This window comes from Thermobia domestica, chromosome 8, assembly GCF_964235325.1.
Source record: "Thermobia domestica chromosome 8, izTheDome1.hap1.1, whole genome shotgun sequence".
Lineage (NCBI taxonomy): Eukaryota > Metazoa > Arthropoda > Insecta > Zygentoma > Lepismatidae > Thermobia > Thermobia domestica.
Genome location: NC_137461.1, coordinates 19,671,357 through 19,806,348, shown reverse-complemented (window position 1 = coordinate 19,806,348; position 134,992 = coordinate 19,671,357). Strand labels below are relative to the sequence as shown.

Genomic DNA, 134,992 nt, shown 5'->3' with positions numbered 1-134,992 from the left:
ATTCAATCCTTTCAACAAATTACCTACATTTGTGTTTTAAAAGTAAAAGAGATTTGTTCGTTCGTTATTTAGTGATCTCCCTTCTTAGTAAAAGGTTGGATACAGTTTTTAAAAAGAAGGCGTAGTTTTTAAAAACCTCGGTCCAATTTTTCATTGCAATTGTTTTCTATTTTTAAATTAGAATGAAAAATAAGCATAATGATTTACCACGGGGAAAAAACAGTGATAGAGCTTTCTCCTCTGTGAGAAGGAGATCAATAATCACAGAAAAATACCACTGTTTAATATTTACAAATAATAATATCTATAAGTGTGCCGCAAGAATCCAAGTAACACCCGTAGTGTGCCGCAAGTTGAAAAAGATTGGGAAACGCTGAGATAGGAGCTATTTAATGAATTTTCAATACTGATTTCTTACATAAAGGCTTTGAGCAATACAAATAGAATTCTAGTTGACATCGGAAGATACACGGTTTTCTTTTCTCTTAATTGATTTATTGGAGCGAAGCTTCTCTATACTCGACTTCCTTTATTCGGATACATCACCGGAACCGTTCTTAACGAAATTTGATATGGTGATTCGAGATCGCGCGCTAAGTGTCGTAAGGAGTCGCATGACCAGTTCGGACATACCATTGAGGAATAATTACCGTAAAACGGGATGCCCATAGACTTCACATTGGAAAAGAATTTGGCGCGCAAATTCTCATTGTAAACAATGGAAAATAGAATTTTCAGCATTAGAAATAGGGCAAAACCTTTTCGTTTTGTTCTGCGAACACAATTTTGCAAAACGAAGCTTCTTTATACTCGACTTAAGCGTTCGTTTATCCGGACACTCCTTGCTAGGCATGTGTCATTTAGGTATCCCAGCTACTGTTTAGGTACCCGACACTTGGCACATATGATATTCATGTGCTAAGTATGTACTTCAGCTACCTACAGTCTTAGGTACATGTTACACCTAATTGATATTTGCAACTATGTACTACAAATATAGCATTTATATACCTGGCTCAGTTTCGCACTCTGAGTTATATATATATCCCCTAATGCATTATTAAGGCATATTTTTAATAGCGATTTTCCTGTTTGCTCCCACCTCAGTTAAAGAATGTGGATACCACTATGAACTATACCTTTTCTTTATAAAAATCGTCTCCTAATGCCCTTTGAAAAAAGGAAAAAAAAACTAGATATTCTTGCATGAGAAGATTTGCTTTGTGACCTACCGGGAAGTAAGCAATAACGAGCGGGGGAACGGGAACAGTACTAAGGATTAGAATGTCGAAGTTTTGCAGGGGCAGAATCTGTTATCTATCAGTGTCATTTGAAATACATTGGAAAAATGTCTATATAGTGTTGGAGTGTATATATTGTGAGCCATAATTCCTGTATGAAGGATTACGCGGTAGTAACATTTATGTTATTTCTACCTTGTTACTTTGGTTAAGATATGTCATCTTCCAGGACCGGCTTTACCATAGTGCAACACGTGCATTTGAGCGGGGCGGTAAGTTCCGAGGGGCGGCAAAATTTGTCACAACTATATCATTTAAATAAATATTCCTTCTTGGAAACAGAGATCATAAGAATGACAGTTAAATATACTAAGCTGACCTATTTGAATACTATAATCATAAATCATGTTCAGGTCGCATTAGTTTAAGGTCACATGGACAATGCTAAAGCAAATAGTTAAACAAATCCCAGCACGAATTGCTTGATTGTTGTCAAAATACAAGAACTCAATTCTCGAATAGTAGCAAACACCTGTTCCATTTAGTTAGTTATCAGAGTTTTGATATGAAAGCTAGTCTTGTCTTTGTCACAAACAAGTTCCCTTACATTGAAGGTGGAGAAAACTTTATTGTTTTGATTTTTTTAACAATGTATATGAGAAAAATCAAGAAATAAAAGAGCTAGTTGCACTGGAATTGCAAACTGATATATTGAGATTGAAGCTCGATATTGAATTCTATAAAAAGGATTACCATCTTTTATCTGTAAGTGTGTTCGCTTTCAGTAACATAATAGACTATTACTTAAATAGAAGAAAACAGACACAATGAGACGGTATTTGTAGTGTTTAGGCTTTTCTGAGTGCCAATGCAATCGTGGCTTTCAAGATTTGTTCTTTCTGGAGAAAGAGGGTTGGCAAATGATACCATTGCACGGGGCGACAAATTGCCTAGCGTCGGTCCTGTCACCTTCATAAGTAAGATCTTTATATATTAGCCTTTCTTTGTAAAGAAGTATATTTTAATGGTCAGTTTCGAAATCTTGCCCTCTATCTTGTTCAACTCTACCATTACATTACATAGACCATCACCTAAACATGGAAAGCTTTATTCTATATTTAACTTTGTGTAGTTGGATAAAAGGACACTAACTTTGTGTAGTTGGGTAGGTCGAAAAAGATAGAAGGATATTATAAATAAACACAATCCGAAAGAGACAGGTAATGACAGTCTTAACTCTTGGGCTAGCACAAGTAGTACCTGTTTCTTTCGAAGCCCTACCTTACTTACAGAGAGAAACAGTGACTCATTAAGCCAAAAGTATTGCTTTTATGTAAGTTATTTTAGAAGTTGATACTCATACAATGTAGACATGGACTAACAACTACTTTTATTATTTATAGCAGAATCATGGTTTGACCTTCGGCTGTAGAACTCAACGCGTGCATCTATTATAGCCGAGGGTCGTAGGGCATTGGAGATAATAAAGAGTCAATCACCGCCTATGAAGGTCAACCAACAGCCACGTAGCCTAAAAGAAACAGTGAGACAATTCCATAGAAACAAAGTGAATTGTAGAATTAAATTGTTTCAGGGTGATAACAAATATTACATGTTTTGTTGTGAATTATGTAACAAACTCCATAGGCGAAACTAGAGGGGGGGGGGGGGCAAGTAGGGCCGGTCTCCCTAGATCAAGGTGACCAGAACTTTTACTTTCAAAAACGGGACGCATACGAATCGGCGACCGGGGGGGAGGAGGGGTGGAAGGGTGACTTCCACATTGCATTTTGGGACTCAGCAGTTTTCAATTTACAAAATACACAAGTAAGAATGATAACACAGCGTTTCTAACTTAAGTACTACCCAATTATACTTTTAACTACTTCAACACAGAATTCCCACTCAATTCCCACTTGAACCACAGAACACTCAATTCTCATTTGAATATTCCGAAGTTCTAGGCACGGCTGAACCTTCCCAATGCGTGTTGGTACGGAAGAGTGTAGAATTAGCATTGACCATTTATATTTTGAATAATAATTACGGGACACCTGGGTCACGCTTGCTTAAAAACGGGACATTTAGGCGTCCCGTTTGAGAGACAGAAGAAAACGGGACAACGGTTGAAAATAAGGGACTGTCCCGGCTAAAACGGGAAGTCTGGTCACTTTGCCCTAGATGCAAAGCTGGCCCAGAATTTTTCAACTGGACGAAAATAATGTTATTAATTTACCTCAATTTATGCATAACAGTTTAAGTATAGCGACCTCTCAACTTGCGCTATATGCGATTTTTTTTTTAATTTGATAGCTTCATTAATGTAACTTTTTAAAATATTGTTTCAAGTAATCAACATTATTGACGTAGTAATTTTTTTGTTTATATATGTATGATAGACCACTTTTTATTTATAGTACAGTAATGTTTGAATAATTAAGATTTTCAGAGCATATTATTAAGGTACACTAAAAAACAACAGAAAGGAAATAAAGAAGCCGAATTCTTCAACTGCTAAACTCAAGCGATTGTTGCCTTCTATATACATACTAGTGCTGTTGAATTTTTGTGACATTTGCGGTTTTCGGTTTTTGAGAAAACCGGTTTTCTAAAAACCGAAAACCGAAAATGCGGTTTTCAAAACCGAAACCGCAAATGCGGTTTTCAAAACCGAAACCGCAAGTGCGGTTTTCAAAACCGAAACCGCAAATGCGTTTTTCAAAACCGAAACCAATGTTTTTAATTACACCTTTTAACAATTGTGAAAGCGTCTATCGATCGAGACAATTGTATTGATTTATGTCTGTGTTTCAACTTTTTTTTATTTGCTCCCGTTTCCACCCACTTTCTTACGGTTTAGAACTCCGTAAGTACTGATGTGACCTTGTGTGTTACAAATACTGACCTGGGATCATTTGCACTTTTTTTTTTAGTTACTTCTTTGATGACACTTCCAAGGTACTTTTCGGTTGCAGGGAAGCAAACTGGACCCTACCTGATTTTTATATATTTTGTAAAGTAGAGCACGAGGAACACGAATCTTAAGGAATTTTGACATTCCGACTTCCCGAACTCGAGATGCTAGAACTTATACAGTAGTTTTACATAGTATGTATAAAATTAACGAAGAAAGTTCTGTCGCTTTTTGACCTATCACCTTAGAACATCGATATGTCACCTAAGACCAGGGGTGTAGCCAGCAGGTTTCTGTAGGAGGGGCCCGTCGTTTTTGAAGGGGGGCAGCTACAATCTAAAAAAAAATGTGTTACAGCTAGTGTTTTTGAAGCCTGAAAAAAACTGGAAAATTTTGGTTTCCTTCCGGAAAACCAAAAACACTGTTTTAGCTTATTATTATTATTATTATTATTATTATTATTATTATTATTATTATTATTAATAATAATAATAATAATAATAATAATAATAATAATAATAATAATAATAATAGTAATTTCATAAATTATATTACAGATAGTTTGTATTATGTTTAACCAAGAACTACTGCCCCCGACCAAACATTATACCTTTGTGCATAACTATTTCAATACACAGAACCGATCTATATAGGTAAACAAGAAAGTTCTATCGCCTTCTCACTCACCATCTCCGGACATTCATATGTCACCTAACACGTATCTGGAAGATCAAGAATAGATCGACAACCTTCTGCAAACTTTCTGGAAGGCCATTTATTCCATCGCGGTAGAGGTTGGTGTTCCGTGAAGTGAAGAAGTTATCAAGTGCATTTTGCACCTCTACTTGGGATTTGAGCTGGCATCCTTTAAAGTGATTGTCAGGGAAGGGAACAGATGATAATCGGACGGTGCAATGTCCAGGAAGTATGGCGGATGCAATAGTGTTTCCTATCCAAGGCGTAAAATGGTGTCCCGGGTCATCCTAGCCACGAGGGGCTTAGCGTTGTCCTGTAACATAAGGACCCCTTTGGGAGTTTTGAGTTTCTCTTGAACACGGCTCAACTGCTGACAGTACACAGTTGGATTGATGCGATGACCAGCTGGTAGCAGTTCCCGATGCACGATGCCACGAGCAGTTCATCAACACACAGGACTTTCTTCTGGTGTAGTACTGGTTTCGGCTGTCTTGGAACCGTTCATGGGATGCTAACCAATTATGACGGCGCCGTGGAACTTCGTACAGGACCCATTTCTCATCACATGACAACACCTTGTCCAGAAATGGCTCCTTCCTCAGACGAGACAGCAAAGAAACACAGGTGTCTGCTTGCGTTGCCTTTTGACCCGGAATCAAGTTAAGTGGGACCCATCGACCCAACTTCTAGTGTTTCCTCAGTTGAAGGTGCTGCTGAATGGTTTCGCCACTCACACTGAATTGTCCCCATGCCGTAAGCGTCGGTGGACCACAAATGGGCAATTAGCGACATCACGCCAAACATTGGCGGCGCCGCAGAGACGATCCCCGGTGGCCCCTCTACCGTTTTGAAAATTATGCCACCAGCGGCAGAGATGCGACAAAACGCCAATGAACCACAATATTACTCCCCCAAAATGTTAAATCGGCTATATGTGTGATTTAGTTACATTAAGGTGAGTCTAAAAAACACTTTTAAAAAGTACCAAAAAATTACCCCGAAGGGGACTCAAACCACCAACCTTATGATTACTAGGCAAGTGTTCTTCCTACTTCGCTACGATGGCGATGAAGGAAACGTTGCTTGTAAAGGGATAAATCGTTAAGATCTTTTTAATTTGGTCAATCACGGTGCTCCTTTAACCGTGTATATTCGACGATAACTGTTTGGAATTAGATAAAATGTGTTCGCCATGTAATTTTGTAACAAAATGACGCGTGTCTATTTACTTTATTTCATAGTTCTCGCATACTCACTTTCTAATGATCGACGACAGTTGTCATCTAAATTCATACAATTATCGCACTTATCTCAAGATTTTTCACGTCATGATGTTGAGGCAGAGGTTATTCTTGACCCTCGGAGCTCACTTTAGGAACAATTCGTCAGCAAAAAATAATATATAATAATAACCGCATGCACATGACTGGCGACAGTTCGTGTTGGTCCCTTCACGATTCTCCGCGAAGAATCTGAGAAGTGCGGACCAAGACGAAGTTCTCGCTGGTCGCTGCTACACGGTGGTACTTCAACACCCCGACGCGAGATATATGTTTCGACTCGACGAAATCCGGCCGCCAGTTAGGGCCAACTATCGCAGACCTACGCAAAAAGCGACAGAACTTTCTTGGTTACTTTTATACATAAGACTGATTTTCTTTGAAATTGCACTTAATTTATTTTAAGATTTTCTGAAAAAATGTTTATTTATTATTCGTGATTAAAAAGACATAATTATTTTATTAACAGCTATATCTCACTTCCTGTTTTACACGAAATAGCATTTTAAAAAGCGAATGAAATCCAAACTGAAAAACTGAATAAAAACGTTGCTTTTCACCAAATTTTCCATCTGATAAAAAGTTTTCTTGAAACACTAATTACAGCATACAAATAATATAATGTACTTACGATTTAGTATAGTACCATTGTTTTATGATAGAATTTATAGTGGGGGGCGCGGTGGCTCAGTGGTAGAGCGTTCACCTCCGGTGCTTGGGGTCCCTGGTTCGATCCCAGCTCGCGCCGTGTGGACTTTGTGGTGGACAAACAACCGTGCTCATGGGTTTTCTCGGGGTTCCGTTTCCTCCCACTTTCTTCATTCCACCACTTCATTCATTTCTCATAATCACCGTCTCCTTTGGCCTAACCGGCATAGGCGTGGGACGTTAAACTCAAAGATTTCATTTCATTTCATAGAATTTATAGTACCTTGTCAAAACGTTTGTCTTCAAACTGTCAAATACAAATCGCCGTAAATTGTGTAATCTACTGTCACAAAAAGTATACCATACTATTTTCGGATCGCTATAAGGAAGAAATACCATACTATTTTGTGATCGGTATGGTAAAATACTATTTTTCCATACTATTTTACCGTAAATTATTAATTATATGTAAACATTGTTATTTTTAAATGACTGAAGCGAAGTAATCTCACGATGATGTTTTAACATCTGGTCATTAGGGGGGTCAGGAAATCATTTGGGGAGCCTGGCCCCGTGGCTACACCCCTGCCTAAGACGTACCTGGAAGATCAAAAATAGTACCCATCAGTATCAACGACCTTCTGAAAACGTTCGGGGTGGGCATGGATTCCTTCGCGGTAGAACTTGGTTTGCCGTGAAGGATACGGAGTTGGACTTTAGTTCTCTAATGTGAGTGTCCAAGAAATGGTTCAGGGATAATTGGACGGTGCATTGTCCAGGGAGTATGGCGGTTGCAATAGTGTTTCCCATTTAAGGCGTAGGATGGTGTCCCGGATCACTCTAATCATGTGGGGCTTAGCGTTGTCCCGTAACGGTAGAACCCCTTAGCGATTGAAAGGTGAACACGGCTCAACTGCTGACAGTAGACAGTTGCATTAATGTTCTGCTCTGACCAGCCGGTAGCAGTTCCCGATTTTTCTCCAATCCCAAAAAGCGGGTGGTTTTTCGTGATTAAGATAGCGAGGGACGAATATACGTAGAACCTGACAATCGGGTGGTACCTGCAAAAATCGGGTAATATGACAACACTAAGCTAAATAGAAAATAAGGTATATCCCTATTTAAGATCACTACACCTGCAACCCATGAAATCCAATTTGAAATCTCATCCACTTAGACTGAGATTTTTTATATTATCATTACTCTTTCACTTTGTTTCTAAATAGTACTGCCACTCTTTCTTTTGTTAACAAAAAAACACCACCTCCCTTTCTTAAAAAAAAAAAAAAGAAAGAAAAAAAATAGATCGCAATACACAATTTTATTGTTGATTTGTTGCCACTCCGATAAATGTGAATGTTGTGGTTTTGCATGTGTTGACTGGTTTCTTATCGCAAGTCCCGGACACCTGCCATAGTTCATACGTGAAGGAAACACCGATCATATTTTATTCTATATCTTTTTACTTCCCAATAACGATAGCCGTGCCTCTTTGTGAGAAACTGCAACTTATTTTTTTTATTCTGCCAATTGTAAAATAATACTAAACAATAATTTCCCTACACGTTAAGACATTTTAAGAAAAAATATCTTCTTTCACCTCTGCAAATTTTGAGCATTTTTTCCCTACGCCGGGGGAAATTTCCCTCCATCTGGCAACTGTTTCCTCGTCGTTACTTGATAATAGTGCTTTCGAATTTTTGTGACTTCTGCAGTTTTCGGTTTTTGAGAAAATCGGTTTTCCAAACCGAAACCGCAAAAGCGGTTTTCAAAACCGAAATCGAAAATGAGGTTTTCAAAACCGAAACCGCAAAAGCGGTTTTCAAAACCGACATTTCGGTTTTATGAAATTTCACTTTTTTCAGAAACCGGTTTTCGGTTTTTTCAAAAAACGATTTCGACAGCACTAATACATACGTATAATTCCCATTCAAAATTCACTATTGAATATCGTTAGTTGCTTCTCATTATTATTATTATTATTATTATTATTATTATTATTATTATTATTATTATTATTATTATTATTATTATTATTATCCCACCCTAATAGGAGTCTTTAAAGACAATGTGATAGGTTCCCTTTGTTTTTCTTCTTTCTGCCAGTGTTGCCAATTTGGGAGAAAAGTCGCTAAATCTAGGGGATTCGCCTTCCAGGATAGCGACAAAAAATATATTTTCCGATTGGCGACTTTTTTGGTGATTTTGGAATGACGATTTGGCAACTTACAAATCTAGCGACTTTTGTGCTGCGAACAACTTGTCCTAAAATAAGTACTATTAGCTCAAATCAGTTCAGATATATGTTTATTTTCCTTTTGCTTATTTGACCCAGTGTAGATGTTGACGAGCTGGGAAAGTAGGGCTACATAACATTTATCTCTATATTCCCGCTTTGATTGCTGTTATCTCTTACCTTCTAACTGGAACCAACTCCAGCTTTTAATGTCCTTTAGTTTACAGAGCTGTTTAGAGGCACAAATAATACATTACCGATAGCAAACAGATTATCTGTAGAAGCGTGAGTAGAAGTGAAGTAAGATTCTTTCTAGATATTTAATTTTGTTCATTTTTCTAAACTCATCTTTGATTTCGTTGAAGCAAAATTGAACATAAAGTTTAAAATATATAAGAAGGAAATTATTTTTAGTTACATATGAGTCTTCCATATACGTTCCTGTAGCGTAGATAGTACTATGGCTTTAATTGATCCCGTATATTACACACAAACACACGAAAGATATAGATAGATAGATAGATAAAGGCAAAATTCCACGAAAAATTTTTTAGCGACTCTTCAACCAAAATTGGAGTCATTTCATCTCCTATTTAGCGACTTTTTGTATCAATTTGTTGGCAACACTGCTTTCTGCATTCTGACGAGCGTGTGAACACTTCATAACAATAGACTGTTACATTAACAGAGCGAACGTAGAAGTATTAAGAACAACGTGTCACTGTAATCTGTATGGAACCATTGCGGATTTTCACAACATGCAAAGTAAGTATGAACTGAAGTTTGTGCTTACATTCTGGAAGTATAAACTGTAACCAGGCGCGCACCCAGGAATTTTTGTGCAGGGTGTCGAAAGTTGGAAGGAGTACCTACAGTATTGCAAAACACAGACACGACATCATTCTGCACCTGAGTAAACAATAAAAATTTCCAAGTATCGGAAGTTGTGCACCCCAGGAACACTTTTTATATTTTACTTTTCAAAAGGGAGTATATTTGTGCTAGGTTAGGTTACTGTGTGTTTCAAATGTAAAGCATCACGGGTAGTAGCCAATGCTGCGCGATATTTCGCGCGGTGTTGCCGAATTGCGGACTCCCCTTTTCCTTCTCGCTCTTCCTCCAGCTGAGATTATGACACATAAATTTGCAACATTATTCAGAATGTAACAACATTATTCCAGCAAAATCTAGAATTTTGGCTCTAGAATTTCTTCGTTTATCAGACTTTCAACGTCTGTCAACTTGAATGTCGTATTTCTTGTTGCAACTCGTCTCTTTACTTGATCCCATATAAGCTCGATTGGGTTGTATTGACAATGATAGGGTGGTAACCTTTCTATCTCGCGTCCATTTTCGTTTGCCAGTTAGTCGAGTTCGTACATTTTAGATTGGTTTTTGAACGGCATTATGCGCTGCAAGAGCTCAACCTTAGTTTCTGTTGCCGAAAATTCAACACCTTTTTGGTGTAACCATTCAACAATGGCATCTTTTCTAGTTGATGAATTTGGAATTTTATTTGTGACGACTGAATGATATGGGGAATTATCCATTATTATAATGCTACCTTCCTCTAAATAATTTGCACTCGGTTTGCTTAAAAACATTGTCAATTCTAGTTTTCGGAATACAAACGAACTACCACGAAAGAAAGCAACCCAGATACTGATGAATTCTGTTTATACCAGGGTTGATATGTTTAAAACAAAATGTTTAAAACAAGTGTTTAAAACATGTTTTAAACGAGGGCTGTTGTTTTATTCTGTTTGTTTTAAATGTTTTAAACAAATTGTTTTAAACGTGGTTTTTTTCGATGGTGGCTGGACATGTTTAAAACAACTAAAATATCAGATTGAAGAAGCTAATTTAATTTTCTAACAAACAACCCATCCTCCGCAGGATTTGTGCATGAAGTAAATTACAATCAGAGTTATATTCTTATTATAACAGCAATTACTGAACGAAATTTTGCACATCAATATGCGTATAACTAAACCAACAGAAATTCAAGTGAAGTATTTGAACATTTCTTAATTTCCAAGAATAACGAAGGTTAAACACACTACTACACTATTCTAAAATCCAAATTCACAAATTCAAAACTTGGGTATTTTTGGTCACTATCATTTCCATAATAATGAACAGTTCTCACATCATAAGTTAGAAGAAATACTCTGACAAATACAATACAACTCATAGAAAAGAGCAGTGACTACCCTACAAGGAACAAATGACATCTTTTAACTACGTAAACAGTTTTCAAGGTACATCTCTATCTGCAACATGGATAGTTAACAATGATTAGTGTCTACGGCATAACAACACAATTAATCTTTAGACGCCCACCAGGGATTTTAACAAAATGGTAGACTCTCACGTTCAGGGCTCTGGTGACCCTCCTAATTATCACAGAGTCATGATTTATACACAGTCGGAAAGTTTATAGACCACAGATTCCAACGAGGTAACATTCGTGAAATTCCCACCGTATTTGTAGTAACGAACAGACACAAAAATCATTTAAAAATATAAAAATAGTGACTTTGCAGGGCCCTGGCAACTCTTGCAGTCACCGCAAAATGCTGCGACAAAATGCTGCTAAAAATGTGCAAAATGTGTGCTTTTGCGCTGACAAAATGATGCTAATGTGTAGGATACTGTCACAATAATATAAGAAATGGTAGCCAGAGCTGCCATTGCGTAACGAATTAGTTTTATGTAGGAAGTATTAAAAAAATACGCAGAAAAACATTCATTGAATTAGACATTCTCTCCCCTCCCCCACGACAGTACCACGTCCATATGCAAATCATTTTTGCTGCACACATCATGTATACGAACAAAAATTATGCTTCTAGACCACTTCAGTAAAATATATCTTGCCTTATATGGAACCGTTCTGAAACTAAATGTAAATTAGCCAAATTTGACCCCCTCTTCCTCTATAAACAGAAGTACATATCAGCGGCGTAGCGTAAAGGAACGCCTGTATGCCCGGCATCCCCTGTTAATAAGAAAAAAGTACGTATTTCATTATATTTATAAATTGTTTGCTTATAAATTATCACATTATTTCCACTGCAATCTTGTGGATGCGCTCTCTCGCTTTACTTTGGCAAGCGGAACCTACGCATGCGCATCACTCAGATGCACATTTTCTGTCTTTCCTCTTGTTGTACGCTACGTTCCTCGGGCATCCAGGCCTACTGCAAGCATCGGGGTTTTCGTCTGCTTTCTGTCGAATGCGCATGCCCAACTACTCCCCGCCATCCCTTTGCAACCCAACATTTGCTTTAGATATAAGCTGGCGTATGCTCAAGTACTGCCAACTCTATATATTTTGAACTAAGCTATGGTTTCTGTATAGAACGTACGACCGCTGTCAAGGAAATAGAACAAAACATAAATAGTTAGTTCAACGCCATTATGAAGCATGTCGCTTATGTAAGTGATATATAAAAATAGTTATGCTTTAATCGTAATTAAATGCATCGTAATTGTAATAGTAATTAAAGGCAAACTAATAATCTACATCATAAATACATATCATGTCCCAGAATGTAGCCAGATATTCTTTGAGAGGACTCACATACACAAGCATAACTATAATTCATTCTGTAAAATCACGGTCACCGATCCGGTAGGCCACCCTCTGCCCTTCACAAAGTTCACTTGTGCTCTTCCGTATCTGCATATCTGACAGTGAAGTAGATACACAGAAATAGGCCCCCAGAGTTGCTTTAAGCGCTTTCTATTTGTATCTTCAAATGATATAAACACTCAGGCCCATTTTCACGAACGGGCACCTGAGGTCCGGACCCAAGATGACAAATTTCTAGGGTGACATTTAAAAAAAAAAGAAAAAAAAACGAGATTGAAGAAGCTGCGGAGCAAGAAGCTGCCCACGAGAAAGAAATAAAGGGAATTATACTGAAAACAATATTTATACAAAAGTGGAGCCGGTTTTTCTCGTCACAATGCTAGTGGCAGAAAAGGAGCTGAGACAATTGCTTATTGGCGTCTAACGTAATCTACACATTTGCTACTGTATGCTCCACCAGGCGTGCAATTACAGGAGCCTGGGCCCCTAAATGTTTTGGCCTCCTAATTATTAAGAGTAGTTATTGATAAAAGAGATCCAGAATTGTGACGATTGGACCCCCTAGCATATTTGTGCCTCTCTCCTAAACTTTAATGGCTGTTTGCGGGCCTTAATGAGCAGACTCAGCCTGTTAATCTTCTATTTGTGTTGTGTAATCGTATGGGATGGTTGCAAATTATGCCGTGCTAAATATAAAGCTTCTGCAAGTTTCTTGTGATAAATTATTGGCTCACCTCTCCCTGGCTATGCTCTTGCGTTCTGTACTAGATTTATGCTTTTGATTAGCAACATTGATCGTTGGTGGTCAAGAAAAATTGGCGGTATATATATATATATATATATATATATATATATATATATATATATATATATTTTGCGTTGTGATTTGAAATGAATATTTGTTTTATTTTTTTATTTATTTATTTATTTTTTTTTTTTACTGTAGTATGAAGAAAATTACATTTATAACTAAGAGACAAAGCTGTGGAAAGTGTTCGGCTGCTACAAGGTATAGTACCTTACTAACTTTTAGCAAATGATGACTACGATAACAGTACCAGACACAAATTTAATTTATTTTTTTGTTAACAACTACCATATCTCGGTTGACTTACGAGCAGCGCTGCTCTCTGAAAGGGATACGACCTACTCCAAAGCTTTCCATAAAAACGACAACTAGCAATCAGTCGCAAATATTTCAGTCTTCGTGGTATGATGATAGGTTTTCTTGGCTTTCTGGGTGTTCTGTAGGGAATAAAATGTTATGTTTCGTCTGCATTATGTTTGGGGCAAAGGAGTCGGAGTGGTGTTCAAACGGTATTTCTGATTTGGGTAATTTCATGAAGAAAGCTCTAAAACATGAGTCATCGAAACAACATTTGCTGCATAGTGAATCTTTTCACTTGTTAAGGAAAATACACATTCAACATGCATTGCATTGTATTGTATTATATCAGACAAGTGACTAACTTTGGCATCCCCCTTTCGGAATACCACGCTACGCTACTGGTACATATACAGGTTACTATCATATAGGAGACTACTTCATTGTTTCACATACTAATTTTTGTGGATGTACCACAAAGGGGGAGGAATGGCCTCCAAAATCTGATGAAAACTCTGATGAAAAAACTAAAAAACGAGCTTCATCCTCCCTTTTTCGGCCGTACATAAATACCCACTACATACATAAAATGTAGGAATGTGCACGAGCGAGCTCGAGCGAGTTTTCATTGAAACTCGACTCGACTCGAAACCGACATCATTGAGCTCGACTCAAGAACTCGACTCGAAAAATTTCCTCCAACGCGACTCGACTTTCGAGTCGAGTCGAGCCAAATCGAGCCAAATGCTGTGTGTAGTATCAAGTATTTTCTTCAAGTATCCTACATAGACAATATAATTATTATCAATGATACTTACTATTACTACAATTATTATTATTATTATTATTATTATTATTATTATTATTATTATTATTATTATTATAACAACACCAGCGTGTATAAACATGAATGATAGGCGGTTTATATCTGAATACTAAAAACTAGTTGACAGCTGACCTCGGAAAAGGTGAAGTCAAGGAGGCAAGGACATCGTTCACGAGGTTCTGGGTTTCAATTCCGGAAGAGCAAGTATCCAGGCTCGAACCAAAAATCGTTAAAAGTTAGACTGAGTCGGCCAAACATGTTCAAACCTGCTCGGCTCGGGTTCTCAAAGGCTCTAGTGGCTCGGCTCACAGCTCATTCACTATCGAACCGAGCCAACAGCCCACCCAACCGAGCCGGCTCGAGCTTATGGCTCACCTGAGCCGAGTCGGTGCCTCATCTCAACCGAGTCGGCTCGAGCTGCTCCTCAGTTGAACCAAACCAAGCCAGTTAACATCACTACCTGGGTTGGGCTTCTGCTTCGGCTCAAAAGTTAGATCGTGCAGGTCTCAGCCTTGGTGGTAAGGACTACAGTATATACCGGTGTTTACATTGGTGCTCACATTTGAGGCTGTCTCGTTATAAAAATCCATAGTCGTCCTGTTAATCGAGACGAGACGAGATGCGAGAAGTGTCCCATCTTCTGAGCAACACTAAAAATGTTCCATATTACTGCTTACATTTCTTATGACTTTCGCTTTCCAGTCTAATCAGGCCATGATTTCAAAACGAGTTAAAACGAGCTAAACGAGTGAGCCGTTTATCAAACTCGACTCGACTCGAAACTCGACCTCACAACAGTGACTTGGCTCGAAACTCGACTCTAGAAAATTACCTTTGATTCGACTCGAGTCGAGCTTTAGCTCGACTCGTGCCCATCCCTAATAAAATTCATACTAGCGGAAGGCTTCATTCCTCAGGAATACTTTGGTACCAAATCATCTTTCTAGCTTAATTACGGGCTGAGCTATTGATGTTTGTTGTAAAAATAAATGTAATTTACGTCAAAAAACCAAAACTCCAAAAATTGTCTAACTTTGCCCCCTCCCTGCTCCCCCATATAAGCAAGAAGTACAAATACACGATATTACCATGTAGTGCCCTACTTCATTGCTTCATGTACCAATATTTATGAATCTATCCCCCAAGAGGGGGAATGGCTCCCAAAAAATCGTTTAAAAAGAAACAAAAGAACACGATATTTACCCTCCTCCCACCGCCACATGGTACCCCCACATAGATAAGCTGCATCCTTCACGAATAAATTCGATCCAAAACCACCTTCCAGCCTTAATTAGGGACTGAGCCATTGAGGTTTAAAGCCCTGATACAGCAGTTGCGTCAATGGGCGTTTAAAGACTAAGAATGCAGACGACCAGTAGAACGCCACACAAAGAAACTACATATTCAGTGAACAGAAATTGGGAAAATGCCAATTTCTTTCTCCGGAATTGAACATTTGGACGGATCGAGATTAGAAAAGTTCCAGAAATTTAATCTAACGGTTGAATATAGATGAGAAGCAATACCTGTGAGCGTGTAAAAATGGAATATATATGCCTATTTAGATTATTGTTTTAAACAAAATAAATATTTTAAACGTGTTTTTTTTGTTTAAAACAAGGTACTTTCTTTTAAACGTTAAAAACGTTTTAAACAAAAAAACATGTTTTAAACATAAAAAACGTTCTTTTTTTTTTTTTCAACCCTGGTTTATACTAGAAGAGAAAAGCTGCGTTCCTACACAACTAGCCCCTTTGTTTCTTATCAGTTTTCATAAGAATTAACGTTCTTGGGCTTGGTTTGGTCTCACGAAAACAATCCGTCTGATTCTTAAGCAAGTCCATATGATCGAGTTTGTTTTGGGTTACGATAATTTACGACACCATTCAGATGCCTGGTGCTTTTCAATCCCTGCTTGAGGAAAAAAAAAGGGAATAAGTGGTCGCATATATGTAACGTAGTAAAACGTGAAGGAAAAAAAGTAAACAAAACATACATAGGGTAAAGGAGTTATAGATTGGTTTTAAAACATGGATTCACTGAAACCTTTGGATCTTAGTACAAGAAGTGAAAGTGATTTTACAGAGTCGTCATCTTTGCAGGGGACAGAGTTTTTAACATTGCTGGAAGTGACTCCGCAACCTCCGCCACTGGAAATAGAAGGTACCTCGGACAACGTGGATATATTGACGTCTTTATAGGGGACATCCCAACTGGTGATGAGCCCGCAAACTCCGCCACTGGAAACAGAAGTTTTCCCGTTACTTGATGTTGATCATGAAATAGAAGAATATTCTCTTACACCTTCACCAACAGTGACTAATTTCCCGGTGCAGAATTTGGAGTTGGAAGAATTTTTGAAGTTACCATGTGAGTGTACTGTAGAACGAACGGCATTGGATTGTATAAAAGAGTGTATAATATACTGGAAACCAGACGATGTATGTACTCCCATGCGCAAAAAAAATTGCGCGTATACTGTAACTCACGATTTTCCGTATTTATTCCTTTTTCCTTACGTTTATGGGTAAAATTGAGTTATTAGTATGCGGAGATAATAGAGAGCAATCCATCTAAGGAGATATTTCCAAAAAATATAATAAAATAATAAAAATATAAACAAAAAACAAAATTATGCTCGGTTTTGTGTATACTGGCAACGATGATTTCTAGGGATTTTTTCAGTAGTACAGCACGATTGCGGAGGGAATTCAGTAGGGAAGTCGAGGAGATGGATACTGAACTAAAATGTTGCATTTATTGGTTAAAACCTAGTGTGTAGATTGCCTGCCAAATATAAATTAGCTTCTGTAACTAAGATGTCGTACGAAAATATAGAATTAAACAGAAAAACTCTTATGTTAAGGTTCGAAGCGATACGCACCATGGTTATGAAGATTATTTCTTAAGAAAAAAGAACAAACACAACGTAGCCTCTGTGGTTAGGTGGATAGAGTGGCGGACTCGTAGTTGTTTTATTATTTTGACACCACATCGAATCCCATCCTATCCCATCCCATTTTTTTTTAACAAAACATTATTGGAAGTGTATAACTTTGATGTTAATAAGAATCGAAACAGTATAATAAGGAAATAACTTATTGATAGTATCCTTTAATCGACGTATTTATTAAGTATTAGAATACGTGTATTATTGTAAACAGTTATTGTTTTCAGTTTATGGTCTTGTATGTTACCTGCCCGTTCTTGAACAGCAGACAACTCACTTCGGATTCGTGTGTCAAGAACAGAAAAAATAACATACGCGACCTTGACAGTCTTCCCAAGTTTACCCCTTGTTATATCGACATGACGTTACATCGAATGATGCTTGTTGTCGTGAAAAAAAGGAAGAAAGGAAAAAGCTGATGTCAAATTATCGTTTGTCTGTGTGTGTGTGTGCTTGTGTTTGTTTTTTCTTTTTAGAGTATTGACTTTCTCCCTCTCTCTCTTTTTTTCATATCCACAATTGCAAGAAATTATGACCGACCTTTGTGGGTTTATTGGGAATAGGACGATTTATTTTGGATTGCTAACAGACGACATTTTTTTAACCATTTGCTTTAAACTTTGGCTTTGAGGCTCTTAGCACCCACAAAAGGTCATTATAAACTATATAAGCAGTTCCCGTTTTCACCGGCCGCTGAAAAGATATTGGTGAAGAGAAAAGTGCTTGCCGTAAAGATAATGAATAAAAAAAAAAACAAATTAAAACAAATAATTTATAAATCTTTATAATACACTGTAAAGTTACGAGCGATTACGGCTAAGAATTTAACGTGAGATTAAAATTACGAGTATTATGTATTATGATTAAACAAATAATATACAATAAGTAAACTACAAGCAAATTATATATTTAACAACCTGAGTGCTTAAAAACAATTACTTTATTTTTAATTTTTATTTTTTTTAAAATTATTTACTTTGATTAGATGGCCTTTTTGATTTATAGGAATGATTTTTTTTAAATTTTATTTATAATTTGCGCTAGCGGCAACGAATGAGAGTAGGGGATAATTTATATAACACTTGCGTTTTATTATGCACTGCACAAGGAGGGTGGGGATAAAGTCAGCCGCAGTTTTTTTCTTTTGGGCTTTTTTTTTTTTTTACAGAAATTTGGTTTTCTGTAAAAGTCAAAAACTAATTTGAGTGTTATGCTTATATTTACTAAATTCTAACGACGACAAAAACACGATTTCAAAATGTAATCATAAGTCGGTGTAAGGAATGTTTTTGTTGAACAAAGCTAAATTATACAGATCTATGTATGCGGAACACGAATATTTCCAAAAGATAGCATGAATAAGAACGATAATCATACCCTATTTCTACATTATATAGTAGCGTGAAAAACTGATATTAAAATGATATAACAAACAGGCATAAGCTTTTTTTCTAGCACGGCAACACATTAAACTTAACTCATTAAATTTTGGGAATTACAGATTATCACCTTACGTGTCGTTGTATTCCTATTCGTTTTCACGTTCGAGCGACGAAAGAAGAAATTGTAGTAATAGTGATAAAAATCGAATTCGAGATTTCAATGAATTCAAGTTTCACGCCCCCACATACCGAAAAAGTAATTTTGATGTCTGTCCATCTGTTCGTCTGTCGGTTCGTCACGTTTTTTCATGTATTCAAATAGAGGCCATACTGTTCGACGTATCTGGACCGAATTCTAGACATGAAGTTTTTATAACACTTTAAAAAAACTAACTAACTATATGGCCTATGGAACCCGGAGGTTCAATGCCGCGTTCACAAAAGCTCTCCACTGACTTCTATTCTTAGCTAACTGCATCCAGCTTCTACTTTGTATTCCAATCTCTGCGAGATCCATCTTAATATTGTCCTCCCATCTGCGCCTAGGTCTTCCTAATGGTCATTTTCCGATTGGTATTCCATTCAAGACTTTGAAAGCATTTCTACTTTCTTCCATTCTAGCTACATGACCCGCCCACCTAAACCTCCTAGACTTGACGACCCTAACAATGTCGGGTAGATCATATAAATTGTGTAGTTCCTCGTTATGAAGTTTCCGCCATTCACCATTCCCGTTCCTCTTGGGTCCGAATATTCGTCTCAGGATCTTGTTCTCAAATACTTTCAGTCTATGTTCTTCCCTCAGGGTAAGCGACCATGTTTCGCAACTATACAGAACAAAGGCAAGATTATCGTTTTGTATATTTTAAGCTTCAAATTCCTCGACAGAATTCGCGACGACAAGAGATTTTGAACCGAATAGTAACACGATTCCCTGCTTTGAGTCGACATTTAATTTCTTCGTGAATATGATTTCCCTCTCTTAATATTGATCCTAGATATTTGAAACTATCCACTTTACCAAAAGTATTATTTAATATTTTAACGCATCCATAATTTGCTGTATTTCGGTCCCGACGCACTTCCATGTATTTAGTTTTCTCTGCATTTACTTCTAAACCCATGTCCCTGCAAGAGTTTAATAAGATCTCTGCATTTCTTTCTATTGTTCTCCTATCATCCCCTATTAAATTTACATCATCAGCATATGCCATAACCTGGTCAATACCGTTCAACTGTAGGCCCTGGTTGCTATCTTTGATTTTCCTTATAGCGTATTCCAGAACGAAGTTAAATAATAATGGCGACAACGCATCTTCTTGTTTCAGGCCATTTTCGACGTGAAAGCTCGTGGACAAAAATTTTCCTACCCGGACTTTACTTTGGGATTCATTTAAACATACCTTAATTAATCTAATTAGCTTTCTCGGTATTCCAAGTTCTGTAACAACGTTGTATAATGTTTCTCTCCTAACCGAGTCGTACGCCCTTCTAAAATCAATAAATAGTTGATGTACCGGGGTATTGTATTCCCACTTTTCTTTCGAGTATTTGGCGAATGGTAAATATTTGGTCGATAGTTGATCGATTTCGTCTAAATCCGCACTGATAATCTCCAATAATTTGATCTGCGTATGGGGTCAGTCTTGCTAACAGAATATTTGAAAGGATTTTATAGGATGTTGATAGAAGAGAAATGCCTCTATAATTATTACAGTTTTGTCGCCTTTCTAGTAAATTGGAACAATGATTGATTCTTTCCACTCTTGTGGCAATTCTTCCTTGTTCCATATAAGGAGAATGAGTTTGTGTATCTTGTTCCACAATTTTTCGCCCCCAGCTAAAATTAACTCAGCCGGAATTTCATCTACACCCGGAGATTTGTGTTCATAACACTATCGTTTCGAATTCTATATCCTCCGACACCTAAAAATAAGGGTAGTTTACTGAAGGATGAAAATTTAAAATCATTAAATTGTCTCGAAAACGGCTAAGATTTTGTTTGTATTTTTACAAATATAGTATGAATCATTGCTCTGAAAAAATACGTAAGGTGTAATTTACTGTATGGGATGCATTTTTTTGAACAATTTTCTCAATCACATTTTATAAATAAATGTATCATTAATAACCTGACAATATGACACAACTCGTTCGTCCTGTAAACATTCAGAAGAGGTAGTTTAGCCTACTCTTCGACGATTTTCCCATTAACGCCTGACCCAATTTTGTTCATATTTCATAAATAAATGTTACATAAATAACCTAACGATATGGTATAATTCCATCATCCTAAAAAGCTAGAAGTGGTATATTACTTTTCGGAGCAAGTTTTACCCTACGATTTTGTCGATAATTACTCTGGCAATTTTGTTCGTATTTCATAAATAGCATAACTCGTTTGTCCTGAAAATATATACAAGGGATATTTTATTCTTGGGGATGACTTTTTTAACGATTTTCTCAGAAAGTACTCAAACGCTTTTGCTCATAGCTCACATACAATTATCTGCTTAATAATTCTAATGTATGGCATAAGTTATTTCTAACAGAAATATGACGAATGGGTACTTTACTTTTGGACGTAAGTTGCTTCGAACAAAGTTTTCTAAAATACATTATTTTATTCGCATTTCCCAAATAAATGTTTCAGTAATAGCTGCAGCCTAACACGAGTCAGTTTAAGAAATTCGAGCGAGAAAATTCAGTGCGTTTCATCCGTACCCATTCTTAAATATATTTTTAAATGTTACACCTAATCACAATTTTCCTAACAAAATCGAAACTTCTATTTAAATGTGCCTTGTTGTGGCCAAATGGTTCAAGTGCATTGGTTCTGGATTTGATTCCCGGTGAGAGCTAGTGTATTTTTATCCAACGTTAAGGAATAGGTGCAAAGAGAAAAGTGTTTAAACAAGTCTAACCAAGCTAATGAATAATACAAAGAAATAATACAATATTACGAAATTCTAGAAGAAACGTTGTTAATATTAGATATTTGCGTGTAAAAGTCCAACCCATGACTGTCAACTCCAAAGGTAAGAAAGTGAAACATTCAATACCAGGTTAATCAGTGGTCTCTAGTTAAAGCTATCCTACTAGGAAGTGATTGAGATACCAAAAAATATTGTAATCGCTGGGAGACATGTTAGGAGAATACATTGGGTGAGAGAGTTTAATACTGGAACTCATGAATAGTCTCTGCACCTTCGTTTAGTATTGAAGTGCGTAGGTCTATATAGGTTTGCATTGAAATGAGCATTAATGCACAACATCTGTTGAACATTACGGGGGGCTTGCGGACAGGTTTGCAGTACATTTTACGGGGTTCGATATTGTAACGATCCTAGCAAACTCCTCAGCCTTTTCGCACTGTACTCTATAAGTTAAATTCGTGCTTAATTAAAACTATGTGTTTAAATTTAACACTGTTAACCGTTAATACCTGTGCACAACGGGCAACAATCCGCCAGTAAATCTTTATTTTTGCCCTTTGTTTTAGCGCCATAAATGTCTTTGTTCATAAATTTCTTTGTCTATGGTTTTGCATATACGTAGCGTGGACATTAAATTTTGACTTCTACGCCATATGCATCTAATTACAAACACACCTATAGAACGAACACAACAAACTTGGAATATATAGTTTATGAATGGAAAATCATACACGAGGCGCTGCACGGGAGAGCAGTGTGCATACATATGGCAGTCAACTTCCTAAGAAATTTATAATAATAATAATAATAATAAAAACAGAAAACGAAACAGTTATTTACATAATGTATTTATTTAAGCATGGAAGTGCAATAGACTTAAGTTATTTCTCTCTCTCTCTCTTTGAAGGCAACAACCTTTAGGGTGCCAAGACGTAGAAAAGGACTTGTGGCACTCATGACTATAGAATGGTGTGTGTTTGGCATATCGGGTTCCTTCGTTGTTAGCCCCAGCTTTCTAGACCGGATGCAGTCATTCCCGGTAGAAAATACAAGAAAATATACCTTTCTATTACTATTAAAGTAAATAATTACACTCATTCCCTCAACGTGATACTTGTTTAACTGTATACAGACAGCTGATCCATGGGAGAATCGTTGATAATAATAAATAAAATAAACTCGACAAATATTCTTGTAATTTGCTGGACACGCCAGTGTGCCTGTTATCCGGTTGTGGTACACTGGAATATAGGGTATGGCTTTCTATTTTTTCCCCAACTATTTTAACTGCTTCAATTGAAGTTAATCTATAATAATAAGAGTGAATTTAGTCTTCTTACCCTTCGATTTAGAAATAAGGTCCGCTAGAATTGTATATTTAAAAAATAATAATACAGTACTCAGAATTTTATAGAGTAGTTTGTTTTATTCGAAATGACATACTTCCTGCAACTGTTTGGGTTGGAATTATTTGAGATCAAATCTTTAAGTTTTACGACCCATGGTTATACCGACTAGGCTAAAGGACACGGTGATGATGAGAAATGAATGAAATGGTGGAATGAAGAAAGTGGGAGAAAACAGGAGAACCCCGAGAAAACCCATGCACATGGTGTTTGTCCACCCCAAAATTCACTTGGTGCGAGCTGGGGTCGAACCAAGGATCCCATGCACCAAAGGTGAACGCTTTATCACTGAGCCACCGCAGCCCCTCTGAAATTATTTATAGGAGAGAGTGACTACTTTATGAAAACTTGATATCGAACACATTTGTTTAAGAATACCAGCTTTTTGTGAAATATTGCTTAATATTCAGGAAAACCTAAGTCAATAAAATAATAATAATAATAATAATAATAATAATAATAATAATAATAATAATAATAATAATAATAATAATAATAATAATAATAATAATAATAATCATCTTAAATTAAAAACTCTCTGAACCTAGTGCATTGGCACAATTCCACGAATTAAAAAGAGTTTGTTTACTTCTCATGTAAGTGTAGAAGGACTTAATCCCTGTTGCTTTCAATATACGAAGAAAGTGTCCAACTGTCAAATGATATGCTACATAAAATGCCCTATGCAACATAATGTAATATAGAGTCATCATTTCAGGTTGTCTAAAGAACACTTTCGTTTTAGCAAGAAAGGAAGAAAATAGAAAATACTCAGTTTTAACCTAGTAGAAAGTTTGCAGATTTAAGAGAAAATGTACAGAGTTGTTGGATATTAAATGTAGTTCGGATTAATGGAGTAAGACACCGTAGTTCATTGTATGAAATATACTGGGAGTGACCAAGCCATTGCCTATGGAAATATCGAAAGAGATACGTTAATGGTGTTAGTTGCCAACTGTTGTAGAAATGAAAAATTTAAGGAAATTTCTAAAACTCTAAAATCACAGATCCAAATTGACTAACTGCTAAGTAAAACTGCTAAATCTGACTAAAGCAAAAAAAAAAAAAAAAAAAAGTCTTAATGACCTGTGTTACAGTTTCAGACACATCATTCTCATATCAAAACTACGATAGAAGTAAATTATGAATACAGGTGAATTTGCAGTTCTGGAATACCAACAAATGATTTTGCTAGATGTAAATTTTGGGAAAACATTTTTATAAGGTTTTAGATTTATTTATTTGTTTGTTTGTTTATTAGCTTCTCCATGCCGTAAACGTCGCCAACACCTAGTGGCCCACTTGCTGGTAAATTGCGATCGTCAATGTAGCGACGCGTCGAAGGATTGTCGCTAGTGTGCCACTAGTGGCAGGGATTCGTCGAGTCGAAGCAGATATCTAGAATCGGGGATATTGAAGTTACCACCACGTAACAGCGAGGACTTCATTTTGATCCCCGCTCCTTTGATTTGTCACGGAGAATCGCAAAGGGACCAACACGAACTATCCCAGTCATGTGCATGCGGTTATTATTATATATTACTTTTCCCTGACGAATTGTTATTATAAGGACAATACTTGAGCTCCGGGGGTCAAGAGTAACTCCTGCCTTTACATCATGAAGTGAAAAATCTTGAGATGGGTGCGTATAATTGTATGAATTTAGTTGGCAACTGTCGCCGATCACTAGCAAGTGAATATAGGAGAACTATGAAAAAAGTAAATAGACGCTTGCCATTTTGTTATAAAATTACATGACGAGTGCATTTGATCTGATTCCAAACAGTTATCGTCAAATATACACGGTTAATGGAGCACTCTGATTAGAAATATTAAAAATACTTCAACGATTTATCACTCTACAAGCTGTGTCTTCACAATCGCCTCCGTGGCGAATTCGGAAGAACACGCACCTAATAACCCTAAGGTTGGTGGTTCACGCCCAGCTCGGGGCACTTTATTTTTACTTTTTTTAAAAATGTTTGTAGACTCACCTTAATGCAAAGGCGATTTAACGTATTTTAGGGGAACAATTTTGTGGTTCGTTGGCGTTCCGTCGCTTCTCTGCCAGTGGTGGTATAGTTTTCAAAGCGGAAGTGGGACCAAGTTTTGGCTGCGGGACCACCAATTTTTGGGGACATGTCGCTAGTTTCCTATCGGTAGTCCACCGACGCTTACGGCATGGGGTTGTCCCCTCACAAGTGAGGCAGATTGTAATTGACCAAGAGTGTTTGGGAAAAATGGGAAACATCTTCCGACTTCGACTTGTGAATAATCCGTTTAGGATCAAGTCGAATCAAGGCTGAGTCACGGGAAGGTAGAACAAGTGAGGCAATCTTTCCAAGCACTACGCTGAAGAGCCTCTGTCTCATTCAAGACTTAGACTCTTCAGGAAAAGTAACAAGTTTATTACTTGTAATTTATTCTTTGAGTCAAAGTATTTTGCAATAAACCATCGTTTTGTAAGATATTTTTACGATTGTATACTATTAATTTCGAAAATTGTACACATAATATAATTTCCCATCATGGATTTGAAAAAATCAAAGTTCGAACAAAGAAAGATCTTCGATCCACATGTCTCTTTCATTATTGATCCTTAATTTATTTTAGTCCTAGGCAAAGCGAATCGACGGGATGGCTCTAAGTGAAAACATTCATTTAGATGGTTAAGTAATCTGGAAATTCCTGCTGTTATTTCACGAAACATAACAAATCTTGAGAAACAAAAACAATTTTGCTTACCAGGGGAAGGGAATAAATCATCTGCTTACATTTGCTTAACTAGGAAGAAGGCAAGGGCGCCGATCCTAGGGGGCCGGGCCCCCCAAAGCTCATGTAGGCCCCCTTTGTATTTATGAATATACAATATTTGGCATAATTTGAATGCAATTTGCCTTAAAATCCTAATATATATCGTCTGCATTTGAATGCCCTCCCAGAAAAAAAAAATTACAGAGAAATCGGCGCCCTTGGAAGAAGGTCTAGTGAAAGGAATAAAAATTTGATAACGTAATGCTTGAACAACTCTATCTAATGGAGCAAAGTAAATTAGTATTCAACACTTCTTTCAATTTTAAGCATTTCAAAGATTCTCGTAATTTAGTAGCGTCCCGGATTTGCATTTTTGAAGTACGGGTACTCTATCTATACCTTAATGTTTCAGACCACGCACTTAAGCCGCTTTGCCACAAGAGGCACATAGGAGTTTTTCTTTCGATTTCCTTAGGAATATTGAGAATGGTATGACTTTTAAAACTATGTTTAAAAAAAGAATACATATCGACACAATAAGATGATAATCTAATACCTAGGAAATATATTGAATTGTTTTTAATTTGTTCTCACGGTACCAAAACAGTATTTATTTTTTTTTTATTCCAGCCTTTTAATATAAGCATTTCACACTATTGTCTGTTCTAGGACAATACAATTCTAGTTCATGTATATGCTAGCTTTGGAAATACAGTAGAATTTCGCTTATCCGACATAAACAGGCAGGCAGAACGCTGGATAATATGGATGTGTTAAGAAAAGACCTGTTAAAAGTAAAACTTATGATATAATTTTACATATTACACATCTAATAATAATGTTTTATAACAAATAACTGCACTGCACTGAATCAGGGACGTATCCAGCGTGAGGGCCTGAGGGCTGTCCCCCTCCGGAACTCAAGCACTTTTTAATAAACATGCTTTTACCCTTTTGAGATTCTTTTATATCAGTTTACTAATAGTCAGTGTCCAAACTTTGGGCAATGTGCTGTTGTCTTGTTATAATTCTAAGAACATACATTAATGCCATTATACCATTTGGAATTAAAGAACAGGAATTAAATAGGATTAACATTTTGTTTCCGTTCTGTTTTTAACTTTAATATATTAGAACGATACACTCAATGTCTTCTTGCTATTTTTGTTATGTGATATACGTAGCAGACAGTTTTCTTTAGTTACATTTCTCTCGAAAATATGTTTCATTTTGTTTGTGCTATAATGCAGTTTCCAAAGTAAACCGGTTTATAAATGAAAAGTAGGAAAAGGTTTAAGAGAAATACAGAACTGCTGCATTATTATTATTATTATTATTATTATTATTATTATTATTATTATTATTATTATTATTATTATTATTATTATTATTATTATTATTATTATTATTATTATTGATATTTTTAAAACATTAGAATTACGTGCTTACGAGGATTCGTGTTGGGCCCCCTCCGAATAGAAAACCTGGATACGTGTCTGCAATGAATGATAGATGTATGAGTCAACGTGTAGACGGGCGCGCTAGGCGATATACTCCAGAGCATGAAAAATAGATTAAGACCACAACTTGCAGTTCTTCTTGCCGATTGGTGCTTTCTGCAATGATATATCAGATCATACGGTATGTGTAACAAAGGATGGTCGGATAAGCGAGACCATTGTGTGTTGGTGTTTCACGCACCTAAACCTGTAAAATGTTTGTATAAACGATTATCTTTCACTCCCTAGCTAAATTTGTGGGTATGATCACACACCTTGCCTCATAAAGTATAGTCTTATAAAGAAAAAAAATATTTTTTTAGCTAAAAGCTAAAGGGAAGTCAACTTCAGTAATTTACTTTTTTTTTTTTTTTTTTTAATAATGGCAAACTAGTCTATTTCATCACGATAAATCACGTTTGATATTAAGATGTCTTTTTCTGTCCGTATATATCCTTTACATTTTGTTGGAGACAAAATTGTTATTTTCCCAAGAAAACAGGGTGAGAGAAGCTATACAACAACATGAACGGAAAACAATAGCTATTACCAATAATACTGTAATCCTGGATATCAATAAGTTGTCCTTAGTATGTTGCTTCGGTTCTTATTAACATGAAAATTATAATGTTTTGTAAAAAAAAAAAAAAAAAAAAAAATGGGATAGGATGGGATTCGATGTGGTGTCAAAGTAATAAAATAACTACGAGTCCGCCACTCTATCCACCTAACCAAAGAGGCTACGTTGTGTTTGTTCTTTTTTCTAAGAAATAATCTTCATAACCATGGTGCGTATCGCTTCGAACCTTAACATAAGAGTTTTTCTGTTTAATTCTATATTTTCGTACGACATCTTAGTTACAGAAGCTAATTTATATTTGGCAGGCAATCTACACACTAGGTTTTAACCAATAAATGCAACATTTTAGTTCAGTATCCATCTCCTCGACTTCCCTACTGAATTCCCTCCGCAATCGTGCTGTACTACTGAAAAAATCCCTAGAAATCATCGTTGCCAGTATACACAAAACCGAGCATAATTTTGTTTTTTGTTTATATTTTTATTATTTTATTATATTTTTTGGAAATATCTCCTTAGATGGATTGCTCTCTATTATCTCCACATACTAATAACTCAATTTTACCCATAAACGTAAGGAAAAAGGAATAAATACGAAAAATCGTGAGTTACAGTATACGCGCAATTTTTTTTGCGCATGGGAGTACGTATCTGTATTGCCTGCAGTTTTATGGAAGGTGGACAGTTAAAACATGATTCTTTAATGTTGGATACGGAATCGCTCAAACGGAAAGCTATAGAAGTTGTAACAAAAGTTGAGGTTCGTAAAGAATTATAATCAATTTATAGAAAAGAAGCATGGACATCTGTTTGTGACTACATGGAACTTTATTGAACGTTTCCGAGATTTTGTGTGAGACTTTGTATATAGGCCGACGTAGTTAAAATTTTACTAGGGAAAAACTTTGGGAAATATACTGATATGGTGTAAAATGTCCAAGAAAAATGTACGAAAGTACGTTAAAAGTAACCTTATTGTGAGTAAAAGATTTTTATCTTGAATTAGAGTTTGCACATTGTCAATAACAAGACAAATATATAATTTTATATTTTTCTATTTTACATTTATGTATTTTATTATAATGGAATATAGGTTCATGGAGTATATTTGGAAACTAATAGAACATACGTTGTAATATCATATTAACGAATTGTTTTCTTGGGAAAGATTTATTTTGTATCGCCTTGAAACATATTATTAAACAGGAAATTCGAATAAAATATTTGATTGTAATATAAGACAGAGAATGCATAGAACACTTTATTAAATGTAAGGGGGGAGGGAATGTTTTACACATGCCCCGAAGCATATATAAATGGGTGTATCACACTTGAAAAATTAATGTATTTGTTTTGTTTTTGTTGAAAGAGCAGAAAAATGACTAGCATGGAGACTGCTTATGTTTCACCTAGAGAAAAAGAAATTCAACGTGAAAACGAAAAACCTATACTGTTAATTCACCCGTCGGACCCCGATTAACCTGATGAATTACGTGATAAAGTGAGAATCATATATCCATCACAAGAAATAGAAGTATATTATTTTAGACGCTATAATAGATATAATGATGAAATACTCCCGGAAAGTGATAATGACAGTGTTTCAAATATTAACTGTTTTGAAGTGGAATCTAATAAGAGTGAGTGTACTAGTGAAAGTATTAGTGATGCCTGTATTATCCAATTATTTCAAGAGTACACACCAAATTCAGTATTATTATGTGAAGCATGTTGTGAACATAATGAAAATGAAAAAGAACACAACTGTTTGCTGCAGTATGATTACGAATTATTAGAAAACGTAAAAAAATAAAATGAAATCTTTGAGTTTTACGTCCCACGGTTATGCCGGTTAGGCTAAAGGAGACGGTGATTATGAGAAATGAATGAAGTGGTGGAATGAAGAAAGTGGGAGGAAACGGGAGAACCCCGAGAAAACCCACGTACACGGTGTTTGTCCACCACAAAGTTCACTTGGCGGGAGCAGGGTTTGAACCCGGGACCCCATGCACCAGAGGTGAACGCTCTACCATTGAGCCACCGCGGCCCCTATTAGAAAACGTGTCGACGATCCTAATTAAACGTAAAATGAGAGAGAAAATCTATAAACTTTATTTAAAAATGCATTTTAAAGGTTGCAATATTAAGAACACTCATGCTCTGGAGAAAAAAATAATCTGGTATATGAGTAATACGTTCAATAAAACGATACGTAATTTTAAAGTATTGTAACCTATATTCTCAGCAAAATAGTACACTAACTTCTTTTTATAAGAAAAGAAACAGTACAAGAGTAGTGTAATATCAACTCTTCTACAGTATATCACGCATTTCTTTCCTATTACAACCATAATTCACTTAAGAAAGTGTTGAAATTTCTGTTAGGTTATAAGGTTTTAAATGTGATCCGCGTCCGATGGGACCCTCGCTTAGGTGCGCCCTTGAATCAGTTCATTCTCCATACAAGTTTATATGTTGTTTTTCATTTAAAGTAACTGAGTAAACAAAAATTTCGAAGTCTTCATATCATAAACAAAACACAATATATCAACCTCAGTGACTCCCGTTTAATGGACAAACACTTCATCATTCACTTACGTTGGTTATATCCGTAGAAAATCTAAAATAAAGTATTAAATATTTTCAGTTTCCTACCATATTCTTCGAAACAAATATTTTGTCTTCTAATGCATTGCGTCTTAAACACCAGTTCCTTTGTATAGCATACAAAAACAAGTAAGATTATATTTCCAATATCAATTTATTTCTTTTATAGGAGAACAATACGTTACTCTCACTAGGAATTCAGTTGCCAGTAATTCCATATTTTAGCTTTAACTATTATTTACATTTGTTAGTTCAATGTTTGTAACCTATTGAATTCTTAATGTTACAATACTACGGATTAATCCATTTATAAAAATAATATTTACAGTTGAAAGTTCAACTGCCTGTAACCCTTTGTAATTTCACAACTTACATCGAAGTATTTAGCCCTAATATATGAGGATAAAATATGTTCTTCTATTTATACACAATCGAATGCATATGCTACAGTGTCTCACTGTTTATTTACAGCATTAAATAATTGTTTATCTTTCTCCAAAAACATTTCTACTAATTCTTTGATATAACAATCACACTCTGTAATGTACTCATATACCAGATTATTTTTTTCTCCAGAGCATGAGTGTTCTTAATATTGCAACCTTTAAAATGCATTTTTAAATAAAGTTTATAGATTTTCTCTCTCATTTTACGTTTAATTAGGATCGTCGACACGTTTTCTAATAGGGGCCGCGGTGGCTCAATGGTAGAGCGTTCACCTCTGGTGCATGGGGTCCCGGGTTCAAACCCTGCTCCCGCCAAGTGAACTTTGTGGTGGACAAACACCGTGTGCGTGGGTTTTCTCGGGGTTCTCCCGTTTCCTCCCACTTTCTTCATTCCACCACTTCATTCATTTCTCATAATCACCGTCTCCTTTAGCCTAACCGGCATAACCGTGGGACGTAAAACTCAAAGATTTCATTTTATTTTTTTACGTTTTCTAATAATTCGTAATCATACTGCAGCAAACAGTTGTGTTCTTTTTCATTTTCATTATGTTCACAACATGCTTCACATAATAATACTGAATTTGGTGTGTACTCTTTAAGTAACACTAGTAAACAAGATTTTGGCACAGAAATGAAAGTACCTGATTCTAATAGAACTTTTCACGTAGAATTCGAATCTGCAATCAGTGTTTCTCCATTACTCTCAGCTCTCCGTGACAGAGGGATTTTCGGGTAATTTCCCCTCAAATTTTTTCTTTTTTTCTTTCTTTCTTTCTTTCTTTCTTTTTTTTACAATTTTTGTACATGTAGCTCGGGTACCCTTAGGTATATAAGCACCCAAATTGTATTGTATGTTAGCTTGATTTATACTTAGTAAGCCCTCTAAGTTTCATAAGAATCGCATTATTCTTTCTAGAGAAATAAACATATTTATATAAAATATGCTATGTGTACTGTTCATTTTACCATATTCATTAGTGCAGATAAAATCACATATAACTTCCACGAAAATTACAATATAAGCCCGGTTTATACTTCATTGGACTTCCAATGAAACATATTTTCAATGATGTGTACATCATGTCGCCATATTTGTATGAGGAAATTTCTAGAGGGATTTTGTTGAAAATTCCCTCCAAAAAGTAGTTTATAAGATTTTTGGTCTCAACTTGCTATTTGTATATAGTGATACAGAAACGGGAACTGCACTAAAACATAGTTTTATGTCTACTTAATAAATAATGTTAATTTCATTGAATCACATTATTCTGTCTAGAGGTATAAACTATTGTGTCTATTTGTAGGTAATAAAAAATATAATATGCAACACTTTTACCAAACACAAAAACCTAACGTTGACGTATTATTGTCGGCACATAGATGGATACTCAAATACGAGCACAAATACACGCATGCTTTCTGTGGAAAATAAGTCACTTTTTAATATTTTGATCTGGCAACAATGCATAAAAAATTGGTGACTCACGTAGCCTAATGACTGTTAGTAGCATTGAGTGACGGTTCAAGCTGGACGTGGTTTAGATGTGGCCGCGTGTAAGTTGAAGTGTTTGTGCATTGTGGAGTTCGAATAGATTGTGTTGTGTGGTGATGCACTGAGTTAGATTACGTTTGTGCTGCTTCATGATTGATGGAGTGTAGATTCGTGTGTGTATGTATGTGTGATACCTTACAGGATACAAGATGTCGAGGAAGTGTGTAAATCACCCGGACAATTTCTGTTATGTATGTGGGGAGCTGACATTTAAATCGCAACGTCGACGTATTACTCTATTTGTGAGGAGGTGTTATCAGTTATATTTTGGTTGCTGTGTAGGAGACCAAGATAAGAATTGGGCTCCTCACTACATTTGTTGTACTTGCGTGAAACGTCTGACTGGTTGGGAAAATGGTGAACGAAACATTGCCGATGATCTGGAGGGAACCAAAAGATCATTCTTCAGACTGCTACTTTTGTATGACACAGATAAAAGGAATAACCAGTAAATCTAAGCACACAGTACAGTACCCTAATTTCAATTTGCCATAAACAATTAGGCCAGTTCCACACAGTGCATAATTACCTGTACCAGTACCTCCTGCTCATCTTACGGTAAATGAGGATTACGTACTTGAGGCAACTACTGAAGTTCCAAATGAAGAAGACGATCCTACTTATGTAGGAAGCACATCTACATTGGATCCCCATCTGATAACTCAGGGTGAACTAAATGACCTCGTACGAGATTTAAAACTCTCCAAGATACAGGCAGAACTTCTTGCTTCTAGACTTAAAGGCTGGAATCTGCTCCATCGTGACACTAAAGTGTGTATTTTTCGAAACCGTCATACCGAGTTTCAAAACTACTATTCTCAAGAAAATGATTTAGTGTATTGTAATAATGTCTGTGCTGTGATGGATACACTCGGACATGCACATATACAGTAAGTACAGAGTGGAGATTGTTTATTGACTTCCAAAACTAGTTTGAAGGCTGTCCTTTTGCACAATGGCAACAAATTTCCTTCAGTGCCTTTGGCTTATGCAACTAATGTAAACATCAAAACATCAAAACTATGAAAACATCAAAATAGTGTTAGAAAGAATTCAGTATGAGAAATGCAACTTGATCCATTATAGGAGGGGAGCTTACGGGAAGTATCCTGCACTTTGTGTTAAAAGGGTGCCACTCGGATATGTTGTTCCCTCGATCCAACTAAGCAGGAATCAGACAGGTGGCCAGAATCCAATTTGGCGGCTATAAAAAATGGCCGCTTCTGCGAATTCATAGTGTTGGTTTTAGAGGCTTATATGTCCTTAACTAATAGTCCAATCTTCACGATTCAAAAACAAAACGACGTAGAAGATAACAGGGTCTAATAAATTAGCATAATGGTTTACCTAACACTGAAATTAACACCTACAGAAATTATTTAATTTGGAACTTTGCATTTCTTATGATGGAATTTACTCATATTTTTAAAAATAACAAGTAAACGGCTGGGATTATCGAAAAAGATGTTGTATAACTTTTTAAAGAGTGTTAAATTATCTTTTGTTTGGTGTATAGTTCATTCAGACTGGTTAATAAACAACTAAGTTGTTTACAGACAATTTAAAGATTCTCGTTGAGTCGATTGATTTTCCCAAATTTTGAACGGAAGTTCATTTACCGTGATAAATATCACTGATGGATGCTGCATTGTACGAAACAAATCATTCTCTTGTGATGTGTTCTTCATAAGTCACATTTTCACCAGAGCACAAGACAGTGTGACCCAGCCCGGTTATATGAATCCAATATGGTGGCCATTAATTATGATCCACAAAGATAAGTCTTTTTCGAAATATTGATTGAAGTATCTACATTTATAAACAAGCACGACAAAGTAATAACAAACGTTTTTCTCTTCCCCATCCTTCTGCGCCACAGAGTAAGTATGGGAAGGAATGAACTCCAAATCATGTTTTAAAATACATTAAAAGAACGAAATATATCTTAAGCAATTTTATTTCATTTCTGTTTGTTTTATTCTTTTGAAGGGAAGAATGAAGCACTAGAGAAGACTTTTTCATGGGCGAAAACAATGGCTTGGTACATTCTACTAATCTTTCTTGCACAAATTCCTTGTACATATTAGACCCTTTCTCTTCTGCTGAATATAGGGATTCAATTATATCACCGCTATACTGTAGATGATTCTGGAAGCAACATTAACAAGCCCACTATTTTCTTCAAACGGATTCCCCAATTCGATGAAAACTTCTTTCATCTTTTCAACAGACGATTTAAATCTTTCTTGTATTGACGAGTAATCTTTATCGTGCTTATTATCAGTATCATATTCATTATATGACATTTTGAATTCATTAGTTACTCTACTAATTTCTGGTCCCGCTGTCATCCATTTGACAAGAGCATTGTCGTCGTGAAAGAGACCAATCGCCCCGCCATCCCCTTTTATAATTTTGTTATTCTGTTCGTGAGCCTGATCTATAATTATTACAGAGAAAGGTCTTGATGTCTTTCTTTTCACAAAGTAACCTATTTCGAAAGCATTCATAATCTCAGGATGTGATTCTTCCAACTTCTTCAAATCTAAAATGTGAACGGAAAGCGAACGAGCATAGTTTAGGTGGTCCATTGCGAAAAACCATTCTGCCATTAGTTTTAGTGTTTTTAACGTAGAGCTTAAAACTTCCTTGACGTATGGCTCTGATGTAAATTAAGAGTAAAATCACGAGACTGTAATATATTATTCAAAACTTAAACGTAGCGGGCGTGGTGGCTCAGTGGTAGGGCGTTCACCTCTGGTGCTTGGGGTCCCGGGTTCGATACCAGCCTCCGCCAAGTGAACTTTGTGGTGGACGAACACCGTGCTCGTGGGTTTTCTCGGGGTTCTCCCGTTTCCTCCCACTTTCTTCATTCCACCATTTCACTCATCTCTCATCACCACCGTCTCCTTTAGCCTAGCCGGCATAAACGTGGGACGTAAAACTTAAAGATTTCATTTCATTTTCAAAACTTAAACGTGGGACACGAAGATTCCTTTTCAGTGCACCAGCCATTGAAAGATTGTTCTGATAAAAAGAATTCTGATATGCATCACGCAGCAAATGATGTAAAACTGTCAGAGTAATCTGATGAGCAAAACGGGCTTTTGTAATGTGAGTTACTTTCAATAAACTGTCAGCGGTTCCTGGTGTTGCTACATCTGACTTGCATAAAATTTCCACCGAACCACTTCCATCTAACCATTTGTCTATAAGACGCAGGAAGGCTTGTTCGATGTGTAACCCTCCCAGCATCAGAATTTGATGATCTTCGCCATATAACTCTGGCCAATTCCATTGAATTCGTTTCCCCAAGGCAAATAGTGGTTGATCCGGAGCTTGTCCTTTGTTAAGTTTGTTTGTAAGTTCTCGTACAACATTCATTCCATGCCATATCATAGCAATAGATTTAGTCTCTTTGTTAAACAACGGAAGCAGGCAGCATATACTTGGCACTCCTGCAGAGTTTTCATTCAGTTTTCGAGGCATGGTGTACAGACCAAGTGCAAGTAGTATAATTTATTAAGCATGTTTCAAGTCAACACTCCTAGCTTTTTTTTCTTCTTCTGCGAAAAATCCCTTTCGTGGAAGAACTTTCTCTATATACTGCGGGTTCTGTTGAGGTAAAACTGGTTCCTTATTAGTGATATAAACAGGAGGTGTTAGAGCATAATTATCGGGAAGATCAGGAGCAGTTCTCACTTTTATATTCACATTATCCAGTGAGACATGGTCACGTCGAATGCCAGGGTTATCCTTAGAAGAATGCTACAAAATAGAAATGATTTGATGTTCCATGAAAAGAATCCTTTGATGTTGTGCTAGAAGGATTGTAGTCAATATTGTCTAATGCTGCAACGGTTAAAATACCTCGACGAAGAGTGGAAGGACACACCATTTCGTCACTGATTTATGAAGCACTGAACGACTTGAAGATATTTCCTCTACACATACAGACGATATACAAACGCCTAGTGGATGCAATTCATTTATGAGAGATTTTTTTTTACGAGTTTTAGCATAAACGCTCAGTCCAACATAGAGAAGAAGAGGTGGCTCGCGATTGCGTTTATGCCTTGCTGCTTCTGTTTCAATATCGCCTACTTTTGGATGGAAGTTATAAAATATAAGTTGACTAATAGTTGAAGTTGCTTGACTTGCGTTGCTATCAGGGTTGCAAGTAATATAACAGCAGATATTAGTGAAGGAGGAACAGAATCTTCCTGACAGTGATTCTCATATTTTCTGCAAAATGACTCTTATGGTTTGCCATATCCTTTCGAAGCATCTTAACAACACGACAGTGCCATAGCACCTTCATCAGTCTTTCTCTAGCTCACTTATTATGTCAGATCCTTCTGAAAGCAAAATATATTCTCTGTCGGACAGATGAGCTGTCAGCTCTGGCCTGTGACGAAGAATCCTTTCACGAAAGTTTGTACTATGAACTTCTATTTCTTCTGATTCAGGCTTCATCATAATTGTCATTAACCGTGTTTTGTATAGTTTAAAAAGATCGCTCATTTTGAAAACAAGTTCTTTAGAATCGCTTTCTCGAATAGATTCAGTAATATATGTAAGTACATCGGCAAAAGCAAAACTTTCACATAATGTCCGATCGTTCTCTAATTCATCTTCTGTGTGTTTTCTTTCTGCCTTATTATAAAAGCTAGACAAACAATTTGCGTGATACTTTGCCTCTTGAGCAATCAAATCACCGGCACTACAAATTCTTTCATCGCCTAACTTCTGAGCGCACTCTGCGACACAAACAGAAGTTCTCTTTGTGGCAACTAAGCACAATTTTCTCGCAGGTTTAGCGCCACGCTGACCAAAAAAAAAAAAAAAAAAATCATCTTTCAGTGATTTATTTTCGGACTTACGCGTTCTTTTCTTTAAGGAAGCTGACTCTTCTTCTTCTGTTCTCCGCGGATGATACAATCTTGTGCTCAAGTCTGTCTAATTTGTCCTTACTGTAATGTTTATAACAATTTTTGTGGTATTTTGCCTGGAATTTCTCGAAAATGTTTGCCACATCATTACCACTTGTGGATTCCGTTATCAAAGGGTGCAAATAAGTTGGTAAAGTAGTTAATTTTGAAAAGGCTTCCATATTCCTACATGTGCTGAGTTTCGTCTGCTTGGATCCTTATTGTCTTTGGGAACTACAAGAGACTTGGTATCACCCTTTTGGCAGGGTACTCACTTCTTCCAATCTATTACAGAACTTACCTCCATTGAACTACCTCCAACAAGTTTGACCTTTTTCGATGAAGTTGCCATTTTCCTACGATCATTAAACATGATCAATTTAGACCCACATGATTTGAGACTATTTATCTTACATAGTCGATAAATTAATTTACAATGCTTTAATTACAATAATTGTGATATTTTATACCTACATAGGAAAGTGCATTTAGGACCCATGCTTAGTCTAGTGGCTTGCGCGCTTGCCTTCTGTGCACGTAATTCCGGGTTCGATTCTCAGTGAGGGTAGAGTTGAACGAAAGTGGTTCAACTATAATCGGATTCCACTATAATCAGTAGATCCTCGTCTTCTTTAGCCACCAAGGCATACACGTGGGACGTTAAACTCAAACAAACAAACAAAAAGTGCATTTAGTATTATCTAAATTAATATTAAATTACTACTCTATCAAAAAATTTGGCACAATACCTAAATGACTTTTCTCATATTACCTAAAGTGAGGGACCATTCCGATCGGGAATCAAGCTTGAATCATTTGGTTGCCGGCCAGGTATTGTACCACTTAAACTACTGAGACCGTACACATTTTTTCTGCTCATGTTGATTCCTCTGGCTACCTCTTATAAGAAAATGTTTCAAATTCCACGATTTGCAGAATAGATTCTTCGATTTAAATTCCTTTCTTGTAGTGAAGTGCTTTCACTTTCAATACTAAAAAAATGAATTTGGAAAACACCGGGTTCGATCTCCAGTCAGTCTATGTATTATCCAATGCCGTTTTCAATCACAAAGCATCAAGAAATCAGACCAAGTAAAAGAAATCTTAATTACCGGTGCATTAGATAATAACAATCTGTATTATACAGTGATAAAACTTACCTGAATAACCATTCTATTAGAACTGGAATAGGCAGGAACAGCTTTACTTGTCACTTCTTTGTACTGATTAAATGCAGTTTCAATACAATCACTATTGTCAACTAAGTTAATCTGACTGCAGCCGTAGGTGTAAGTCACTGATCGAGACAAAACAATCAGTGTTTCTTTCAGAAACAATGTTCCGAGGGGCACTACTGATACTATTCTATTTATTATTATATTATAGACGTATTATTTCGGTCTGCTCCGGGGGCGGGTGTCCCCCAAAAGCAGGTTTGGAAGAAACACTGAAAACTATAGGTTAATCAGTGACTTCTTGATAACACAAGAATTGCGTAGGCTCTTCAAACTTCGCCTTTTTGTGTGATTTCGAACTATTTCCTCCAAAACATTACATGGGATTTACGTCGTTGTTACCTTCAATAGACATACCTCGAGAATAGCGCTGTTGTTATTACTCCAAGTTTTTTAAACACTCAGTTCTATCTGATTCTAGATAGAACCATAGTAAATTCCATATATAGTATATTTCTTTAGAACCCAATAGAAGCAAATGATGCCGGAAGTACTTGCGGCCTATATAATGTTTGGCTCATCCATTCTAAACTCCATATGTAGTATATTTCCTTAGAACCCAATAGAAGCAAATGATGCCGAAAGTGCTGGCAGAAGTATGTCATGCTTGACTGATCCATAGTAAGTTCTATACATAGTATATTTCTTTAGAACCCAATAGAAGCAAATGATGCCTAAAGTGCTGGCAGAAGTATGTCATGCTTGACTGATCCATAGTAAGTTCTATATATAGTATATTTCTTTAGAACCCAATAGAAGCAAATGATGCCGAAAGTGCTGGCAGAAGTATGTCATGCTTGACTGATCCATAGTAAGTTCAATATATAGTATATTTCTTTAGAACCCAATAGAAGCAAATGATGTCTAAAGTGCTGGCAGAAGTATGTCATGCTTGACTGATCCATAGTAAGTTCTATATATAGTATATTTCTTTAGAACCCAATAGAAGCAAATGATGCTGAAAGTGCTGGCAGAAATATGTCATGCTTGACTGATTTATAGTAAGTTCTATATATAGTATATTTCTTTAGAACCCAATAGAAGCAAATGATGCCTAAAGTGCTGGCAGAAATATGTCATGCTTGACTGATCCATAGTAAGTTCTATATATAGTATATTTCTTTAGAAGCCAATAGAAGCAAATGATGCCGAAAGTGCTGGCAGAAGTATGTCATGCTTGACTGATCCATAGTAAGTTCAATATATAGTATATTTCTTTAGAGCCCAATAGAAGCAAATGATGCCGGAAGTACTTGCGGCCTATATAATGTTTGGCTCATCCATTCTAAACTCCATATGTAGTATATTTCCTTAGAACCCAATAGAAGCAAATGATGCCGAAAGTGCTGGCAGAAGTATGTCATGCTTGACTGATCCATAGTAAGTTCTATATATAGTATATTTCTTTAGAGCCCAATAGAAGCAAATGATGCCGGAAGTACTTGCGGCCTATATAATGTTTGGCTCATCCATTCTAAACTCCATATGTAGTATATTTCCTTAGAACCCAATAGAAGCAAATGATGCCGAAAGTGCTGGCAGAAGTATGTCATGCTTGACTGATTCATAGTAAGTTCTATATATAGTATATTTCTTTAGAACCCAATAGAAGCAAATGATGCCTAAAGTGCTGGCAGAAATATGTCATGCTTGACTGATCCATAGTAAGTTCTATATATAGTATATTTCTTTAAAACCCAATAGAACCAAATGATGCCGAAAGTGCTGGCAGAAGTATGTCATGCTTGACTGATTCATAGTAAGTTCTATATATAGTATATTTCTTTAGAACCCAATAGAAGCAAATGATGCCTAAAGTGCTGGCAGAAGTATGTCATGCTTGACTGATCCATAGTAAGTTCAATATATAGTATATTTCTTTAGAGCCCAATAGAAGCAAATGATGCCTAAAGTGCTGGCAGAAGTATGTCATGCTTGACTGATCCATAGTAAGTTCTATATATAGTATATTTCTTTAGAACCCAATAGAAGCAAATGATGCCGAAAGTGCTGGCAGAAGTATGTCATGCTTGACTGATTCATAGTAAGTTCTATATATAGTATATTTCTTTAGAACCCAATAGAAGCAAATGATGCCGAAAGTGCTGGCAGAAGTATGTCATGCTTGACTGATCCATAGTAAGTCCAATATATAGTATATTTCTTTAGAGCCCAATAGAAGCAAATGATGCCGGAAGTACTTGCTGCCTATATAATGTTTGGCTCATCCATTCTAAACTCCATATGTAGTATATTTCCTTAGAACCCAATAGAAGCAAATGATGCCGAAAGTGCTGGCAGAAGTATGTCATGCTTGACTGATTCATAGTAAGTTCTATATATAGTATATTTCTTTAGAACCCAATAGAAGCAAATGATGCCTAAAGTGCTGGCAGAAATATGGCATGCTTGACTGATCCATAGTAAGTTCTATATATAGTATATTTCTTTAGAACCCAATAGAAGCAAATGATGCCGAAAGTGCTGGCAGAAGTATGTCATGCTTGACTGATCCATAGTAAGTTTTATATATAGTATATTTCTTTAGAGCCCAATAGAAGCAAATGCTGCCGGAAGTACTTGCGGCCTATATAATGTTTGGCTCATCCATTCTAAACTCCATATGTAGTATATTTTCTTAGAATCCAATAGAAGCAAATGATGCCGAAAGTGCTGGCAGAAGTATGTCATGCTTGACTGATTCATAGTAAGTTCTATATATAGTATATTTCTTTAGAACCCAATAGAAGCAAATGATGCCTAAAGTGCTGGCAGAAATATGTCATGCTTGACTGATCCATAGTAAGTTCTATATATAGTATATTTCTTTAGAACCCAATAGAAGCAAATGATGCCGAAAGTGCTGGCAGAAGTATGTCATGCTTGACTGATTCATAGTAAGTTCTATATATAGTATATTTCTTTAGAAGCCAATAGAAGCAAATGATGCCGAAAGTGCTGGCAGAAGTATATCATGCTTGACTGATTCATAGTAAGTTCTATATATAGTATATTTCTTTAGAACCCAATAGAAGCAAATGATGCCTAAAGTGCTGGCAGAAATATGTCATGCTTGACTGATCCATAGTAAGTTCTATATATAGTATATTTCTTTAGAACCCATAGAAGCAAATGATGCCGAAAGTGCTGGCAGAAGTATGTCATGCTTGACTGATTCATAGTAAGTTTTATATATAGTATATTTCTTTAGAACCCAATAGAAGCAAATAATGCCGAAAGTGCTGGCAGAAGTATGTCATGCTTGACTGATCCATAGTAAGTTTTATATATAGTATATTTCTTTAGAGCCCAATAGAAGCAAATGATGCCGGAAGTACTTGCGGCCTATATAATGTTTGGCTCATCCATTCTAAACTCCATATGTAGTATATTTCCTTAGAACCCAATAGAAGCAAATGATGCCGAAAGTGCTGGCAGAAGTATGTCATGCTTGACTGATTCATAGTAAGTTCTATATATAGTATATTTCTTTAGAACCCAATAGAAGCAAATGATGCCTAAAGTGCTGGCAGAAATATGTCATGCTTGACTGATCCATAGTAAGTTCTATATATAGTATATTTCTTTAGAACCCAATAGAAGCAAATGATGCCGAAAGTGCTGGCAGAAGTATGTCATGCTTGACTGATCCATAGTAAATTCAATATATAGTATATTTCTTTAGAGCCCAATAGAAGCAAATGATGCCGGAAGTACTTGCGGCCTATATAATGTTTGGCTCATCCATTCTAAACTCCATATGTAGTATATTTCCTTAGAACCCAATAGAAGCAAATGATGCCGAAAGTGCTGGCAGAAGTATGTCATGCTTGACTGATCCATAGTAAGTTCTATACATAGTATATTTCTTTAGAAGCCAATAGAAGCAAATGATGCCGAAAGTGCTGGCAGAAGTATGTCATGCTTGACTGATCCATAGTAAGTTCTATATATAGTATATTTCCTTAGAACCCAATAGAAGCAAATGATGCCTAAAGTGCTGGCAGAAGTATGTCATGCTTGACTGATTCATAGTAAGTTCTATATATAGTATATTTCTTTAGAACCCAATAGAAGCAAATGATGCCTAAAGTGCTGGCAGAAATATGTCATACTTGACTGATCCATAGTAAGTTCTATATATAGTATATTTCTTTAGAACCCAATAGAAGCAAATGATGCCTAAAGTGCTGGCAGAAGTATGTCATGCTTGACTGATCCATAGTAAGTTCTATATATAGTATATTTCTTTAGAGCCCAATAGAAGCAAATGATGCCGGAAGTACTTGCGGCCTATATAATGTTTGGCTCATCCATTCTAAACTCCATATGTAGTATATTTCCTTAGAACCCAATAGAAGCAAATGATGCCTAAAGTGCTGGCAGAAGTATGTCATGCTTGACTGATTCATAGTAAGTTCTATATATAGTATATTTCTTTAGAACCCAATAGAAGCAAATGATGCCTAAAGTGCTGGCAGAAATATGTCATGCTTGACTGATCCATAGTAAGTTCTATATATAGTATATTTCTTTAGAAGCCAATAGAAGCAAATGATGCCGGAAGTACTTGCGGCCTATATAATGTTTGGCTCATCCATTCTAAACTCCATATGTAGTATATTTCCTTAGAACCCAATAGAAGCAAATGATGCCGAAAGTGCTGGCAGAAGTATGTCATGCTTGACTGATTCATAGTAAGTTCTATATATAGTATATTTCTTTAGAACCCAATAGAAGCAAATGATGCCTAAAGTGCTGGCAGAAATATGTCATGCTTGACTGATCCATAGTAAGTTCTATATATAGTATATTTCTTTAGAAGCCAATAGAAGCAAATGATGCCGAAAGTGCTGGCAGAAGTATGTCATGCTTGACTGATCCATAGTAAGTTCAATATATAGTATATTTCTTTAGAGCCCAATAGAAGCAAATGGTGCCGGAAGTACTTGCGGCCTATATAATGTTTGGCTCATCCATTCTAAACTCCATATGTAGTATATTTCCTTAGAACCCAATAGAAGCAAATGATGCCGAAAGTGCTGGCAGAAGTATGTCATGCTTGACTGATCCATAGTAAGTTCTATATATAGTATATTTCCTTAGAACCCAATAGAAGCAAATGATGCCGAAAGTGCTGGCAGAAGTATGTCATGCTTTACTCACCTATAGTAAGTGGATATGTAGCATATTTCTTTAAAATATACTGGTAGCAAATGATACCGAAAGTACTGGCGGAAGTTCATCGTGCTTGATTCGTATGTAGCATATTTCTTTGGAACCCACCAGAAAGAAAGTTGTGCTCGAATTACTATCGAAAGTACATCTGGTTTGACTTATCCATTGTGAGCTCCATATGTAGCACATTTCTTTGGAACCCACTGAAGGTAAATGATGTCGAAAGTACTGGCGGAAGTATGTCATGCTTGACTCATCCATCGTAATCTTCGTATGTAGCAAATTTGTTTTGAACCCACCGAAGACAAATAGTGCCGAAAGTACTGGGGGAAGTACGTCATGTGTGAACAATCCATTGTAAGCTCTGTATGTAGCATGATCCTTTGAAAAGAAGTGATACTGGAAGGTCTGGATAAAACACATCATCCTTTTTAATTCCATTCAAGCGACCAAGAAAGAAAAATGGAAGAGAGAGAGAGAGGAGAGGAAGAAAGAAAGAGAAACGACAAATGAACGAGTGTATAAGTTATCTGGCAATTATTTTAATCTACTAAAGTTTATTTAAAATTTTTACAGTTGATATGATGTTTGGCATCTTAATTTATAGTACTACCGGCATACCACACCGGCTCAATTTTATCACTGCGAAAACCGCAGAATGAATTTATATCCTAAGATACAGGGTTTATCCAGGAAATAGTAGGACTAATATTTTCCTGTCAAAACGTGGTGAAGGAGAGCGATTGGATTTTACTGCTCTAGTTGGGTGGTGGGAAGTCTTAGCTACCAGCGCACCAGTCCCCAGCCGTCTCCATGCCTTCACGGAGTGTAGATTGAGTTTAAGGTGAACCTCTTTCAAGATGCCCTGTCATCTTCACAATGAATCGTTTGTTAGAACAGTTTTACGTGGCGAAGTTTTGCGTCAAACAGGGCAAAACTGCGAGTGATACCCATAACATGATCAAGACTGTTAATGGGAGTAATCCCAAAAAGAGTCCACATGAGTAAGTCCAAAATGAAATGGATGTTGATAATCTTTTTTGACTCCAAAGGAGTGGTTCAAAGAAAGTTTGTACCGCCTGATCAGACTGTGAATGCTGTATTCTACGTGAAAGCACTTGAAAGACTCAGAAAACGACTCGCTCGCGTCCGTCCAATAATCACTGGATCATGGAAGCTTCATCACGACAATGTGCCGAGCCACACCGCCTTTGCTGTCATGGACTTCCTGACCAAACATGGCATCACACAGCTTCCCCAGCCACCCTACAGCCCAGATGTTGCTCCTGCAGACTTCTTCCTCTTGCTCCGACTGAAAATAGTCATAAAAGGACGGCACCACGGCTCGGTCCAGGTTATTCAAGAGGCCGTAACGAAGGAACTGAAGAGCATTCCAGTTTCTGCGTTCCAGGGAGCTTTCAGTGATTGGCAGACTCGCTGGAAACTTTGTGTTGATGCAGAAGTGGTATATTTTGAAAACTATTAAGTCGATGTGTCAAAATTGTGAATATTTCTTTTTTTAAAAAAAGAAAATAAGTCTTACTACTTTCCGTACAAACCCTGTATGATATTCTCCTTACAATTTATAGAAAACTGCTCTAGAGTCGACGTTTCACTTAAAATGTTATTAAAGAAGCAAAAAGTTGTCTATGAGAAAAATCTACTTTCAGACGTTACACTTCTCATATACATATATAAAAACCAATATGTAAGTTTTATTTTTCGAATCAAAAGAAATGTTCACTAGTACATAGAGAAATATTATTTAGAAAAATACATTTCAAATTCTACGTCCTCGTACCATTTGTGAATTGAAATATATTCTGGCTTCCTGAACTTTCATATTTGGAGTGAGGAAGTTCTGTAGCGTTGTTTGTGTCGTCCCTGCTAAACGATCGAACGGGAAGCCCATTGGTTTTCTATCAGGATAGGGAGTGTTTCGGTTGCCACAAATAGGAAATCCAGGCATAAAGCTATATTTATTAACCTGCAAAGAGAAGAACACATGTAAGTAGTGAAATATACTTTTTAAACGAAATTGTGTGGTGTTAAAGTAGTTAAAGTACTTTCATTACTCAAAATCTTGAGACGTAGGCAACAAAACGAAATTGCAGGATAAACTCATGAATTTTAACATTAATTTCAATCTTTGTTTAGACTTCCAAACTACACCATCCATAAGTATGGGAATTACTATACGTAAAAGGAAAATGCCCAACCATACGTCTGTGTGTTAAGAGGTATCAGAACAACAACAAAAAATCGTATGTAGCGAAAAACATTTTCCCTGAGGCTAATTTAAGGTCCTGAGAATAAGTTCCATCTCCGTTGTTATATCAAGATACAAAGCTTTCCTCTCACTTTCTTCATTCCACCGTTTTCAGTCATATTTCATTATCACCGTCTCCTTTAGCCTAACTGGCATAACCGTGGGACTTAAAACTTAAAGATTTCATTTCATTTTTTTCAATCATCTTCAGCCTCAGTGCGGTAATGGTAGAGCTGCTGCCCATACCATAATATCTTTCTTCGTCTGGCTTCTACCCCTAAAGACCTGTCCGGCATGGGAAGCCCTCTGATCTCCGGCATAGCTCCGACATGAAGATCAAGAAAAGTAAAATACAAGTTACGAAATGCACAAGAAAAGAAGCAACAAGAAATATTATGATCAAAATTGGAGTTCACCTAGTAGCAGAGGTGCAGAAATTCTGTTACCTAGGGAGTAAAATAATGAACGACAATAGATACAAACATGATTTAAAATGTAGATCGCTCAGGCAAAGATGGCATTTGAAGAAAAACAGAAACTTCTATCCGGAAGGATTAATATGAAACAGAAGAAAAGGCTAATGATAGGATACGTGTACACTGATAAAAATCCGTTCTCCGGACAGCGGTATATTGTACAAATATACGGAATCCTCTTGCTCACTACAGAAATCAGTACGAAGCATACGTTATCCGTATGCTACATACGCACTGCCCTTAGATGTTACATCATACCGTTGCAGAATGTCTGATATCTAACAGTCTTCCTTATATTACATACATATATGTATGTTACCTTCGTCAGCTATATGTTATATACGTTCATTTGTATGTGTGATCCTGACCGCCTATATTGTTTCATACGGAAAGTACGTATACATGGAACACTTATACGGAAAGTATTATAAAACATGCGTTTTCAGTTATACGTCTGCTGTACATTAACTCCAAAAACTACAAGAACTACGCATGTAACCTACCTTTTTAAATACGCCACGTACAATTTTTTTTTTCAGTGTAGAGTGTCGCACTGTAAGGGTGTGGGGCATGGAGATTAGAAGAGGAAAATCAGAAGATGTAAGTCTTGAAAATGTGGTCTAATGGAAAGATATTAAAAATTAGACGCGTTGAAAAAGTGTCAAATGAAAGGATATTGGGAATGGTAAGAGAAAAGAGGGAAGTGTATTTTGAGAAGATTAGACACATTGTGAGATATGAAGGAATCATGCTTTTAGCTATGCGAAGAATGACAGAAGGAAAAGTACCCAGAGGAATTGTGCGATTGAAATACATGAATCAAATAATACACGACAAAGGGAGGAAAAGGGGTGAAACGTTTAGCTGAGTGGAAAGAGTGGAAAACTGCGTCGAATGATTGGTGATCTGAGGAGACGAAGACTAAGCAAAGAAGGTAGAAATCTGCCATTTCAAGTTTCAATATTAATTGTCATCGCCACAGAATAGAAACGGTACAAGATAGGAAGAAACTGCTTTTTGGCGTGGACCCAACAACTCAGAAACAGATGAAAGTTTTAGAAATATTGAATCCGAACTGATAAGTCAATTCTGCCGTAGTTAGAAAAAAAATGAATTCTTTGAGTTTTAACTTTACGTCCCACAGTTATGCTGTGTTGGCTGAAAGAGACAGGGATGATGAGAATGAATGAAATGGTGGAATGAAGAAAGTGGGAGGAAATGAGAGAACCCTGAGAAAACCCACCCACACAGGGTTTGTTCACTACAATGCCAACTTCACGTGAACTGAGATCAAACCAGGGACCCCATGCACCAGAGTTGAAAGCTCTAGTACTGAGCCACCGAGACCCCTTTCGTAGTTAGGAGATTGTAAATGCACACCTGTTTGTTAGCCTTACATCCATGTACCGATTGGTGCGAAGAATATGTGAAATCTGTAGTTTGATGGGGAGAGACCTAAAAGCCTGAAGCCTGAAACCAATTAAGTACACGGGCACGTTTAAGAAAGAGATAAGTTGTAAATACAGATTATGTATACTAGAGATAATTGACAACAACGTAAAGTAGTGGCATCGAATAAATACTCAATAAGCAATAATAAATACAGATATATATACATAATGAAATCTACATTGCTTATTACATCGTCACGAAAAAAAATAATTAATCTTTTCAAATGAATTCTTTAACATAGCGATAATCACTTGAATTGAGGCGTGTTTCTGTCATGCCATTTGGACCAAAATTCTTACTAAATAACTGGGTCAAATGTGGTCCAAATTGTATTCTAAAAAATAGACTATCTCTCAATTCTCCTCAACTGAGGGAGATGAAACTTGATATGTGAATTCCCTATTAAAAAATAAGTGCACATGTATCCTAGCGTTTTCGAAACTTCTGATTCTAAAACGAGATCATTTCTATAATATTTTAATTTTCGATTTTGTATTGATAAAATGTCCAATTATGAGGAAGCGGTTGAATTTATAAAACGATTCTTTAAATATAATTAGCACTTCAATGAAACTACTTTTTAAATCAATTAAGTTTACTTAAATTACACACCCTAAGTACCAGGGGAAGGAAGTGGGTTTTAAATATGCCTTAAAATATTTTCTATTATTTTCATTAAGTTTCTTTGAATTTTTGGAGGTCAAGGTGGCTTGGTGGTAGAGCGCTCACGTCTGGGGTGACGGGTCACTGCTTTGATTCCAGTCTAAACGAAACTGTAATGGTTAATATTATATATGTTTGTTCTCCTGTTTCTTCCCATATTCTCCTTTGATTAATTTCTTCCATAATCATTCAGTCTCATTAATTATGCATTTCCTTTAGCTTAAAAGTGTATAATGGTTAGACGTACCACTGAAGCCTTTAATTCATTTTGAATTTTTCTCCTAAAATTATATTTTCAAAGCACTTGTCGTTCCTATTCAAGTAGTTACAACACCCGAAAATAAGTTAAAACTTTCCTCGTATCCAATACTAAATAAATTCGTTTTCGGGTAGGGGGACACGGTGACTTAGCGAAACAGCGCTTACCTCTGATGCGTGGGGTCCCTGGCAGGGACGTACGCAGGAATTTATTTCGGGAGGGGTCTAAAGCGTTTCGGGGGGGTCAAATACAATTTGAGGCTAAATTATATGAAACTTTCTAAAAATTGCCCCTAAAAGTAGACTACATGTAAAAAAAAGTCGGGAATTCGGGGGGGTCCGGACCCCCAGGACCCACCCTCTGCGTACGCCCCTGGTCCCTGGTTTGATCCGCGGCCAAGTAAGTTTGTGGTGGACAGCATTGTATTTGTGGATTTTCTTGGGGTAGTCCCGTTTCCTCACACATGTTCATTCCACCAATTATTCCATCATCATTCACTTGTACCCATCTCTCTTAGCTTAACAGGTACAGCCTACACGTGGGATGTTAAACTGAAAAATGTCCTTTCGTTTTCCGGTAATCAGTCAGCTGTGATGTGAAAGAGCACCCGACAGCACTTCCATAATGAAATTACTTATGCTGCAATTAAGCAAGTAAAGTAAGCAGAATTTGTTGATTTTTCCTTTTCTTATGGGAATATTGTGGACATATAATATTGCCTTCTTCAGTGCCAAATCCATGTGTATTTGGAGTGGGAGGTTCTTTTATTGCATCTTTGTTGCTCTGACGTCACAAATAGGCTAGTCCGAAATGACTACTACGATTATAAAAAGATAATATAACTGATTCAAATTAGAGACCTGCACGGGCCGAATTTTGCGGCCCGAGCCCAATCCAGCCCGAATGTACGTAGGCCCGGCCCAGCCCGGGCTCGAAAAGATTTGGAGATTTTCGGCCCGAGCCCGGCCCGGCCCGATACGTTTTTTAAAATTCTTGGCCCAAGCCCGGCCCGGACCCGATAAATTTTCGAAGTTTCATTTTGTAACATTTTTCACGAGCATACTTCTTCAACGTTTGCCTTTATTCTAATTATCGTTTAACAAAAGTCAATAATTATTAAAGAATTGCAATTAATCGGTCCAAGCCCGGCCCGACCTGAAGAGAAATCAGTGTCGGCCTGCCCAAGCCCGGCCCGGACCAAACAAATAATAGAGACGGCCCGCCCAAGCCCGGCCCGCAGGCCGGGCCGGGCTTCGGGCCAGGCCCGGCCCGTGCAGGTCTCTAATTCAAATAACCTTTGCATCTAAAACCTAATCTGAGTGATCATGTATTTCTGTATCTCTGCCCTTAACACGAAGACATCTCAAGTAGCCTATTCATTCGTTTACTCAGATTAAAAATATTGTAGAAGTTAAATCTAGATTCTACAATTTATACTAAAATATACGTGGCCCACATTGGCTATTTATTTTTTAAAAAATATTTACTTACGTTATCTTGATTCCAATCAGTGATCATGACGAATAGCTCAACAGGGAATCCTTCTGGAGTGCCTTTAGGAACAAGCATGTGCTGAGGCCAATAACATAAAGGATCAGTAGGATTATCAGTTGATGAAGGTCCCTGAAGATCTTCAAACGTTTCGATAACCGGTGATATGAGCGTTGAATTAATCGAGTCACGTGTAAACACGTTTGACCCTGGCCTCACTGAAAATATAAAGAAAGCAGTTATAAACATAAAGACCTAAGAGGGGAGTTAAAGGACGTTAGAAGAAGCTCTAGAATCAATTAACTATTAAAGAACTTAAAGAAAACTGGTTATTTTTTTACATACTATGTATTAGACATGGCCAAAATTTTCTTACGGAATCCGAATTCCGGAAAATTAATTTTCTGGAATCGGAAATTTCACTTTCCGGATTGCAAAAAGTTCCGGAATTTAGAAAAATTTGGTCAAAAACTAGATCATAAAGCAGAAGAAACTAGAATCTCTGAAGATTATATAGAAGGAGAAATTAGAAACTCTGTAGACGATATAGAAGAAAACTCTCTAAACAAAATAGAAAAAGTAACTAAAAGCTCTCTGTAACGTATGTAAGAAAAACCTCCTTCTTCTTGCATACTTTATAGAGAATTTCTAGAATCTCTGTGAATGACACAGAAAAAAAAACTAGAAACTCTTTAGACGGTATAGAAGAAGCTAGAAACTCTCTAGAAAGTATATAAGAAGAAACTAGAATCTTTGTAGATGATATAGAACCAGAAACTAGAAACTTTTTAGATGGTACAGAAGAAAAGAATAGAACCTCTGATCATGATATAGAAGACTCTGTACATGATATAGAAGAAAAAACTAGAATGTCCACGTCTGTGAAGTTGTCCCGCCCACCTAATGAATTTTTCTTTTTTTTATCTACATCGTTAGTTTATCGTTAGTTTACGTTAGTTTTGTTAAAATTATCGTTAGTTTCGAAAAAATAACATTTTTATTCAACAAATAAATGGGCAGGCCAACTTCACGTTTCCCCGCCCACAAACGAATTTCAAAAGTTTTTCATATCACATCGTTAGTTTATCGTTAGTTTACGTTAGTTTTGCTAAAACTATCGTTAGTTTTGCAAAAATAACGATTTTATTCGAGAAATAAAGTTTCCCGCCAACTGTGAATTAGCCCGCCCATATTGAATTCTCATAAAATTCAAATTCATATCGTTAGTTTATCGTTAGTTTACGTTAGTTTTACTAAAATTATCGTTAGTTTCGCAAAAATAACGATTTTATTCAAGAAATAAAGTTTCCCGCCAACTGTGAATTAGCTCGCTCATATTGAATTCTCGTAAACTTCCAACTCATATCGTTAGTTTATCGTTAGTTTACGTTAGTTTTGCTAAAATTAACGTTTGTTTTCCAAAAATAACGATTTTATTCGAGAAATAAAAGTTCCCGCCAAATGTAAACACAATTACATAGCAGGCATACGCCTATCATGTTCCCTCAGGTACAGTACATGAGAATGTGTCCAGTATGTGCCTTATATACTTCTTACGTATGCCTGTTATGTAAATGTGCTGTTAGGGTTTACATTTGGCGGGAACTTTTATTTGTCGAATAAAATCGTTATTTTTCCAAAACAAACGTTAATTTTAGCAAAACTAATGTAAACTAACATTAAACTTACTATATGAGTAGGAAGTTTAAGGGAATTCAATATGAATTAGCTAATTCACAGTTGGCGGGAAACTTTATTGCTTGAATAAAATCGTTTTTTTTTTTTGCGAAACTAACGATAGTTTTAGCAAACTAACGTAAACTAACGATAAACTAAAGATGTGATATGAAAAACTTTTGAAATTCGTTTGTGGGCGGGGAACCGTGAAGTTGGCCTGCCCATTTATTTCTCGAATAAAATCGTTATTTTTGCAAAACTAACGATAGTTTTAGTAAAACTAACGTAAACTAACGATAAACTAACGACGTGAGTTGGAATTTTATGAGAATTCAATATGGGCGGGCTAATTCACAGTTGGCGGGAAACTTTATTTCTCGAATAAAATCGTTATTTTTGCGAAACTAACGATAGTTTTAGCAAAACTAACGTAAACTAACGATAAACTAACGATGTGATATGAAAAACTTTTGAAATTCGTTTGTGGGCGGGGAACCGTGAAGTTGGTCTGCCCATTTATCTCTCGAATAAAATCGTTATTTTTGCAAAACTAACGATAATTTTAGCAAAACTAACGTAAACTAACGATAAACTAACGATGTAGATAAAAAAAGAAAGATTCGTTAGGTGGGCGGGACAACTTCACAGACGTAGAATGTCCGTAGATGATGTAGAGGCAGAAACTAAACTCTGTTGATGGTACAGAAGGATAAACTAGGTCTCTGTAGATAGTAAGAAGATGATACTAGAATCTTTGTAGATGATATAGAAGAATAAACTAGAAACTCTCTAGGTGGTATAGAAGAAGAAACTAGAAAACCCTCTAGATTGTGTAGAAGAAGAAACTAGACAACTTACTAGATTATGTAGAAGAAAAACGGTGAAATCTATTTGATTTTGAAGAAGGTAAAAATTTCAGTAGATTGTGCAGAAGAAAAAGCTAGAAAACACATTAAATTGTGTAGAATATGAGACAAGAAAACCTATTAGAGCACAAACTTACTTTTGTAGATATTATTGATAAATAAACCATCTTATATCATAGTACTATAAGTATATAAGGAGTGGTAATATAAAACAAGTTCTGAGCCCCTCATAGTAATGGTATAATTAAGAACGTCTCGTTAATGGTCAAAGTGCATATTATAGACTAGCAGCGTTCACCCCGCTTCGCTGCGGTCACCCCGGAACGCAATAAACTTTGTTACTTAGATAATTTTTACTTTTTCGCTTTCAAGTGATATGATAAAAACCATAGAAGATTGCACTAAATGTTAACATTATATCGCCTGTCATTTATGTTAACCCGCCCCGCTTCGCTGCGGTCACCCCCGAACGCAATAAACTTTGTTACTTAGATAATTTTTACTTTTTCGCTTTCAAGTGATATGATAAAAACCATTATAACGCCTGTCATTTATGTTAACCCGCCGAGTGACACGGTCATGCGGGTTGCATATAAATACGTTTATTTTTATACCTATGATGAACTAACAAAGGATTTGTACGTAATGGACACCTGAATGGTCAATTATCTCAAGACACTGGTAATTGAAAATTAAAGTGATATGATAAAAACCATCTAGGGTCCAAATCCTAATAACCCCCCAAAAATAAAAGAAATTGGTTCAGCCGTATTAGCGTGATGAGCGGACAAAGGATTTGTACGTTCTCTTTTATATATATAGATGAAGTTTTGATCATACACTGTTGTTGAAAACAATTATGTTGTTTTAGAAAAAGATATACACTAGAAAAACGTGCAAATGGGGTTCTCCAGAGTTTCAGTCGCCACGCTTGGAAATGGAATGGCGATTGCTGTGATATGATGACATAATATCTAACTCCACCATTGACTAAGTCAATTTGTACTTACGTCGTTGCCGGAATCTGTCCATTTCAATCATTAGAAGTCTTTGGTCTGCAAAAGTGTACCTGTCGCCTGCTTCATCAAACTTTGGAGCCATAAAGATACGAACAGTTCCAATCATGTTTCTGTTATTTGTATTCTGCACCTGAAACGGAGAATATAATATTCACGTCATTGATTGATTATCAGTATAACTATCTCATTGTTAAGAGGCAGCTAATTCTACAAAACAGAAAAGGAATATTCTTAAATGTGAACATAAACTATTTCTTGTTTACGAAAAGGAAACAGAAAAAATATTTTGAACAAAATGTTACATTTAAAACGTACATATTCAGCTGCTGGTATGCTGAACTTCATTTACTGATGATAATAATTGTAGCGAGTCTAGCGAAACACTTACCATTCGACTGTCTGTCGATTTGAGTGTTTGTCGACATTAAGGTTGGTTTAAAGGGACAAGTTTTGTCGATAGATGGCACTACAGTCTTCGTATCTCTCCCCATGTATTTTTTTTATCGTTCACGAAAATTCACGATTTCTCTTACAAATTTCAACCTACAGATTTCAAATTTTTAGATAAGGAACTTCATAATCTATCGAATTCAATAATCCGTGCCGATACTTTATTTAGAATTTTCTTCATTGTTGAAATGGCTTGATTGTTGAAATGGATATCCAAACCTTTAACAATCGAACTGTTTCAACAATGAAGAAAATTCTAAATAAAAAATCGGCACGGATTGTTCCCTTTAATAGGTTATGAAGTTCCTTCTCTAAAAATTTGAAGTCTCTAGGTTAAAATTTATAAAAGGAATTGTAAATTTTCGTGAAAGGTAAAAAATACATGGGAGAGATTCGAAGACTGTAGTGACATCTATCGACAAAACTTGTTCCTTTACACTAAGCTTAACTCAATATTTTACAACTGTCTTTAAATTTTCCAATAAATTTTGTTAGAATTCCGTTCGAGTTCACACAGAAAAAAATTCAAAAATGAAAACAAACAATGTTCATCTACAGATTACTTGCATCATAGCCAGATAGATTATTAAATATGTCCAGAGTTTACCTCAATTCTGTAAGTGAGGGAACGTGTTGTACTTGGATTAACCTCACCAACACTCCAAATATCCAAAATAACAGAAACCATAAAGTGATAAATATAATGCAAAGTACCCAAAAATTCAAACATGTATTTTGGAAATTTATTTTGACTGTTGTAAAATAAGGAAACGATAATCAAACTATTTGTTTAAGGAAATAAAAATAGATAACGTAGGCATCACATTGCGGTTATAAGAAGTTTTTCTATACGGAAATAACAAAGTAAGGCATTTCATAAGGAGACCTGGGCTAAGTTCTACGCTACAACTAGGAATCGTCAGAATCCCGGAAAGGGGTTGTGTTGGTTGGGTACGGAGGGTGGACTCGGGAGTTGGAATTAAGATCACATAGTTAAAAGACATAGATTGGAGATTATCAACGCTAAACTACCTGTGAGGATTACATCTATTTACAATGTTGGATAGTCATAACGATTGAGTTTCTGTGACATTACGAGTTAGTAGATTGTTATAATTAAGACCATTTCGAGTCCTGATAGCTTGTGGTGTAATGTCGAAAATATCCAAAAGAAATTGATTATTTCAATTCTTATCATAAGATAGGTAAAATTCATCCTCGAGTTTTATTAATACATGATGTTAAAAATTTCAAATGAGCTACGCTCTGCCCTCAATCATAAAAGTTTCTAAGATACTAAGTTATTCCAGTTTGAAATTTGTAGCACATGTTAATATTGTACACGCTATTTTCACTAAGAAATCACGTTGTAATATTAGTTACAAGTCGTATTTCTCCAATGAAAAAGCATGTTCTAATTCTTAGGTAAAAACATAACGTCATATTTCACAGTTAAAATGTAACATATTGTATTTCTCAGCTAGAATTGGCATGTTGTTTATCTAAAATCAAAATGCCATCTTGTATTTCTCAGATGAAAATAACCAGTTGTATTTGGTAAGTGAAAATTCATGTTATGTTGTATTTCTCAAATGAAAATAACCAGTTGTATTTGATTGATGATAATTCACGTTATATTTCTCAAATGAAATCATAATGTGTTTTTCAGATGAAAATTACATGTTATATTTGTCAGATGAAAACGAATATATTTCTCAGATGAAAAAAATGTGTATTACGTTTGTTGTATACAAACAGCATATATTTTTCAGATAAAAATATCAAATTCTGTTTATCAGTTGAAAATGACACGTCCCTAACTGTTAATATTCTTTTGTAACAATATTTTACATTTACGTAGCTGCTGTGTTCTCCTAATACAAATATATTTTGCTTTCCGGTATTTTGGAAAATGGCGCAAATAATCCTTAGAAGCAACATTTAACCTAAAAATACATTTAAAACAAACCCAACAAATTATTATACATACATTTAGACTTACCTCAATTCTGTAAGTGAAAGGAATGTGTTGCAATTGGATTAATCTCACTAATGCTCCATTTTGTGCATGTGTATTCAATCCCTGTGAAATATATCGATTCACTTGTTCCCAGTAAGTAAAGAAAGCATTTCTTTCATTCGAGTCTTGAGATTGTACACTTACAGATAACACTTGGACTCCATTGAAGTCGAGCTAGGAAGTAAATAAAATAATAAAAGTTACTTTATTTCAGTTCAGTAACTTTATTGATATATATATATATATATATATATATATATATATATATATATATATATATATATATATATATATACAGTATGGCGCTAAATTCGTTGTACAAAAGCAGAGGAGTGATTCCTGGGAGTAAAACAAACAAAAAATTCCAATAAACATAGGGCGAAAACCCCATCGTTTACGTGTTATAGACTGCCGAAATAATGAAAAAATGAATTTTAAAGGTTCATAGCTCCAAACCTAAGAGACCTACCTTGGTCGGGTCAAGCCTTCTCTTAGGAACTAGTATGTGTTCTATCCAAAACTCCTAAGGTTTTAGAATCCAAAGGTACTCACGCAACAATTTTTATTGAGGTAGTTGGAGAGTACTTTATATCATAGGTCCGCAGTCAAACTCCCTCTATAAAAATTGTTGTGGAAACACCTCAGGATTCTGAAACACGCATATTTGGGTAGGGCACATGCTAGTTCCTAAGTGAAGTCTTGACCCGACCAAGGTAGATCCCATAGTTTTGGAGCTATGAACCTCTAAAATTCATTTTTCCATGATTTCGGCAGCCTATAACAAATAAACGATGCGGTTGTCGCCCTATGTTTATTAAAACTTTTTTGCTTGTTTTACTTCAGGAATCACTCCTCTGCTTTTGTACAACGAATTTAGCGCCATACTGTATATATATATACAAGGTGTACAAAAAATTTGTCACAATATACCGTCTCATACTCACTGTATGAAAAACGAATGCGAAAAAATCTCTTAGAGAATTACAGCTTTATTTTATTCTCTTTGAAATTAAAAAATCAAAATCATAAAACACATTTGAAAGGCAAAAAATTTTTATCAGATGTTTTTACTAGAAAAATTCACGTATTGCAATAAGTGTAAGATTCTAAAATAACATTTGAAGTAAAAGTATTTTAACTGAAAATGATGTTGAGGACAAGGACATTTGAAATTGGACATAGTTTAAAACGCAAATAGATTTGTATCAATTTGAGATATTATACGCAATAGGAAGCTGGGAACTATTATCCAACCATACTACAATATAATTTTAACTGAAAACAATTGATAATGCTGGTATCTGTTGGGCGAAAAAAGATACTACAACATACTTAAATTTCCGAGCAATTGTCAATGCAAGTAACCTGGTACAGGATGACAAAGAGTGGATACATTTTTCAGGAGGACTCTTACTTTTAAACTCTCTTGGTTCATGACATCAGTAGGGTAATAGTTCCTAACTTCCTATTAGATCCAAGCCACAGAATTAATTGTTAGTTAAATTATATGAAGGAAAGTTGTGCACAATCTAAATTATAAGTAAATAAGGAATAAAAACTTACTTCGTCCCGTGAATAAGGTGGTAATTGTGTTTTGTGCCTTTGGAAGATATTGTCTACAAATGTGTGCCAACGATAAAAGGATGGATCTCTCATTGCTGTTGGAAATTGTATCATAACTCCAGCAGGTGTCTGCAAAAGTGTAAAAATATAATATTATACGTATAGACTAGATAGACAGATATATATATATATACAAGGTGTACAAAAAATTTGTCACAATATTTTGGGAATAGATTCCTGACATCAAAGTAAGAAAAAAGTTCATATGGACCTGTGCTCAAAAATGGATAGTTTCGGAGTTATAGGGTGCCGAAAATGCAAAAAAACTTTAAATATCCGTAGTTTTACTACTATAGGACTGGTCGTAGTTGGGTCACGGAGAAACTATATTATGAACTATCCAAATATCCATCTTTCATAACCTACGGTACTTAAACAATCATTTTTAGAGGCTGTTTCGGATTACTTAATCACTCTTCATCTACCTTTCTAAAAATTGGTGTGCAAGTACACAAGCATGCTTAAACATAGATATTTGGATATTTCACATACCAATTTCTTAGTGATGTCTTGACCCAACTACGATAGGTCCCATAGTAGTGGAGCTATGAACTTTTAAAGTTGACGTTTTCGGCACGTTATAACTCCGAAACTATCTACTTTTGAGCAGAAGTCTATATATAAATACTAGAGAAATGGTGAAAAATCTCAACTTGCAAGGCATACAATAATATAAATTTCACCAACTTCCGGTATTTTTATTTAAATGTCGCAGTAAGAAAGAAATATGCAGTAAGCACGTTCTTCTTTTAGGTATCACTAATCTATAGATTATTTTGATAATATAATCTTAATCTTGATCTTGACACTTTGCTCAAGATTTCCATACACGAAGGTAAGTAAATAATTATCCGCAAACTAGTTGTAAATATTCTTACATTGCTCATGCTGACCTCTGCACTCGTTTCCTTTATTGTTATGCTGTTGTGGCCATGCTATGAAAGTTTGATCCTAATTCCTCCATTTGTCTTCCTTCTTTTGTTGCAGATAGATCATAGCCGCTCCATTAGAAGTTTGCACCAAAGAGGAACAACGAGGAGTGATCCGGGTTTTGTGGTCGGAAGGTGTATTAGGGGCCGAAATCCATTAGATTTTCGGCACAGTACGGGAACAGTGTCTTGCTGCAACGGAATGTCTACGAATGGATTGAAAAATTAAAAAATGGTCACACTAGTGTTACGCACAAGGATGGAGCCGGACGAGTGAGCAAGCCTGTTGTGAATGATTTCGTACGCAGCACCATGACTAATTTCCAGACAATGTGCCAACTTCATTAATAGTCATTCGTCTGTCTAACTCAACCATGTCACGTTCACTGTTCGTTATTCCTCCTTTGTGATAACTTCTAATGGAGCGGCTATGGTATGTACAACAAAAGAACAACTGGAGCAATTAGGATGGAACTTGCATAGCATGACCACAACAGCATAACAATAAAATAAACGAGGATAGAGGTCACTGTGAACAATGCAATAAAAGTTATAGCTACATTGCGGATAATTTTTGACTTACCCTTGTATAATTAATTATCGCTTTATCACTAAGGCAAGATTAAAGGAGTACATTAACACTTCTACTTCCACCTTATATTCTTGAAGTACAGCTCATATGATATCATTAATGCAGCGTCTATTGATTTTAAAGCCTAAAACAAACAATTACTAAAAACTAACAACACTTCTTTTCTTGATATAAAAAGGATACTTATTACGAACATAATTTAACTGGTTAAGTTGTTGTAAAGTCTATAAAATATGTAGAAACGAGAAAAATCGTGGTTTTAAAAGTATCCTTGTTGGGGAGCAATTTATAGAATATCTTCTTTTAAAAAAGTATTGTATTTGCTCATTTCTTAAGTCTGCTTTGGCCTCTGAAAACCCGACATACTTAAAATAAGCGAATCTTTTTTAATAGATGTGCTGATCTGGACATTATTTTAGTATTTGGTTACTGAACATACAGTGCTTTTGTCATTATTTTATTGTAATATTATAACATAGGAATTATTAATAATTAAGTTTATGACAATCATAATGAACACAAAGTAAGAATATAGACCAAGTATTTTCTATTAGTAATCAATAAATTTAACGAGAATATTGCACCTATAATTCATGCATGGATTTGGGTACAAATCTCGTGGGCAAAAATCGTGTCTGGCCAAAATATCCTCATTCAAAACTTTGGAGGCCTACGTCTGATCTGGCCAAAATTTGGCAGAACGAAATATCACCTGACAGATGAAATCTTGACTAGAACCAGGAAAAAAAAATCTCCCTATACGATTCCGTCAGTCTATTCAGTGTAGAACAATCAACATAGCACTATATGTAAATACACACACACACACACACACACACACATATATATATATATATATATATATATATATATATATATATATATATATATATATATATATATATATATATATATATATATATAATGTATGTGTGTGTGGTAAAATTACACATGTATAATTACATTAAAATAATGATGGAAGGTGATTACCGACGTATATTTCGAAAAATAACATTTTCAATGCATAATTTTTGGTTAATTTTACTTATTTTACAGAGAAGAAAAGAAAGATTGCTCGGCAGTTATTTTCCTGTGAAGAGTAATATAAAACCACCTTTTAAAAAACGCAGTCGAAGTCGAACCAGATGGCAATGTTTTGGCCACAAGGCCCGTATACTTTGTAAAAGGCCCATTAACTAGAATTGATCTTTTAAATGTTTTATTCCATTTATTTAATGAAGTTCCAGATAATCATGGATGACTATTTACATTAGAGTCATTAGAAATCAACAAGCTGAATGAGAAAGGGAGTGACTAGGACGCAGTTTAAGGCAGTGGTTCTCAACTGGTATATCGCGATGCACTAGTGTGTCGCACAGTCTCATAGAGCGTATCGCGAAATTTTAGAATTTCGTGAACCAGTTACAATTAATTTTGACACAGACTACCAGTCAACGACTCGATCGGCAGCAATAATGCCCAGTACTACATAGAATATTACTCTATTATCTGTGGTATACGCAAGGGAGTTTCGAGGTTTTAATCCCCTTGAGCAAGAAATGGAAAATAAATATTTACTAGCCTAAGATGTATATATACAAATCCCATGCGTGTCCTGAAAGTATATGAAAATGAGAGCTTAAATCCCTTCTTAATGAAACTCTGCGTACACCACTGACTATTAGAATTATTTTATTTTAATAAAAAAAATCAAAAGTGTGTCGCAATGTCGTAGTGGTACAGTAAAATATGCTATCAGCCAAAAAAGTAAGGCATCACTACAACCCATTTTATTTGATACAACTTGTTTTCTCTGACAGTTGCTTGCTTCCTCTGTTTTCTTCCTTCCTGCACGTGGTAATACATCACGCAAGAAGAACTATTTCTATGGCAACAGCACGTTCAGCCAATCATAGTGGCTTATTTCTCTCGCTCTGCAATGATAAACATTCCACCCTTTCTGCACGTTGCCAATTTGACAATAAACAAATACACATTGTTTTAGTCGAATGTCAACTTGAGTAGTGTACGTGCTGGTTATTGAGAGCATTCTGTTTAGTTATCTTTTATGTCATTTAATTTTATGAAACTGATATTTATTTGCAATGAGTAATTTCGTGTTTCAATACCCGACGCAAAGCAGGCAACACAGCATTCAGCACCACGTGCGCGCAGCGAGTTGTCAGAAAGCACAAGTAATATCAAATACGGTATAGTTTAAGTTTCTCGCCATTTTTCTTACTGAAACAGTAATAATACTGAAAAAAAAAACTTCTTCACTTCTTCAGCATGAGCAGTTATGTGTTCCTCCTGATTACTCAACAACAATTCTATCCACTAATTTTTGTCTCTTTCATATCAGGTTCTTTTTTGCTCTTGTTAGTTTTCAAAGCATCCCCTTTCATTTATTTTTTTACACTTATTCCGCATATTATATGCTAGCATACTTACGTTGTATCTGTTGTCTGGATCGTGGGCTAAAGCAATCATAATATGTCCACTAGCGTGAATATTTCCGTAATACCTGTAGTCTACTGAAAGGACAGGACTAGCTTCCACCATATTTGCAAGTCGATCAATTCCACTCTCATTTCCTAGTAAAACCTCTCTTATAATACTTCCGTTGGTCTGTAAAATAAAAAGTTATGTTTACTTCAAAATTCATATGAGTCATTAACTTCCAAAACGTTTATTGTCAACGTTCGGTTTTGGGAATGTTTTTTTTTTTTCATTATTTGTGATTTGTTAATACATAATTTCAATTAATTACCCCATTTTATGTGTTTAGGTATTTAACTTACGTTCTACAAAACCTATTCTGCTCATTATCAGACGTAGAAATTAAGACGGTGTGAAAAGAACTTTAATTTTCCGAAAGCTTTGTAAAGAGGATAAAAGACATTTTGGAATTCCACAATTCATAAATACACATGTATGACGCTTTAATCTCTAGTCAGTACATGTTCAAATAGTTTTAGTCATAAAAATGCACTTTTCATAAATATTGTTAATTCTTCCCTTTTCAGATAAACTCTCTGATAAATTTGATTCTCTTCAACTTTGATAAGATGAGTAGTAAGTGGGTGTCCTGGTTTTATTTCCCTCTCATTAGCTGATGAACATGACCAGATCACGTGGTATGACGTCACACGGATCAATGCCCCCTTAATTTTGGCAGAGGTCACTTGATCAATCCCCAAATTTTCGGAGGAATGCATAGGACCACCCTCTTAAACTTTGGATATTTCCAAAACAAAAAAATTGTTATGGTAGTCTATGACTATGCTATGCACTTCTGTCAATTTGGGTGGTCATCTTGTTCGCTTTGAGGAAGAAAAATGTAAAAAAAAAAAAAAAAAATTAAAATTTCGGTGATTTTTGACCGTTTGTTATCCTCTTTGATAAGGTGTTATAGCATGATTTGGTTTATATGAATAAGTACAGCGTTCATTCTCTTCTATAAGACATTAATACCTTGATGTACCACTCTTTAATTTTTGATGAGGTACATATGACCACACCTTAAGTTGGGTTTTGTCAAAAAACAAAAAAAAAAAAAAAAAAAAAATTGGTAGATATTATATAGTACCATAATATAAACTTGTGTAATAATAATATATACTTCTGTAAATTTCATTGGTTCTGATTGTCCCGTTCCATGGGTAAAAAGTGCCAAAAATATACGTATTCAATACGTATTTACCTGTGCTCGTCATGTTGATCTTTGACCTAATTTATCTTTTTTGTTCAATAAGCCTTATTGCATTATATTGCCTTATTGGATAGATAGATGGGTCAAGTACTTTGATACATTCTTCTTAAACTTTAAGATGGATGCGTGTTGACCCATCTTCAATTTCAGAACTGTCAAAAAGTAAAAATTGATACATGTTTTCTAGGACGCATATATACTTCTGTAAAGTTAGTTGATTTGCCTAATTTCGTTTTACGATTAAAAAATGCTAAAATATGCGTAAGTAACATTTAATGTTTTGGCAGGAATTCTGAATTTTATTGGAAAATTTGAATTAGCATGAGGCGGAATTTTGAATGTAGTATCCCAAGGTCCACGAGGATGAGGCTTAATTGCAACATACCATCATGTGGATGAGTGGGTCTAGTACTGTAACCGGCTAATTAAAAATTTTTATTTCTATTGTACTTTGATTTGAAATTTAATATTAATTGTCAAATAGAAAATGAACAAACAATAAAAAGATTGCTAAACATAATTAACTTCCTCATTATGTAAATCTTGAATTGACAGATTTAATCATCTGAATGTATAATTCCGATTTTTGCATGAACCCGGATTGCTAGGTCAGTCTATCGAGCGCGTGATTTTACGTCATAACCACGGTCACTTTCGGTAATAATCTCAGCAAAGGTTATACAATATGTTAAGAGCTTCTGGGATGGCAGTGCGTGTATCCAGGTTTTATATCGTCCTCTTTGTCGATGTTGCGCTGAAACTGGAATTAGTTCTTAACTTCAAACTCCGAACATCATTAGTATCTGTTAAAATTCGGATGAGTGACAGTTTCTATCAAACAGCAGACTTCTCTGTGAATTTCTACTATATCAAGTGCTTGTGCTGAGATTCTGCTTTACAGTGACCAAGTTGTGGGACAATCATTTCAACCGAAAATAAACGGGTATGTGCTTAAGTGAAATCTGTCAACTGCTATGTGTCACATCACATAGACAATTCGCTGACACCATATAGCAACAATCAGAATCATTAAATTAATTACACATTGAGGTTTGTATATTTTATTCTCGCCTAGAATTATCAAGTTTAATAAAGTCATAAAACTCTACTATCAGAAGTATAGAAGAGAGTTGGTTATCTTTAGGTTACTAAAACCTCTCACAATGCACCCCAATTAAGATTTCACTATGAACCGAAAACATAAACACAGTACTATAATACACCTCTTTGAAATTTTGGAAGGTGTACATTGACCCACTCTTGAATATTGGTAAATCATCTCTAACACTAAAGTATATACATCTCTAAATTTAGGTGTCCATGTTGCTTACGTCTATGGGTAAAACTCACCAAAAAAATTAATATTTGGGTGGTTTGTGACTTAAATTATTCTCTAAGATGTGGTTTCATGTAACATACGGTCATATGGAATACAGAGTCTAATTTTATTTCATACCTTCATAAGCACGTTGACACACTCTTCTCAAATTTCGGGAGGGGTACATTTGACCCACTCTTACATTTACGAATTGTCAAAAAAAGATAAAACACGGTAATTATTCTCTAGGGTTTTTGTAGATTTGGATTGTCCATATTTACCCCTTGTCTGGGCAAAATACTGCGAAAATTCAAATTTCGGGGATTTTGACCTCATCTCACCAGGGAAGGTCGCAGGGTGTTACTCTGACTTCATATCGATATTATGCTCAATTAACTCGTTTTTACATATGAAACAATAAAGCAAACAGAGAAATCTTCGATCGCAAGCATGTTTGAATTATGAGCGTTAAAAGTTCAAAAATCAACAGATTTTACAAGTAGTTTGAAGTGACTATTTTTTGAGATACGCGCTTCATTTTTGGTATCGGTGGGTTTTCTTGGATGCCCTTCACAGTAGTGAGGTCAAAACGTATGCATTTTACAAACTAAGGGCACTTATTAGGAGGGAGGTGAAGGGTAATGACGTCTTACAACTTGCAAATTGCCTTCTGTTAGGTACACCAGGTCGATAGGCTGATAAAATGTATTTCCCACGCCTATTCGACTGTATTGTCATTCAAATGTCACTTTCTGTGTTGCCACCTTTAAATTGAACAATACCATTTCTCTCCGAAACACTTCGCCGCGTAAACAACGTGAACAGGACTCCGAACCCAGTAGGTTTCTGCTTATGCAATGTGGAAGACGGTATTCAACATCGGTAGCATTTACATTTTTCAACAGAATTTAATGGCCATTGTTGGAAAAAGGCTAACTTCAGGGAATATTTTGTGATATTCGGGGATAAATGTGTCAAAGAAACAAATAATCGGCTAGCTACGATGTATGCAAACATAGGTTTTCTCCAGAATAAAAGCCACTTTGTTCACAGTTTTGAGCTCGTATTTCCGCTAGTCATTTTTTAAAAATTTGACCTATTTTGTCGCTGAATAGAAAAAAAATAATACCTCGCGATGATGTATTGAAACAACGTCTTCCGCAATGCATAAGCATAGGCGGACAGGGTTCGGTGTACCGCTCAGGATGGTTCCGCATTCAGCAGCTCTGGCGTGCTCGATATCTTTGAGGCGCCAATTCCGCGCGATTAACTACAAATGAAATGCCTGTCGTGTAAACAAATATTCGTATTCACTATCAGTGCCAGCCCGTGGTGGATAATTTATTTGGATAAACTTCATTTTAGCAATCAATTGATTTCTGTTTTCCACTTCTAATACTATGATGTAGTTCGCAAAGGGCAAAATTTTTGCTGAAGAGCTAATCTGGGCAAAACACCACATTGATGAGAGAGGTTTTTGAGAAAATATTGGTATCACCCCTACCTGCAGAAGGGGCAGAACGCCACAATATAAATATATATATATATATATATATATATATATATATATATATATATATATATATATATATATATATATATATATATATTCAGGAGATTAATTATGAATAACACTTCATATGTTCTTCATTGAATTTTGCACGCCTGGCAAAGCGTTTCGGATACAAATGTTATTGTTCGATTTGAAGATGGGCACATAGGAAAGTGACATTTGAATGAAAATAAAGTCGAAGAAGGGTATCAAATACAGTTTTATGCTTATCGACCCGGTATGCCAAACAGGAGGCAATTTGCAAGTTATAAGACGCCATTACCCTTCATCCCCTCCCACAATAAGTGCTCTTATCTTGCAAACTACATTTGTTCTAACCTCATCACTGTGTTGGGCACCCAAGGAAACTCCCCAATACCAAAACTAAAGCGTTTATCTCAAGAAATGGCTACTTGAAACTTTCTGCAAAATATGTTCAACTTTGAATTTTCAACGCTCGTAATTCACGTACGCTTGCGATCGAGGATTTCTCCGTTTGCGTAATTGTTTCATATGTAAAAACGAACCGATTGAGCATAGTATCGATATGAAGTTAGAGTAACACTCAACGACCTTCCTTAGTAATATGAGATTTTATAATATCTATAATATGGACCTTATTTTCTTTCATTAGACAGTTGTCGTTTGATTCACTTCTCTTAAAATTTGACAAGGATACAATGGTCCACCCTTACATTTGAAAAATAACTAAAAATAAAAATGATAAATTGTCTAGGACCTTCGTAAATTTGGGTGGTTCAATTGTGAAGAAGCGTTGATACATTTTTGTAATCTGATTGATGTGCTCTGACATCACATCAACTATTTTATGACTTCAAAGTACACTTTATAAATTCAGGACTTGAAACATGATAGGTAATCATTAATAAAAAAAAAATGATATACATTACCAACAATTTTACATTCTGGACTTGAAACATGATAGGTAATCATTAATAAAAAAATGATATACATTACCAACAATTTCACATTCTGGACTTGAAACATGATAGGTAATCATTAATAAAAAAAAATGATATACATTACCAACAATTTCACATTCTGGACTTGAAACATGATAGGTAATCATTAAAACAAATTGATATACATCAGCAACAATTTCACATTCTGGACTTTAGGGTTGTAAACGTAAATCAAGGTAAAGTAGGCCACAGTAAAGGAAAAAACAGTGTAGAATTCGACTGTCTCGAAAGCCAAGTAGTACCGTTAACTCCTATTGCCCTTATTACAGTACTGGTAACACGCATTGCTATTATTGCAATTACAAATATCAATATTCAAAAGTATCTGAAGTTCTTTCTTCATTTAGATATACTTATCTGAGGTAAGGAAATATTATAATATCCTGTGTGATGTTGTAAACAAACAATTCCACGCAACAGTGTTTACAAACACCACCACGTGGTTCCGCAAGAGGATCTCCCACCAGATGGATCTACAGTTGCATGCAGACGACGGCTTCTGGCCCCTTCCACGGAGCAGAAGACGATATCGGAGCAGGAGCGCCACCGCCACCCAAGGAACCCTATAAATTGGATGGACGAAGACAACTCGATACCAGTTTTCTTGTGACCCTCCTCTAGTCTGCTACGGGACTTTTGGAGTAACCTAACCCCAGGCCTCTAGTCTGCTACAGGACTACGCCTATCCTATCTCCTGGCTTAGCCTGCTACGGGGCTCTGTCTGGGAATCCTAACCACAGCCGCTTAGCCTGCTACGGGGCTCTGTGGAGATCCTGTCTGTGACCTTACGGTCAAAGACTACCTATTTCTAACCTTTCATATTAGAGAGATTAGTTTGTATAGTATTTTGTAAAAATACTTTTATAGTGCAAGCTTTTATAATAAAACTGGTAGAGGGAATCAATTCCGGACGCTGTTTTTATTAAATGCTCTACCTACAACCTATATGAGACAAAGTTTTACAATATAAACAAATGAAAAAGGAAGAAAATGGAGGTCTTGAAGGTAAATCGCAGACAAATTCACCAGTGTTCAGAAGATGCTGTATACGATTCACTGAGTAAAGTGGGTCAGTGGATCGGTGGGTTAGAGTGGGTCATGGTGGGTGGTGGATCGCAGTGAGTTACGTCCTGTTGACCTAAGATCCACTGACCCACTCCTCCATCTCTATGTGTAATAAGAACCAGAGTTGTAATGAATAGAGTTTCTTAATTTTATCATTCTTTGGAAAGAAGATTTGATCATAATCTTGCGTTTTAACATAAAATACTAGACAATAGAACTGGCTGTACTGAGTTCTTAGAAAACATTGATTTTAGTGTGCCACATCCAAACACGCGAGATAGAAATAACATTTTATTCTTTTGCAATAAAGCTAACGTAAAATAAATATCTCAAAGAAGCCTTCAACATGGCGGATGTGTGCTTTCTAGAACAGAGTTCACTAATTTCGATTGACAATTGATATTCTTAATAACAATGAGATTAATTTTAAAAAAAATACAACGTGATAAATTATGTTTAGACATGTTGGGCCTTATGCAGATTCGTTTTGACGTATGATTATCGTCATACTAAAGGCCTGACTACTGCAGGAAACATACGTTAGTTAAACTCTTTAGCATGGCACTCGTCACGCTCCAGAATGTCTCTGCATAAGGCCCGTTATAATTAGTATCTTGTATATATGCCCTACTAGCATACACCTAGCATATGTGCGCATACTACCTTAACGTATCATGAACAGTGTTGCTACAGTCCTAGCTCTGGAGTGGGCTGAAAATAGTACCAAACTGAAACAAAAGGGGCTGAAATACCAGTGCAATACATGGCTATATAATATAAAACTAAAAGAGGTATAGTTCTAGAACATCCCCCACTCTTCCAAAAGTCGGATTCAAGAAAGTGCTCATTTTAAAAATTACTTTTTAAGAACATCCAAATAGAAGGATCCCAAATAACCGTGGAACAAACTTGTTTCTTTGCACATATAGGGCCTTATGCAGAGTCGTTCTGATGCGTGATTAGTGTAATACTAAAGAGCTCTACTAACGTATGTTTCCTGCAGTAGTCAGGCAGTATGACGCTCAACATACGTTAAAACAACTCTGCGTAAGGCGGATGAAGTTTATTACAACGCATCGATATAGATCTACGTATAAAACGCAGAAATGTTCGAGTACCTTTATATTCGTAAATATGGCATCACTAAATAGTAAACAACTTAGCCCTGTAAGACGGCAACTTTTAAATGCCTCCTTTATGCGCAGCGCAAGATGCGCCTATCTAGGGTCCTTTGTTTCCCGGCATAGTTCGAATTACGAATTTTCCACACAAAGTTCGTAGTGTTATGCGTTGCAACGTCACAGAGTGAATGTTCAACAGCATTTTTTTTTTTAAAGAGTCTAGCACAGAATGAGTAACGTGAAATGTAGGAAAAGTCTTATTGACACTTCTGAAAATGTGACGAGTATTTGTTAAATGGTGCTGAATTGGATAGAATTGTAGTAACTCTTTTACAAAAAGAGGCTGAAAATACCAGCGTCGTACGAACGGACTGATAAATAACAAAAGGACTGCATTTTGTACAATTGTACCAAATGTGGCAACACTGAGCATGAATAAACTTGCTAATATAGTGTCGCTTTGTATTATTATATAATAACATGAATATTATTTACTGTAACCTAGAATACTGAAATTGGGCAATAACCTGCGGAATTCTTCTTAGGAGACCCCATCACGGCGAAATCAAAATACAAATAATTTTACAGTAATTTGATATCTTCAAATAGATTTTTAAAAAAATCATCGAAAAGTGGAACAAGAGCTCGATAGACAGTATTACTTTATATGAAATACCGTTATGTCCCTTTCACATTATCCGACGATTTGCCGGACAAGGTAGAAAGACATTGCAAGCAATGAAGCTCTTCACATATGTGCGGCGGTCGCCGGACATTCATCCGGCGAGCAAAAACAGCCGGATCTCCCTGCTAGAATCCGGCGCGGCAAATCGCCGTGTATAGCCAAGCGGGACATTACAAGCAATGAAGCTCTTCACATATACGCGGCAAACTACCGGATGGGTGTTGGGAGAGGAAGCAAGTGTTGCCAGGAAAGAGCAGAAAGTGGCTGCTATAATATGGGAGCGTGTGGTTTTGTGTGTTATGTGGAGTGTGTTTGTGTATGTGGTTATGTTCTAGCCCAGTACATCTGGAGTAATTAACCAAACCTGTATATACAATATATGGGGAAAGATGACATGTAAAATTAATTGAAAACGACCAATACTACCGAAGTGTCGAAATCAATATAAATTATTATTTTTCTATGTAATAGAAGATTGGGAGATGTCCGTGTAGCACTGGACAAATGACCTATAAATTTGTGACCCAAACCTGTATATACAATATATGGGGAAAGATGACATGTAAAATTAATTGAAAACGACCAATACTACCGAAGTGTCGAAATCAATATAAAATATTATTTTTCTATGTAATAGAAGATTGGGAGATGTCCGTGTAGCACTGGACAAATGACCTTCTATAAATTTGTGGTTACACCATCAAATATTTCAGCAATACAGTCTTTTGCTATATATTTATGTACTATTTTGCTACGCAAAGCAAGAGAGAATTCATGATGTGATATTTGATAAATATACCGTACTTTATATATTTTATAATTATCTGACTGTAATTTCTTGAATAGTCCTCTAAATTCAGAGACTAGAGCAGTACTTTAAAGAGACTTGAGTCAATAGTCGGAACGCTTAAACAAAAGAATAAACCCGAAATAGTATAATAATAATAATAATAATAATAATAATAATAATAATAATAATAATAATAATAATAATAATCTAATATAAATAAAATAAAGAGTTTATGTGTCTGTCTGTCTCTGTGCGGCCTAGGGACCATACGAGTAGACCGAAAGTTACCCAAATTTGGTCATGGGTACCTTGGTCCAGGCTCCAGATCAAACCGATGCGTTTTTTCAAAATTCGAAACAGGAGGTCTCACACGGAGAAAAATGCATAATCCAGTCAGCATGTAAATGCTGTTTTTACCAGGTTACGCGCGTCACCACATTAAGTAATGCTGTTTCATCAGTAGTACGATCCACACCACCGTCCAGCGAAAATTTTGTATTGTGGGACCACCATTTCAAATCTAGAATTAACGCCATACCCATTCCGACGGTGGTAACATAGGTATGTAATGTTGTTACCACCTTCCTACGAGTGCCCCCTCTTGGTTCTTTCTAAATCTGTGAATCCCTACCTTACGAGAATAATAGTTTTTAACACAAAATCAATCATGTGAATAAAATTATCCAATCACAGCGAGTCTAGTTCGACGCCGAACTCCAGACTTGGCATGGTGTTCCCACCTGCTGTACTTTTATACATGAAATTACATTACTTAAGGAGCGCACCCGCGTAAATACGATGTATCCACACGGAAATCCTAGTCCTTTTTTCTCTGTGCAGGGGGGGGGGCGATAACCAGGACATGTAAAAGTAGTAGAAAATGACCGATATTAGTGTCAAATCCATAGTTTTCGCGGTCGCTGAGATCAATGGTAACACTACCATTAGCGATGACTTCAGCCACCATTTGTATGCGGGCCGCGGATCACCAGAGGGGGGAAGAATTTCGAGACATGTAAAAATAATCGAAAATGACCGATATTAATGTCAAATCCATAGCTTTCGGGGTCACTGAGCTCAATGGTGAAACTCAAGATAGCGTTTACTTTCACATTTAGTCCCCATCAGCTAAGGAACTTGTGCCAGGAGATCACCGAGACATGTAAAAAATAATCCACAATGACCAATATTAGTGTGAAATTCACAGTTTTCGCGGTCTGAGATAAATGGTGATACTTTCATTAGCGATGATTTTCAAATTCAGCCACCATTGTATGCGGGCCGGGAGTCACCGGGCTGGAGAATTGCGAGACATGTAAAAATAATCGAAAATGACCAATATTAGTGTCAAATCAATAGTTTTCGCTGTCACTCAGATGAATGGTGATTCTCCCAAAGCTATACTCTGCCTAGCCATACATTATTATTTTTATTACTAATTTAGGCTAAATTCAGTGGCGGATCTAGAAGGGAAAGCATGGGGGGCTACCAGAACCCAGGCTATCATAGATATATCATGAGTTTACTATAAACTTACAAAAATATATAAATAATATGTTAAATTATTTTTGTCACTCAAAAAACTGGGGGCCCTAGACCCCCTGGCCCCAGGCTAGATCCGCCACTGGCTACATTATTCTATTGATTGCAGAAGGGGCCTGGATTCATCACCTTGGAAATTCAGCTGTGGATATATGTAAAGTAATATTGATAAAGGAATTAACTTCTTGTGTTGAGTGTTTCGTCTCGTATATTGTAGTGAAATGTTTTAACATGTTTTTCTTCAATATCTTAAGACTACACGAAATTGACTCAGATCCTTTCTTCAACCATCTATTCAATTACATTAAATTTAATTATATGTATGTGTATAAAAAAAAGTACAAATTATCTTGCCTTAATGTTACAGCCAACATTTCTGGAGGTTGAATACAATTCCTAAATTTTGAATTCTGCCTCTGCAGCTGGGTCCGTACGCGATCCAACAACTCATCAAAAGATGCGATAGAAATACGAAAGTAATTAAAGAATTTTTCTTCGTCTTCCCGTAATTGTGGAAACAGTATAGAAAAATCTCCTTCAAGATACCGCTTCTCTAAAAAAGGGTGAACCCATATGTGTCTCTGACGTTTTTTTTTTTCTGCCTGTGTCTTAACAAGGCGAGTAGAAAACACATTTTGCGTCTGTCCATAACAACCACCACAACACGACAAGAGTCACTGAGTTTTGTTTCTTCAGTTGCACAGCAACCCTGCTCGCATATTTTTCATCCACGGCAAAACGCCGGATAATATGAAAGGGGCCAAAACCGGATCCGGCAAACAGCCGGAACCGGATCCGGCAAATCGCCGGATAATGTGAAAGAGGCCTTATGATGATTCACTTATCTGCTTTCGATTTCCAGCTATTTAGAAAATCGGCATTTACTTGAGCATTTCTAAATGGCTGCAAACGGAAAGCTACTAGGTGACTCGTGATAACGGTACCTTATGCAAAATAACATTGTCTAGCGCACTCTTGTTCCACATTTCGATTATCTTTTATCTATTTGAAGATATCACATAATTACTGTAAAATTAGCGGTATTTTAATTTCGCAGTGATTAGGCCTCTTAAATAGAAAAATAAGCAGGATTTTTTTTTTCAGATTTTGCAGATAATTTGTGAGTGACCAAGTACTTACTTGTTGTGCCCACCCCTTGTCAATTGCGTCGTAAAGTCTCATTCTCCACACTTCCATGTCTTGCACTTTAATTCTCATGCCGTCTCTATCTACGTCCTGAAAATATAAAATACAGGTAAGTTTTCTTCATACAAACATTTTGAAATCGAACATTAAAAACGTATTGAGGCTATCGAGGTCAAAATTGATAATACATTTACAGTGATTTGAAAACATCATTGCGAAACGACATACGAGGTGTGATCAAAAAGTACGGTGAATTATTTATGGTGTACGAGGTGTGATCAAAAAGTATGGTGAATTATTTAAGATGTACAAGGTGTGATCAAAAAGTATGGTGAATTATTTAAGATGTACAAGGTGTGATCAAAAAGTACGGTGAATAATTTTATTAGAAACAAAGTAATAAGTATACATAAAATTTGATTTAATCTCCTTCAAAGTACTGTCCTTGAGTGGCAATGCACTTGTCCCAATGTTGAATCCATGACTGGAAGCATTTCTGGAATGATTCTTCTGGAAGGGCATTCAATGGCCCTGTCGTAGCCCTCTCAATGTCAGGAATGGTACTCAAACGTTTTTCTTTAAGCACAGTTTTAATTTTTGGAAAGAGCCAGAAGTCACATCATGTTATACCTGGAGAGTACGGTGGATATGAACAGACAGGAGTATTTTTTTCAGCCAAATACTCCTGTCCGTCATTCAAAAGTCGGAGAACAAATTTCGCACTCACTCTCTGCATTTCCAAATCTCTAGTGGCTCTGAACGCTGCCTGACTGACAAGTCAGAACATCGACGCTGTCTGTCTCAACGGCTCAGACATAAAATGGTTGCAATGTCCGCAGTCGCTGCTAAAAGTTATACATCTTTTTTTTTTTTCTTATCGCACCTTCTATGCACATTTTATTCAACGATCTTCTGCCACTTTTCTGGCAACACTATTGTCCTGTCACTGTAGAACTGTTGTAATTTCTAGTGAAAATAATTATGAGTTGACCACTCCTGACCGTTTCTTTTGAATTGCTAGGTGCACTTGTGGTAGTTGTAGGCTGACCAGATTTTGACAAGGACACAAATATGATAGTACATGATAGTACATTATACTTTACTGTGTCGCCAATACGCATGTCCTTATCCATTTAACATTAACCTTATCCTTAAGTTAATCATTCATTTTTGTTGAAAAGCATTGAACAAAAGTATTGAAGGAATTGCTTTGATGACGGACAAAGTGGTTTATTTTTGTGAACGTACAGTGAAACTTCGTGTAGGGCTAAAGATTTAGGACCTTATGCAGAGTCGTTCTGACGCGTGATTAGTGCAATACTAAAGCGTTCGACTAACATGTGTTACCTGCAGTAGTCAGGCCTCTAGTATGACTTTAATCATACGTCAAAACGACTCTGCATAAGGCCTTTAGTTTTTTATCGTTTTTCGGAGCGTGTGATTATTTTACGGAATAAGGGAAAATGTAGACTGGCACGAGGGAACTTCTAGCATTGAAGTTGATTAGCATCACTGTCGTAAGTTGAAGTAAAAATCTTTCCTACTTTACCAGTATGTTAAAAATTCCTTCTCAGTAAAACAGTCTCTCTCAAACATAGCGCAATGTATTGCAAAACAATAGTTCGTTGATTGCTCTCCAGCCCTAATCTTTTGAGAAGCGTTAAAAAAAAAAAAAAAAAAAAAACACAATGGTTCATCATTCAGGAAAAGAGTGTCTGTGATTTAAAATGTTATGAATTGTGTAAGAACAAAACATTAAAATTGCAAATAAGTTACTGTAACTAACACTCAGAACATTTTAAAACTCTCGGTTTTCTAGGCGTCTTAGCAACACGCAGGACAACTCTTTAGAAAACAGTACTGTACTGCGAAAATCAGTACGTCTGGTCACCCTGGGTAATTGTCGACAGTAGATCTACATATCCGAGCAGGCCCGTATCCAGGGGATCTAGGGGGCCGTGCCCCCTTAATTTTTTGTTTCCCCCCTAAAATTTTCACAGTAGGCTTGCAAATGAACTATAATATTGTTGGATAGTCCCCCCTAACTTCAGCCGGGCTCCCCCTACACTTTTGGGCTGGCTACCGGCCTGTGTCCGAGACTATCGTTCTACCCCATGGTAGCACCGAGTGATTCACGATGCCCTTACAATTCAACTAAAAACACAAATGTTCTTGGGCGTAAGTATAGGCTTTGCCACAGATTGTAAATATTCTTTTCGCTTCAAACACTACCGTTCTCACACATTGTTCTCGTATGTTATCCGAGGGCCGCGGTGGCTCCATGGTAGAGCTTCACCCTGGTGCATGGGGTCCAGGGTTCAAACCCTGCTCCCGCCAAGTGAACTTTGTGGTGGACAAACATCGTGTGTGTGGGTTTTCTCAGGGTTCTCCCGTTTCCTTCCACTTTCTTCATTCCACCATTTCATTCATTTCTCATAATCACAGCCTCCTTTAGCCTAACCGGCATAACCGTGGAACGTAAAACTCAAAGATTTTATGTTTGTTCGTATGTTATCCAGCTTTCATTACTCGTAATCAACTGTGTAAGAAATGACTAGATTTAATTACGTTTCAATGGAAATAGAAATTCGATCGAGTCAAACAATAAGGCATCCAAACGTGAAGTTTTCTTTTTGAAGCTAGTTTTCTACAAATGATTCAACACTATCACAATATTGTGAGCAGTGATTATATTCAATGAGAGAAAACGGAAAGGCTATTACTCACCGCCTTTACATATAGGGATGCTCACGAGACATGATTTTCCTGGCAAAATTCGAGTCGAGACACGGCTCTTCCAATAGAGAAATATACATTTTTCGAGTCGAGACATCACTTTTACAGCAAATTTTCGATTCGAGACAGCCATAAATCTTGTCTCGTGTGCATCTCTATTTACATATCCTAACCTTTTAACCATTTTTTTTTTTACCATCCTTCATGTTATTTATCCTTTTTGAAGTCTACCACAGGCTGATGAAGGAAGTAGCATCTTCCGAAAGCGCTACCTGTTGCATGTGGAAGAAAATTCCGCTACATACTTTTTGCGGTGAGTAATAGCCTTTCCGCTTTTTCTCATTGGTTTAACACTGTTTGATCATGTATGTTTAAGTCATTGGCAGTGCCAAGACTACTTACATATCGGTCTTGTTTGATTTTAGCTAGATTATCATTAAATTTTACTTTGTCTGGTCGCCTACTGCGAGGAGCATTTTGGACATAGAAATTTCCAGAAAGAAAGCGAATCTTCTGAATGTTGCTTTTGATAACGAATCTTCCACGTAAACAGGAGAAATTTCTTTTACGAACCTGCATTTGCCTTTATCGAACAAAATTATAAAACATAGCGCAGTTTTGAGGAAAGTTCACTAATCTTTACGGTGCAATACCTTCTCTTGCTTATAATAATTCCACCACTTTTTGGCGCGGCTGCTAGTTTCAACTGTGAGACGTCAAATGATGTTGTTATCTGATCCGTTGAGACTCATAGCCTATAACCTGAGATTTGGGACACTAACGCCATCTTGTGCGCAAAAGGTCGCTGTTTTTTTAGACTACCTGATGTTTTAAACAATAGTTCTGTTTTCGGTGTGGTACTTCGGCAATATAGCTGTAATTTAGGATAGTGTCTCTTACATGCAGTGTCTCTTTCAGAGAACATGCCCGGGGTACTCTAAAACTACGTAAGAAAGCCTATAGGGCCTTATACAGAGTCATTTGACGTACGATTAGGCTCATACTAAGGGTTTGACTAGAGCTTGGCTATCAGAAGTGTATTCAGAATCTCTGATTAGCTCGTAGTATTTGACTAAGTTAATCACATTTGACTAATTAATTTAGAGCAGAAGTACCCTGGTTTAGTCACGGTTTAGTCAGGATAAACTTACATTATGAGAATACAAAGGCTATTAATTGGCTAGCTTTCTTTCCTTTTATCTCATCCAATAAGTTAACTACAAAGTATGAAGCAGCTACTAAGCCGAGTCCTCTACAATAGCACAACTATTTCTTCAAGTGAACAGTCAGAGATGAGTGGAAATTTTCCAGTTTTCTGAGGGATGCATACAACTGATCGATAAATTGCTTTTCCTTAAAACTACTACATAATCCTTCTATTGTCGCTAATATTAATTGACTTCTTATTCCTATCATAAATACATCTCTCAGAAATAAACAAGTTAATTATAGGCCTAATTGCTCATTTCGTAACTATTTATAACTTGTGATGTCAAACCATAAAGAAAACGTTTCGAATTTCGTATTCCGTATATATTTCTCTTTCTATAGATTACGCATGCGGACGATGTATTTTTATTACCCGATGTATTGGGGTTCTTTTAGATAATCATATCCAAATCAATTTATTAGCTGAACTCCAAGCAGACTCTGAATACCAAAAAATACAGAGCTAATACGACACTAACTAATCGCGTGACTAAGACTTGATTAACGAATTCTTGTCTGAATATCGCCCATAGCTACTTGTTTTACATTTTTCTGAAATACGCGCAACAAGACGTTCATCTGCCACTTATTTGTTCAGGGTTGGCAGGCACAGGATACCACCTAATCTCTAAATATGAAAAAAAATAAGCTTCAGTACGGGCTTTAAAATACCTGTAAAGTAGCAATATTAAAACGTGTAATTATTTATTGTATTCTGAAACTATTTATCTCTCACTGTTGGTACTATTAACCTTATCTCTGCCGGGGGAACTGCCCCCCAAAAAACATGCCTGTAATAATCACTGCTTGCACGTGCCCGTGAAAAGTTTACCAACAAATATTCAGAAGGTATGTGAATTAGACTGTGCATAATTCCAGAAAAAATATATAAATAATCCCGGGAAATTTATTCAATCTCTTTTCGTTATTAATTAAATATTGGGGGCCTCCATAAAGAGGAGGGCACACTGATATTATTTTATTATTTTGTTTATAAGTAAAGTATTTACTATATACTGGATGCAGTTACCGCACCGATTGACAGTAAAATTTGTGCAAACTTTCCGTAACAGATTACCTCTCCTTTATGGACAAATCTAAGTTCGCTACTCAGAAGTTTCACTCTACTACATACCCTTATAGGAGTAAAACTTTGTCTTCCACTAAACGTTTGGTTTGGATTGGGGTTGACCAAATGAGGAAAATATCCTTCTGCAAGTGGACTTCGCCAGTCATCAAATGCTACAGCTCTTGGGAGATAGTTACATAATCGTTCAAAGTTGTACCTGTAATAATAAAACGGATAACTTGTATGATCAATAGACAGGAAATGAAATTATATGATATATTTCAGTTTTACGTTTCATGATAATGCTTTTTGGGTTAAAGGAGATGGATGACTAGTGAAAGTCGTTGAACAGGAAGTGCCTGGTGGAATGACAATGTGTGAGGAAAAGGGAGAAACTGAAGAAAACACAAGTACTGAATCCAACACAAACTTACATCGCCTGCGATTGAACCAGTAGACCTATGACACCCAGTAATTCCAACCTGAAACATTATAAAAACCCTTCTTGCAAGCAGAAATTCCCACTTTGCTTTTGAATTCCCCACGTTATATTAATTACAAAATTAAAATTTAAAAACCGTAATGGAAAATGAAACTATTGTACGTCACACATTTTCTTCAATACATGAGTAAGCTTTCGATATTCTACGTTTATCAAGTAGTTGATACATAACTATAATTATAATTTTCTTAATTGAAAGAGGCAATTGAAAATGTTGGCGAAAACAGATGTATTTTATCGTCAAGATCTATACAATTCCTTTGTCTCAACGTACTGTAATAAACACAAGGATATTAGAACAACGTTATTCTCCACTCTTTTTGTGTACAATGTGTTCGAAGTTGGTTCTTTTTCCTTTTACATTTTACTTTTTTTCCGTTAATTATATTTTTGCATTTAAAAAATCCTGAGCACAATTTTCATTTCTTGGATTTTTTTTTTTTTTTTAAGAATCGTAAGTTACATCTCCACTAGCATGCATTTTCCGATAACAAAACTTAAAAGTGGTTTCAAGATTATTGAGGAGTCATTGACCTCCCTTCCACCCATAAAGTACAGGGTAGCCCAAAAGTAGGTATACACCCCTGCACTGATCAAGTATAACATTCTAGCTTATAGGTTTATTTGCTTCGGCTGTTCCGAGCTTAAGATATAAGTAAAAAGACATTAAGAACAAACAATAAAGAAACTAAGTCTACCTAACGGATAACAATAAGAAATGATATAAAAAGCAATGAGTTGAGAGTATATCTACTTTTGAGCCACACTGTATTTTGTTGCTGTATATGAAAAATACCATATTTAATGCCAATTACGACGAAAATTCCCTTTATCTCTTTTCGAGAAATTAATGTAAAAAATCCCACAAAATGGGATTTTCAGCACAAATTGGCACCACTGGTGACAGCGCGCACTAGCGGGGAGCGCTTTATCACGTTTTTTACATGTTAAAAACTTCTATTTATATTTTTTAAATTTTAAATATATTATTTTATTACGTTTATTTTATTTTACCTGGCGATTATTTGACGATGCAAATAATAGAAGAGTTCACCACGTCTGGGTTGTGCTAAGTCTTGAGGTCTTCCATTTGCAGGATAATATTCATGCCACATGCCATGCAACACGTTGATTCCTGCATCTTCTCGAAAATAGGACAATCTATGCTCTGGATCTCGATCATTTCCCGTAAAGTTCAATGGTATTAAAATTGGTTCGCTGGAATTCTGTAAAATAAACAAACAAATAAAATTAAAATAAGGATTTGTAGTAAATTTTTCACATTCCTTAACACTCAGACAATACTGAACGTAACAAGCCATTGCACATATATATAAACCTTAATATCATTTTAGATAAGTTTGGTTTGCAAAAACTTCTTTATATATGTACTTAGAAATTAATACCATTTTAGAAAAGTCTGGTTTGTGGAATCTCCTTTATATGCACTTAGAAATTTATTATCATTTTAGAGAGTTTGGTTTGTGAAAATTCTGTTATGTATACTTAGAAAAATATTATTTCATAGAAGTTTGATTTGTGAAATTTCCTTTATATGTACTTAGAAATTTAATGAAATTACAGTTCATTTTAGAGATAATAGAAAATTAATTCCTATATTAATCAATGTTCTAAAAAATTAAGAATGTCCAGGCATTCAATCAACATCGTTAGAAAGTACTTTTTTTTTTTAACGTAAGTAGAAATTAAAAGCTAATTCTTTCCTTAAACTAAAATTACAAAGTTAACGTTACCGTAGCACACTGATGTTTACATCATTTTAAAACAATATAAGAGAAAGGTTTAAACGACTCTTTTCGTTTTTTTTATTTATTTGGTATTAAGAATTAGAAAAAAAATAAAGAACTTTTGTTTCTAGTGTAATACAGGGTGACGCGGAGTCGACTGACACATTTCAAAGATGAATATTGCGCAGGCGTGATAGTTTGCAGTGGGTTACTCAGTGAAGTTAACCCAATTCAAATCCACTGCTTAGTCTCAAAGAAGGAGCATTTGATATTAAGAAATAAAGGCTTATACAGGGGTGTAGCCAAGGAGGGGCCCATTGGGGCCAGGCCCCCCCAAATGGTTTCCTGGCCCCCCAAATGACCAGTTTTATAACATCATAGAAAAATTATCTCGCTTCATTCATTTAAAAGTAACAAAGTTTATTGACAATTAATAATTTATGGTAAAATAGTATGGAAAAATATTATTTTTCCATACCGATCGAAAAATAGTATAGTATCTCTTCCTTATACCGATCGAAAAATAGGATACTTTTTGTGACAGCAGATTACACAATTTACTGCGATTTATATTTGACAGTTTGAAGACAAACGTTTTAACAAGGTACTACAAACACAGCCATAAAACAAAGGTACTAAACTGATTTGTAAGTACAGTATATGTTTATATGCTTTAACAAGTGTTTTAAAAGACATAGAGGATGGAAAATTTGGTGAGAAACAATGCCTTTATTCAATTTGGATTTCATTTGCTCTCTCTTTTATTTCTACTCAGTGTAATAAAATAATTATGTTTTTTTAGTCACGAATAATAAATAAATATTTTTGTCAGGAAACCGTAAAGAAATTAAGTGAAATTTCAAAGAAAATCAATCTTGTGTAGATAGGTTCTGTATACAAGGTCTTAAATTTAAAGGTAACCAAGAAAAGTTTTGTTGCTTTTTCATATGTCACCTAACCTGGAAGATCGACGACCTTCTAAAAACATTCTGGAAGGTCATGGAATCAATCGCGGTAGAACTTGGTGGGCCGTGAAACGAAGAAAGTATCAGGTGCATTTTGGACTTTTACTAGGGATTTGAACTGGCGTCCTCTAAGGTGATTGTCCAAATAATGGAGCAGGTGATAATCGGACGGTGCAATACCCGGGGAATATAGTGGTTGCAATATTGTTTCCCATCCAAGGCGGAAAATGGTGTCCCTAGTCATCCTAGCCACATAGGACTTAGCGTTGTCCCATAAACGAGGACCCATTTGCAATTCAGAAGTGATGGCTCCAAAGTTTTAAGCTTTTTCTTGAGCATAGCTCAACTGCTGACACTACACAGTTGCATTGATACTCTGACCAGCTGGTAGCAGTTCCCGATGCACGATGCACCAAACACACAGAAGGACCTTCTTCTGGTATAGTGCTGGTTTCGGCTGTTTTGAAATTGGTTCATGGGATGCTAACCAATGATGACGGCACCGTGAAGCTTCGTATAAGACCCACTTTTTATCGCATGTAAACGTCCAGAAATGGCTCCGAAACAGTAAATAAACACAGGCGACTGCCGCGTTGCCTTCTGGCCCGGAGTAAAAATGTGTGAGACCCATCGATCCAACTTGTAGTGCTTCACAAGTTGATGGATGTGCTGCCGAATGGTTTCTCCACACACTGAATTGTAGTCCCAGTTTCTCTTTGTACATGTGTTGGTATTCTGGCACGTGGTGTTTTCGGGTATTTCGTTATCGTCCTTAAACTTGTTAAACCATCGTTGCAATGTCCGCGTCGTCATGACCCCCTCACCAAAGGCCTGGCATATCTTCTGTCCCGCTACAGCGCCGTTTGACCTCCATTTGAACTCGTTCAGCATACATGCTCTTATGACGCTCTGTGGATGTCCCATGTTTCCTCTGTCTTTGCGCAAGTTCACGGTGTCACAACCAGGTAGTATGTTGGATGTACCCACACCAATAACTGACGTTCGCCTTATCTCCACTCACATTCAACTCACGGTGTGAGGTCCAATTGAACACAGACCTCCACGGAAAGGGACAGAACTTCCTTGGTTACCTTTATAGTTATGCACAAAAGTATAGCGTTTGGTCCCGGGCAGTAGTTCTTGATTAAGCATAATAAAAACTATCTTGAATATAATTTATAAATAATAATAATAATAATAATAATAATAATAATAATAATAATAATAATAAGAAGAAGAAGAAGAAGAAGAAGAAGCGAAAATAGTGTTTTTAGTTTTCCAGAAGGAAACCAAAATTTTCCATTGTTTCAGGCCTCAAAAACACTAGCAGCAACACATTTTTTGGCTTTGTACATTGTAGCTGCCACCCCTCAAAAACGACGCCCCCCCTACACAAACCTGCTGGCTACACCCCTGGGCTTATATCTTGTTCTGAGAAATCATATGTTTAACCCTGTAGTCGTAAGACTTTCTGAGAACAACGTTAAACTATAATTTACTGCTCTGGATAAAATTTACTATTATGTCTGGGTGTAACAAACGGTTCTGCGAACTTGAAGTATTTTAACAACCGGTTGAATACGGGTGGGGAATTGTAACCGATTTGTTACATATTAGGAAGCTGTTTGAGTTACCATCAAAACGAATATTTGCAATTTTCTTTTTTATACATCGCACGATGACAAATTAGGTCTTCTAGGACGCCAGATTAATGGAGCTGATAGCTATGGAGAACCTTGGCCAATCTACGTGTATGTTGGGAAACACTACATTGAAATATTCTTCCATAGCCAGCAAATAATCTACCGGTGCTCCATTTTGTTGAAACCATACTCGATCGAAAAGTTCTAGATCTTGTAGTTCAGGGACAAACCAGTCTTAAGGAATAATGTGATTTTTGGCTTATAATGTAGATAGTCTTAATTTCCCAAGTCTGGTAGATTCATATCGGAAAAGACGTCGAAATTGTCTCTTGTATTGTCCTGTTTTGAAATTAAGGGGTTTTCATCCGACTGTATAAATTCTTGTTTCTTATTCACGAATAGTTTTTATTTTCAAAAATCCGGTAGGCATTACGTAGCCGATGTCACCATGTACACTCATGTCCAAAATTATTGTCGCATATCTATAACTATGTTGTTGTAGGAAAATAATTTGATAACGAATTCGCCTGTTATTTCTTATAATGTTAGTATGTGTATAATCGGCAAAGACATGTATGTGGCAAATTTCATGTCAAAAGAGCAGTAAATAAGAACAATAAAACGAAAATAAAATTTTCTTGTCCATTTAGCAACATTTTATTTTACTCATTCTAATTTTCGTATTTATAATTATTTTCCTATGAAATTTATTACAAATATACATTTCTCGATTATACACATAGTGTCAGTATTAAAAATACCCTGCAAAAATCATTATCAAATTATATTCTTACAAGAAGACAGTTATAGATATGCAACAATAATTTTGGACATGAGTGTACATGTAAAACGTGTAAAACATCACGTACAAAATTTCAAAATGAATCTGCGCTAAAGTAAATCTGTGTACCTTGTTGACAAATAAAGAGTCGAAATTGGTTGCCGTACTTACCGTCAAGTTTAGACTCTGCAGAAGTAATTCCTCGTTAATCAAGGGAAACATTTGGCCGTTAAGGAAATTTTGTGGGAATACATCGAAAAGATTTGGAGGTCGGATGTGTGTGGTATCCGGTCGGTGGCTCAAGGCGAAGATGAAAGCATGGACAAACATCCTAGTGTTGACTCTATCTCGAGCGTAGACAGCGGCAGACAAAAGATCATCATACGTTTCAGAATCTGTTTATAATAAACAAGTAATAAAACAGATTTAGTGAATAATACATTTATTCATTGATATATAAATAAATGACATACAAATAAATGACATACAAATAATACTAAAATATTGTATAGATACTTACTAAGAATGACGAAGAAGAAATAATATTTAATCATTTGTATATCACACTGCGTTCGAATACCTGAACAATAGGCCTGCTATACACTATGAGATACTGGTAAATCCTAGGGAATGTCTGGGGAAAAGTGTTAACGAAATATCTCATGAAATCTTATCCTTCTGTGCCATACACTTGAAAATTTTTCCTGTCCGACCGAATAACGTTGCGAGATGCCGATTCATAGTGCATTGCGGTAAAAAAAAAAAAAAAAAAAAAAAAAAATGGCGCCTACAGTTGAACAAGCAATTGGTAGTGTGGAAATAGTGTTAACAACACTATTAATTATGACAGCAAAAATAAAAAATAGACGTTATTGGACAAATATGACGGCTGACGGGGAGAAACAAATTTGTTTTCATTTTCTCTCACCTGATGTCGCTTAAACCGAAATCTTACGAAATAGAGGTCCCCTAAACAAGAGAAATATCATAGGATCGTTCAGAATATAAGGAATGAAATGCGATTTGATGCCTTACACGTTGAGATTTTGACTCTAGGACTATTAGTGTATTCCACTATATATGTTTACTCGTATAACCCACCGCCACTGACGCGCCTGCTCCATAAGGTCGCACCCCTCGCTACCCCTCAGGCAACCTGTTATGCTCCTGCTCTGACTCGGTTAGATAACACTCGTGCTTTTTAGTAGTCACCTAGCACAAGTTGGTTCATGTTTTATGCACTTGTTTTTATGCCACACGTCCTCACATATTTCGAACAATAATTACTACTAAGTGAGCCAAGGTCACAACCTAGTATTTTGGGGGAGAAGCTAAATAATATTCCCCTTTTTTCGATTTTCGTGTGGTCCGGCCATACAGCAGTAATGCTCCCTCTAGACTCTTATTTACTTGGCTCATGCCCGAATAATTGATAATATTCCCGCAAATTAAAATGCCACAAAAGCGATTACTTATGCTAAAATAGGGAACAACCTGTGCTTGGTAATGAGTACGAAAAAGATACTTCTGTTATTAGGATAGGTTAGGTTTTGTGAGTAGGGAAGCATAGGCTAGGTTTTGTTGGAAGAGTAGATTAGATTCGGTTAGTAGAGTAGCTTAGATTAGGTTAGTGTAGGGTAGGGCAAGTTAGTAGCGAGACTAGGTTAGTGTGATAGGGTTAGGTTAGGAGAATGAGTTAGATTAAGTTAGTAGAGTAGAGTAGAGTAGCTTCGGTTAGGTTCAGTTAGTACAATAATGAAGAGTAGATTTGATTAGTGCTTGCATGTTGCATCATAAGGTGGATTTCGCAGTGACACGAGTTCTTACAGCACTTATAATGGTTTCACACTGGTAGGGTTGTCGTCTATGAAATATAAAATTAATTTTGTCGGCATCTGGTCATAATTTTCAAAACAAATGAAGAATAATTGTATTTTAAATCTTGAACGTATATGGTTGACCCTGGAAAAGCACCAGTCAGCTGATAAAATGCTGTCAAGGGATTTAGGATTTAGATTTCTGGGCTTTCGGTATCTATGGCCATGTTAGCCATTCACGTATGAAGGATGACGTCACTCAGCAAGTACACTATTGGGGAAGAAACTATTGGGGAAAAAATGAAGCGGCCTGGGACCTATATGTTAGGTACCATCCAGGCATTTGCCTGGTGTGAATGAGGAAAATCCAGAAAAAACCTCATTCAGGATGGCTGAGGCCAGGGGGCATTACTGCTGTATGGCCGGACCTGAAAAAGCTTTTCGACCAAATGCCCTCACTGTGAATCGAACCCGGGGCCGCTCTTGTCTTCAGTGAGAACGTTAGTGACTACGTTACGCGGGACGAGAAAATGCGGTAAATTGTCAAGCTTATGCACTATTAACACTACCTACACTTGTAAACTTAAAGTAAAGCTTTTATACACTGTGCAAAAATACTTCGCCGGAAGAAAGAAATACCTTTTTCACATGCACACATTTATTACTTTCAATAGAATTTCCTCATTATCACCAACATGTTTACAAAACAAATGCTCATTACATTCCCATAATCTTACCATGAGGTAACCTTGCGCCAACTAGTTCCCTCCGCTTGCCAAATAGTTCCATGCTTAGAACAGTTTATATAAGAAAATAAAAATAACTTTCGCTCTCCTTATACATTATCAAGCACACAAACAAGCAAATTATTAATTTCTTCCCGGTAAATTCTCAAAATTTTGCTAGAAACGGATGACCAACTTTGGAACTTAACTCCACATTTATTTTAACCCTCGTATAGCAGTTGTAATGGTTCTAGACTAAAAAAAAAAAAAAAAAGTAGTAGCCATACATTTGTAAACATGAAATAAGCGGTTAATATAAAAGCTACAGGTTGGCCACCTACATAAACAAGTTTGATAATTATAGTTCTTCCTTTATGAGTAAAATTTTTTCCTATTCATTTTCTAAAATGAGGATGAATGTTCTTAATTTGCACCCTCATTAGATCATATAAGGTAGCGGTGAGAACTTAAAATTACAATTTTTGAGATACACATGTTGGATATACCAATGACGATATGGGGCATTTACAGCAAAGGATTCAAGTCGTATTGTCAAAATTATAAGAAAAACAGTTTGAAAGTTTCTATGGAACGCCTAAATACATGGACAAGTTGGCTAAATTTCCGCAGATGCTCCTCTCTCTCTCCCAGGGGCGTAAATAAGGGCCCCGCAGACCCCTCATTGTGGGGGGCCTCAAGCCATAAGGGGGCCCCAAATCGTGAAGTGGGACGTAGAGAAGAGGCCCACCCCACGCTGTCTGCGGGGAGGCCCCCAAGTCTTTAGTTACGCCACTGCTCTCTCCTCCGATCGAAGAGAAGAAATTACCCGAAATAACCTTTCACAAGTAAGAAAACCACCAATCATAGAATATGGCTGTAACGTATGGTTTCACGATTTTGTGGTATGGGCAAATCCTCTATTTTATAACATCTTTGGCGATACCTCAACGTGACATCTCCAACCGCACAGTATCCTGGGTGAGAGCAGAAAGGTTGAATCGAGAGTTCCCTGACCATCCAACTGTTTAGTGTTGCAAACTCTGTCATACTCAGAAATAATAAAAACAATGATTTACCCGTCGCCTTGTGTTCCCACTCTTGCAAATCACCACACACTGTAACCAATTTAAACTACAGTGGAGCACCAAAGGGGCGTGGGGCACTATGGACTATTACTACATTAAATCAGCACTTTTCTCTCCCCTATTGTACCATATACTTGCTAGGCTAGTTACTAGCATAGTGAGCTTGAAACACTGGTATATTATGTTCTTTTATTTACCTAATATGGCATCACTCATTATGCGGCTTCATATAGTCCAAAGTTGAATTTCACTTTCTCCACAATTACCCACCGTGCATTGATGACCTCCATTACCTTTTCTGTTTGTCTGATGGTTAAATTTCGTATAATACTCTCAATCCCCCCCCCCTAAATTTGTAATTTTGGGAGGCCGCTTGCAGAACTTATACGGGAAGTTTACTCTATACTTTTTTTTTTTAACTGTATAAGAACTATTTACATTGTCTGAACTTGAATCTTTTAAACTCCGAAAGGATCTTTAAATAGAGATCTTGAAAATCAAATATGTGTAAAGTGGCCAAATCTGCATTTGATTTCCATGTACACCATATTAAAAAGTGATACCCTATAATCCATGTATACAATCCTTATTCTTGACTTGCTTACAACTGCAAGTTTGACTCGCTTGATGTATGTTTACTTTACTAGAACACTATTATAATGAAGGATGTTATAACTAGAGGATCTGCCCATATGTATCGTCATTCTATTAAATCGATTAAGCCAAAAAACAACCGAGCATCGGCACGTATGATTGGCTACTCTCGTTTCCAGCATAGTCTGATTGGCTACTTTCGTTTCCGCCATGATTGTTGGCTCAAAATATTGCAATCCTATTGGGCGGAGTGAGCAGAGTAGGGTTGGCGAAACTGTGACGTATGGCTTCAAGACTTTGTTGTAAGGGCACATCCTCTATTTTATAAGATCCTTGATTATGATGACTATAAACATACTGTAGTTTGTTTCAGGCAAAATCATATCCAGGGGCGGCTCTGTAGTGTATTCACCAAGTCACTTATACTTTCAATGAGTACGTATAATAATTAATAAATATATTTATTGACATTTGCTTCTGTATACAAATAAGCCACATCCAAACAAAGATGTATTTATTTTAATATGCAGTTTGCAGCTCTGATTAGTGTCCATAAAAGATTTGATAGCAAATCGTAAGTCATGATCGTTGATGTTACCCACTGTTCAAGTTAGCCTGTCCGACAGAGCAGACCGTAATCACACTTTCACATCGAATCCATATTTTTCGAGGTCGTTGAGATGTATAGTGCCATCTAAGTTCAGCTCCGGGGTAGGGGTGAGAAAAGGTGAAAAATAAAACGTTCAAAATAACCTAAATTAGTGTCGAATTCATAACTTTCAGGGTCTTTAAACTATTTGGCGACAGTTCCAATGATATTTAGGCCAAAGTTTAGTCAAAAAAGAAACATGTCAGCTGGCCCGGAAATTGACAAGAGTAACGACGAAGGGTTAACGTCGAAAGCACCGCTTGCTTTAATTTATTGTACTTGGTTGCTTATTTTTTGATAGGAGCAACGCAGAAGGCGTTGCTTGTTGTTAGTTATTCTATTCAAATGCTTATTTTCAAACATTATATATAAGCATTATTCCTCTCGTGCGAAGGCGGGCCCTTCTGCTAAATGCACTAAAAAAAACCTTCTAGGATAAACCCACTTCAAACTTGATTTTGTTTTCTCGGAAACAAACTCTGTTTTACCCTTACACCATTATGGCTTTCACAATTCATACGTTTTGTTATGTGTGAATTTTGAATATTGCATATTGGAAAAATAAACTTTCTTTTCTACAACTGAAAAATCCCATGAAATAAACTGCTAAAAGACGGTACGTACACTCATGTCCAAAATTATTGTCGCATGTCTATAAATATGTTGTTCTAGGAACATTATTTGATAACGAATTCACCCGGTATTTCTTATAATGTTAGTATGTGTATAATCGGCAAAGATATGTATATGGCAAATTTCATGTCAAAAGAGCAGGAAAAAGAACAATAAATCAAAAATAAAATTTTCTTGTCCATTTAGCAACATTTTATTTTACTCATTCTAATTTTCGTATTTATAATTCTTTTCCTATGGAATTTACCACAAATATACATTTCCCGATTATACACATAGCATCAGTATTAAAAATACCCTGCAAAATCATCATCAAATTATATGAAGACAGTTATAGATATGCAACAATCATTTTGGACATGACCCACCAATCACCATGTTTATCAGTGGATACTGAAGTACTTACTATGTAGAAATAAATTTATTAAATTGTTAACAGCTGCTGCGTGGAATGGTATTAACGTGGAAAATAATTCTCCTCGACCAACTTCCAATGCTGGTTTTATGTCCATATCTTTTCGTTCCTTGATGGGAATAACAATTACATCTGGTGGTAGCGGACCTACGAGGTTGTTAACGTTCAGTCCATGGAAACGTTCAGGCTGAAAAAAGAAGAGTAATAAAATACAAAAGAAATACCGTAGAAAACAGTGAAGAATTGTATATTACACTAGTGAAATTAGGTGGTTATAATATTTTGTGTGTTTTTGATTAAAGGGTTAAGAAAAAAGTATAATTGTATGGGGTATTCTACTTTACAGGCACAAAGATGGATGCTATACAAAAGCATCGAAAACAACTAGAGGTGTTCGAAAGTGAACTAGAGGATGTGGAAAATAATTGTGAAACATGGGTGGATCGAAAGATAATCCATTGAAGAATGTTAGGATAAAGACATACCGAAGATACCTCGCGATCGAGGTCGAGGTTTAAGTCGCGGTCGCTACCTCGATGTCTAGGTCTAGATGGATAAAGGACACACATAGCGAAGAGGTCGCATCCTCGCTGTGAATTCTCAGTTTGAGGAGAAACATTACTGTGACGTGTATGAAATTATTCCATCAGTGCATAAAAATCATTGGGAAAACACATTTTGAAATTGAAAGAACCAAACAGTTCATAAATAGGGATGGACGCGAGACGAGGCATGAGAAATGCCAAAATCTCGTCTCTTATTTCACAAAAATATTTGAGTCTCATCTCTTGTTCATCTCTATCAATAAACCTAAGACTTACCTTTTTTCAATCCCGGAATTTAAGGATTTCAGCCCGAAAGCCCCCTCACTGTAACCGCCACTGCCTTATGTAATAACAAGCTACCATAAAATTCTCAAAATAAATATGAACAACTTATCTGACATTTCCATTTGAGTTGTTGTTTCCTTGTATTTTTTATTTAAAACGTGCCTATTATGATGTTTGTGCCTCTTATCCCATATTGTTGCAACATTCTTCATTGTTCTACTAATATGACTTTCATAACTAAATTTAAAGTGCAGCAAAACCTCTTGAGAATAGATACACATAATCCTCTGCAGACGAAATTCTGAACAAATAAAGATTTTATTCCGTGCAGCGCTTCAGGGAGAACCAATGAGAACACGAACCACAACGATGCTTCCACTGAACATCGATGTAAAAACTAGCGGTGAGCAAATGCAAGACGAAGACCAAGCCCCGGGTGTTCTTGGTCTTGGGCTTGGTCTTGCATGTCTTGTTTTTAAAAAAGCTAATGCTTTTCATAGGTAAATTTTACTCTGAATATAAGGGATAATAAATTCTACAATGCGCCAATAGTAACGGAAAACAACTTATGTTTCTAAATATAATATAGTTTACCTTCGGGTAAGCATGGTGATTATGTATAACATTGTGTGCAACACTCTAAAGGCGTCATTTTTTTTTTCTTTTCAACCACGAGTAACTAATCTTTGTATTGAACAAACTTCCAATTAAATATTGAGATTTTCTCTTACGAATTCCAATATGTACTCTACAGGGTAGAAACATGAACATTATGCAAAAGCGATGAAAAAATTTGGATTCTTTCGAAACATGGGCATAGAGAAAAAAATAAGAGTATTAGTTTGGTTGAACGGAAAACGAACGAGGTGTTAGAAATACTAGCAGTGGGGGAGTAAAGAAGAATTTTAGAGTAATTAAGAGGAGGAAGAGGAACTGGTTGGGACATTGGCTGAGAAGGAACTGTATTATGAGTGACTTGCTAGAGGGTATGGTGAAAGGAAAGAGAGGGAGCGAGCGAAGGAGACTGTAGTTGAAGGAAGGTATTAAAGCAGAAAATTGCTACGGGTCAAGACGAAGAGACTAGCTGACGACCACCGTACATCGAAGCTTCTCAGTTGCAGCAAGTGACCTTTCAATAATGGCAAAATAGCTATGATGATCATGATGATGACGATATGTTTAGCAACATTGGCTAAAAAGAGAGAGAGAGAAATTAAAATAATAATGATTATAATCAAATCTCTTAATATTTTAGAATAATTTGAGTGAAAACTGAAAACAACTCAACTGTATGTCTTTCGTGTAAACTCAATTTATATAAATACTTTTAACCTATATTAGAAATACAAAATAACGGCATCAAACTACAAGTTACTTGAAATAACTACAAAATCAGTCTCACTTGTGAATATGGATTATTTATTGTTGTACAGCGGGAGACACTTCTGGATGGTACAGCCATATGGAGATTTACGGCTAAGGTGCTCCAGCAACTGAGTCCGAAGCATTTGCCGGGGAGTATGCGACCAAATTAGCTGTAAAGGAAGGCGGGTGCCATAATCGCCAGGAGCTGAAAATTCCCGTACACTTGGGCGAAATTCCCACTACTGTCTACAGCATCATTTCTCCAAAATGAGATGACTCTCAGACGTGTAGTTCTTAGGGCAAATATATTACTTGATATTTGTCCTATTCGTGAAGATAAAAAATGAAAGTCCAATCCTGTTGCTGTTGGAATGAACTCTCCTTAAGTCGTTTGATCTGAAATGACTTTACAGAACCTAAATAAATATTCTGTCACATACGGGGGGAGGGTAGGAAGAGCAAAATCTCCCCTCCTACAGTATGAAAACATATACTTTTAATCAAATGCTTAGCGAGAGTGAACCCATTGGTATAGCGATTTATGATTTGAAATCTTGCTCCCAAACCATCTTTTGTCATAACTGACAACATAGAAGAACGGGAGATGCAAATATGATGAAGGAGAAATACACTCACATGTGCAAATTCAGAATTGGAGACAAAATGATCTGATAGCATCCATATTCTGTCGAAAATTTTGATTTTGTAAGTAGACATATAAAAGCTCACCCGAACTTGAGAGCATCCCATTACCAATTGTTGAATTCAAGTGGAGAACTCAGTTGAGAGCATCAGATGATTAGGGAGGGAGAGAAACATCTTAAGATATGGGGAACGAACAATGGAAAAAAATACCAACTTGCCTCGACCGGACTCGAACCCTAAACCCTATGATTACCATGCCACGCCTCTATATATATATATATATATATATATATATATATATATATATATATATATATATATATATATATATATATACTTAAAAATATTGAAAATAATATGACAGATATTATGAACAATTTTATAATAGAACTAAGCAATGTTTTATAATACACTAAACTGAATGAAATACAGGGTATTTGAAGTTAGCGGTAATATTGCCAGTAGATTCTGAAATACAAGCTTCTTGAACAGATAGGGACACTTCACCTTGAAATGTACACCTTGAATTTGATTCTCGATAGAATCTGAAATATGTTAAGAACTTTAAACCTTGAATAACGCAACACAAGTTTGAATCCCATGGTTGTAATTGTGTCGTTACAAACTCACTCTTTTTATATAAATCAACCAATCTAAAGCCGGATCTTTGTTCAAAAAGTATTTTCTCCTTTACGTATATTTCAGGGAGAACATTTTACGTCAACTTTTTATTAGCAAATGTAGCAACTGATCAAATTGAATAATGCTAAAAATAGCCTACTTCGCTTGCTAGAACTTATCTTTGGTAGAAGTTCATACACCAAATCTTTTTTTTTTGTTTTTCTTCGTTTTTTATTTTTTTATTTTTTATTTTTTTATTTTTTGGTTTCTTAGGTTTCTGAATACTTCGGAAGATTTTAACAGAATCCTTGTAATTATACATTTATGTTTGCTCTGTTTGATATGAAAAAAATATTTCTTATGAAGAAAATGGTCTGCAGAGCTCTTTGTAGAATGTCTGTTATTAGTTGTAGTAGTTGGTTTTACTTTAGCGTCCCATTCAGCAGCGAGGCTATATGAGATATGGACTTACAGGGAAACGATAGACTTCTACTGAGAATCGAGCTCCGTTTTTAGGGAAAAAATCTAACCACAGTCAGTTCCTACCCGTTGGGGTTAGAACATACCCTATTATTATACTGAAAGAAAAATGTATATATCTCATATATCACACAGATAACGAAATAAAATAGCATATTTATCTACGCCTTGGCGTTAAGTGCTTTAAAATTGTTCAGAATATTTTCCTTATTCCCATAATAAAAAGAAAAAATGAGAATTGTTAATTCCCATAGAAGAAGAAAGAAAAATATAATTATATTTATTAAACAAAAAGAATAAAATAAAATATATTTAAAATATATTAAAATAAAATATGACTAAACTAAGTAAAACATTTACTCCGAATAGTCTCTGTAAGTAATTTGTAGAAAATTGTCAGAAATAATGAGCATAAACTATCAGGTCTAGTTCTAAAAGTGTAGCAAGTGATAGTTCTAAACTCAATAGAATATTCACTCTGCTCCATTTAAATAATAGACATTTTACAAAAATAATGATCTTTTGGCTGTATCGTAAATATTTTAGTGAATAAATAAATAAAATACATATGTATAATTTAATCATCGCAACTTTATAGCTGATTCTGTGGGTGAAGATAATGACTATTACTACAAACTGTTACAAAGGTGGGGGCCGCAGTGGCCCAGTGGAAGCCGGTGGGTGTAGCTAAGCAGCCTCTAGTGTTGTCAACGGCTCGAGCGGCTCGGCTCACGACTCAGTCACCTCAACATACCAAGCCGGTTTGAGATCCATAAAAGTGATTAGATGCTAATACAATATGAAATATATGTTCTATAAGCTTTTCCCACAATTCTACTGCTTGGTTCTGAAATCAGTCAATACTAAGGAAGTTAATTATTCGTCCCTGACTAAAACTGTTCCGCGAAGACATCTTTAAACAAATCCCATTTTTATGGAACATAGTGAAATTGATCAAAGACAAGCGCTACAATTCGACTCAACTGACATTTGTGTGTATGTGCGTCCGTTTGCCTGTTTCACAACTATCTTTTATTGTTTTGGTTTCATTTTAATGAAAATTGGCTTATGGTTTCAACTAATAATCCTATTGTTTGGGATTTAACTCTATCAAGAATAAGGGGTGAAAGCTAAAACACTCACCCTTTGCACATTCACATATATAACAATCTTGTGTTACAGGCAAAACAACTGAAGATCATTTGATTAAACAAAACATAGGCTATTTTTACTTTAGGCCACCCGCATCATTCGAATTTGTTGCGGGTGAAATTGGCAATGGATAAGCGCGTAAAAGGGACCAAGTTCCTCTGAACTTCGAAACTTGGTTATTTAAATATTATAATAAAATATGTTTAAAAATAACTTCCACCACATTGAGTCAATTTGATTCAATATGGCGTATATTTTTTTGGGGCTTCTCGATCATCCCTATTAAACGAAGTCAATTGGGGTCAAGAGAAAAATGAAATTAATTTGTTATTGGGAAACAGTAATGAAACTTGATAAGAATTTCATTACCTGGATCCGGTATGACCTAACAAACCTGGAGACGATGGAAATGAAAGTTTCTACGACACAGTTAAAGAAGCCCTAACCGTTCCTGTTGATCTAGTGGGTAGCGTGTGCGCCTGTGGTTCGTTTAGTCTGGGATTGGATTTTCGTTAGGAGATCATTAAAACTTTACTTCAAGAAACATTAGTTTCGTTGATGATCCGTCTCCTTTAGCCTAAAGGACTTTATCGTGGAACGTGAAACTAATTTTTCATTAATGTTCATTTAAGTTTTAAATGGAAATATAACAACACGATTCTGCTTTCTCTTCTTACTAAATTTATATTTGCCTTTCTTGTTTGATGAGTGCGTCTGTGTGTGTTAAAACATTGCACTGAAAGATAACTGCAAAGTCTGTAAGAGTATAAGCGCTTGAGAATAACAGAAAAGATAAGTTATTTGATTTTAAGAGATTGTCAAAATTCAATCAAGCGAGCCAGTATAATTTGTCTTGTAGAATGTACGGGGTGGGGAACGGGGGTTATTGCTACACGATCCTAATTAAATGGTCAAGCAAGGAAGTAATTTAACTGTTTACAATGAATTTTGAACATACGTAGTTAACACGTGGATTGACTGGGATAGCTTTTATCATTCGCTGTTTTTCTGGGAGAGGAAAGGGGCTTAAATATTTCCCAAATAACATTTTCGTACACTTATTCTTCTCGTGTGGAGAATGGAAATTGTAATTAGTTGGTTGATAATTTTTAAACTGATGTGAACAGTGAAAACGTGCTTTGAATATCCAGACGAATGCAACTATGTGTCTAATCATTTTTACATATTTATTTTTAAGCTCTGGGTTTACAGTTATACTCAGTCAATAATTTTAAATTAATTGTTGATTCTATTTCATGAGTTTTAGAATATATTTAACTATTAGAGATGCGCACGAGACAAAATTTGAAGCTGTCTCGTCTCGAAAATGTGCTGTAAAAGTGATGTCTCGACTCGAAAAACGTATATTTTTCTATTGGAAGAGCTGTGTTTCGACTCTAATTTTCTCAGGAAAATTCTGTCTCGACTCGACGCGTGCGCATCCCTATTAACTACTTAGCCAAGCTTATATTAGGGACCCATAGGCCCAATTTTTAGAAGCTAAAAATCTGAAATTTAATTATAAGTCACGATGCTTCAGCGAGAAATCAACTTTTATATCCAGCATTGTGATTCTCATTGTGGCTTTTTTTAATTGCAACGCATCACGGATCACACCAATCACTTTCTCATAATACTATAAGCTCTAAGACTGATGGGTTGAATGGTTAGAATTTTAACTTAATTTGCAGCACCGAGACTATATGATACATGGGCCTACAGCCTAACATGTTGTCCCAAACCAGATAAACTCACACTGGAAATCGAACCCAGGTCTTCCGCACCGAACACTAAGACAGAGCGTACTTCCATTTTTTCATTTATCGTTGCATAATCATAAAATGTTACATTTCCTCTGGATCTGACACGAACTTTTCCAGGTATAATACAAGGCTCCAGGACACATACGGCCTTTAATGATAATAACGCTAGTTTATTAACCATATTTTGGTTAAATACAGGACATGGTTTATTTTTCCAACATGCTTAAAGATCTAATAGACTGACGCGGATAGCTCATATTTTTTTCTTTCCTCTCTTTGTTTTCACAAACAGACCAATATTTCATTGACATAATGTGTCAGAACTTAGTAGAAGAAGCAAAATGCTTCACTTCACAGGTAAACCAAAGACAAGACACGCATTTCAAACGACCTTCAGGCGATATTGCTTTGCCTTTCTTTGCCTCTAGCGTTTAGTGATGATTCATTGAATAAGTAGTTGCTTACTACTGAAGGAAATTTCAATGGGTGAACAGCAGGGTGGATTGATTTAAATCAGTCTGATTTAAATCACGAATTTAATCAAGATTTAAATCACTTGATTTTTTAAATAAAAGTCGTTGGTTTAAATCAAAATCCGAAATAAATTAAAGTGAAAATAAGTAAAATCCCGTTTCTGTTCTGTTATTTCGATTATGGAAGATAATAAGAAAATACAATGAGACTCAAATTATGTAAGCACAATATGAAAACGAATATCATGCAGAGGATGATTAGAGAAAATCCCGTTTTGAACGGGTAACGGGTAAATCCTGCTTTCTTCTCTTTGTAACATAGGGTTTTTAAATCGTTAAAACTATTCCAACGGAGAAATCATTATGAAAATTTAAGACGAAAGTTCTTTTGTGCCCACGCCTATTTGTTTGTTTTCAGGTAATAGGGTCGTATTTAGGAAAGTTCGATCCCCTCTGCGAAAAAAAATAAAAAATAATAGAGTTTAAAACTTCAGGCGAAATTTATGTACTAAATACATAGAAGTTATTCGGGATCGTAATACGGCAAATTTTGGATGCGTTAAATAAATAATAATTCTTTTCATAAAGTGAATACTTTCAAATATCTAAGATCAATATTAACAGACGAAAACGATATTCACGAAGAAATTAAATGTCGACTAAAAGCAGGGAATTCGTGTTATTATTTAGTTCAAAATCTCTTGTCGTCGCAAATTCTGCCGAGAAATTTGAAGCTTAAAATATATAAAACGATAATCATGCCTGTTGCTCTGTATGGTTGCGAAACATGGTCGCTTGCTATGAGGGAAGAGCATAGACTGAAAGTATTGGAGAACAAGATCCTCAGACGAATATTCGGACCTAAAAGGAACGGGAATGGGGAATGGTGGAAACTTCATAACGAGGAACTACATAATTTGTACGGTTTACCAAACATTGTTAGGGTCATCAGGTCTAGGAGACTCAGGTGGGCAGGTCATGTAGCCAGGATGGAAAAAAGTAGGAACGCTTTCAAAGTCTTAACTGGAAGACCAATCGGAAAACGACCATTAGGAAGACCTAGGCGCAGATGGGAGAACAACTTTTAGATGGATTTCGCAGATATAGGAATACAAAGTAGAAAATGGATCCAGTTGGCTAAGTATAGAAGTCAGGGAAAGCTTTTGTGAACGTGGAATTGATCCTATGGGTTCCATACGCTATAGAGTTAGTTAATTTTAGGCGAAATTTATGGACTTTATATGTATTTCGTGCGGCTAGCTAGTTTCGATTTTTTTTTTAAAATATGGCCCTGCCAAACATCAGTAACTTTCGCGAAAAGAAAAGTGTCATATTGATAAACGTTGCTGTAAGCTTTTTTCCTTAATGCTTGAGACACATTGTTTGGGATTGAAATAGGTAAACGATTGGGGATTAATTCAAAATTAAATCCCAATACTTCCACCTAAATGACATAATTAACATTTAATACTAATTTCTAATGTCTTTTCTGCAGTTCGCGACTTGTATTATACAAGGAGAAAGTTTTGATATAAATAAAAAAAATCGATTTAAATTTTAAAAAATCAACAAAAGTGATATTTTTTTTAAAAAAGATCATGATGTTTTTTCACCCTGGTCAACAGTCTCACACCCAAAAACAAGTAAAAAATCCACACTCGTCATATTATTTTCTCAAAAATAGAAAAAGAGTTTAGTTAGAGTTATATTTATATTTGCGGGTAGTAACTTGCTTCTTTACAAAAATAAAATTAATAATACCCACAATGAACATGCATCAATAAATAAATCAACCCATATTATTACTCTGATCCTTATTACACGCCTTCACATTCATACATCCTGTGGAGTATTTCGTTTGTGATTCTAGTGTCAGTAAAAGTGCCTAGAACTAAAGTAGTGTCTGTGTTAAGAGACAAAGCTGTTGAACTAGGATGTTCACATCAGACAGTAAGGCAACGGTTTACTGCGGCTGGACTCCATCACGCACAACCAGTTATGAGAACTATTTTGACAGATTACCACAAGGAAAGGCGTTCAGAATGGGCTAAGAAGAACGTGAGTCTTCCACAAGCCTATTGGGATCTCGTCATCTGGTCTGATGAGAAGGTGTTCCTCTCTGATCTGCAACCGAGAATGATATTATACAGGCCACGCGGGACACGATACTTCCACAACATGTCATTCGCACCGAATATTCAAGACGAGTTTCAGCTCATTTTTGAGGCTATATGACAGCTGAAGGTCCGCGCGAGATTATTCCTGTTCCTGGACGAATGACTAGTGCGACTTATATCCAAGTACTGGAGGATACACTGCTTCCGTCTCTACACGAAAAATTTCCAGAACAAGAGGAATTCGTGTTTATGGAAGACAACAGCGGTGTTCATACCTCGAGGCAAACTCAAGCATGGTTGGAAGATCATCCAGAGCTAATATGTATAGAATGGCCTTCTCGATCGCCAGATCTTAACCCTATAGAACATCTTTGGGCGTTAATGGTTCAAGAATGGGAAGAACGTCGGCAAGACCGTAACAAAGCCATTTCTTGAGGCACATGAATAGAACTCTGGAATAATATCCAACAACATCCAACTATATTCTCGAATCTTGTAGCTAGTATACCTAATCGTTTGGGTGACGTTATAGAAGCAGAAGGTGGCTAGACAAAATACTAGAATTCTTTCATTTCCAAATATTTGCCTTTTATTGATCTTTTTTTCTTCAGTGGTAAAGAACTTATACATTTCATTTTTGTTCTCAATTAACCTTAAAGACATTTGAAGCTGGATTAAATGTCTTACGTTTTCTTCATCAAATTCAACTTTGATTTTATTTTCATCCCAATTAATGTTCAAGAGACCTTTGGAGCTAAAGTTAAATATTTTATTTCGTTTTTAGAAAAATTAGTTTTAATTTTATTTTTTCCTAATTAATGCCCAAAAGACATTTGGGGCTAGAATTACATATTTTATTTCTTCTTCACAAAATAACGTTTTATCACCACTACTTGTTCTGTGTGTTAAAGAAGCGAGCGGATTTCTTTTCAACTTTTATATTTGCATTATCTTTCTCTTCATCAGTTTCAGTCCCTACCAACAATAGTAGTTCTTACACTTTCAAAAAAAAAAAAAAAAAAAAAAAGTTGCTTCATGAAATCAGGTTTAACAAAAGCACAGAAGTTATCGTAAAATGTAATCTTGAAATTGGCTTAATTTCCCCAACTCTCATGCATAACAGCATAAACAATAGACCTAACTGCAGCCTGAAAGAAAAAATACCTACTATTTCATGAAAATTGGGAACTTTGGAGAAAAAATGTTGTTAACAGTTTCACGAGATGAAATTAATTCACCTTTTATTCCTCCAACTTCAACTAAAAACAATAACTTTATGCCTCAAATTTCAAACAAAACACATTATGTTTCACAAAACTCTAATTTGCACGAAATATTTCTTCTTACATGACAAGAGGAATAAAATTTACTCCTTTATTATTGGTCAATTATAATTCCAAACAGCGGAGTTAATTGGGAACCTACAAAATATTTGGAATTTTGTAAAGGAACATAATTGGGAGGGGGCGATTGGTCATTCTTGACTGATTTTACCCCTAAAAGTGTGGCATGTTCATAAACTCCAAATTACATTCGCACCATATTCTTTAAAAATTAAATACTTTTTACAGAAGTTATACTGGATCTTTTTAAAACGGCAGGGTAAAGTAATTCAACCTCTAATTCTTGATAGCCGGTGTATTTACATCTCCTCCCACATTATCATTCCACCAAGTCTACCATCATAATTCACATCCCTCAATCATCGCCCCCCTTAATCTACAGGGCATAATCTTTGGACGTAAAACTGAAAAAGTTAATTTCATTTTTCTCTTGGCCCCAATTGACTTCGTTTAATAGGGATGATCGAGAAGCCCCAAAGAAAATATACGCCATATTGAATCAAATTGACTCAATATGGTGGAAGTTATTTTTAAACATATTTTATTATAATATTTAAATAGCCAAGTTTCGAAGTTCAGAGGAACTTGGTCCCTTTTACGCGCTTATCCATTGCCAATTTCACCCGTAACAAATTCGAATGATGCGGGTGGCCTAAAGTAAAAATAGCCTATGTTTTGTCTAATCAAATGATCTTCAAGTTGTTTTGCCTATAACACAAAATTGTTTTATATGTGTATGTGCAAAGGGTGAGTGTTTTAGCTTTCACCCCTTATTCTTGATAGAGTTAAATCCCAAACAATAGGATTATTAGTTGAAACCATAAGCCAATTTTCATTAAAATGAAACCAAAACAATAAAAGATAGTTGTGAAACAGGTAAACGGCCGCACATACACACAAATGTCAGTTGAGTCGAATTGTAGCGCTTGTCTTTGATCAATTTCACTATGTTCCATAAAAATGGGATTTGTTTAAAGATGTCTTCGCGGAACAGTTTTAGTCAGGGACGAATAATTAACTTCCTTAGTATTGACTGATTTCAGAATCAAGCAGTAGAATTGTGGGAAAGGCTTATAGAACATATACTTCATATTGTATTAGCATCTAATCACTTTTATGGATCTCGAACCGGCTCGGTATGTTGAGGTGACTGAGTCGTGAGCCGAGCCGCTCGAGCCGTTGACAACATTACAGGCTGCTTAGCTACACCCACCGGCTTGCACTGGGCCACTGCGGTCCCCACCTTTGTAACAGTTTGTAGTAATATTCATTATTTTCACCCACAGAATCAGCTATCCAGTTGCGGTGATTAAATTATACATATGTATTTTATTTATTTATTTACTAAAATATTTACGATACAGCCAAAAGACCATTTTTGTAAAATGTCTATTATTTAAATGAAGCAGAGTGAATATTCTATTGAGTTTAGAACTATCACTTGCTACACTATTAATTGACAACTAATATAGTTTATGTTCATTACTTCTGACAATTTTCTACAAATTACTTGCAGAGACTATTCGGAGTAAACGTTTTACTTAGTTTAGTCATATTTTATTTTAATATATTTTAAATATATTTTATTTTATTCTTTTTGTTTAATAAATATATTTTTCTTTCTTCTTCTATGGGAATTAACAATTCTCATTTTTTCTTTTTATTATGGGAATAAGGAAAAATATTCTGAACAATTTTAAAGCACTTAACGCCAAGGCGTAGATAAATATGCTATTTTATTTCGTTATCTGTGTGATATATGAGATACTATATTTTTCTTTCATATATAGGAGAATTAACGTTTCTCTTTAGTCTCTTAAGGAAATTAGAAAAATGGATATTCATAACAGCATTGGTTTCAAACACTTAATGTCAAGGAGCAGATAGACTATTATATTTTGTTCTCCCCATAAAATAAGCATACCTTTTTCTTTCCTTCTTTCTGCATGGTGGGCCTTAAGACTTACCTAGTCGATAGCCAGAAGTTTGCCTGAAGGCATAACGTAGCGTAGCAAACAACTCGGTTAAACACGTGCCAATATACCTACTTTCTGAATAGAGTTGGAAATCATTTTTTTATTTTCACAATTTCATGGAAAGTTATATATATATATCTTCGCTTCTGTGCTACTACTACCACTACTAATCTCCCCAAAAGTAAGCAAATCTCCTTTTTGAGTACTTTTTTCATCATATTTTATTGAAAAAAAGTGTTATGAACGATTTAAAAAAATAGAAAAATTTCCTTCGGCCGGATTTGAACTCTCGCCAAAAGCAATTCTTGTTACCAGCCTAAAATGCTAGCGCACACGGCCACGAGGACCGATAGCAACAAGCGTATGATTTCTGTTATATACATAGATACAGGCTACGTAGCAAGATACGGATAACGCCAACCAATCAGAATCGTGTATTTACTTTCTACTACCGGGAGTACTCTCCCGAGCAAGATCTCAACAACCTAGTCCAAGCTAGAGGTTAACTATGTCAATAAAATTCATTTCAAACGGTTCAGCCATTTTTCGTTATGATAGACAACATATTTTTAATTTATATACTATGTAGATATACGTTAATAGTATTGTTACTGTCTTTTTATTTAAGTTATTTATTGATATAAAAATGATGTATTAACTTTAATATTTGACAGTATCGTACAAATTCATCGTGCGTATGATGACGTGTCGTCGTCACCAGGTCTGTTCCGGTCATGCCGGGACACGAGTGTGATTGCTTCCAGGTCACGAAATCCGTAACAAATTATCACTGCTTCCAAATACCAGTATAATAATAGGGTATGTTCTAACCCCAACGGGTAGGAACTGACTGTGGTTAGATTTTTTCCCTAAAAACGGAGCTCGATTCTCAGTAGAAGTCTATCGTTTCCCTGTAAGTCCATATCTCATATAGCCTCGCTGCTGAATGGGACGCTAAAGTAAAACCAACTACTACAACTAATAACAGACATTCTACAAAGAGCTCTGCAGACCATTTTCTTCATAAGAAATATTTTTTTCATATCAAACAGAGCAAACATAAATGTATAATTACAAGGATTCTGTTAAAATCTTCCGAAGTATTCAGAAACCTAAGAAACCAAAAAATAAAAAAATAAAAAAATAAAAAACGAAGAAAAACCAAAAAAAGATTTGGTGTATGAACTTCTACCAAAGATAAGTTCTAGCAAGCGAAGTAGGCTATTTTTAGCATTATTCAATTTGATCAGTTGCTACATTTGCTAATAAAAAGTTGACGTAAAATGTTCTCCCTGAAATATACGTAAAGGAGAAAATACTTTTTGAACAAAGATCCGGCTTTAGATTGGTTGATTTATATAAAAAGAGTGAGTTTGTAACGACACAATTACAACCATGGGATTCAAACTTGTGTTGCGTTATTCAAGGTTTAAAGTTCTTAACATATTTCAGATTCTATCGAGAATCAAATTCAAGGTGTACATTTCAAGGTGAAGTGTCCCAATCTGTTCAAGAAACTTGTATTTCAGAATCTACTGGCAATATTACCGCTAACTTCAAATACCCTGTATTTCATTCAGTTTAGTGTATTATAAAACATTGCTTAGTTCTATTATAAAATTGTTCATAATATCTGTCATATTATTTTCGATATTTTTAAGTATATATATATATATATATATATATATATATATATATATATATATATATATATATATATATATATATATAGTTAATTTCATTTCTTTATATAATGAAATGTAATCCCATAGTGACAATTTGAACAATAATCTCTGTTTTGTTAAAGACTAAAGGATGATAATTTTATATATAAACGAAAAAAACAAAATTAGTGATATTTAGTTCCAGAAATAGGGATGATCGAAGTCAATGTGCTGATCACACACAAAACAGCTTAAATCCATTTCCTTGACCATAGCTAATTATGGACTACAATTGAAGAGAATTCAATTTATTTTGAGCTGTAATCTTATTCATCGCTCTTATTAACAATCAAATCTAGAAGTTTTATGCATGTAAAATTCTACTTCATTTTTCGCTTGACAAGAAAAAAATAAATAAATACTTGCAGAATATCGAATCACACCTTGAACTGTAACCATATGTTTCTTTCTACTGGAGTCCTATCTGATCAATAATAAAATAAAAATAAAAAATAACGAGGCGAAGATTCTAACCCGGGTCGCGAGAATGGGAATTCTACTCGGATCCAATGAGCTACGGAATAAGGTACACGAAACATCTACGCTATAAGTATATGGGAATAATCGTAAGCTTCACTCTGTGAAAGAACTTTTTTCCTTTTATTAAGTTTTACGATATTTCTATAGTGTTTTAAGTGAACTGCAAAGAGATAGATCATGCAGTTATCAATTTGGTTAGGGATTGAGAATTAAAAACTTTTAAAACATTTAATTAAATCGCGATACGGTAGCAAGGAATGTGTAGCGATTTCATTCTAGTAGTAATGGGAAAAAGATAGTATCCCACGGAAAACATGCATTTTCTTATGTGTCAGAGAATATATCACTTGGTAGCAGGGGCGTAGCCAGGATTTGAATTCAGGAGGACCGCTGGCTAAATGTTCATTTGGGATGTGTCCAGGGATTCACCCCGGGAAAAAGTTTAAATAAAACCGCAATCTTAGGCCTTATATTAACAACTTCTACAAATGTCGGGCGTTCCAGACCTCCTGGCTACGCCACTGCTTGGTAGCATCCATTGTTCCTGATCATAATCAGTCTGATGATCAGTGATCATGATCATAATCACTTTCACCTTCAGCCATAATTTTATTCTTCCAAGCAAAAAAGAATGCCTTCGTTCTACGCATTTGGAGTTCTTAAAAGTAAAATTATAGCATAATTAAGCGTGTGATTTTGCCATTTGAATGTAAATTTATGGCCCTTACTGACCAAAACAAATCTTATGGGCGCAATCTGCTTCCTAAGCCCTTAGGTGTATCTTCAGTAAGTCTTTACCCTTAGTGAAAGCAGGAAAGAAGGAATGTTGGAAGAAATTAAAAAGAATAAAATAAACTGGTTAGAGTACTGATTGAGGAGAAAAGTTATTGCGAGAACATGACAAATGATATGTTGAAAGATAAAACGAAAGTGAAAGAAAACTATAATTTATGATTTTAAATGGATATATCATATACGGTATCAATAGATATGGTGAGATATGACAGGTATCAATATTATACTAAAAAGTAAATATGTAAAACATGTTTCGACAGTACATCATCTACAGTACTATGTATCTTAAAGTATGGATTTCCCAAATATTAAGTTGATACTACTGAAAAGCCCGACTGATGTGTGTCACTAACAAATGCCAAGAGCAAGATAAGACTAACACCTGGTTACATAAAGCAGTCTCTGGCTGCAGCTACATACTTCGTCATAGCTCAGCAAGAAGTCTGAAGACTTCGAGGCGAAGAAATCCTCAAGCCCACGTTGTATCGGATGGTCATCAGGAAGTTATTTTGTACCAAGAAATGATCGAAATACTGGGAAGTGTATAGTAATATGTAGTCGGTGAGAGAAACATAAAGAGAATACAGTAGATGAGGAAACTTTTCATACTGCAACTCATGGACCGTTTACTTGTACTTTGTGCGACATGTGAGCATGCATTTTTCTGCAAGATGAGAACATCATGTCTATTGAACATAACTGAATGCTTGTGGAGAATTTTGTGATGTATTTAATTGAATTTAACAATGTAACGATCCACAGTGATGATTTCATATAGACAGATAAAGACGTGATAGTTCACCTCCACCATATGAACAACACTTGCCTCGAATTTCGTAAACATCTCGGGCATTGATCACGATTAACTGTTCTGATCATTTACAGTTGTTGTAGTAGATACATTTTCAACTTAAGTGAGAAACCAACGGAGGAACCCTTCCCAGTTATACCATACACTCAAAGATTTACATTCCTGCAGACGATTATGCTCGTTGGCAGGTGTTTTCTCATGTGACATCCATAAGTCCGACATTTCCGCCTTACCGATTGTGCAGTTGTCGAACGACATGGATATGGAATATGTCTAATTCGTTTGCAATTAATTACAGGAGCACTTTTCCGAGGACGTGCTTCCAAAGTGTTCCTGAGGTGCTAATCAGAGCATGTTCGTCACCGGCACGAAAGTTCACACACCAACATACTGGTCCAAATGTACTGATCATTTTTTTTTTTTAAGGTTAGACATGCAGAATGGTCCAGTTTGAACTCTTGAAGCAAAAACACTTGCATATGTGTGTTCTCCTGATGCGAGTGGTGTGTTCACACGATCCTATTCAATAACACATTGTCTCCTGACTAACTGAGCACCTTAGTCTGTATTTTGAACATGTATGGAGTTTGTGACGTTGTGCATGTGACCTTGGCCCATCCATTGGATGCGTTAAGGAGGATGGTTTTCCACTAGACCCAAAAATTGGATATTTTTATCGTCCAATATAATCGAGAGGTAAAAAATAATTATTATTTAGCATCCTTATTTATCCGTGGAGTGTTCCAGTACTCATGAATATTTGATACAGAGTTATTTGCTGACTAGCATTATTTGAATTTTAGATTCTCCAAAGAGTAAACTTCCTCACGACCAGTCTATGTATGAGTCTTCTAACCCAAAAGAAGGTTCTAGCTCAACATAACTACTATTTCTTTAAATTGGCGAGTCAATGTCACAATTTTTATTTACTACCAAATACCTGTTTGGCTAGAATAAACAACAAGTCGAAATCTTGGCTGTACTTCGCTCTTGCAAAACCAACCCACGATATAATTCGTAGACGATATGATAAATGTTGTTAATGAAAGAGAAAAGATAAGTATGAAGTGTGTTCTTGACCTGCCAATTGTAAAATAAACAACTATAAGCAGTAAGTGGAAGCCAGTAAACCAGTACAGCAAACGTGGCGTGGCATTAGGCGGAACCTAATAGGCCAGTAGGGCGAACGTGGCGTGGCAGTCGGCGGAAGACAATAAGCAGCTGAGCAAACGTGGCGTGGCAGTCGGCGGAAGACAATAAGCAGCTGAGCAAACGTGGTGTTGGCGTGGCAGTAGGCGGAAGCCAATAAGCCAGCTGTGCAAACATGGCTTTATGGTTGAATATTAGATAGTGTACAAGGCGCATGAACTGAAGAGACAGATCAGGAATTAGGATTGAGAATGATAATAAGTAAAAAAAAAAAAAAAAAAAAAACTAATTAACTATGACTTAATTACACTGATAGTCACATGCACATATCAATAAGTAATCTTTCAATAGAAGGCTGCCTTATAGTACCAAGAAACTAGAATAAACATTTATATTTATATCAGAGGCTTTTAAAATACTTTTGTCATACCTTTGTTTAAATACATTTGTTTGATTCTAGTTCTATATAAGAAAATAGATGTTTTAACTTACCACATAAGATTGGGGGATCTCAAAGATGACTTTTCTATCCGGCGAACGTATGAAGGAGGGTTGGTCCATTTGGTAAAAAAGATACAATGACGCCATTTGTTGTTTCCTGCGTACTGATGGTCCATTGCATTGAATTGAACTTTTCTAAATAGATAAATAAATAAAGTACAAAATGATATTACAATGTTTACAGTTGGTATTATCATCGTTGTTATTATGCAAAATTAACATATATACAGAGAAACCAGGAGGAATGTTTTCATTTTATTAAACATCCATAAATCGTTACTTAGCAAGGTATATAAAATAGCAGGTAGCCCCAGTTCGCGTTTAGCGTTCTGATTGGCTCCCTGTCCATGACGTCATGTGGAGGGACTATTGCCCATCTTGAAACAGTATACCAACTAGCGTAATTGCATATGCAGTATTTCAATTATTCTCTTGAATGAACCTCGCGATACACAAAAATGTTATAAAGTAGAGAATCTGTCCTATGTATCTTCATCTTAGTAACTGAATGAAACCAAAAAAAAAAAAAAAAAAATTAGCATTGGCCTACTCTCGATACCGCCATATATGTTGCCTCAGGACATTGCAAGCTTCACATATAGACAAGTAATGTATCTGTCGTTTATATTTATTTAAGTCGTTGCTCTATTATACAATGGTTACATGCTGCACGTATAAGTGTACAAAGAGGAGTGAGAAGAAATTATCCGGAATAATCTTTCACAGGTCAAAAAATTACCAATCATAGGATACGTATGGCTGTGGCGATTTTGTGGTATGGGCAGATCCTCTATTTTATAACATCCTTGGCGATATCTCCACTTGAAGTCACACCGACCGCAAAGTATCCTGGGAAAAATGGGAGCAGAAAGGCTGAATCGAGAGTCCCCTGATTACTTAAAAGTCATAGATATAAATTTATGTCGACTATATTTGATTTAAATGTATCAAATTATATTACATATCTTCTAAAACAATAGAGATATCTTAATAAACACAGTGTTCAGCGATTACCTAATTGTTTCGCAAGTTAAGATTCTTTAGTAATTTTTTGCACAATGTTTCAAGTTGCTTAAATTTTAAAGTAGTTTCTATCCACCATTTGAAGACAAAACTTATCTTACACATTTTTCTGTTAACTTGAGTTAAATTATTTATTTGCTTGTAGTGAATGAGCGGTTCAGAGAAAGACAATGATAAATATTTTTTTCTTACTTTCAAGTAAAGTGGGAAAACAAGTTGAAAATTCCCATGCAATGCAATGCAATGCAATGTAATCATCACCATCATAGGTATTCTGCTATTACTGGCAGGTCACTTGCTGCAACTGAGAAGCTTCCATGCTCCACGGTCCTCCGCTAACCTCTTCGTCTTCACGTATGATTTTTCTGCTTTGATATAGTCCATCAATTGTAGCCCCCTTCGCCCCTACCTCGTTTCCTTGCCATCATACCCTCTAGCACGTCCCTCATGATACAGTTCCTACTTATTCAATGTCCCAACCAGTTTCTCTTCCTCCTCTTAATAATATCTAAAATTGTTCTTTTCTCCTCCACCATTTCTAACACCCACTCATTCGTTTTCCGCTGGACCCAACTAATTCGCTCCATTCTTCTGCGCACCCATATTTCGAAAGCTGCCATCATTTCGTTTGTCATCATTTCTGAGTAATATCCATGTTTTTTATCCATACAGTACTATACTCCACACGAAGCATCTTATGAGTCTTTTTCTCAACTCTTTATTCAGAGTCCCACAAAATAGTAGACCTATTTTCTTCCTCTTAAAGGCTTCTTTCGCCATTCTTATCCTTGATTTTATTTCAGGTTCACATCTTATATCATTACTAATAGTACTACCCAGATATCAAAAAGTACTCACTTGTTCTATTTCCCCCCTCCTGCTTCTATATTTGACATCCACCACTTCATTGCAATCATTATTACTTCTGTGTTTCTAATATTCACTTTCATCCCATGTTCTTAACAGCCCTTGCTCGAGTTTTCTAACAACTCTCCGATTTTCTTTTCAGATTCTGCAACAAGCACCATATCATCTGCAAACCGTATACACCTAATCATTCTACCTCCTATCGAAATGCCGTCTTCATTTTATAGGCTCTTTTTCATTATTTCCTCTAGATAGACAGTAAATAATGTAGGCGAGAGACTGCATCCCTGTCGGACTTCTCTTCTAATTGCACTCTTCTCTGTCATTTCCTCTCCTATTCTAACACTTCCTTGTTGGTTCATATATAAGTTTCTTATGAATCTTTGAACTTTCCATTCCAACCCAACTTTCTTTAGAACTTCCAATAACAATTCCCAATTCACGCGGTCACATGCAATGCAAAACACGTACAAAACAAGTTTTTCCTACTATCTTCATAGGTACTTTTCCAACATTAAACTATCTACATACTGTTCTGAGGTTCAATCTCAATCTGTTCGACTGAGCTTCTCCGTGGCTAAGTGGTTAGCGTACGCGCCTTTGGCGTAGGAGGCCCGGGTTCAATTCTCGGCGGGAGCTCATGTGGTGTGGATTTCACGTTAATCAGTAGGTCCACGTATCCTGGCTGCTGAAAAGGGACGTAAAACACAATCAACCAATCAATCAATCAATCCGTTCCACCTAATTACTCAGTTTCACCGGAAGAGGCGATTATCATTGTCTTCCTCGGATCCGTTATATTTTGTATATGTTGTTAGTTATGTACATAAGAAGTAGATAATGTTACAATAGCTAATAAGATATTTATGATCCTTATTTTCGTTTCAAAATATGCTTCCTAGTCTTTTAGAAAATTCTTCTTCTTTCATAGATGTACATTTTCCTTTCTTTTAAGTTAATCTTGATTGTATTATATATGATACTGTTTTCCATTATAACACAGTGAGAGGAATAACTTTTTGAAAATTCGGATTTTCCAAAAAAACAAAGTTCTAAAGTATTTGCATGTACCTGTGTCTATAAACGGTATAAAATGAACGCACCCACACATATACAAGTGTGTCCGTAAAGTTGCGCAACCCAAAGTTTGATTGCGTATATCTTTTGATTTAAGAATGATAAAGACCTGAGACTTCAAACAAATGTAAGCATATTCTATGTAGATAGTTTCGAGATCATGACCAGTGTTGGAATTTGTAACGTTTTTGTGTAGTAACGAAAGAAAGTATCGAAAGTGTAAAAAAAAAAAAAAAAATCAATATTCAGTTGCAGAAAACTGTTTCCTGTGGGTGAATCCTTGTGTATATATGCAGTATGCATCATTTATCCATTGATACGAAAATGTGACAAGGTTGATGCAATGTTGCCATATAAAAAGGCTATTTAGTGCAAGTCCGTAAAATGGGTGTTTTCCGATAAAAACGCAGCCCCTGGCAACACTGTAGTAAAATTACTGCAACAGGTATATTTTAAGTTAATTAATGATAAGCAATGAGGATTTGCATATAATTGATAACATGAAATTTTATGCAAAAATTTGCTATAAATTTATGGACACACTGTATAAATATCTAGGAAATTCAAATTCTATTATAATACTTACTTTAGAATTTCCTGCATCGATAAGTACGAAAATGGTTGCCAGAAGGCAGACACGGAATAGACCCTTCATCGTCGGAGTGTCTGCCTTAGATTTACTGAAAAATAAAATGCACCATGTTGTAAATTATACAATTGCAAAAGTCTGTTATACTCACAGGGCTGTATTTTGCATTTTTTGCCGTCCCGGACCATTATAAAAATACCTCTCTCCCCGAGAAAATATCAATGAATTGCAGTGAAGAAATTTTTAGACAATAGCTAATCATGACATTAGGCTGATAATATATCTGAAGTGTGTGAATAATAATACAAGTTTTGCCATACCGAAAGAGTCATAAATTACTTGAGCTGGCGGCTGAACGATAAGCTTTTAAAAGTGCAAGTGATTCTGGAAGTTAGTAAACAATGAAAAGGTTTTTGAAATTATGATCAAAGAATATAGTATCAACAATGGAAAAAAGAGAAATAGTGAATATTGTAAGGATCCCCACATCACAACAAAAGCACATGTATAACGATACACTAAGGACGAAGACACGAAGGAAACCGAAAGGAGACGGGCCACACGAAATAATCCGAAGGAGGATGAGCCACCCGAAGAGGACAAATAAAAGAGGGACCACAGAAGGACCTGGCATCAGTCTGACACTGATCAACTAACCAACACCTGTTCCGGGGTCGCAGTGGACTAGGGATCCTCATCGCAACCGAAACCTCACGAAGCTGCCTTGGGCTAAGGGGTTTTTCCTTCAAGATTAACCCTCGCACGACCAAGTGGGGTACCTAAGGTCCCCCAGATTATTTTTTTAAAACCATTTTGTGTGTTATTTTCTTAGAGCATTGTTTCTTTAGCTATGTTAATATTTTCGAAGTATGCATATGCTCATGTGATGGTCATTCCTACGAAGCTCTTGGTTTATTTGTTATAAGCGTTGGGGGACCTAAGGTCCCCCACTATATACCTTCACACCACATAAAGTTTTGTATTCACTTTTGGTTGTAGTGGGGGACCTAAGGTACCCCATGAACATTAATGGTCCTTATGAAGACTTATTAAGTTGCTGATAAAAGAAATATTTGCAATACAAAGTACCTTGATTGGAGTCAGTTTCACAGTTCCCGTCTGCAGGCTCCCATACAGGAACTTTACAAAGAATTAACTCTTCCACACGTTGTTTATCCTTGCAAGTCATTCCAAATTTATCAAGGTAAGGTTTTTATATTCTTTTATTATAAGTTTACTTTTTACGCCATGTAAATATCAGAATAATTTTTTTTTTTAAAAATATTGATGTTTCTATATGATCAATACGAAGTGCATAATCGCCCATGCTGTATAATTGGGAAGTTCTAGGTTCGAATTCTGGGGTCGGTATTCATTACTGAGACTTTCCTTCTTGTCTTCAGCCTCACACAGTAAATGCCGAGAAGGTATCTTTCGTTAGAATTAGCAGTATATCTTTACGCGCACAAAAAATAACTGAACATCTGTGATTGATTATACTTGCACGACAGAGATATACAAACAGGGAAGATAGATATGTAAACCAAACCACATGGAATAACAGCCCTAAAGGGCTAAGACCTGCCACGCGGATTTTTTGTGAGTGGCACGTGGTCAGCGTATAGCTATTCCCAGCAGCTTTATGAGCACCGGTTTGGCCCTAGAATTGACCCTTGTATTCATTTCTGGACCGTTCAGGCGGAAAGTTCCTTGTATTCACCCATCAGGAAACGAACCCGGGTCGCTGAATTAACACTTGGACACTCGACCGATTTCACTACAGGCCAGCCCAGATAGATATATAGACAGATGTATGCATGGACGGAAGAACGTATAAATAGATAGGAAGATAGATCGATATATATTGATCAATTATTCGAGTTATCAAAAGAGAGACAGAAACGCCATTCCTGAGGTTTCGATAATGCCTTTTATTGGACGAAGCCTAAAAAATATGTCTGATGATGAAACTGAAACAAAAGCATAGAACGAAATTAAACGAGGAAGATGTTTCATGTGCAACAAAAAGCAGGATACAAAGTCAAAGGTTAAATGCGAAACCTGTAAGCGATGGACATGTAGGAGGCACAGAAAGACTGTAACAGCTGTGAAGCGTAACAACTGTGCATAAAATCTGAATGAAGAAAGGATAAATTGCGAAGAAGATATGTAGTGAGACGTAGAATGTAGATAGTAACACACACACACACACACACACACACAAAAAAAAAAAATATTACTAAAACTTTGTTATGAAAGTAATGTTCGGAGTTACATGTATATTTTAACAGAATGTTATCAAGTAAAAATAAGCATATAGACCCTGTAACAGGAGTTGTATAAAGAAAAAAGAGCAATAAGAACAAATTTAATTAAATTTCTAATGGGGTCACTCAGGTCCCCCACTTCATCGTTTATGTAATGATTTTGAGCTTGGTTGTGCGAGGGTTAAGAGGCCTTATCACTGCGAAATTAAAATACCGCTAATTTTACAGTAATTATGTGATATCTTCAAATAGATAAAAAGATAATCGAAAAGTGGAACAAGACTTCCCTAGACAGTATTATTTTGCGTGAGATACCGTTATCACGACTCATTTATCTGCTTTCGATTTCCAGCCATTTAGAAAATCGGTATTTATTTTCGCGTTTCTAAATAAAAGCAAACAAAAAGCTACTAGGTAACTCGTGATAACGGTAACTCATGCAAAATAACATCGTCTAGGGAGGTCGTGATTCACTTTTCGATTATCTTTTTATCTACTTGAAGATATCACATAATTACTGTAAAATTAGTGGTATTTTAATTTCGCAGTGAAGGTGCCTTGGAGACTGCTTTGAGAGAAGGGGCACCGTGCAAAACACCAATCTCCTTCATCTGGTCAATAAGAAGAAAAGACACTATTTTATTCTTTGTAAATCAAGGACATTGTAGCCTACTAAAGAGTTTTTATAATAAACTAGTGAAAGGGAAAAGACTCGCCTGAACCGGTATTTAGACTCTACCTATAAAATCATTTCAATATAAATTCATAACTAAACCGTTAATAATTACTGCTTTCTAACCAAACAGGTTCTTTTAACTTGTATATTTACAAATGTCAAAATCCCGTGTAATATTCACATAAGCTACTTGGCGTAACATCCCTTTTTCTGGGCCTGAGTAACTTCAATGCCATCTGTTAGCGACCGGGCAAACTACGTCCAGCGCGCTGCGTCTCTCTGTCTCTAAAGGGCATACAAGAAGATTTCTAGACTAATGGCTTTTTTTTTTTTTTTTTTTTGACGGGACTCTCAAAGTTTGCCTCACGATACTGGATGGACGCCGAAAATTGAACAACTGGCCGGACCTGGGACCGGAAGCACCAGACACCAGGAAGAATAGAACCCGGGACCACGCGGACGTGAGTCAGACGCTCTAACCCAGCGTTTCCTAACCTTTTTTCAGCTTGCGGCACACTATGGATGTTACTTGGATTCTCGCGGCACACTTATAGGCATTATTATTTGTAAATATAAAACACAGTGGTATTTTTTCTTTGATTATTGATCTCACAGAGAAGAAAGATCCTTCACTGATTTCCCCCCCTTGGTAAATCATTATGCTTATTTTTCATTCTAATTAGAGAAAACAATTGCAATGAAATATTGGACTCAGATTTTTAAAAATACGCTTTCTTTTTAACAACTGTATCCAACCTTTTACCAAGAAGGAAGATCACTAAATAACGAACGCACACACACACAAATGTAGGTAATTTGTCGAAAGGATTGATTGATATTTCAAATTTTTAAGTTACAAAATAATCTGAAATAATAAAGAAGCAATAATGGCCATAACAATTATAACAAATACTTTTTTCAACATTAGAAATATACAGAACAGTAACCCGGTATCAAACTTAAAATTGTAGATTCATAGTAATGTGAAATACAAATATACATTTTCCCCTAAGTTTTGCAATTTGATTGCTATAAAATTATTAATTTTGTTTCGATTCCTCGCGGCACACCAGCGGCCCATTCACGGCACACCGGTTAGGAAATGCTGCTCTAACCACTAGTCTATGATCTCATATTCATATGCACATCCATGATAAATTTCTAAAACTTCCTGAACAAGGGTATGACAAAAAATTGGTCTGAGGCCCATGCGTAAATACGGCCCTGGTTATACGAATGATTTTTTAGACTGCCAAACTACTAAAAACTAAATTTCTTCAATTTACAAACTATAGTAAATAAGTAAATTAATTAATAAAATAAATAATATATATAATATAATATAATAAGATAGTGCAGAGTTGGTACTTTGATAGTTTCATTGCAGTATTAGTACAAATATCAATATTTCTTGCTTTAAGGGGGATTGAAATAACTAAAGTAACATCATTTACTGTATATCATTTGTATCCACATAACAACATAGATCAGAATTTCTCAATCTGTGGTACACGTACCACTGGTGATACGCGAAATGTCGTTGGTGGTGCGTACGACTTATAGTAGTATTATAATTAATATGCTTTGGTGGTACACCGGTGCAAAAGGTTGAGAACCCCTGACATAGATAAACATCCAACATGACATAAATAACCAAATCATTCATATCATTTCTTTGAAAATGGTGGACGTCACCATTTTCGATTAGAATGTCGCCTTCATAAACAAACTCAATTCTTAACTTCTAATCCCCTACATCCTGATCAAACTTCGTGGTAAATTCGTCAAGTATTTCTTGAGATTTGTTTGTCTCCCGGACAAACGGACTGACACACATAGAGAGGATAAATATGTATAGGAGTTTTGGCAAATCAAAGTCCTTTCTTATAACCGATTCCTATTTCATATTACCGTACTTCCTTATTCCGCACAAAATAACATCATTTTACATATTGACCATCCTCAACAATATTCAGATGTTTGGAAACAATCGCAAATTAGGTGTTGCTTTTAATCTTTAAAAGGAATTACCAAATATTTAAGAAAAAATTAAATGAAATTTTTGAGTTTTACGTCCCACGATTATGCCGGTTAGGCTAAAGGAAACGGTGATGATGAGAGATGAATGAAATGGTGGAATGAAGAAAGTGGGAGGAAACGGGAGAACCCCGAGAAAACCGATGCACACGGTGTTTGTCCACCACAAAGTTCACTTGGCGGGAGCACGGTTTGAACCTGGGATCCCAAGCAGCAGAGGTGAACGCTCTATCACTTTAAAAAAAAATCCTGACTATTTTTTTTCTATTTTAACCACTTCTCAGGACTACTAGACACGACAGGGACACGAACACAGAAACATCGAGGACAGTTAAAATTCCACCCTTGTTCTTCAGAGGGACTCGAACTCCCAATGAGCTTCACCTCACGATCATCAGCCTAACGCCACAGACTGTTCGGCTACACCCACCGGCCACCACTGAGCCACCGCTGCCTCCAAATAGGTAAGGATACATACAAACGAATAACCTACTAGAAGTACCACCAAATATATACGAATTGTTGTTATTAGGAGCATTGGTATAGCGTTCACCTCTGGTGCGTGGGGTAACCTGGTTGGATCCCAGTTCGCGCCAAGCTGGCTTTGTAATGGACAAACACCGTGCGTGTGGTATTTCTTGGGGTTATCCATTTTCCTTATACTTTCTTCTTTCAATTCTTTCATTCACTTCTCATTATCACCATCTCCTTTAGTCTAGCTGACATAACCATGGGACGTAAAGCTACAAGATTTAATTTCATTTAATTTTCAGGAAGTGTTTACCTCTCATCTCAATTATCGAGATAATGTCGATTATATATATATATATATATATATATATATATATATATAGAGAGAGAGAGAGAGAGAGAGAGAGAGAGAGAGGTTACGGCAAAAGTCCCGGAACGGTCCAATATCTCGCGAAATATACAGATCAGCAAAAGAAATAAAAACACGTTTAGTTTTGAAAAAGCTATCCAATGATACCAAACGCAACCTCCTAACCCCACCCCCTTCGGGAGCACGGGAGGTAACTTTAAAATTTTAAACGACAACCCTCATTTCTTATTCCACATTTGGATTCTCTAGAGAAAGGGACAGTGATTTGACCCAGAACTGAAAACAGTATCTTCACAGATGGCGCTTGAATCGACACACAAATAACGGGGGATACTAAAACATTATTGAAATGCAAATTGTCTGCCCCGTACTCTGTGGCCATACGGTTATCGTACTGGACTGTGGAGTCAGAGATCTACAATTGCAATTTGCGTTATTATAATTGTAGAGGTCTAAAATTTTGATATTGACAGATAATTGAGATAGTGTAATGTCATGATTAAATAATAAATGTAGTTTTATATTTGGTCTAGGAATTAATTCGTGCGGGTGGACAAGAGATGGTTCAACGAACGGAGCGTCCCACAGTTCCGTGTATCCACACATGTGTTGCAAACCCCTGTCATCGCGTATCGTTCGTAGTATAGGGCAGTGGATTAAAGCGTCAACAACACCAGTTTGTAGTTAAGTGAACATGGCGCAATTTGTGCCTGATAAAGTGTTTTTGCGGGGTGTCCTGCTGCATTACTTTAACATGCAGAAAAGTGCGACTGAAAGTCATCGTATTTTGGTGGAAGTGTATGGTGACCATGCTCTAGCTGAGCGAACGTGTCAGAAGTGGTTTGCACGGTTTAGAAGTGGTGATTTCGGCTTGGCAGACCAAGAGCGAGCTGGACAGCCAAAACAATTTCAAGACGAAGAATTGACAGCATTGCTCGAGCAGGATTCGTGTCAAACGCAGGAACAACTTGCAGCAGCATTAGGCGTTGATCAAACAACAGTCTCCAAACGCTTGAAAGTCATGGGAATGATTCAAAAGATGTCACATTGGGTTCCACATGAATTGAAAGACAGAGACGTTGAAAGACGAAAAACCATTTGCGAATTGCTGCTTCAACGACAGAGCAGAAAGGGGTTTCTGCATCGAATTATTACGGGTGATGAGAAGTGGATCCATTACGAGAACCCTAAACGAAAAAAGGCCTGGGTGAAACCAGGTGAATCAGGTCCATCACAACCAAAACGAGATATTCACTGTGCAAAGGTTATGCTGTGCATATGGTGGGATATGAAAGGTGTGGTGTACTATGAGCTGCTGCAACCGGGTGAAACTATGAATGGAGAACGTTATCGACGACAATTAATGCGTTTGAAGCAAGCTCTGGCCAGAACACGACCAGAATGGGAGAACAGACATGATAAACTTATTGTTCAACATGATAACGCTCGCCCACATGTCGCAAAACCGGTCAAAACCTATTTAGAAAATGTCGGATGGGAAGTTTTACGCCACCCGCCGTATTCACCAGACGTTGCTCCTTCGGACTACTACTTGTTCGATTGCATGAACAACGATTTGATTGGACAGCGGTTTACTTCTTCAGAAGATATCGAAACATGGGTCTCTGACTGGATCGGTTCCAAGGATGAGGACTTCTTTCGCCACGGAATCCGTACATTGCCTGACAGATGGGCGAAAGTGGTGGCTAGCGATGGACAATATTTTTCTTAAGGTATTTATGTATTTTGTGTTTGTACTACAGCTTCAATGTGTGCGTACCAACCGCACGAATTAATTCCTAGACCAAATAAGTTTTCTTTTAACCCGTAAATTTTAAATATGGAACAACATGACGGAGTGAAGTGCGTGGCCTGTTTTTTAAAACACGAGTATACAATAAAATAAGAGTGCTTACCTGCTAATAAAATCTACACTACAAAAAAGGTGACAAACTAGTCTCCAAGAAGAAGTTTATATATTTACTAACACCGCAGTTCATTATATTTCCTTAATTTCATCTTTTAAGATACATTGCATGTTCTTTATAATCTTAATGGATAATAAATAGTCTAATAAATTGCAAACGAATTACCAAGATTTAGTAAGATGTTTACTTTCTTGCAGAAATAGATATCTGTCCGAGATATACTTATTTTTCTAAATGATGACTGTTTGGAAAAAACACATACCTGTTTTCTCATGAATCTTTAAATGAGGTGCTATTAACTAAATGAATTTCTAGCTAATGGCTGGAGATGACAAACGATGACGTATAGAAGAGATCTTGTCTTCAACAACCAAAATCGTTCATTACTCACCAAGTCATGCTATTACAAGAATCTAATAGTGCATCATTACTTCATGACACAACATATTTAGATCTAAAGTGGATACTTTCCGTCTGTTAGGATCAATATTAACAGATGGAATCCATATTCACTAAGAAATTAAACGTCGACTAAATGCAGGGAATTTGTGTTGTTATTCAGTTCCAAATCTTTTGTCGTCGTTAATTCTGTCGAGAATTTGAAGCTTAAAATATATAAAACGATAATCATGCCTATTGTTCTGTAAGGTTGCGAAATATGGTTGCTTACTCCAGTGGTGCCACCCCCCTCATGCCCATGACGCACCCCTCCTCAATTGTCTATCCGTAGGTGTTCTTCCATGAAAAAAATTGATTAATTTTTACATCCCCTCAAACATATTTATATAGATTTTTAACCCCACCCAAATATTTCAATGACGCAGTTTGCGTCATAGCCCCCCTTTGTGGGCACCCCTGCTTACTCTGAGGGACGAACGTAGACTGAAAGTATTTAAGAACAAGACCCAAGAGGAATGGCAATCGGGAATGGTAGAAACTTCAGAAGGAGGAACTGCATAATTTACACCCTTTACCAAACATTCCTAGAATCATCAAATCTAGGAGACTCAGGTGGGCAGGTCATGTAGCCAGAATAGAAGAAAGTAGGAACGCTTTCAAAGTTTTAACTGGAAATCCAATTAGACAATTACCATTAGGAAGACCTAATGTAAGCTAATTCGATGTAATAAACTAATTCGAACTATGTAAAGGGTGGACCATAATCATGTCGAATGATGTTTGACTGACTATAGTATTTGTACTTCTGGACAAAAAGTTTCGATATGGCAACACTATGTAGCCTCAGAGTAGGGATAAGGGTCACTGGACTTAGAACCGTTAGTGTATGCCAGATAGGACGGCGGGACTCTTGTCTAGGGGCGCGGTGACTCAGCGGTAGAGCGTTCACCTCTGGTGCTTGGGGTTCCGGGTTCGATCCCAGCCCCCGCCAAGTGAACTTTGTGTGGACAAACACCGTGCTCGTGGGTTTTCTCGGGGTTCTCCCGTTTCCTTTAACTTTCTTCATTCCACCATTTCACTCATCTCTCATCATCACCGTCTCCTTTAGCCCAACCGGCATAACCGTGGGACGTAAAACTTAAAGATTTCATTTCATTTTCATTTCCACTTCTTGAGAACACCATAACCCAAATGGAGAAGAAAGCATGGCAAAGCTTCAAGAATGTTGTGAAGAACTACCAGGGTAATACAAAAAGTCCTGATTGCGAACATATTGTAGAAGAATTGCTGCAAGATATTAGAAATATTGGGTATAATATGAGTGTCAAAGCATGCACATTTAGAAAATTTCCCACACGATCTTGGTGTCTATAGTGAAGAACACGATGAACGATTTCACCAGGATTTAAGGATATTGAACAGAGGTATCAAGGTGATTAGACCATTAATATGATGACCGACTGCTGCTGGTTGCTGAAAAGGGTGAATACAGGCGTTGTAACTCCTGGAATAATGGCAAAACGAAGGAAATTGTTTCATATTTAGTAGGCTTTTGTATGATTAATTGTAGAGTCAGAAACAATATTAATTATAGGTTGGAGCTATCATTTCTTATACCTCCAATCTATACTTAATATTGTTTTCGACTGTACATATTTGACTAACTATGGTATTTGTTTTCATTTGTATATTTAGTTACTTTTGTATATTTAGTTACTTTTGAAACCATTGTATGTACATGAAAAATATATATTATGTATTCTATATTATAATGTAGTTTGTACGTATTGATATAAATATACCTCCCCATTTCCAGGAAAACGTGATGTGATGGGGGAAAATGGTGTTATATTCATAACCAGCGCTCCAAAATTATAAGAAAACGCCACTCAAAACAAGATAATCGGACCTTTTTTTTTTTTTTTTTTCAAAATGCAGAGCAGTGTAATCAATCAAACATGAGCTAAAATCACAGACACAAGGACATATCTACAATAAACACTGTACGCTGAAGGTCCACACAAAACAAAGCGTTAACGAAGTAATTACTTCAAAATGTCAGCTGCACACTAACAAAAAATCCTTACCATTAGATAATATTCAATAAATTTAACCATTTGTATGAAAGAAACTTCAAAACTATCATATTTCACACACACACAAATTTATTTCGTCGGCGCCAAAGTGCATATCGGGCTTCCTCACGGCAACTGACACGGGAAAACTACAAATATACCCTGAGAGTGATTGTGGCACACGTGTAAAAGCATAAACAAGTTTACTTCGTCTCTCTGGCTTGTCATCTAATAAATCAATCACACTTTCAAATGCATTTGTCTTTTTTTTTTTTTTTTTTTTTAGTGGTTTTGCAGAGAAAATAAAGACAAGACTTAAAAAATCGAGAAAACCGAAACAAGATTAGAAATGCCACCCACGAGTCTAGTGGACAACACTAGTACACTAGTACACTAGTAGACTTTGAACACTGTACTAGCTTTATATGGTTCATAGCATGGAAACTATAAATTTTTAAATGGTTGTAAATATAATGAAAGAAAATTTATCAACAAGTAGGGCTTATAAAGATGGGCAGGTCATTACACAATATACTTTAAATATAGGTCTTACAATTTAACCCATTTTTATCATGCTCTATTCCTTATCTATATAAATGAACATCATTCGAATACGTACTGCATTTTGAATACTTAATTTCTTCTTGTTAATGAATAAGATACGAAATAATGAAGTCCCGATGATAAACCTTCATCATATCAACATAATTTAATAGTTTAGACTTCATATTTATACAATACTATCTAATTATTAAGTTGTTTAAACTATTTATTTCATATTCAATTATAGTTTACTATGGAAATTATTCGCATATTTCAAAGTAAACTAGCCTATTTTCTACATGAATAAATTTTTAATGGAACACTTTTGTCTAATTTTTTATTACTTGCATTCTATCTAGGTATTATCTATGTTACATTAGTTACCGCTATACCTACGAGCAGTGGCGTAGTTACGATTTTGTTTCGGGGGAGGCTTACTAACTTTAGTCCTGGAAATGTGAAAATTCTGCAACACATTTCATTCACTTTAATATAGTAAATAAAATTTCGGGGATGGCTTAAGCCCGGAAGCCCCCCTAAATACGCCACTGCCTACGAGAGTCTAGAAGTTTAAATAGTGTCTCTCTTAAAATTCAGTTGGGGATAGTTCACCACGCTGTAAACGACTTGGTTATGTTCGCTTTGCTTTGAACGTTGATTAGGGAACCTCGATGATATTTTTTTTTTTTTTTTTTTTTTTTGTAACTAGACCCTAATGTTACACAGCAAAAAATGAGGTATTGAAACAACACAAAATGACTACCACTTTGGCGTGTTACTTGTGTGTCTATTCAACACCAAGCACATCGCCTTCAGAGCATATCAGAAGTACCACGTTACTGACTGGGTATTTGCATCGTTTTTTATTGTTTGGTATGAGCAAAGCTTTGCGAGATATATTTCGCATTTGTGGCAAGTAACTAATAACATTCTATAGTTTCTGTAATATGTCACAATAATATTGTTGTAAACCTGTGAATCATCTGACAACAGTTACACAGATAGCGGTACTTCCATTTATTTCCTTTATCTGTTATTCTTGTGTCTTAGCACTTATAAACAGAAGATGGCAGGACTGTTGCCTAAGTAAGTGTTGTCAGACGATCCACAGGTTTACAGCAATATTATTGTGACCGATTACAGAAAACATAGAACATTATTCGTTACTTGGCGTAAGTGCCAAATATATTTCACAAAACTTTGCTCATATTAAACGATAAATACCAATGCAAATTCTCTCAGGTAATAACGAGTTATTGCTGATATGCTCCGAAGGCGACGTGCTTGGTGCTGAATTAACACACAAGTAACACGCTAAAGTGGTAGTTATTTTGTGTTGTTTCAACACCTCAGTTTTTACAGTGTAGTTATTCTTATGTAGCATTTGAATTTCCTATTACGAAGTATAAAATTCCATAAAGACTACTTTCAAAAGTCAAATACAAGTTTAGTCTTTAAAAAAACGAAAAATTTTCTATATGAGACAACAAGTAGGGATGCGCACGGTCGAGTCGAGTCGAGATTTAAGCCTGTCTCGACTCGTCTCGAGAAAATTTTGTCTCGACTCGAAAATATGTTTATGTCTCGACTCGACTCGAATTCCAGACGAAACGTCTCGAAATTCGAGTCGAGACAAAATATGAGTTAATATATACACACACATCAGCAAGAACATTATGACTATCTACCTAATTGTCAGTATGTCCGCCTTTGGCACTGATAACAACGGCGACGCGTCTTAGCATGGACGCAATGATCCGTGTAGGTCGCTGGAGAGAGTTGGCACCACATGTGCACCAGGCACGTAGTCCGGACTTCGTGAAGGGGGGGGGGTCCGTGACATGAAATACTGTGATCATCACACCAGGGGCTCGATCATTCTAAACAATTTTACTAGAACATATATTGCTTCGTTTAACCAAGATTTCGTAACGGAGGGGGAGTGAGCTCGATCAATCTAAACTACTTTACTATCAACATATATTGGTTTGTGAGAAAATGTTGGTAAGTATGTTAATAAACTATGAAGAAATCTCGAGTAAAATAAAAAAAAGTATTGAAAAAGATTATACAGTATTTACATCATTCCTCTATTTATTCAAAACAATTTTCTTTTCATTATGACCTCAACTATTATAAAAAGTACATATTCACTATTATAAAAAGTACATACTTAATAATGTCTTGTAAAATATTTTGCAATATCTGCGTTCTTTTTTCTGTTGAATCAAATGTTAACAGAACTTTCTTTCCACATATATTTTTGTTTCTATTATTCCGTCAACTATTGTCGGTTCCAAATGACAGGTTAAAGGAGCAATAGAAAATTGTTTTTGAAATAACATGTTTGATATTGCAAGGATGCGATGACGAAAAATTATGATAAAAAATGTTCACGCTGTTATACCACGGCACTATGCTTTCGGAAGCTTGAAATTTCCCTGACTAATTGCAGAAATTCTGAGAATTCCGCAACTTTTCTAGAAATTTCAAATTCCCTTAATCTTCCAGGATATCTCGCTCACCTCGCTACCATGTATTGCAAGTAGTACAAATTTCCTCATAAGAAAGAGTAACTAAAAGCTTCCTGTAGTTTACTTTTAACGCTGATCCTTCTTTTTCTCACTTCATTTTGTTTCATCCTTCCCTAATTTTTTTTTCATTTCTGGTCTCGAAGGGGGGGGAGTCCGGATCCCCCCTTGGCTACGTGCCTGTGTGCACACACAGATCACCTAATTCCCGTAAATTCCGGGGAAAGGGGCGATGCGCTTACGTCACGTTCAATCACATCCCAGATGTGTTGCATTGGGTTCAGATCCGACGAGTTGGGGGGCCAGAATATCACTTAGAACTCGCCCCTGTGTTCCTCGAACCACTTCCATCGAACTCCTGGCTTTGTGACATGATGCATTATCTTGTCGAAAAATGCCACTACTGTTGGGAAACATTTTCGTCTGGGGAAGCGAATAATCCAGAAGTTATGTGGCCCTATTGCGTTCATGGAAACGAAAATATAATAATTATAACTATGCTAAATTACTATAGACTGCCACTTGCTCATTCAGAGAATTTATGAAGTCCCTTTATCGTAATAGTTTTATACAAACTAGATATGGACTACGGTTAATAGTTTTAAACAAACTAGATAATCAAATATTATTATTATTGTTATATATGAAGTAAATCAAATATCACGACATTAATTATTAGTTTTAATTAACTGAATTGAGCTGAAAATTAAATCTTGATCTTGAAAGATTAACTATTAAATTTATGCGTTCTGTACCTTTCTATAGTAATAAATGCTGGCATTGGTTTCAAGGCTTTCTGAGTGAATACTTTCTTCAAAATAATATTAAATGTTGCAGAAAGATTTTCGAGACATTCGAGTCGAGTCGAGATTTTTACGAACAGTCTCGACTTGACTCGAAAATTGGAGTCGAGAAATACGTTTGTCTGACTCGTCTCGAATTTTACAAAGTGTGTCGCGACTCGAATCTCAACTCGAATTCAAGTCGAGATTCGACTCATGTCTCGACTCATGCGCATCCATAACAACAAGTGCTTTTCTACAATCGGGACAAGACAACAAAGAATTCTTAGAAAATCAGGACAAGGGCACAAAGAATGCTTTGAGAATCGGGATAAGGCAACAAAGAATCCTTCGAGAATCGGAACAAGATAACAAAGAATCCTTTTACCATCCGGACAAGGCCACAAAGAATTGTTTGAAAATCGCCACAAGAAGACAAAGAATACTTCGAGAATCGGGACAAGGTCACAAAGAATTTTTCGAGAATCAGGACAAGGTCACAAATAATCCTTCGAGAATCGGGACAAGGCAACAAAGAATTCTCCGAGAATCGGGACAAGGCCACAAAGAATTATTCAAGAATCGGAAAGAGACGACAAAAATCCTTTGAGAATTGGGACAAGGCCAAAAAGAATACGGACGTGGGAGACCCGGGTTCGATTCCCGGCGGGAGCTCATGTGATTCGGATTCCACGTTAATCAGTAGGTCCACGTCTCATATAGTCTTGCTGCTGAACGGGACGTTAAATTCAAAATCAACTCAACCCAAAAAGTATCCTTTGAGAATTGGGACAGGGCCACAAAGAATAATTTAAAATGGGGACAAGGCCACAAAGAATTCTTCGAGAGTTGGAACAAGATCACGAAGAATCCTTTGGGAATCGGGACAAGAAGACAAAGAATCATTCGAGAATCGGGACAAGACGACAAAGAATTCTGTGGGAATCGGGACAAGCCCACAAAGAATCCTTCGAGAATCGAGGCCAAAAAGAAAAAAAAACAAACAAAGAGAGAGAGAGAGAGAGAAAACTAATATTTTACCGCATTTCTTAAATGATAGTAGTAACTGATATTTCCATAGAGCATACAGGAGAAGGATATAAAGTTTGAACAGACTATACCAGGGATGAAAGCACTCTCAATTCCGAAATTATAGCGCAAAGAATTTTTTTTTAGGTGGCAAATTGAACGAGAGTTTCTCCGTTGTATTTTCAACTATTTTTCTTATACTTCTTATATGACGTGGAAGTAAACTTAGATCGGTCCTTCATGGAACCTCCATGGTTACGCCGCCATACTTTCATTCAAGATTATATACTTTCACACGAGAAAAAGCAAAATAAACACTAACACAAAACTCCATTTTAGTTTAAGAATCCTAAAACTAAATTTTCAGGAGAGTCAATTTTCAAAATTTTCCAAAGAAAGGCACCTGCTAAGCCTGAGTAGTATTCCATAACCCGAGATCCCCAGTCGTAAACTGTGACAGCACCCCTCACTGATTTTCAAAACCGGAGCCCTTGCTTACTCTTCCTTGGCGTCTTAAGTTAGTCTAAAAGCGATGTGTATATTATTTTCGATGTATATATAAAAGCGATGTATATATATATAGAGGTCCTTCTTGGGGAGGTCTGTGTCTCAGAGCCCAGCACTATAAAAAGCTTGATAAGATGGCTAAATAATGGGGCACTATAAAAAGCCTGATACTTTTGTTACAATCAATATTATAATAAGATTAAGTACAAACTATTGAACAAAAATATAAATTTTAGGTATCAAAATTATGTGAACTCCATAAATAACGGAGCCTAGTTTGTGAACAGAGAGCATTTTTGGGAAAATAGAAAATTGCTTGCAGATTCTTTTTAGAGAATAATATTATTGTTGTGATGAGTTTCCTTTAAACTGCATTGTACAAAATTACGAAATTTCGTATACGAAAGCTACTTGATATTCAGTTTGTAATTTGTCATCCCGTGTGGGAATATATACTGTATATATGACACAGGAGAAGAAACATGAATTTTAACTATCTTGATTGATGTTTGTCAGTTTTCAGCATTAAGGCTACACAAGAGATGATCTACAACTTATTGTGATTACCAAACCACTCTCTCATTTATGTTTGAACCAAATATCCTCATTGAATTTAAATCCATGACCATACTTACAGAAATGAAGCTGCTAAGCCACCTGGCCACGAATGGCCACAGATATGAATTTCAGCACTTTTGAATGTCACACTCACAAAAGCAGGATTGACCCTAAGTATTTCGCAAAACAACAACAACAACAACAAAACCTCCATTACTCTTCTGAGATGAACATAAGTAAATGTAATTTCGATTTCGATCAAATTTGTGATGAAACTTGTTAGTATATATGGTAGTTTGCTCTAACACTTTTACATAGCTTATAGTGTTTACCGTTTACACTATTAATGTTATAAACTTTGCAAAGCAAAATGGTAATATTAATAACACCCGTTGCACCACCCCTAAACTTTGCTACCCTAGACGACTGCCTAGTTCGCCTAATAGTTGGCATTTAAAAATAGAAGCTCGCAATGTGCGGTCGCAAGTTATCTAGTAAGGAAATAGCTTTGCTCACACCAAAAAATAACAACTAATACACATTCCCTGTCCGTTACTAGATCAAAATGATGTTTCTAAAGAAGAAACAAAATGGAGCAGAGTTATGAATTTAGGTTATCATCATATATTCTGCTATTCTTGACAGATCATTTGCTGCAACTGAGAAGCTTCCATGCTCCACAGTCTTCGGCTAACCTCTTGGTCTTCACATACGATTTCTCAGTTTTTATATCATCCATTAACCCCTTTCTGCATGATTTTTTTCTTTTAGAGAAAAAAAAAATAATCAGCATTGGAAATCCTCCTATGGGAACTTGAAAATTGAATTAAAACTTGAATTTGAGATTTTTCACTTAATTCCAACGAGAAATAAGTAAGTGTCATATATGACACACTTACAACTCACAAAGAACATGCCAGATGACACCAAAATCTCTTATTCATACGTGTCAATATCTCACACAGCAGACAAAACAGTCATTTGGTGCCTTTGATAAATCACAAAAAAAGCTAAAGTGAAAAAAGGTTATGTGCCATATATAGCACGGCATGCGGTAAAGGGTTAATTGTAATCTTCTTCGCCCTCTCCCTCTCTTTCCTGACACCCTACCCTCTAAAACGTCCGACATGATGCAGTTCCTTCTTAGCCAATGTCACAAACAATTTCTCTTCCTCTTCTTAATAATATCTAAAATTGTTCTTTTCTCCCCCACCATTTCTAACAACCTCTCATTCGTTTTCTGCTCGACACAGCTAATTCTTTCACTTCTTCTCCACACCCACATTTCGAAAGCTTCCAGTTGCTTTTCCACCGCCTTCGCTCAATGTCCAAGTTTCTGCCCAATACAGTACGATACTCCACACAGAACATTTTATGAGTATTTTTCTCAACTCTTCATTCAAGGTGCCACAAAATAGTCTTTTCTTCCCTCTAAAGCAGCGTTTCCCAACCTTTTTCAGCTTGCGACCGACTGCGGGTGTAACTTGAATTCTCGCGGCACACTGATAGATATATTATTATTATTATTATTATTATTATTATTATTATTATTATTATTATTTGTAAATAGAAAATACCGTCGTTTTTTTCTGTGATTACTGACCTCCTTGTCACAGAGAATAAAGCTCGATCATTGGTTTTCCCCCATCGTAAAACATTATGCTTATTTTTCATTCAAATTCAAAAATAGAAAACAATTCCAATGAAATATAGGACTAAGGCTTTTAAAAATACACTTTCTTTTTCGAAGACTGTATCCAACCTTTCACTAAGAAAGATCACTAAATAACGAACGAACAAACAAACCTCTTGACTTTTAAAACAGATGGAGGTAATTTGTATGAGTGTTTGCTTTGTCGAAAGGGTAGAATGAGATTTTAAAATTTCAAGTTACGAAATATATAACCTGTAAGAATAAAGAAGCAATAATGGTCATAATAAGGATAATAAATACATTTTTTCAACATTAAAAATCTGCCGACAAGTAACAGAATGTGAAACTTATAATTTATTAACATGGTTAATATACGTCACAATTTTAACGTTAAATATTAATAAAATTCTGTTTTCGAAATACAATCTATGTAGTAGTAATGTATGTACAATAACATATTACTATATTTTTTCCATTGTAGAGGTTCATAGTAATGTGAAATTCAAATACACATATTTCCTGTCTTGCAATTTGGTTGCTATATAATTAAGAATTTTATTTTCATTTCCTCGCGGCACACCAGCGGCCCATTCGTGGCACACCAGTGTGCCGCGGCACACCGGTTGGGAAACGCTGCTCTAAAGGCTTCTTTCACCATTCCCCCTTGGTTTTATTTCATGACTCGCAATTCATACCATCACTAAAAATACTACCCACGTATCGAAAATTTGACACCTGTTCTACTTTCTCCCCTTCTACTTCAATATTTGATACCAACCGCTTCGTTCCGATCGCCATGACTTTCCCTTTTTAACAAAACAAAATAGGACGGGGTTATGAGGTTAAGTAGACGACGCCATTCTTTTATCCTTATACTACTAGTCTTTCCATTTCAACTGTGCCTCTTCTGGCCTTTCTACTGTCGATGGGTGTCTTCCCGTACCTCCCTCGAAAGGGAAGAAACAAGTTGCTGCGGCCGAGATTTTTCAATTGTTGGATGCGTTGCAACAGTGAATTATTTCACAAACTTCGCTGTGCTCTGTCTTGTTAGTCATTTTAAGTAGCCTACAATCTCCACTTAAGATCAAACGACTAAATGAGAAATTGGCAACACAGGTGAGGTCATTCACTTCTTTTCCCTAAGCAAAGGGAGGGTTTCCTTCATCCGAGTTGGTTGAGGTGGGGCCCAAAGTATATTTCGCATATTTTTCGACGGCACACCTGAGATAGACAGGCTCTACCTTTAAAATATATCAACTTTCACATAGTAACACAAAGTAACGTGTGATATTACATAACAACGCCGTAGTATAATGTATCTTCCAATGTGGTAGCACATGGGATGGGTTATATCATGCAAGTGATTACATATTTCTACAATATATTTAGCAGTGAGCTCCTTCGTGGCTAAATGGTTAGTGTACGCGCCTATGGCGCGGGATACCCGTGTTCGATTCCCGGCGAGAGCTCATGTGGTTCGAATTCCACGTTAATCAGTAGGTCCACGTCTCATATAGCCTCGTTGCTGAAAGGGACGTTAAACTCAAGTCAACTCAATATATATAGCAAGAGATATGTCATTCTATAAACATTTTGGATACAAAAAAGTATGTAATGTAAAATTCTATCTTGTTTAAAGAAAATTGACCACCGCTCTTTCAAAAGTCCTGTATTCTTATCCGTAAGATGATAATTCATGCTGAAGTACTAAGATTTTCTTCAAACGGCTGCGACAATACAACCTTCAAAAGAGAGATGTACGCCCTTCTTTCTGAACAAGAATGTATATACAATAAAATAAAGAGACTTACCTGTTAACGCAACATACACTAGCAAAATGTAAGAAACTGATCTATCAGAAGGTGAAGTTTATATATTTATCAATATTGCAGTTCATTATTTTTCCTAATTTCATCTTTTAAGATTACATTATATGTTTCTGTAATCTTAATGAATATAGATAGTCAAGAGAAATGCAAATAAATTACCTTGATTTGGAAGAAATTTCTTCCAGAAATATAGATCTACCCGAGGTGTGTTCGTTGACCCTTGTCTGATAAAAACATACACTTATTTCCTTATTATTCTTTTAAATGTAGTCTCGTTAAGCTAAATGAGCTTTTAATTAATGGCTGAACGTGAACACTTAGACGAATTGTAGAAGACAAACTATACCCAAAAAGCAGAATTGGATCTTACGCACCAGATCATGCTAGTATAAGGATCTTGTACCCAGCGACGCAACTAATCTAGTTGCTGTTCGGGGCAAGAACTCGCTTTAGCTCCCTCCCCCCTTCCCTGATCAACCAAACCAAAACGCTCCCCAACTACACCTGATACGGCATCACACAGTAATTCTCCTGTTCCATTTTTTTCTTCTCAAAATTACAGAACGTAATTTAATTTTTTAATACAAGATAAAACACCAAACTAATTAGTATTTGATTGCCAAATAATCTGAGAGTAGCATGCTTGACATGTGTACAATGAATCAACAGTCTGTTGCTTTAGAATAGAATATTTAATTATGACAAACAATCAAGCTGTTGTCTCGAGTATTATACTCGGACATTTTGCAAATCTCTTAAATCGATGTAAGTTAAGTGAAAACACAAAAAGCTGGAACTAAAATTTAACTTTTTGGGTTCTTTTGGTTACACAGGTTTTTACAATGTCCTCAAGAGATAGCTTTGAAGCTAACTTATGCTCTACGGATATGATTCTAAGGTTGGTGAGTCGTTGTTGTCCTGTTAAGATCGAAGCAGAGATGGAGTGGGTCAGTGGGTCGTGGGTCAACCGCATGTGACCCACTGCGACCCACCACCCACCATGACCCACTGAGACCCACCGACTTACTCTGACCTACCGATCCACTCTGCTCACTGCATTGTAGACAGTATCTTCTGAAGACTAGTGAATTTGTCTCCGTTTTACTTTCAAGACCTCCATTTCCCTTCCTTTTCCATTTGTTTCTGTCTACTTACCTGAGGTAGGATATTAGTGCGGTTTTTGGCGCTGCTGTTGTGTTTACATCAGTTTCTAAGTGCGTTGGAACAGGGGGGCGGAGAGCGTTACGCAGTGTATCCAACGCTTTTTAAAAGTTGCAGTTTACATGTTGTAAGTAGCCTAATCTTTTTGCGCTTAATAAAGAACGCCATAAATTATATAGTTATTATTGAATGCAGGAATGGTTCACCATCCCTGCAGTAATGCAGATGTATTGTGGATAATGACATATGCATAGAAATTAACAATTTAAGAACAACACAGCACGTAAGTGAGTTTCTACCATGTATTAAGCAGATTGTATAAAATTGATTATAAAACAGGAGCAACCTGTTAAACGCAGGAATGAGATGTCAATAGCTACAGATTAATTTAGGGTTGATAGCTTAGATACTTCACAATACCTTCTAAGTGTAAGTGTAAATCAAGTTAAGGCTCACCATGCTTGTGTTTGTTTTAAGTCGAGTACTTGACAACTGAGAATAGTAGGACCATCTTAACGTTACAATAGCCATTTGGCTGGGGGCCCCGCGAGCAGAATGGCATGTATTAATTACATGTATTAGGAGCAAAATTTATAGTCTTAGGGACCACACAACAGTTGTTTGCTCTGGGGGCGAATACGCTGTTAAAACGGCAGCTGGAGAGTAGATTAGATTGTAGAATAGAGTAGACAGCACTAGTGCAGAGGGCCCCCTTAGGCGCGAGGCCCGATTGGGAGCAATCGGTTCAATCGGCTTAAAGCCGGCCCTGTGGACCATAGTTGCATTTGAGGTGCGATGTTATTGGAAATTGTTGGAATACCTTCACTTCCCACACTTCAAACAAACTTCTTAACTGCAGAACAGCTAACACTCGATTCAGTACACTTTAATGTCAACAATGAAGTATATTTACGGTGCCGTCACCCGATAACGTCATTGCCATGAATTAAATTTCAACCATCCCCTGGGATGTAATACGTTATGGAATTTAAAAAAAAAAAGAAAAAAAGAAAAGAAAAGAAAAAGATAAAGAAATGAAGGCATCACATTCTTCGCAGCAATAGTGCGAACAAAACAATGTGTGAATGAAAAATATGAAATGTTATTTCTTTAAATTCTCTTTGTTTTGTATTAGCAATGTAATTGACGTATTAAAACATATTAGCTGTAATACATACTTCAGAAATGCTTTGAAAATTGGCCATTTTCTAACAACGGGAGCTAAGAGTAAAAAACTAACGTTGATTTTCGTGTTCACTAGCCGTGAGGAGTAAGCAGAGCCGGATTTAGGTTTGATGAGGCCCTAAAGTATTGAAGATAATTGGACCTTTTATATATATCCAGCTGTCCTTTGTCAACTGACATTTTAGGGAGCAGGCCAGCAAGAGGGGACCCATTACTTACATCAAAGAAGCACACTGTTCCTGTACGTAAATTTTACTTTATTTTTTTAAATCTTATTTTTGGGGATGTACAGCCAATTTTTTTCCTTTTAATTTTTGGGGCCTCCAAGAGAATGAGGTCCTAAGCTATAACTTGTTTAGCTTTCCATTATATTGTTAGAGTCATAGGCGGCGCCACAATGGGTGCAGTGGGTGCAGCTGCACCCTCATTAGCTTCGATTTTCAGATTTCCTACAATAATCCTTTCTATTTTGTATATCTCTTATTTGTTATGTTTGGATATATATTTGAGTCACTTCTTAAGTCTCTCATAAGTTATTTACTATCATAGCGTGTTTTTCTAGCCTTTTTTTTAAAAGGTAAAACTTAGGAATTATTTTTGAGATCTTAAGGCTTAATAGTGCAGAGCGTTCTGGCAACAATATCAGGATATGTTGGCAAAGCGTCTTCGTCGAACAGTGCGATGTAATAACAGTTGAGCCAGTGTTGCCATACTTGGTACAATTGTACCAAATTCAGCCCTTTTTGTCATTCATCGGCCCGTTGGTACCACGCAGGCATTTTCAGCCCCTTTTGTGAAAAAGTTGGTACAATTCTACCCAATTCAGCGCCATTTAACAAATACTTGTCACATTTTCAAAAGTGTCAGTAAGACTTTTCCTACATCTCACGTTACTCATACTGTGTCTTGAATGTTCAACAGCATTTTTAAGAGTC

General features: G+C 36.1%; 1 protein-coding gene across 1 annotated transcript; it reads right to left on the bottom strand.

Annotated features, from left to right (window-relative positions):
• Nucleotides 1–44,525: 44,525 nt before the first annotated feature.
• On the bottom strand, nt 44,526–131,750 carry LOC145692753 (phenoloxidase 2-like). Its single transcript, XM_081768195.1, has 14 exons — nt 131,694–131,750; nt 112,053–112,146; nt 108,491–108,634; nt 90,266–90,461; nt 84,528–84,751; nt 80,234–80,445; nt 78,784–78,934; nt 73,698–73,793; nt 62,241–62,417; nt 58,209–58,337; nt 56,628–56,819; nt 54,167–54,305; nt 50,614–50,831; nt 44,526–45,990 (listed from the first exon to the last, which is right to left on the bottom strand). Exons 2-14 carry the CDS (start codon nt 112,119–112,121, stop codon nt 45,784–45,786), a joined length of 2,154 nt encoding a protein of 717 aa, XP_081624321.1. The 5' UTR covers nt 112,122–112,146; nt 131,694–131,750; the 3' UTR covers nt 44,526–45,783.
• Between the last annotated feature and the right edge of the window lie 3,242 nt (nt 131,751–134,992).

What these genes read in the sequence shown, in the direction of transcription:
- LOC145692753 (XM_081768195.1), bottom strand. Translation starts at nt 112,121, where the DNA reads ATGAAGGGTCTATTCCGTGTCTGCCTTCTGGCAACCATTTTCGTACTT. An exon ending in TGCAGAGTCTAAACTTGACG is followed by an intron (nt 80,446 to 84,527) that starts GTAAGTACGGCA and finishes TTTATTTTACAG; the next exon opens with AATTCCAGCGAACCAATTTT. An exon ending in CATCGTCAAATAATCGCCAG is followed by an intron (nt 78,935 to 80,233) that starts GTAAAATAAAAT and finishes TTATTATTACAG; the next exon opens with GTACAACTTTGAACGATTAT.